Source organism: Capra hircus, chromosome 8 (genome assembly GCF_001704415.2).
Source record: "Capra hircus breed San Clemente chromosome 8, ASM170441v1, whole genome shotgun sequence".
In the NCBI taxonomy this organism is placed as follows: Eukaryota; Metazoa; Chordata; class Mammalia; order Artiodactyla; family Bovidae; genus Capra; species Capra hircus.
Window position 1 is genome coordinate 68,503,432 of NC_030815.1, and position 144,179 is coordinate 68,647,610.

Here is a 144,179-nt window from a genome sequence, read left to right on the forward strand (position 1 = left end):
CACTTTCACAGCATCATCTTTCACAATTTGAAATAGCTCAACTGGAATTCCATTACCTCCACTAGCTTTGTTCGTGGTGATGCTTTATAAGACCCCCTTGACTCCACATTCCAGGATGTCTGGCTTTAGGTGAGTGATCACACCATCGTGATTATCTGGGTCATGAAGATCTTTCTTGTACAGTTCTTCTGTGTATTCTTGCCACCTCTTCTTAGTATCTTTTGCTTCTGTTAGGTCCATACAATCTCTGTCCTTTATCGAGCCCATCTTTGCATGAAATGTTCACTTGGTACCTCTAATTTTCTTGAAGAGATCTCTAGTCTTTCCCATTCTGTTCTTTTCCTCTATTTCTTTGCATTGATCACTGAGGAAGGCTTTCTTGTCTCTCCTTATTATTCTTTGGAACTCTGCATTCAGATGCTTATATCTTTCCTTTCCTCCTTTGCCTTTCACTTCTTTTCTTTTCACAGGTATTTGTAAGGCCACCTCAGACAGTCATTTTTCTTTTTTGCATTTCTTTTTCTTGGGAATGGTCTTTATCTCTGTCTCTTGTACAATGTCATGAACCTCAGTCCATAGTTCTTCAGGCACTCTATCTGTCAGATCTAGTCCCTTAAATCTATTTCTCACTTGCACTGTATAATCATAAGGGCTTTGATTTAGGTCATATCTGAATGATCTATTGGTTTTCCCTATTTCCTTCCATTTAAGTCTGAATTTGGCAATAAGGAGTTCATGATCTGAGCCACAGTCAGCTCCTGGTCTTGTTTTTGCTGACTGTATAGAGCTTCTCCATCTTTGGCTGCAAAGAATATAATCAATCTGATATCGGTGTTGACCATCTCGTGATGTCCATGTGTAGAGTCTTCTCTTGTGTTGTTGGAAGAGGGTGCTTGCTATGACCAGTTCTTTCTCTGGCAAAACTCTATTAGCCTTTGCCCTGCTTCATTCCATACTCCAAGGCCAAATTTGCCTGTTACTCCAAGTGTTTCTTGAGTTCCTACTTTTGCATTCCAGTCCCCTATAATGAAAAGGACATCTTTTTTGGGTGTTAGTTCTAAAAGGTCTTGCAGGTCTTCATAGAACCGTTGAACTTCAGCTTCTTCTGTGTTACTGGTTAGGGCATAGGCTTGTATTACCATGATATTGAATAGTTTGCCTTGGAGACAAACAGAGATCATTCTGTCGTTTTTGAGATTTGCATCCAAGTACTGCATTTCAGACTCTTTTCTTGACCATGATGGCTGCTCCATTTCTTCTAAGGGATTCCTGCCCACAGTAGTAGATATAATGGTCATCTGAGTTAAATTCACTCATTCCAGTCCATTTTAGTTCGCTGATTCCTAGAATGTTGAGGTTCACTCTTGCCATCTCCTGTTTGACCACTTCCAATTTGCCTTGATTCATGGACCTGACATTCCAGGTTCCTATCCAATATTGCTCTTTACAGCACTGGACCTTGCTTCTATCACCAGTCACATCCACAACTGGGTATTGTTTTTGCTTTGGCTCCATCCCTTATTTCTTTCTAGAGTTATTTCTCCACTGATCTCCAGTAGCATAATGGGCACTTACCAACCTGAGGAGTTCCTCTTTCAGTATCCTATTATTTTGCCTTATCATACTGTTCATGGCAACTCTTTGTGACATGAGAGGAGATACTCCACGTTCAAGGTCAGAAGGGGCGGCCCTGAGGAGATACCACTCATCCAAGGTAAGGAGCAGTGGCTGCGCTTTGCTGGAGCAGCCTTGAAGAGATACCCCACGCCCAAGGTAAGAGAAACCCAAGTACGACGGTAGGTGTTGCAAGAGGACATCAGAGGGCAGACACAGTGAAACCATAATCACAGAAAACTAGACAAACTGATCACATGGACCACTGCCTTGTCTAACTCAATGAAACTAAGCCATGCCCTCAGGGCAACCCAAGACGGGTGGGTCATGGTGGAGAGGTCTGAAAGAATGTGGTCCACTGGAGAAGGGAATGGCAAACCACTTCAGTATTCTTGCCTTGAGAATTCCATGGACAGAGGAGTCTGGCAGGCTACTGTCCATGGTGTCACAAAGAGTTGGACACAACTGAGTGACTAAGCACAGCACAATGATTCTTCAAATAACCTAGCTACTGAACTACTCAACTTCTTCTCCAAGGTGTTCAAGTAAAATCAATGCTTTGGAAAGACTGCACTGTATTTATTTCCCTTGGGGCTTTAGTTGCCCTTAACTGTGCTGCCTTGAGCCACCATCTGTATCCCTTCCCTAACTGAGGAGCAGCAAAGTCAGCCCCCTAGCTTGGCACGTAAACATTTCGTGGCCTGGCCGCTGCCTGGCCTTCCAGGATTAACTTTCACCTCTCCACAACTCACATTCTTTCCCAGATGTACCCTCTGTGTATCCTCAAATACCACACAGGGCCTGTGTAGAAAAAAATTTAGCTCATTACACTCAGGTCCAAAAACTGTCTTCAACCAGGGGGCTCCTCTTACTAGAAAACTTCTAGAAAACTCATCATGTTGTATTGATATTTTAATTAAAAAATTAAATATAATACACATGTGTATAATTTGGGGCTTCCAGGTGGTGCTAGTGATAAAGAACTCACTTGCCAATGCAGGAGACTTAAGAGTTTGATCCCTGGGTTGGGAAGATCCCCAGGAGAAGGAAATAGCAACCCACTCCAGTATTCTTGTCTGGGAAATCCCACTGACAGAGAAACTTAGTGGGGTACAGTCCATGGGGTCACAAAGAGTCAGATACAACTGAGCAACTAACACTTTATATAGTAAACATGTTCATTATTTTTAAAACAACCAATAGATTACTAATAAGAACTAGTGTATAGCACAGAGAACTTTACTTCATATTCTATAATAACCTAGATGGATAAAGAATGGATGAAACATTCACTTTGCTGTAAACTAAGCAACAATGTAAATCAAATATACTCCAATAAAAAAAATAAAGAATGCAATGTTTATCAAACTCCCACCACTTCCCAGAAATAGCCAATGTTAATACATAAACCTCACTTCAGACATCTTTGTATGCATGGAACTTTGTGGTGGCTTATGTGTGTCTCTCTGGCACACCATCGGAGTTTCTCGAGGGTCCCAGCACCTGCAAATACCTGGCTGTGATGGGGAAGGAAGGAGCTCCCCAGCTCATGTCCTCTGGGAACAGGAGTCCACCCGTCCTGCATGAGTCTCCCCCTTCACTGACCAGCGGCTTTAGCTCCAAACCCCAGGTTCACCCAGTCCCCCAGCTCCTCCCACCCCCATCACCCACCTTCACCACCTGTTCTCCAGCCTGTGCTCTGGAGTAGAGACTTGTCAGGTGAGCCTCTGGCGGCCCTTCTAATTACAGGGGAATTGACAGGATGGGTTGGAGAAATGTGCATTTTTAGCTGTGGTGAAGAGAAAGGAGATCAAAAGAGGAGATTATCTGTGAGAACTTTCTCAGTTCTCTCTCCTGAACTCAGCGGGTTCCCTGGGTCTTGAATTTGCAAAATTTCAAAATGAGAGAGAGCAAGAGAGAGCTATTGGGAGGGCTGATGCAAGAGGAGGAAAATGGTTAACACTGCTGTCAGAACATTGGTTTGGGAGAGGTTTACAAAACAGTGAAATGTGTTTACTGTTCAATGTTGGAAAGCTAACAAGAAATAGATACAGAAGCACCATGACGCTAACTGCCTTTGACACTGGTGATGGCCCTTTGGTTGGAACAAATTCACCCAGTGCCGGAACAGATTATTTCACGTGTCCATTGTCTTGAGAGCTACACTTTGCAAATATTCTAATTCCCAAGTTGGCTCATCTGTCCACTTATTGATTTATTTGTAGGCAGATTGGGGTGGAGAAGCAGCTGGCAGCAAGGATCCTGCAAGGATGGACGGGCTGAAGGAAGGGAGGATGAAGCGGCTGGTGATGACTGTGCCCAGCTCCAGACCCTCGGGCCATCTGGGGGCGGTGACCCATTCTGACCTGCCCCTGTAAAATCATTTAATGTTCCCAATGACACAGGGAGATTGAAAGAATTACCCACACTCTACAGAAAGAGAGGCTGATGCAGCAGTTGAGTGGCAGAGGTAGCATTTTGGCTGAAAGTCCAGGCACCCCTCACTGCCTGACTTTCACTGTGTCCAGCTCCTTGAGAAAGGAAATCAAAACCTCTTCATGCTGGTGACCTGAGCCAACCTCTCACTACAGGTGGGCCTGAAGAACTTCTCTGCAGATACACTTTGCCCTTGACCAGCTTTCGTACTAACCAAGCTACCAAGGAAGCCCCCATGGACAGAGGAGCCAGGTGGGTCACAGCCCATGGGGCTGCAAAGAGTCAGACACGATTGAGAAGCTAAGCACAGCACAGCTTTCTTACAGGCATAGGGTCCAAATTCAGGAACACGGGGATGAGACTGACTCTGCCTCTTGAAATCAGTGCTTATTTACCTTTTATTAGCAACTGATATTTTTAAAATACATCAGTTTCAAATATATTTTTGAAAATAGATAGCATTACTATAGGGCTTCCCTGGTGGCTCAGACAGTAAAGAACCTGCGTGCAATGCAGAAGACATGGGTTTGAATCCTGGATGTGGGAGATCCCCTAGAGAAAGGAATGGCTCCCTACTCCAGTATTCTTGCCTGGAGAATTCTATAGACAGAGGAGCCTGGTGGGATACAGTCCATGGGGTCGCAGTGTCAGATACGACTGAGTGACAAACACTACTACTACTAGAATTAATATAGCTCAGGAATGCCAGTTCCCATGGACTGGTTGCAGCTGCCTGAGTTAAACTCTGAGCTGAGATGGGTCCTCAGGTCAAGTACAAGTTCAGTGGGAAAGAGTCCAAAGGTCAATACATAGCAACTACCATGTGTATAACTGAGTTGGATCTTGCTGCTGCTGCTGCTAAGTCGCTTCAGTCGTGTCTGACTCTGTGCAACCCCATAGACGGCAGCCCACCAGGGTCCCCCATCCCTGGGATTCTCCAGGCAAGAACACTGGAGTGGGTTGCCATTTCCTTCTCCAATGCGTGAAAGTGAAAGTGAAGTCGCTCAGTCATGTCCGACTCTTAGCAACCCCATGGACTGCAGCCTACCAGGCTCCTCCATCCATGGGATTTTCCAGGTAAGAGTACTGGAGTGGGGTGCCATTGTCTTCTCCAGAGTCACATCTTAAGCACATTTAATTCATTCAAATGCAACAACTTAGGCTCTGTTGCTGCTAAGTCACTTCAGTCGTGTCCGACTCTGTGTGACCCCATAGACGGCAGCCCACCAGGCTCCCCCATCCCTGGGATTCTCCAGGCAAGAACACTGGAGTGGGTTGCCATTTCCTTCTCCAGTGCAGGAAAGTGAAAACAGACTGAATTCGCTTAGTCGTGTCTGACTCCTAGCGACCCGCCATGGACTGCAGCCTATCAGGCTCTTCCATCCATGGGATTTTCCAGGCAAGAGCACTGGAGTGGGTTGCCATTGCCTTCTCTGACTTAGGCTCTATACAAATGCAAAAGAGAAAGAAAGAGAAATTTTTAAAATGTGGGTGACTCTACCCATCTTTACACTCAACGAACACACGCCCACAGTGAGAGGGTGATTGGCTCTCAGGCCCCTCCTCCATCTCCTGGTGTGAGTATCTCACAACACTCAGTGGGATTCTGGTGAAATGCCAAGTACTTGCATACAGTAGACTCACAAATGCAAACCAAATTAACACTGTCCTGTTCAAACACAAGGGAATTCGTAAAAGGCTTGATGTTTCTAACACAAAACTTTTCTCAGGGATTTTCCAGGCTGATTTTGTTCCTATACGGTTTCATAAGGAACCTCTTACTCACATAAAATGTAAATTCACAGTACTTGCCATCCTGGTGGAGTGAAGACTCACTGGTCTGGGATTTACAGCTGCTGGGTGTACCACTTACTACTTTTCCAGTCACTTAACAGTTTCCTAAACTTCTCTGCAGACCTCACTGGAGATAAAAATCAGTACCATGAGGTATCCCCCTGAGCCAAGAGCTGAGAAAATGCCTCAGCTCTATTGTTCTTCCAAGCTCCTAAATGTATTTTTCCACTCCTTCTACTAGCTGAGCCAGCTTGGGCAAGTGAGTCACCTTTGTATTCTATTTCCTTATCTCTAAAACAGAGCCAAAAATCCATCAAAGGTTGGTTTCAAAGAAAAGCCAATAAAATGATATAGAGAAAGATATTTTGAATTTTAAAAAGCACTTGAAAAAGGTATTTTTGCTTTGCTTGTTGGTGGGTTTCTGTTTGTGTTTTTAGGCTGCTGTTGTGTACCAGAATTGCACAAACCTGATTCTGTCACTAGTCTACTTAAAATCCTTCTGCTAGAGACTGAACATATGTGCCTCTCCAGAATTCATATGAAGCCCTAAATCCCAATGTGATGGTATTTGGAGGTGGTGACTTTTGGGAGTGGGGGTGGAAATCAGAGTTAAATGAAGTCATAAGGGTGGGGTTCCCGTGATGGGATTAATGCCTTTACAGAAAAAAGAAGAGACTTGATCTCTCTCTCTCTTTCTCTCTCTCTTTCTTTCACTCTCTCTCTCTGCTCCCAGTGCACACACCGAAAAAAGGCCATGTGAGGCCAGAACCAGGGAGAGGGCTCTCACAAAAAGCCCAACTGTGCAGGCACCCTGATCTTGGACTTCAGCCTCCTGCACTGTTGGAAATAAATGTTTGTTGTTCAAGCCACCCGGTCCATGGGATTTGTAACAGCCGCAGGAGCTGATTAAGGCATCTCCTCTGACTACCCATGCCCTTGGGTTAGAAACCACACTCTATCCTAGCATACAATGCCCTTTGTCAGCTGTTCTCAGTGTGCGCTTCCAGACTTACCACCAATCCCCACCCCCACTCCCACAAACACATGCCTAACTCCAGTTTCCTCAACAAGCCATATTCTAAATAACTCTTACCATTGTGCATCTGTTGGCAAATGATTTAGACTTCAAGAATCAATGCAAATATCATTTCTCTGTGAGGCTGAATCAATCACTCTGTTGTCTGTTCTTGTGCCCATTTCTAAATGCTCGTCACATCAAATTATCTCTGGGTGCTTAAATACCTTTCTCTCCCAGTTGACTGTGGGAAGCATGAGAAGCTATCACTCCTTTAATTCATGTCAATCCTTAGAAAAGAGCTCAGTAAATTGATGGGTAGATGAATAAATGAATCAAGTAAGGAAGTGTCCATTATTAGGTTATGCGTTTATGACTATCTTCAGGCAGTTTTGAAAGAGAAGAAAATATTGTTAATATCAATTTGACATGGAGATTCTACTATTTTCCACTGAGAGTAGATCAGTTTAGATATGATACAGGAATAAAAGGTCCCATTTTCTCCATCCACCCAACCTGTCTGCTGAGTCCCCGTCATATCCCCAATGCAAAGAACAGGCTTGGAAAACCCCACTGGAACTCCTCTTTGCAAAGAGAATTAAGGGTAAAAACAGCACTCATATTGATCAAGTTGAAGCAACAAATACTTCTGATTTTGTGCCCTTTAAAAACCACCTGTTGAACTTACCACTAACATGGTACCCAACATAAGATCTTCCCATTTTAAAATGCCTACAAAGATCCTGACAAAATGAAAATCTATAACAAAGGAAACTAAGAGAACTTTACAGGAAAGTAAGTAGATGTATATTAAGGGGAATAAAAACCTAGCCAAGTTTTGCCCTATGAAATATTAAAGTTCTGTGTCATATGAAGCAAAGACTCTTTTTTAAAATTTTAGGATGACATTTCATGCTTTCCCCACTCTCTAACCTCTGACTCCAAAACTCAGAAACCCAGGTCTATGCCAAGCATAAATATGAGGAACCATCCCTTGGTGCTGATGAGTTTTATCTGGAGAACTGTTGCTCAATCTCTTGCTCCCTTCTACTGGCCCCCAATCTTAATCTCTGCATCTTTTTACATCTCTTCAGCAGCAACCCTTAGAAATCGGTTGTCAGAAGTAGAGGGCAGCTAAGAAATGTATTTCTTCAGGTATTCTATCCATTCAGCTTATCAGAGAACAAGACAGGAGAAACAGAAGAAGATGCCTTCTAGGTAAATTATGACTAGAGTCTGGCACTTAGGCTAGAAGTTGCATGCACAAAACCAACCAACAACTTTAGGTTTGGGAAAGTCAGTATTAGAGGTTTTGCCTCAAATGAACAAAGAACATGGAAACTGATATGCACAAATGTCCAACAAAAGCATACAGGTTTTAATTTTTGAATATGAATAAAATTTTCAGTGCAAGAAAATCGCTTAACAAGAGAAATGGGACATCATCTAAGACCCAGAGGAAGAACATACCTCTAAAGAGATGATCACCTCTAGGCACCAGAAAAAAAGTTCTGTAAATTAGTATCTTCAATAGAATGCAACAAGTAATTGCCTCTAATGGAACAGAATGAAAAGAGCTGAGATTTAAAAGATAGCGAACTGCAAAGGGGAAATAGATAAAATATGGAAATAATTATAAATCTTCTAGCATTCTGATAAACTAGACCTGAATGGATTATAAAAGTCATCTTTTAAATCATTTTTGAGTTTTCAAGAAAGGAAACCTACAAAAGAGAGATGGAGAAAGAGAAAATAGCTTGAGGCAAGGAATATAAAGCCAGGATTGTTGCATATCTAAATTCTTGCATCTGCATTAAAATCTAGAGACTAAACTTGTGAGCCTATGCTGGTTGAGAGAAATGAACGTGAACATCTTTTATTAAACTGAGGTCCTTCAAAGAGGCTGAAGTGATCCTAGGTCAGTAATGCTGCTTGCTTCCCAGTAGAAGTAAACACAAATCCTCTCTGAATGAAAATAACCCCACTTAGAGGTTCTCAGTATTCCCACATATTAGGATCAACCAAAGATTAAGCTCATAATGAAAAATCTTATCCAATTCCACAAGGAAATAAGCTACCATGATTAAGAATAAGTAGAAATAAAATACAACACATTGCAAAATCTACTTGAAAACTAAAAAATAACAACAACCAAAAAAGCTCTAATGAAAGAAATAAAAAAAAAAGAACTAACTGAATAGAGAGATATTCCATGTTCATGGATAGGAAGACTTAATATTATCAAGATGTCAGTTCCTTCCAACTTGATCTATAGATTCAGAACAATTCCAGTCAAGATTTCAGCAAGTAGTTTTGTAAATGTCATTGAATTAATTCTAAGGAAACTGATACCACGTGACTACAAAACAACATAAAACTACACCAAGAAAGTGCGTTATTGGTGAGAGAATAGACAAATAGACCTATGCAACAAAATAGAGAGTCCAAAAACAGACACACACAAACATAGGCAAATGATCTTTAACAAAGGAGTAAAAGCAATACATTGCTAGAATAACTGGACACTCATGAGAAAAGAAGAAGAATCTAAACACAGACCTTATACCATTCACAGAAATTAACTTAAAATAGATCATAACCTTACATGTAAAATGCAAAACTATAAAACTCCTAGAAGATAACATATGAGAAAAATTAGATGACTTTGGATATAGCAATGCCTTTTTAGATGTACCACCAAAGGCAAGATCCATGAAAGTAAAAATCTATAAGTTTAACTTCATTAAGATGAAAAATTCTGCTTCACAAAAGGCAAGAGAATGAGCAGACAAGTCACAGATTGGGAGATAATACCTGCAAAAGACACACTGATAAAAGACTGTTATCTAAACCATATAAATAATTCTTAAAACTCAGCAAGAAGAAAACAAACAACTTGAATGCAAAAACAAGTAAGCCACATTGTAAAATACTATTTTATAAAGCCATTAAACACTATATTATTTACTTTTTTGCTTTAATAATTTTTTTATTTTTATTTTTACTTTATTTGGCTTTACAATACTGTATTGGTTTTGCCATACATTGACATGATTCAGCCACGGATGTACATGAGTTCATACTTCTGGTAAGGGCTTCCCTCATAGCTTCAGTTCAGTTCAGTTCAGTCGCTCAGTCATGTCCAACTCTTTGCAACCCCATGAATCGCAGCACACTAGGCCTCCCTGTCCATCACCAACTCCCGGAGTTCACTCAGACTCATGTCCACCGAGTCCATGATGCCATCCAGCCATCTCATCCTGGGTCGTCCCCTTCTCCTCCTGCCCCCAATCCCTCCCAGCATCAGACTCTTTTCCAATGAGTCAGCTCTTCGCATGAGGTGGCCAAAGTACTGGAGCTTCAGCTTTAGCATCATTCCTTCCAAAGAAATCCCAGGGCTGATCTCCTTCAGAATGGACTGGTTGGATCTCCTTGCAGTCCAAGGGACTCTCAAGAGTCTTCTCCAACACCACGGTTCAAAGGCATCAATTCTTCGGTGCTCAGCTTTCTTCACAGTCCAACTCTCACATCCATACATGACCACTGGAAAAACCATAGCCTTGACTAGACGGACCTTAGTCAGCAAAGTAATGTCTCTGCTTTTGAATATGCTATCTAGGTTGGTCATAACTTTTCTTCCAAGGAGTAAGCGTCTTTTAATTTCATGGCTGCAATTACCATCTGCAGTGATTTTGGGGCCCAAAAAAATAAAGTCTGACACTGTTTCCACTGTTTCCCCATCTATTTTCCATGAAGTGATGGGACCGGATGTCATGATCTTCGTTTTCTGAATGTTGAGCTTTAAGCCAACTTTTTCACTCTCCTCTTTCACTTTCATCAAGAGGCTTTTTTGTTCCTCTTCATTTTCTGCCATAAGGGTGGTGTCATCTGCATATCTGAGGTGATTGATATTTCTCCCGGCCATCTTGATTCCAGCTTGTGCTTCTTCCAGCCCAGTGTTTCTCATGATGTACTCTGCATACAAGTTAAATAATCAGGGTGACAATATACAGCCTTGACGTACTCCTTTTCCTATTTGGAACCAGTCTGCTGTTCTAGCTTAGTTGGTAAAAAATCCACCTGCAATGCAGGAGACCCCAGTTCAATTCCTGGATCGGGAAGATCCACTGGAGGAGGAATAGGCTACCCACTCCAGTATTCTTGGGCTTCCCTTGTGGCTCAGCTGGTAAAGAATCCGCCTGCAATATGGGAGACCTGGGTTCAATCCCTGGGTTGGGAAGATCACCTGGAAAAGGGAAAGGCAACCCACTCCACTACACTGGCCTGGAGAATTCCATGGACTCTATAGTCTATGGGGTCCCTAATAGTCAGACACAATTGAGCAACTTTCACTTCTGATAAGCTATTTCTTAAAAATGAAGAAATAACAAATATAAGTTAAAGATGGGGGTTATCAATGGGGTTGAAGCAAGCAGAGGAATACCTTTAGTACTATGGTTAATATTCTAGTTCTAAACTGGATGATAGAGTCAGTTGTGAGTTATCATATTAATATCATAATTCATGACTTACAGAACTTACATGTTAGTTCTTACATATACATTATAATGTATATGTATATGTATAATGTATACATTATAATGTATATGCTACATAAAATTCTAAAATGAAAAAGAAATTGCAAGAAATTTTCGGATGCAACATCAGAGTTAAACAAAAACAGAAAGCAATAAAGAGCAGTCCTGACTATGCTAAAACAAAATCAATGCCATGAAATGTACATTTCAGAAGCCTTTTCTCATAAATGGAAAAGCCCAAAGAAAAAAATACAAAGAACACAATATGGATATGGAAGACAGTAGATGGAAATAAACATAACTGGAATTGCTGAAGGAAAAACAAATAAACAAAAAAAAAGTAAATGAAAAAGTAGTAATGCAAAGACAAAATTAAAGAAAACTTTCCTGAAATGAAAACAACTGGATTTGCCAGACCAAAAGGAGTTACTTAGAATGAAGTAAAAATAGAGGGAGAGAACTGCTTCAGTGAAAATGTTTAATAAAGTAAAACAAAGCATCATAAAAACTTAGTCAAGTAAAATAAAAGAGCTCTCTTTAAAAAGATAGCAAATTAACCTCAGAATGTGTCTCCTAAAGTTAAATGCCAAAGAAAATGAAATCATAGTGACAGAGTTTTGAGAGAAAAAGAGTTAGTACCTAAAAATTCCATGCTAATTAAGTTGTTACTTACCTGTGATGGCAACAGAATACATTCTTAAATACACAACAAAACAAAGGAATCAACAATGAAGAAGGCATGCTTTAAATGAGTGGTAAATATTGAAATCATTAAGACACAGATTCAAAGGAAAACATCTGCTCCCAATGTAATTATAAAACAAAAGGAAATGTCAAAAATAATTATCAAAAGAAGATACATAATGTAAGATGATAGTAAATCAAAATAATTAATCCAAACACTGCAGATTAAATTGATGCATTCTCTTGGTAAGAGAATAATTGATGGAGAAAGCAAAATATGCTAGTTTCTTAATAATATTTCAGAAGATACTAGATAATATTGAAAATGTTATATATTTAGATAATTGATACTTGACTGACGATGATTAGAGGGGAAAAGTATGTATTTTTAGTCAAAATTAATCATTAGAGAAGAAAATAAAAGGGTTAAATCAATTATTAAAAATAAAGCAAAGAATATATATTTTTAAATACAAAAGTGGCCAATAAAAACAAAATGCGAAAAGTAGAACAAAACTTATCTGTGATAGCAATAAATAGCAACTGGATAAACTCATCTACTGAAAGCAAAAGACATTCAGATCTTATTTTTAAAAGAATCCAATTATAAATTATCTCCAGGATATACATTTACAAAGACACAAAAAGGTTAAAAATAAAAAGATGAACAGAGATGTACCTGGCTAATGCAAATAAAAAGAAAGCAGAGTCCATAAGATTAATATTAAAATAGAACTCAAAGCAATATGCAGTTAACAAGATAAAGAGGATCACGTTTAACGATAAAAAAGAAAATCCATGAGGCAGATGAAATAATATGAAATGGCCACTTGGAATAACATAATATCAAAATTAAAACTATTTAAATTACAAGAAGAAGTTGGCAGAAATATATTAGCAGCATGATATTTCTTAATATCCACCTTGATAGATATTTCTGGGCCTTGATAGAACAAACATGGAACATAAGAATCTAAAGAATGTAATCCCACAGAGTCCAAAAGCCTGTTCTATACATCTGCATACAGGGTTATCATTGCCATCTTTCTAAATTCGTTGATGTATGGCAAAACAAATACAATATTGTAAAGTAATTAGCCTCCAATTAAAATAAATAAATTTATATTTTAAAAAATTAAAAAATAAAAGCAAAAAATAAATAAAGAATGTAATCAATAAAAAACCAATTTAAATTCTTCATTAAACCTGACACTTTACAGAGGGTATACCTTCTTTCGTGGTGTCCATGAACACTTACAAAAGCTGATGATATCAGTTCAGTTCACTTCAGTGGCTCAGTCGTGTCTGACTCTTTGCAACCCCATGGACCGCAGCACACCAGGCTTCACTGTCCATCACCAGCTCCCGGAGTTGACTCAAACTCTTATCCGTTGAGTCGGAGATGTCATCCAACCATCTCATCCTATGTCATCCCCTTCTCCTCCTGCCTTCAACCTTTCCCAGCATCAGGGTCTTTTCTAATAAGTCAGTTCTTCTCATCAGGTGGCCAAAGTATTGGAGTTTCAACTCCAGTATCAGTCCTTCCAATGAATATTCAGGACTGATTTGTTTTAGGATGGACTGGTTGGATCTCCTTGCAATACAAGGGACTTTCAGGAGTCTTCCCCAACACCACAGTTCAAAAGCATCAATTCTTCAGCTCTCGGCTTTCTTTACAGTCCAACTCTCACATCCATATGTGACTCCTGGAAAAACCATAGCTTTGACTAGATGGACCTTTGTTGGCAAAGTAATGTCTCTGCTTTTTAATATGCTGTGTAGGTTGGTCATAGGTTTTCTTCTAAGGAGCAAGCATCTTTTAATTTCATGGCTGCCGTCACCATCTGCAGTGATTTTGGAGCCCAGGAAAATAAAGACTGCCACTGTTTCCCCATCTGTTTGCCATGAAGTGATGGGACCAGATGCCATGATCTTTGTTTTCTGAATGTTGAGTTTTAAGCCAATGTTTTCACTCTCCTCTTTCACTTTCATCAAGAGGCTCTTCAGTTCTTCTTTGTTGTCATCTCCATATCTAAAGTTATTTATATTTCTCCCCGCAATCTTCCAGCTTGTGCTTCATCCAGCCCAGCATTTTGCATGAGCAGTCTGCATAGAAGTTAAATAAGGAGGGTGACAATATACAGCCGTGATGTACTCCTTTCCCAGTTGAAACCAGTCTGTTGTTCCATGTCCAGTTCTAACTGTTGCTTCCTGACCTGCACACAGATTTCTCAAGAGGCAGGTCAGCTGGTCTGATATTCCCATCTCTTTAAGAATTTTCCAGAGTTTGTTGCGGTCCACACAGTCAAAGGCTTTGGCATAGTCAATAAAGCAGAAGTATTTTTTTAATGTATTTATGTGAAGAAAGCTGAGCACCGAAGAACTGATGTTTTTGAACTGTGGTGTTGGAGAAGACTCTTGAGAGTCCCTTGGACTGCAAGGAGATCCAACCAGTCCTGAAGGAGATCAGTCCTGGGTGTTCTTTGGAAGGAATGATGCTAAAGCTGAAACTCCAGTACTTTGGCCACCTCATGCGAAGAGTTGACTCATTGGAAAAGACTCTGATGCTGGGAGGGATTAGGGGCAGGAGGAGAAGGGGACGACCCAGGATGAGATGGCTGGATGGCATCACCGACTCGATGGACGTGAGTTTGACTGAACTCCGGGAGTTGGTGATGGACAGGGAGGCCTGGCGTGCTGCAATTCATGGGATCGCAAAGAGTCGGACATGACTGAGTGACTGAACTGAACTGACTGATGTTTTTTAATGTATTTATTTTTTATATATTTATGTTTTTTATGTATTTATGTTTTTTAAGTATTTATGTTTTTCTGGAACTCTCTTGCTTTTTCAGTGATCCAACAGATGTTGGCAATTTGATCTCTGGTTCCTCTGCCTTTTCTAAAACTAGCTTGAAAATCATTCACAGACTGTTGAGTCCTGGTTTGGAGAATTTTGAGCATTACTTTATTAGTGTGTGAGATGAGTGCAATCGTGTGGTAGTTTGAGCATTCTTTGACATTGCCTTTCTTTGAGACTGGAATGAAAACTGACCTTTTCCAGTCCCGTGGTCACTGCTGAGTTTTCCAAATTTGCTGGTATATTGAGTGCAGCACTTTAACATCATCATCTTTTAAGATTTGAAATAGCTCAACTGGAATTCCATCACCTCCACTAGCTTTGTTTGTAATGATGCTTCCTAAGGCCCACTTAACTTTGCATTCCAGGATGTCTGGCTCTAGGTTGGTGATCACACCATTATGATTATCTAGGTCGTGAAGATCTTTTTTGTATAGTTCTTCTGTGTATTCTTGCCACCTCTTCTTAATATCTTCTGCTTCTGTTAGGTCCATACCATTCTGTAGTTTATTGAGCTCATCTTTGCATGAAATATTCCCTTGGTATCTCTAATATTCTTGAAGAGATCTCTAGTTTTTCCCATTCTATTATTTTCTTCTATTTCTTTGCATTGATCACTGATGAAGGCTTTCTTATCTCTTCTTGCTATTCTTTGGAATTCTGCATTCAAATTAGTATATCTTTCCTTTTCTCCTTTGCCTTTCACGTCTCTTCTATTCACAACTATTTGTAAGGCCTCCTCAGACAACCATTTTGCCTTTTCGCATTTCTTTTCCTTGAGGATGGTCTTGATCTCAGTCTCCTGTACAATGTCACGAACCTTCGACCATAGTTCTTCAGGCACTCTATCTATCAGGTCTAATCCCTTGAATCTATTTGTTACTTCCACTGTATAATCGTAAGGGATTTGATTTAGGTCATACCTGAATGGTCTAGTGGTTTTCCCTACTTTCTTCAATTTAAGTCTGAATTTGCCAATGAAGAGTTCATGATCTGAGCCACAGTCAACTCCCGGTCTTGTTTTTGCTGACTGTATAGAGCTTCTCCATCTTTGGCTGCAAAAATCTGATTTCAGTATTGATCATCGGGTGATGTCCATGTGTAGAGTCTTCTCTTGTGTTGTTGGAAGAGGATGCTTGCTATGATCAGTGCGTTCTCTTGGCAAAACTGTATTAGCCTTTGCTCTGCTTCATTCTGTATTCCAAGGCCACATTTGCCTGTTTCTCCAGGTGTTTCTTGACTTCCTACTTTTGCATTCCAGTCCCCTATAATGAAAATGATATAATGGACCCTTAAAAAAAAAAACCTCAAAAGTTTATTCAAAAGCAAAAACTATCATCCTCATTCTCAAATTTACACAATGATAAGACAAAAAGTCAATGCAGATGCGTGTAACGAATCAACTGGAAAATGTAAAATGCTCTCCCAGATAGTTATGTAGCTAAGGATGATATCAAAGATACACTTGGAGAAAGCTTGGATAAAAGAAGAGACAGTCTGTGTTCTTGTAAAAATGTTTAACATGATAAAGAACACAATTCTCCATAAAATTTTATTCATAAATTCAATGTCTTTCCAACCAAAATTCCAGTGATTTTTTTCTTTTTAATCTGGGGAAACAATCCTAGAAATTATATAATGGATTAATTGAGAGCTTCATTTTTTTAATTTTTTTTTTACTTTACAATATTGTATTGGTTTTGCCATACATCAACATGAATCCACCACAGATGTACATGAGTTCCCAATCCTGAACCCCTCTCCCACCACCCTCCCCATATCATCTCTCTAGGTTATCCCAGTGCACCAGCCCCAAGCATCCTGTATCCTGCATTGAACCTAGACTGGCAATTCGTTTCTTATATGATATTATACATGTTTTGAAAAATAAAAATGGAAGGGAACCAGCTCTATAAATTATTAAAAATAAGTGATAAAACTAAAAACAACATTTAAAGAAGGTACTTATACAAGAGAAAATTTTATTTAAAGGCCTAAGAATATGTAAAATATATTTACATAATGCTTCAAATCAATGGGGAATGAGAAATATTATTAACAAATGGTGCTAGAAAAATTGATTAACAGGGACAGGAATAAGAAACTCACATCCCATCGTCAAAATATACCTTGGTGACAAAAGAATGCAAATTGAAAAAATAAAGTACTATTTAATAATTAGGGCAACCTGCCTTGGGGACAATTTGATAATACATATCACAGGTTTTAAAATATGCATCACCTTTTACTTAGAAATTCAACTTTAATTATTGAGAATTTGCACAATGGAAAATAACAGAGATATGAATAAAATTAAACTGATAAAGATATTTACTAGAATCTTAATAACATTATCAGAAAAAAAAAATGTTATTCATTTATTTAGCTGTGCCAAGTCTTAGTTGCAGTACGTGGGATCTAGTTCCCTGACCAGGGATCAAACTCAGGACACCTGCATTGGAAGTACGGAGTCTTAGCCACTGAACCATCAGGGAAATCCCTATCAGAAAATTTTAAATTGTGCAATATAAAGGAACTATTTAATTGAGTACTATAGATGCAGTCACTAAAAACATTATAAATATTTAATCACCTGAGAAAATATTTATAATCTGGAGAAAGCTATATTGCATTGTTGCTTTTATGTAGACCTTATACAACTTTCTAGTAGCCAATTATACCCTCTGAGATAAGAACAGCATTTATAATCTGAATATTTTTCTTTTTCTTACCTTATTGCACTTAGGCCCTCTGTACAAGGCTGAATAGAACTACAGAAAGATGGCATCCTTGCCTTGTGCTCAACCTTAGGAGGAGAGCATCTAGTATTTCACCACTAGTATGAATTAGCTATAGAAATTTTGGAAATGACCTTTACTGGGTGGAATAGGGAATACGTTCCTTTCTAATCCTAGTTGTTTTTTCTTTTTTCTTAAGAAACAGTACTAGATTTTATCAAATTTTTTTTCTGCATGTATTGAGATGATCATGTGGTTTTGCCTTTTAGTCTGTTAGTATTGTGAATTACACTGATTATTTTTTAATGTGAAACCAACTTGTGTTCTTGGAATAAACCGTACTTCACCATAATGTACTATTCTCTCTCCAAGTAGTAGCTGGGGAAATACTGGAAATCACACTGTTTTTCATCTCTTAGGAATCACTGTCCTTTGTTGCCTGAAGTCCAAAGACTTGAAACTGTGGTTTCATATACACACGCATATATATGGATGTGTGTGTATGTGTGTGTGTGTGTATATATATACATATATATATACACATGTGTGAGTGTATATATATATGGATAGATAGATATACATACTGCATTTGTTTTACATAGGAGGATAAGTTAGAGCTTACCCTGTTTCTCTATCTTGCCAGAAGCAGAGAAACTGATTGATATCATTTATTTTATTCTTCAAGAGATATAAGCTCTTTAGAAGCCAGTTCTAAAGAATTTTTGCCAAATCAATTTCACATCTGAGTCTCTGAGAAAGACACAGACAAGAGCTATTTTGAATGAAAAAGCATGTTTTCTAGTATGTTAATTAGGACTACTTGAAACAAAAGAGGACAAATCAAATATAAAAATTAACAAAGTCTGTGTAGAAAGGACATCATCCAAAAAAGCTAATAGTTGAGAGAAGTAAGTCAGACAGAGAAAGACAAATACTGTATGATCTCAGGTATATGGAAACCTTAAAAAAATGAACTCAGATACAGAGAACAGACTACTGAATCCCAGAGTTGGGATGAGGGGGTGAACGGGCAAAGGGGATCAAAAGGTACAAACTTCTGGCTATAATATAAAAAAGCTTGGAGGATGCAATGTATAACATGGTGACTATAGTTAACAATATTGTATTTATATTTGAGAGTTGACAAGAGAATAGATCTTAAAAGTTCTCATCACAAGAGAAAAATCTGTTAACAGTATGAGGTGACAGAGGCTTACTAAACCTACTGTGGATCATTTCACAGCATATACATATATCAAATCATTGTGTTGTACACCTTAGCCCAATACAATGCCAAGTGCCAATCATATCTTAATAAAACTGGGGAGAGGGACTTCCCTGGATGTTCAGTGTTTAAGACTCTGAGCTTCCAATGCAAGGAGTGCAGGTTCAACTCCTGGTCAGGAAACTAAGATCCCACATCCTGTGCAGTGTAGTAAAAAAAAAAAAAAAAAAAAAGAGCCAGAATGCACAAGATATGAAGTCCAAGAATATTATACAAGAGTACACAGAAAAGAGTGAGAACTTATAAAATATAATCTTAAAAAACCTGGGGGGAAATTACCTCCAAGAAAAAGAGAAAGATCTGCAATAGCAGTTTTGCTATCTTCAATTTAAGAGTTGTTTGATGTTACAAAAAAGAAGAGAGAGAGAAAGAAAGAAAGAGAGGGAGGGAAGAACGAACAAATGAAGGCATGAAGAAACGTAAAATGAAACAACACCAAAAGCTTAAAACAAAGGCTTGGAAAAACACCGAAAAAATAATAAATGAACTTGATGAAACTGTATTTTTAAGTATCAAACATTTAATGAGGCAAAGAGAGACATCATTTGATATTTTTTAAATGAGCAATTTCCAAGATCATAAATAAAATAGCCTGGAATACATAAAGGAAACAGAATTACAAGGATAAATTGACACATTCATGATTATAATCAGAGATTTTACATCTCTTCCTCTCAGAAATTGATAGGATAATCAATTATTAAGGTATAGATTCTTAAAACATGGAGAAAGAATCTTATACCCAATAGAATAACTATCTTTTCAAGTATGTATAAAGATTTACAACAAAATGACCATACATTAAACCAGAAAAGATATCTCATCACTTCCAAGAAAAGTAAATAGCCAGATGTTAAAATGGGAGGAAGTATTTGCTGTCTATAGAACTGAAGAAATAATCTATAACTATGGTTTCACTGTCCAATAATTAAGCAACAAATTAATTAAAATAAATAATTTCACTGGGTTATTTTTATTCTTTTAATGTGTCTACTGGAAAGTTGTGTGGCTCATTCTATATTTCAATTAAACAATGTTGACCCAGAATATGCAAGGAATTCATGAAAATCAACAAGGAACAAATAGCAACAATAACCTCAACAGAAAAATGGGCAAGAGATACAAACAAGTTATTTACAGAGGAGAAATCCAAAATAACCCATATGAGGATCTGCTCAAAATAGTTACGATTGTTGTTAGGAGTGTTGCAACTGGAAGAGAACACAATAAGGTATTTTGAAGTTCTCAATATATTGTCCCATAATTTGATTCTGGTATGTTTGCAAAGATTTATTGAGCACTAAACTTATGATTTGTACAAAGGTGTCCTTTGTATATTTTTAAACACCTACTCAACTAGATGACAAAATGATTTTCGATGAGGTTGTTGGAATACATGGAATATATACATGCATATGTTTGCCAAACAATTTCTTAAGTGACTTTACTATGCTAAGCATCTTTAATATAGCATTTATTTTTTTATTTTAAACTTTTTATTTTGTATTAAGGTATAATCGATTAACAACGTGATTTCAGGTGAACAGTAAAGGGACTCAGCCATACATATACATGTATCCATTCTCCCCCAGACTCCCCTCCCATCCAGGCTGCCACATAATTTGAGCAGAGTTCTGTGTGCTGTACAGTAGGTCCTTGTTGATAATCCATTTTAAATACAGCAATGTGTATATGTCCATCCCAAACTCCCTAACTATCCCTTGCCCCCATCCTTCCCTCTTGCAATCAAAAATTCGTTCTTTAAGTCTGTTTTGTTAGTTCATCTGAATCACTCTTTTTAGATTCTACATACAAGGATGTCATACAATATTTCTCCTTCCCTGTCTAAGTTACTTCATTCAGTATCACAGTCTCTAGGTCCATCCATGTTGCTGCAAATGGCGTTATTTTATCCTTTTTAATGACTGAGTAACATCCCTTTGTGTACCTATACCACATCTTCTTTATCCTTTCCTCTGTTGATAGATATTTAGGTTGCTTCCATGAAACATCTTTTCAATAAAAGTATTTCATGCTTTATCATCCAGAAAAAATAATAATTAAGACTAAGAGAACTCCAAGTCAAAGCAGCATTGAAAAATACATATTGACAGAAATGTAAAAATGAATAATGTCAAGAGTCGTTAAGGATTTGAAGTTACAGGAACTCTTTACATGGCTGTGAGGATGTGGATGGGTGCTTCCATTCTGGGGAACAATCTGTCACTACCTGGTCAAATTAAGTAGATACATATGCTATGACCCAGAAATTCCACTCTAAAGTCTATATCCCAGTGTAATTCTTAGACAGCAACAAAGGGGTATACAGACAAGGATGCTCAATGCAGTATCTGTGGTGACCTACAGTTGGAAGCAACTTGGGTATATGTCACTGGGAAAGAGAATACAAAATATACTATGCAGTACTTGAAAGCAGTAGATTATATTTAAACAGAGCAATTGAATGGACCTTAAAAATATAATGGGTGGTGGAGAATATATGAAATAAATTGCAGTATATATCATATATATGTATATATGAGATACATCACTCAGCTAGAGCCAGATATCCTGGAATGCGAAATCACATGGGCCTTAGGAAGCATCACTACAAACAAAGCTAGTGGAGGTGATGAAATTCCAATGGAGCTATTTCAAATCCTAAAAGATGATGCTGCACTCAATATGCCAGCAAATATGGAAAACTCAGCAGTGGCCACAGGACTGGAAAAGGTCAGTTTTCATTCCAATCCCAAAGAAAGGCAATGCCAAAGAATGCTCAAACTACTGCACAATTGCACTCATCTCACACGTTAGTAAAGTAATACTCAAAATTCCCCAAGCCAGGCTTCAACAGTCTGTGAACTGTGAACTTTCAGATGTTCAAGCTAGTTTTAGAAAAGGCAGAGGAACCAGAGATCAAATTGCCAACATCTGTTGGATCATTGAAAAAGTAAGAGTATTCCAGAAAAACATCTGCTTTATTGACTATGCCAAAGCCTTTGACTGTGTGGACCCCAACAAACTTTAGAAAATTCTTAAAGAGATGGGAATACCAGACCAGCTGACCTGCCTCTTGAGAAATCTGTGTGCAAATCAAGAAGCAACAGTTAGAACTGGACATGGAACAACAGACTGGTTCCAAATTGGGAAAGGAGTGCATCAAGGCTGGTTTTTGTCACCCTGCTTATTTAACTTATATGCAGAGTACATCTTAAGAAATGCTGGGCTAGATGAAGCACAAGCTGGAATCAAGATTGCCGAGAGAAATATCAATAACCTCAGATATGCAGATGACACCATCCTTGTGGCAGAAAGTGAAGAGGAACTGAAAATTCTCTTGATGAAAGTGAAAGAGGAGAGTGAAAAAGTTGGCTTAAAGCTCAACATTCAAAAAACAAAGATCGTGGCATCCAGTCCCATCACTTTATGGCAAATAGATGGGGAAACAATGGAAACAGTGTCAGACTATTTTCTTGGGCTCCAAAATCACTGCAGATGGTGACTGAAGCCATGAAATCAAAAGGACTCTTGCTCCTTGGAAGAAAAGTTTTGACCAACCTAGATAGCATATTCAAAAGCAGAGACATTACTTTGCCAACAAAGGTCCATCTAGTCAAGGCTATGGTTTTTCCAGTGGTCATGTATGTGTGTGAGAGTTGGACTGTGAAGAAAGCTGAGCACCAAAGAATTGATGCTTCTGAACTGTGGTGTTGGAAAAGACTCTTGAGAATCCCTTGGACTTCAAGGAGATCCAACCAGTCCATCCTAAAGGAAATCAGTCATGAATATTCATTGGAAGGACTGATGCTGAAGCTGAAACTCCAATACTTTGGCCACCTCATGCAAAGAACTGATTCATTGAAAAAGACCCTGATGCTGGGAAAGACTGAAGGCAGGAGGAGAAGGGGACGACAGAGGATGAGATGGTTGGATGGCATCACTGACTCGATGGACATGAGTATGAGCAAGTTCCGGGAGTTGGTGATGGACAGGGAAGCCTGGCATGATGCAGTACACGGGGTCAGAAAGAGTCAGACACGACTGAGCAACTGAATTGAACTGATATGTATGATACTATATATATGATACACACACAAATACACATGCATATAAAATAATGCCCTCCTCCTTTTCTGACCACACCACACAGCATGCAAGTTCTTAGTTCTCTGACCAGTGATCAAACCCATGTCCCTGCAATAGAAACACAGAGGTTTAACTGGTAGACTACTTGGAAAGTCCCAAAACAATACTGATTTTGTAGAAACATAGTCTAACATAGAGTTATATATTCAACCCATTAGAATAGAGTCATCTCTGGAGTGGAGGATCTGGGAAGTGGGTCATGAGAAGAGAATCAAGGGATAATGATAATAAATAAGTACAAGTTTGCATACATACAGCAGAGAGCTTCTGTGGTGATAAACCTTGAACCAGGGGTACAATGAACCCTTTAACTTTGATTGGAAAAAGTGGTGCAAATTGTTGCATCTATCCCAGAGCAAGTACTAAATTTGACCACCTAATATTTCTGAGTTTCCTGTCATCCAAGACAAGAAGGAAACACACAAAATTACAAATCTGGGTTCTGTCAACAGAAACACCACTATTGGTGAGATGAGACAAACTTTCAATTCAGTTCAGTCACTCAGTTGTGTCCAACTCTTTGTGACCCCATGAACCGCAGCCCGCCAGGCCTCCATGTCCTTCACCAACTCCCGGAGTCCACCCAAACCCACGTCCATTGGGTCAATGATGCCATCCAACTATCTCATCCTCTATTGTCCCCTTCTCCTCCTGCCCTCAATCTTTCCCAGCATCAGGGTATTTTCCAATGAGTCAGCTCTTCGCATGAGGTAGCCAAAGTATTGGAGTTTCAGCTTCAACATCAGTCCCACCAATGAACACCCAGGACTGATCTCCTTTAGGATGGACTGGTTGGATCTCCTTGCAGTCCAAGAGACTCTCAAGAATCTTCTCCAACACCGCAATTCAAAAGCATCAATTCTTCGGCACTCAGCTTAACTTTGTCCTAGCACAAAACTCCCAACATAAAATCTACCTTAGAATTAGCACTAAAGATTTTTACACTGTGTTCAATGAAGCCCTTTAACAAGAGATCATGCAGGGGAATGTGAGGGTAAGAAAAAGTCTAGAGAAGGAAAAGCAGGGTGAGAGGGAAGACATGGCTCTACAGCCTCTAGCTTCTACTTCAACCATGTTCATCTATCATAAGCATGAAGTATTCACATAAACTTGTCTTTGAAGAAAGGATTTTGTGATTAAAAAGAAAAAAGTCAAAGCCACTCTCCTAGAACTTTATATAGGATGTTGAACAATACAGTGAGAGTAGCCTCAACAGTGGTTACACAAAAGTTGCAGAGTAGTCTTCATGTCACTGTTTCTTTTATCAACATTAGATGAAAACTGAAGGCATAATATTAGATCACCATTCTCTGAAAAGACACTTCTATGGGAAGCTAAAGTAACGTATTATGGGTGTGTGACTTTCTGGTAACAGAAATCACAAAAGCAAGAATGAGCTTAGAGAATCCAGAAGAATTGATGGTTACTGTCCTTTGGGCTAACTCTCCAAGGTCCCTGTCAGGCTGCTTTCAGGAGATTTAACAGGTTAAGTACTCCAAGTTAACAGATACGTTCAATTATTGAGTGAAAGGGAGCCATTGATTTTAAGAAAAATTGAAGTGTTATTAAACACAAAGAGCCCAATTTGTATTCTTCTCCAAACAGAAAGTCCCCTAGCTCCTCTCCAATGTGTCAATGTGCATGGGCGTCTACAAAAGAATACACACACACTTGCGTGGAAGTGGGTTGCAGAATCACTTAGGCATGTGTGTTCAGTCACTTCAGTCATGTTTAGCTCTTTGCAAGACTATGGACTGTAGCCCACCAGGCTCTTCCATGGGATTCTCCAGGCAAGAATACTGGAGTCGGTTGCCATGACCTCCTCCAGGGGATCTTCCTGACCCAGGGAGTCTAACTCGCATCTCCTGTGTTGCAGGCAGATTCTTTACCCACTGAGCCACCCAGGAAACCCTAGAATCACTTATACATAGAGTCAAATTTCCACAGAGAACAGCTTGCCATCTGCGTAAATACTTGAATAGTGGCTCAACTGAAGTCCCACTCAGCCATCCCAGGAAAGGGAAAAGTTCAGGGGGATTGCCTTCACAATTTTAAGATCAGTCATAACAAATCTACTTGACTATTAAAGACCCTAAATATTGTTCTAATTCTTCTTGTAGACCATCAGAGGGCAGGATATCAGACCCTAACATGGGATCAGGGACACTGGACTGGATTCAGGGGTAAACAAAATTGGCTTACAGGCTGCCAAGCACAGACTCAAGGAAGATTAGAAAGCTGGCTCTGGACTTTCAACTTTTGGCAATAGTGGCATGGCTAATATTGAACTAACATCCATGCAAATGACAATCGCAAACTCTAGACAATATATTAAAAATAACACACAACTATTTGAAGGCCTACAGAGTGACCTATAGGGAAGAATCTGGAGGGGTAAGACTTAATGAAGGGGAGGTTTCTTACCTTACTAAAGCTTCTGTAACAAACTCAGTGGTTTAAACAACAGAAAATTATTGACTCAGTTCTGAAGGTTGGAAGTCTTAGTGTGGGGCAAGATTGGGTACCTCTAAGAGCTGTGAGAAAGAATCTATTCGATGCCTCTCTCCTAGCTTCTGAGGTTTGTTGGCCATCACTGACATCCCATGGCATGTAGAAACATCATCCCAATCTCTGCCTTCATTTTCACATGGAGCTCTCCCTATGTGTGTGGGCCTGCATCCAAATGTGCCTTTGGTTAGGACTCAGCCTAATGACCCATTTCAACTTGATTATCTCTGCAAAGACCTTATATCCAAATGAGGTCACATTCTGAAGTCCTGGGGGTTATGAGTTCAACATGGGAATTTGACAGGACACAATCCAACCCACAGCAGTAAGAAAACTGGATGATAATGGCATTTACCTGACTTTTCATCTCCAGGTACACCTGGGTCCACATGGCACACGGAAAAAAGATTATGAGCAGAAAGCAGTTGTCTTAGTGGGCTGCAAAGTCAGAGATTGGAATGTAGGGTTGTCATAGTGGCTAGAAATTGAGGAGGAAAATTCCAGAACAGACTGGGCCACCAAAGGGTGAGGCACAGAATATGCATAAAATCTGCCTTCAAAATCTTAGCTGAATTCTAAATTGGTCACATGTTGAGTAAGGCTCTAATAAATCCAATGAAAGCTATTACTTGTAGGGTAAAAGAGGTAAGAAGAATCAGTTCAGGCTGCTATAAAAAAAAAAAGTATAATGGTGTAGGTGGCTTAAACAGAGATATGTATTGCTCACAGTTCTGACAGCTAGGAAGTTTAAGATCGAGGTGCTGGCAGATTAAGTTTCTGGTGAGAGCCTACTTCCTGGTTTGCAGATGGCTACCTTCTTGTTGCCCTCCATGGAAGAGAGAGAAAGAACTCTGGTTTCTTCCTCTTCTTATAAGGACACTAATCCCATTTGTGAGTACCTCACAGGCTCAGATGGTAAAGAATCTGCCTGGCAATGCAGGATATGCAAGAGACGCAGGTTCGATCCCTGGGTCAGGAAGATCCCCTGGAGAAGGAAATGGCAACCCACTATAGTATTCTTGCCTGGAGAATACCATGGACAGAGGAGCTTGGCAGGCTATAGTCCATGGGATCACAAAGAGTCAGACATGACTGAGCTACTAACACCCTTGTGATCTCATTTAAATCCAATTATCTCCCAAAGGTTCCATCTCCAAATACCATGACATCAAGCCTTAGGACTTCAACATATGATTTTGGAGGAGGTATAAGCATTCAGTCCATAGGAGAGATATTGCAACAGCTACCTCATGTTGAAGAGAGAGTTTGGGGTTCAAACAAACCTAGTATAGAGGTCTTTGGCAAACCCCAAAAGCCTACCTATGGCAAGCCATCTAATGCAAAGAGCCAACTCATTGGAAAAGACTTCGATGGTGGGAAAGATTGAAGGCAAAAGGAGAAGAGGGCATCAGAGGTTGAGATAGTTAGATAGCATCATCAACTCAATGGACATGAATTTGAGCAAATTCCAGGAGATATTGAGCAATAGGGGAGGCTGTTGTGCTGCAGTTTCAGGGTCACAAAGAGTCGGACACAACTTGGCGACTGAACAACAACAAGGGTGATAACTTTCAAAGCCGAGACTATATCTGAGCCCCAAACTTAGGGAAAAACTGAAATACAGCCATCCTAGAAGAGCCTAAAATCAAATCTCCACAAATTGCGCTGCTCTGTCAGTGATTATCTGCTTCATAGAATAAAACCCTCTTCAGTGTAGGAAAACAGAAACCAGAATCCCTAGAGTATATCATCCATAATGTCCAAAAGATAATCAAATGTTGTTGGGCATGCAAAAAAGCAGAAAAATGTGACAAATAATCAATACATAGAATAATCAATAGAAATAGACCCAGAGACAACACAGATATTGGAAAGATCTCTTAAGTAATTGGGAGAAAAGGAAAGGGTTTAAATGAAGCATTTGCTTTGGGTGTAAAATTTAGGGAACTTCCTCCAAAAGTTCAATTGTCAAAATAATATAATGCAGTATTTTACAAAATCAATATCAATGCAGATGTTAACAAACATCAAAAATTTAAATAAAGAGAGAATCAATAGCAACGCCAAACTAAGCTTTATTGAAACATGGGAGGAAAGGAAAAATCAAAAATATTGATCTTGTCTTTATTTTTAATTTTTTGTCAGGAAAAAAAGTGATAAAATATCAGGCTACGTTTTTCCAAATCTAGATAAAATGACACCAAAGAGCCACGAAGCCCAGAAATGTACCCATAGGACAGATACAAAGAAAACTTCTCTGAGGGGTATCATCATCAAATTGCTGAAAAAGAAAGAAAGAAATCACAAAAGCAATCTGAAAAATACGTTAAAGTTTTGAAAGACTGAAGGCAAAATCAAGATATTTTAGATCATTGAAAGCACAGAGTATTCATTGCTAGCAGACCCATGCCACCAAAAAAACAAAGAAAAATAATTGCTTAAAGGAGGTTGTTCAGCACCAAATGGAACAGTGGATCTATAGGAAAGAAGAAGAGCACTGAAAATGGTAACTACATCAGTAAATTTCTCTAATTTTTTCTTAGAGTTTTTCAAAGAAAATTGACTACAGCAAAGTAGTAATAATGTAATATAAGGCTTATGAAATATGTAGAATTATGTATATGAAACAACAGAACAAAAGACATTAGGGATACATGTAATTACATTTTCTGTAGATTCTTACATTAAACAAAGCATGGTATAATATTAATTTCAGGTGTATGTGATTAAATTAAGGATCAATATTACAATCCCTAGGCAAAAGCCTCTTTAATAAAATACAAGGACATATTAGCTATAAAGCAAATAAAGATAGATTAAAACAGTCCCATAAATCCTTGAGACCCTTCATTTTTTTCACTCTATTCTCTCTGCTGTTCGGATCTGATAACGTTGTTTCTACCTTCCTCTGACGCTATTCTAGGAGATGGGGAGGCACTGCCCTTTCCCAATAGATGGGGGTAGAAGTTCAGGTTCCTTACTTGGACCCTCAGGTGGGAGGGGTCTTGTTACCACTGGGCAGGGCTGGGAGTTCTGGGTCTCCACCAGGACCCCCAGTGAAACCACCTGGCTGGGAGGATGGGGGGTTCTTCATACATAGTCACATGCAGTTCTTAATCTAGCCCCTTTGACCAATCAGCCGTACTACCCAGTTTCACATGCAGTTCTTTGGAACACTATGGACTATATGTAGCTGGTCAGGCTTGTCTATCCATGGGATTTCCCAGGCAAGAAAACTGGAGTGGGTAGCCATTCCCTTCTCCAGGGAATCTTCCCCACCCAGGGATTGAACCTGGGTCTCCTCCATTACAAATGGGTTCTTCACCATCTGAGCCACCAGGGAAGCCCCAGATGGGAAGCCCCGGATGGGAGGCAAAGGCTCCTTAATTTTCGCTGTGTGATCTCTCCTGAGGGGTGACAGCATGGTGACTAGAGTCCTCACTGCTCATTGGCCCTTACCTCCAGCCCCCACCATGGCACGGGCACCTCATTACAGCCTTGCGAGAGTCAGAATCCTGGATCCCCACTTGGCCTGAGCTGGTGGGACAGCGCTATAGTCTCTTTCCTGGTGCTTGTTTGGAGCACAGTAGTTAGAGTCTAAATGTTCTCTGTCTTGCCTGGCACCCTGTTCCTGGGCCTCTGGCTAGAAAGCAGGCTGGAGGTGGGGGTGGGTTTTTTTTTTTTTTCTCTCTGCATCTGTTAATATGCCTGGGTTGCCTGTTTCTTTAGCTCCAAAGTGAAAATGAAAGTGAAGTCGCTCAGTCTTGTCTGACTTTGCAACCCCATGGACTATAGCCTACCAGGCTTCCCTGTCCATGGGATTCTCTAGGCAAGAATACTGGAGTGGGTTGCCATTTCCTTCTCCAGGGTTAGCTCCAAATCTGGATATAGAAGATAAGAAGACAGAGGGAACTCACCATTAGATCTTTTCTCACGTCCCAAAAGCCCTTATAGCGTGCCTTCTTTCCTCAACCTTTCGAAGTCTCCTTCTGCTTGTTTTATATATAAGGTCCGGGATCTTTTCATTGGACTTGGCAGGAGGAATAGGGAAAACTGCATCTACTCCATCTTCCCAAGGTGGCAGCGCTGAATTGCTTTTCTCTTTTACACTGTTGTCTCTTCCAGTGGAATACTTTGAGGACAAGACGTGAACTCCCTTCATTTTGGTTTCTTCAGCACCCGGCCATGATTGTGCTCAAGAATGAGTGTCTGAATGAATGTAGTGCCTACGGGCCCATAACCAACCCTCTGCAGGAGCCAGCTCTTCCCGCTCTGCTTTCCAGCGTTTTACATGCTGAGACTGTGGGTATTTCTTCCCTCTGAGCATATGACTGGGACTCTGAAATTCCACATTCTGTGTCAAGGGCTTACTCTCTGCTTTGACTGTGTGCTGTCTTAACGGCCCACCGCAGGGGAAACAGACCAGAGAGGAGGAAAGCACAAAGGCCAGAGTTCTAAAGTGTCAGGAGGACATGCCCTTCAGCAGAAAGTTCCCAGAGAAGAAAACACCAGAAAGCCCCGGGAAGGATTGTGCCCAGATGTTTTCATCTCATTTCTCCATTCGCTGCTGCCTCTGAAGCTGCTGGGTTAGAGTCAGAGCAAACAAAGCAGGGGCGCTCGGGGGATTTCTCAAATTGAAAGAAAATTGCATCTCATTAAAATGTGCGCGCACACTCACAAACCCATCGAGTATGCGAGCTCTGGGTTACAAGAATTCCCACACCGCCGGGTAATTTATTCAGTTCCTATTCCCACGCTATTGAGACACACTGAAGTACAAACCAGCAAACATAAATAATGAACAGCTTTCGTGCCTTAATCAATCATAAACACCGTATTAAGTCCCTCAGAAGAGACTTGTAATGAAATCCTCCGTTCGTGGTTTGGGGTGCCCCTTTCTCATCTGGGATACTTGTGGGCCAGCATCTCCCCCTCTATAATGTTCCTGGAAGGGATAAATCCCAGTCTGGGCCAGTCGGTCTCACATACTCCCATCCTTCAGAGGAACAGATATGATTAAATCAGCCCTATACAATAGAAACAAAATTTAAACCACATAGGAAATGAGAAATTTTCTAGTAGTCATATTACAAAAAGTAAAAAGAAATAGATGAAATTATTTTTCATAATACATATTATACTCATAACAAAAATACTATTATTTCAATATGCAAACAATATTTTTAAAAATTGTTACCAAGATGTTTACAACTTTTAGGTTAAATCTTGAGGTATAGTGTGTTTTTTATATTTATGGGGCATCTCAATTTGGACCAGCAAAGTTCAAGTGTCAACAACTATTGGACGTATGCATGCATACATGCTAAGTTGCTTCAGTCATGTCCGAATCTTCACAACCCTGTGGCCTGTAGCCCAGCAGGCTCCTCTGTCCATGGGATTTCCCAGGCAAGAATACTGGAATGGGTTGCCACGCCCTCCTCCAGGGGATCTTCCTGATTCAGGACTCAAACTTGCGTCTTTTACGTCTCCTGCATTGGCAGGCAGGTTCTTTACCACCTGGGATGGCCCACCATATTGGTTAGTACAGATCTAAACCATGAGTGAATAAATAAATAAATGGGTGAGTGAAAGAATAAAGTTCATGAGTGAATGTAAAACTGACCACTGGTTGGCCCCTCATGCCCATCACATATGCTGGTTAGAGGACAGTGGGCAAGAACTCAACACCTCATCATTATCACCAATGTGAATATTCCTGCCTTATGCTTATACACCAGTTCACTCTTTCCAGACTCTTTTCCCATGCACACTTTAGTCCTCCCAACAGCCCTCGGAAGGTGGTAGGAATCAGTAGGAATGACAGGATCCCAGGCCTGATAGATGGCCCCACTCCCATCCTGCCACCCTCTCAGCTGTAGACAGACAGATAATGCCCCAGAACCACCACTATGAGAAATCTTGGACTGAAAAAGCTCACTCTTCTCATGTCTCCTTGGCAGGAGTCACTTACCTCCACTGACTGCCTTTATGCTGCTGCCGTGTCTTGTTCCTCACTTGGAGAGTGGTACCTGCCATGTTTTACGCCAGAGGCAGCCAGATCCACGGATGTTCTCTGGAGGAACTGCTTTCCTGGAGCCAGTAACAAAGCCCAGCCTTGTACTGTAGACTGTACCATACAGTTCACCAAGAATTCTCACACAATCTCTAATCTCTCTCTTTTCAGGACTGCCCAGCCCAGCCATGCCTCAGCCTGGAAGGACAATTCCAGGATGAGGGTCTCAGAGCCCAGGGTGGACTCAGGCAGGACATTCTACCCAGAGTACAGGCGAGAGCCATTGAGTGACTGTACACACACACAGGCCATGAGACCCAAAAGTCATATTTGTAAGGAATCAAGGGGCTGAGGTGGCCAGATTATTACAATCAGAGGGGAACGTGGAACCAGATGGGATTCGAGAGGGAGACAGGACCCAGTCAGACATGTTGCCTGGAAAGTGAAATTAACCCTCAAATTTCTGTAGAGACAGAAAACAGATGAGTGGTTGTCTGAGGGCAGGGCTGGAAGAGGAAGAATGGGGAGTGATTGGTTAAAAGGTGTGAGATTTTCTTTTTGAGTGATGAAAAAGTCTCAGAACTAGGTCGTGGTGACGGTCACACAATATTGTGAATGTACTAAGTGCCACTGAATTGTACACCTCAACAATAAAAAAAGAATTCGTGTTAGAACTCTCAAAGCTTGTCATCAAGACGAGCTCTCCTTCCCCACTGACTAAACCTACACAGCCCAGTAGAGACTTTTTCTGAGGCTCAAGGACATCTTCGTCCTTGTGTGCCAAGTTGCTTCAGTAGTGTCTGACTCTTTGAGACCCTATTGACTGTAGCCCATCAGGCTCCTCTGTCCACGGGATTCTCCAGGAAAGAATACTGGAGTGGGTTGTGATGACCTCCTCCAGGACGTCTTCCCAACCCAGGGATGGAACCTGTATCCTTGTGTCTCCTGCACTGGCAAGTGGGACTTGCACTTGACCACTAGTGCCACCTGGGAAGCCCAAGCACATCTTCAGAGACAGGCAAAATCAGGCAAACCCTGCCACACCCACAGACAGGCACACTCAATCAACAGCAGAGCAACCCGGCATAGGAGACTGGGAATTACCCACTGCCAAGTCCGGAAGATTTGACGCCTTCTGTCCGACGAGAGAGCACAGAGCCCAGTCAGGGCATGAATGTGATATAAAGGGTAGCATCCTGAAGTCCTAAACTCCATTCCTCAGCTCGTTAGGGAACTTCAATCTTTTAAATTTGTAAACCTTTCTTGAAGTTATTTATATGCTCAGCTAGTGCAGTATCTCTTGGGGATAAAGAGTTGCATAAATTTATACTACTCACTGGGCAAAGCAGAATTCCCTTTAGTTCTCCTAAAATTATCTCCTGTCAAGTTTTATGGGGATGGAAGAGAAGGAGGAATTTAGGTCTAAGATGTCAGGATTCCGACACATACTCTCTCTTTCATGATCAGCTTACCTTTCATCTCATCGTCTCTCAGACTTGATCTTTCCAGACTTAAAAACTCTAATTGCTCCCCCGTCTCTCTTGATCATTTTAGTTGCCTTTTCTATAGCTTTTACCTATTTGTCTTTCCTCTATCTCTCAAAAGGGAGTGATGAGAATCTCCTGAAGTATTATTAAGAGACATTTAAGCAGCAGCATCTACCATTACTGAATCTGCTAAATGCCTGGCCCATCAGATGCATCTGTGCATTTAAAAGTGAAGGAAGTCAGAAAGAGAAAAATAAATACTGTGTATTAACCCATATATGTGGAATCTGAAAAAAAAATTGGTATAGACAATCTCATTTACAAAGCAGAAACAGAGACACAAACATAAAGAACAAATGTATGGATACCAAGGGGAAAGGGGGCTGGGATGAATTGGGAGATTGGGATTGACATCTGTACACTGTGCTGTGCTGTGCTTAGTCGCTCAGTTATGTCTGACCCTTTGTGACCCCATGGACCGTAGCCCGCCAGGCTCCTCTGTCCATGAGGATTCTCCAGGCAAGAATATTGGAGTGGGTTGCCATGCCTTCCTCCAGGGAATCATTCCAACTCAGGGATAGAACCCAAGTCTCCTGCATTGGAGGTGGATTCTTTACTGTCTGAACCACCAGGGAAACCCAAGAATACTGGAGTGGGTAGCCTACCCCTTCTCCAGGGAATCTTCCTGACCCAGAAATTGAACAGGGGTCCTCCTGCATTACAGGCTGACTCTACCAGCTGAGCTACCAGGGAAGCCCATATATACACTATTATGTATAAAATAAGTAACTAATGAGCACCTACCATATAGCGTAAGGAGCTCTACTCAGTGATCTGTGGTGACCTAAATGGGAAGGAAATTCAAAAAGAAGGGGATATATCATGTACATATGGGGCTTCCCAGGTGGCGCTAGTGGTAAAGAACCTGCCTGTCAATGCAGGAGACATAAGACATGCAGGTTCAATTCCTGGGTTGGGAAGATCCCCTGAAGGAGGGCATGGCAACCCCCTCACTCCAGTATTCTTGCCTGGAGAATCCTATGGACAGAGGAGCATGGTGGGCTACAGCCCATGGGGTCACAAGGAGGAGGACCCGACTGAGCAGCTTAGCACACGCACATGCCTATGTATATATATAGCAAATTCACTCTGCTGTACAACAGAATCTAACACAACATTGTAAAGCAACTATACACCAATAATATTTTTTAATTATAAAAAATAAATAAAATTCACACCCTCTTCATAGGCTTACAGGTCTACCGGGCCCTGCACAATCCAGCCACTGCCTTCCTATCCAGCCTCATCTCATATCACTCTGCTTCTTGCACACAGAGCTTTGGACACTCTGGTTTCTTTCAAATGCATCGAGGTTCTTTGAACCTCAGAGTTCTTATACATGTTCCCCCATTTAACAGAAAAGACACTGTGCCTGTTATGGGGAAAGCACTCCATTGTATTTGTTGAGTGATGATGACTCACAGCTTAAGCACCTTCTAGGCTCTGGAAATTCAGAGATGAACAAAATACCGTCTTATCTCAAGGGAATCTCAACCTTCTGGGAAAGAGAGGAAAGTAAAGCAGTAACAACCACAAACAGTAACTGTATCTGCGCTATGGCAGGGACACAGCAGAGTTAGGGATCACAGAGGAGGGTCATATAATGGGTATCAAGAAAGGCTTCCTGGAGGAGGTGACATTTAACATGAGCTTGGAAGGATGAGGAAGAACTGTCCAGTGGTGGAAGGGAAACCCTTTCCAGGCAGAACAAACCACATGAGTTGAGTCACTGAGGAGTGAGAGGGCTCTGTGAGTAACCAGAAACAGGGCGATAGCAGATGACAATCTAGGAGACACGTAATGAAGGGTCTCAAGTAGCCAAGTGTTTTCAGAGCCTCCCCAGAGCCCAGCAGCAACACATGTCCAAACAGGAACAGGGAGCAGCCCTCTCGGAGCATGGAAGTTCGAGATGGAGCTGCCACCATCAGTACTGCAGACTCAGGACTTCCCTGGTGGTCCAGTGGTTAAAGAATCTGACCATCAGTGCAGGAGACATGAGCTCGATCCCTGGTCAGGAAATATCCCACATGCCGTGGGGCAATTAAGTCCTTGTACAACAAGAGAAGCCCCTGCAATGAGAAGCCTGAGCACTGCAAGAGAAATAGTAGCCCCTGCTCACTGCAACTAGAAAGAAAGCCCTCACACAGCAACAAAGGCCCAGCACAGCCAAAAAGAATTAATTTTAAATAAAAGAACTTTTAAAAATTCTATAGACTTACTCAGTTTCTTTCATCTCCTTCCTGTGGAGCAGATACTCCTTGGTGACTCAGATTCTAAAGGCTGTCAATATTCAACACCCATTCACTGCAAACCCACAACATGCAGGCATGACACCAGGAGTGGAGAAGGTGCAAAGAAGATTATCCCAGGTTCAATTTTTATCCACACACTGATGTTCTCACCCTCATTCACACACACTCACACCAGGAGAGTCATCCCTCACCCTTTAGTCCAAGACCAACTGGCAGCACCCTGCTGAGGACCGTCCCTCCTCTGAGTCTCCCACTCACTCCAGTACCTCCCTGAAGATGCTTGGGAGCCTGCTGACCAGAGAAAAAGTTTCCATGATGACATGAGAGGGGAGGTTCAACAAACCCACATGGGAGAGTTAGCATCTTGCCTAAAAGTCTCAGACAAGATGATGCCCATGAGCAAGGGATCCCTTTTGGTTAAGTCTAGGTCCAGCTCTCCAACCAGCTGGAGTCCCTAGGAAGCAAAGCCTCTTTGTCCTGAATCCCACTTGGAGACATTCACCTGGGTGTTTTGGACTTTCAAGACTTTGGGTAGGTATGCCCCGCTGCCTTCCTCGTGTATCTTCCTGGAGACCTCCCACTGGCATCTTCAACATCTAACTCCTGGTCACCACCACTGTGAAGATCTCCTCAGTGGTGCCACAGCACATCTGGTCATCTGAAGAGGCTGATGCCACCCCCACTAGATGGTGACCTCCCCAAAGACAGGGACCACATCATTCATCTCTCTTCCCACAATATTAAGCTTCATGCAGGCACATGGTAAAAGCTTCGTTGAGATGAATAAATCAGAGAAACAGAGGGAGTTTGTTCTTTGCATAAAATAGATATTAATAGCCAGTGGGAAGCTGCTATATAACACAGGGAGCTCAGTTCAGGGCTCTGTGATGACCTAGAGGGGTGGGATGGAAGGGTGGGGGGAGAGGCTCCAGAGGGAGGGGATATATGGGTACACATAGCTGATTCAGGGATTCCCAGGTGGCCCATTGGTAAAGAATCTGCCTGCCAAGGCAGGAGACACAAGAAACACAAGGTTGATCCTTGTTTCAGGAAGATCCTCTGGATTAGGAAATGGCAACCCACTCCCATATTTTTGCCTGGAAAATTCCATAGACAGAGGAACCCAGCAGACTACAGTCCATGGGGTTGCAAAAAGTTGGACAGAACTGGGCACTCATACAAGCACATAGCTGATTCACACTGTTGTACAGCAGAAACTAACAATGTAGAACAATTAGGATTCCAATAAAAATGAGGGGAGACAAGTTCCTTTCTGGCTGATGAAAAAGTTGCTGGATTATAAGGCCAGCTTCGCAGCTGCCCTCATGCCTGGGGATACCAGTAAGCACTTGGGTTGATGGCTCTGCTAGAGGACATGACTCCTGAAGACTGTACTTGCTGGTGGTGGATGGGTTGCTTTGCTGAACCACCTCACACAGTACCCCCTTCCTTCAGCAGCAGTGAGACCCTGAGCTTAGCTATGTTGGCTCAGACCTGAAGCGTCCAGCTATTACCCTCTGCAACAATGGCCTCGGGGGCTAGTATAGAGAGAGAAGCACGCAGAACAATTCTGAGCATCCTTCCAGACCACCTGGCCTCTGCAAGTGATGCCACCAGCAGCCCCAAATCCTGCTTCAGACTGCAGAGCAGCTCCAAGCCAATGCCCCATCTGGCTGCACCAGGACAGAGTGGCAGGTCCCAGACAGAATGCTGTAAGCCCCCTTTCCCTTGCTCCTCCCCTCAAGGTAAGACGCTCTAGAGGTGATTCAGCAGACGATCATAAATCTACTCTCCAGGGTAGAAGAGGGTCGGAGATTGGGACCACAAGACTTGAAAAGGGACAGCAGCAAGGTCTCTAGGTTTTATTTGTCCGTCTCATATGTGCCAGACTGGGCATGGAAGAGTCCGCAGCCCAGAACCACTAGGTACAGACAGAGAATTCAAGAGAAAGAAAAGGAAGCCTTCTCTTTCTGGCAAAGGAGCTGGGAAGGGAGAAGACCAGCAATGTCTTGGCAAGGAAATCCTTACCCAGTGGCCCAGTCTGCCCACAGCAGCACCACCTGGGCAGGCCGACCCATTCCCACCTTATGAGGCAAACTGGATAAGTGTCCTCTTGTCCCACCACACCCACCCTCCCATCTCAAGGAAGCGCTGGGGTCCATCCCCTGGCAGGCCCACCCTCCACCTCTGGGAGCTACCTCTGGGAACCCCACACCTCGCACTCCTCTCAGATCAGCACCCAGGCTCCCCCATTGCACCTGCTCACCAGGGCCCCACCTGTTCCAGCTACCGCGCTAAGCCCTTAGGGAGACCCACACTGTACCTTCCACCCACCCTTCAACATTCTTTTATTTCCAGGTTACACTCTCTTGCAAGGATCCCTGAGCTATAGAATTTAATGGAACATTCCAGAGTTTCTTCCTCCCCAGAATAAGTATATACCCCCGGCAACAGCAGGGCCAGAGGTTCTTGATAACAGCCCCTACACTCCCAAAGGACTTCCCTGGTGGCTCAGACAGTAAAAAATCCACTTGCAATGTAGGGGACCTGGGTTTGATCCCTGGGTCAGAAAGATCCCTTGGAGAAGGGAATGGCTACCCACTCCAGTATTCTTGCCTGCAGAATTCCACAGAGGAACGTGGCGGGCTACAGACCAGGGGGTCACAAAGAGTCAGACACAAGTGAGTGATTTTCACTTTTATTTTTTCAATTTTCACATTCTCTAAACACTCAGCGGCCCAAGCCTCAAATTTGCCTGAGTCCTTTTCCATGGTCCTAAAAAACAGGTTCTTTCATGAGGCATCAGTTTACCCCATTAATTTATCCTCTTCCCAGAACCCATTTTCAATTTAGCAGACATGTCTTGGGCTTCTCTTGTAGCTCAGCTGATAAAGAATCCACCTGTAATGCAGGAGACCCCAGTTCGATTCCTGGGTCGGGTAGTTCCCCTGGAGAAAGGATAGGCTACCCATTCCAGTATCCTTACCTGGAGAATCCCATGGACAGAGGAGCCTGGCAGTCTACAGTCCTTAGGGTCACAGAGTCAGACACAATTGAAGCAACTTCACCCAGAGAACAGAGTAGCACTGGCCCAGGTTAGCAGGCAGAGAGCTAGGGGCTGGGGAGTGCCCTCCCCAAGAGCCATAGTGGAGATTTGCTCCAGCTCACAAGTCTAGAGTCATCAACTTCATTTTGAGTGATTTAATTATGGTTAGTTAAGTGGATTAACTGCTTTGTACTATATGAGTAGAAATAAATACCTCTTTTTGTTAGGTCTTAACACTGTTGTTTCAACCCCAAGTTCACGAGTGTGCTATACATGTGTGTTCTAACCAGCTCATCTAAGGTGGCTAAAATTAGATAGAGCAAGACCAAGAAATCTGGGGAGGCTGCTGCTATCCTTGAACGGTGGTGGGTGGACCACACTGTCAGGGACCTCACCACTGGCATTGATGGATCCCTCTCAAAGGTTCTAGGCTACTTACACATATATTAATATCATCAGCTTATACGTTTCATAAGTATCACTGAACCCTGTGTGACATATAATCTCTTTTTTTGGTCCTACAGCTCTAAGGCAATGTCTCAAAGTATGATCCACAGACAGTGTGCAACAAAATCACCCCAAGGTGCCTATTAAAAGGAAGATTTCTGGGTTCCACTGAGAACTCTGATTCAGGGTCCTAGGAAGTGTGGCCGGGAAGACACATTTTAAATGAGCCCCTTGATATTTCTATTACTCCACGTTTTTAGTAATTTTTTGATTTATGTTCTCCTTACCAGATCACGATGATAGTAATTATGTTGATAATGATGTCAATGGTGGCAGTGAAAACAATGGTAATGGTGACTGTGGTGGTGGTGATGATGGTGATAATGGAAGACACAATAAGATTCCTTTACCTTTTGGTGCTTTACTATTCATAAAGCTCTTTCACTTTCATACTTATTTCATGTAACTCTCACCAGGACTGGATTGCTACAATCTCATTTACAGATGACGAAGGAGCTGAGGTTTAGAGAGAAATTAAAAGACTTCCCAAACTCCTCAAAGTACCTGCTCTGAGCCATTTCCTTTTCCAGAGGAGACAGTCTTACATGAGCCAATTCACTCTGAGCCTATCTCCAGACACCACAACCTGGAAGTTGATTGAGCAGAACTGATCGGGTCTCAGCTTAAAACCAGACGATCACTCAACTCAGGAACTAATCACAGGACCTTGAGTCATGTTCTGTGCAACCAGAAAGACTCCAGCTACCTGAGCCAACTACTCCTTACCTGGTTAAGACCTATAAACCTCCTTACCTTTCACACCCATCGGAAATACCATATGGTAGTCAGAAGACCTGGTATTAGATTGTTGTGACTGTACCTCTGCTAACTAAATGGGTATCCCTAGATCCTAACAGAAATCTCATCCCCTATAGAATGACAAGTCATAATAAGATTAAATGAAAACTATGCTTGTGAAAGCGAAAGAAAAGTGAAAGTGTTAGTCACTTAGTTGTGTCTAACTTTTTGCGACCCCATGGACCATAGCCCACCAGACTCTTCTGTCCATGGAATCCTCCATACAAGAATACTGGAGTGGGTTGCCATTTGCTCCTCCAGGAGATCTCCCCAACCTATGGATCAAACTCGAGTCCCCTGCATTGCAGGCAGATTCTTTACCTTCTGAGCCACGCATGGCAGATTATGCTTGTGAAGATGCTCTGTAATTGAAAAGTGTATAAGTATTATCTCATATGACTGTTAGAATCATTATCATCTTTTGGTCTCAAATTCAGACCTCCTTCCCTCTGCTCCCTGACAACTCTCCTCACCCACCCCTGACCCAGCCACCAGCATGGCTACATAAGCCCCCAACATCCCAGCAAAGAGTGGTTAGCAGTAATTCAAGGGTTGCTTTTCCTCTACAATTTGTAGCGGTTCAGAAGTCACAGCCATCAACTGTGTACAGAAAAGACGACATGTCACCAAAGGGACCATTACCTTTTTGGAAGTCAAGCAACATAGACTAGAATGGAAATTATTTGGGATCTTCATCAGTTGGCTGAAATTGTTCAATGCTCAGCAATTCATTGAGGTTTGCTACCAGATCATTGATTTGTGTGTGTGTGTGTGTGTGTATGAGCAAACGTGAGTGTATGAAGGCATGAGTGTGCATGTGTATGAGTGTCCATGTGTGTGTTCCATATTTGGTTGAGGTTCAAATAGAAAAGAGAAACAGAGGCCACCTCAAGTTCTCAGCAAGCTGACATTGCACCAAAGATCTGGGTCTAGGGGCTTCCAGTTTCATTCAGTCTTGCAAAGTCCTCCCAGGGCCACAAAGAGATCCCTACTGGACAAAAGGGTGTGGAGGGAGAGGTTCTCAGTATGAGACTGCTGGGAAATTCTTCCCAGAATACAAAAAGCACACAGCCAAGAACAGGGTAACTAGAAACCCAAGGACATCTTTAGAACCAGGAGCCCTGAACCCAATGTGGCCACCCCTGGTTCAAACTGTGCCTCATCCCCACCTGATCTGGGATCCAGGTTGCCCAGTCTCATCTGCCGGACTCCTGGGAAGCAGGACAGGAGTGTCAAATCAAGAGCTAGGAAAGCTGAGCTTTATCAAGCACTTACTATGTGCCAATGGAGAAGGAAATCGCAACTCACCCCAGTATTCTTGCCTGAGAAAAATCCCATGGATGCAGGAACCTGGCAGGCTACAGTCCATAGGGTGGCAAAAGAATCGTGTCCAACTAAGTGACTGAGCACACTGCTATGTGCCAGGCTCTGTGTTAAGTGCCAACTGGAGATGCTGGCAGGAGATGCATGTTTTATGTCCATCATTCTGTTTGATCCCACAAAACCCCTCTGAATTGGGTTCTGTTATTATTCTCAGTTAATAGGTGGGCACACTGAAACTCACCATGGGTAAGTGACTTATGCAAGGTCACAAAACCCATCACAGGGGCAGACTGGATTCCGTCTCCCATCTTACTCTAAAACCTGGCACATAATTGAATTTAGTCAGTGCAAACCATTACTCAGGGCCTGGCCCGAGGAGAGTGTAGATCTATAGTGCTGTTAAAAATTGGAAGCTCTGTGGCTAGATGACCTGATTCAACACCCAGCACTACAGTTCACCAGCTCTACTTTAGCCTTTCTGTGGCTCAGTTTTCCTGTTTATAAAATGGGTACACTCTGCTTCACAGAGCTTTAAGAGGTGTTTCTATGAAGTCATGTAGGTAAAGTCATCCGAGGTCCTGGCACATGTAAATATTCAAAGGTAAGTATTTGAAATAGAGGGATTTAAAGAGGCTGAGAAGCTAAACAGGAATAATGGAACCATCAAGATATTAGCAACCACAAGAAGCCATGAGCCTCCTAGGCTGGTGGGACAAAGGCAGAGGAACATTAAAGAAATCAAACTAACATATACATTGCAGTGGGTAAATGGGCAGCTAGTGGGAAGTTGCTGCATAACGCAGGGAGCTCAGCCAGTGCTCTGTAACAGCCTAAAGGGCTGGGATGGGGTGGAGTGGTGAGAGAGATGTTCAGGAGTGAAGGGACATCGTATACCTGTGGCTGATTCACATTGTTGTATGGCAGAAATCACATCATAAAGCAATTATCCTCCAATTAGGACTTCCCAGGTGACTCAAGTGGTAAAGAATCTGCTGCAATGCAGGAGACATGTGTTCGATCTCTGGGTCGGGAAGACACCCTGGAGGAGGAAATGGCAACCCACTCCAGTATGCTTGCCTGGGAAATCCCAGGGACAGAGGAGCCTGTGGGGCAATGGAGTCACGAAGAGTCAGACACGACTTAGCAACTAACACTTTCACTTCATGTCAGCGGTCAGGATCATTTAGCTTTATAAGTTCCTGGGGTCATGTTAAAGGTCTGAGGATTCCTAGAGGCACAGACTAGAGCCCTCAGAGGCTTCCAGGGTGTCCTTTCCCAGGGAGATGGGAGGAAAGAGCAGGAAGAGAGAAAGGGGAGCGAGGGCACGGGCTCAGAGGAGAGGAGGCGGGATGGGAGAGAAGAGAGTGCGCAGGCCCCGGAGGCTTGGGAGCTGCCGTAAGTAGGCCATAGGGTCTGGGCTGAGAATGTGTGATTAGCACCGCTATTCATTTCACCAGCTCAAAATAGGTTCTCTCCTCAGAGACCATCGTCCCCAGGTCAGCCGCAGCTTCCGATTAGCCAAGGCTGCCACTGGGCTGCGACATGAGAGTAAACAACCCGCCAGAAGATGGGAGGGCCCGACATGGACCCCAGGGATCTGTGCTCCTGGAGGTCACTCCCCAGCCTCCCAGGCCCCCAAGCACAGGGGGCACCTCGTACTCATTGCTACTAACCCCCACAACAAGGTTAGTTCAAGCCCCTTCACAGACAGCGGAGCCCAGCCAACGTGGCAGTAATTGGCAGCGCCTGGGGCCAGCCCCGGGGGAGACAATGATCTGGGAGAGTTTCCTGTCTTCTGGATGTCATCCTCACTTATCCTCAGGGTGCTGTGGCCCCTCAGAGTCTCTCGGGGAGCTGTCTCACACTCCCTCCCAAGACAGGATCTGTCATGATTAAAATCACACAGCCCCTCCGTTCAGACCCCTGTCATCTCTCAGCCCAGCCACCTCTGCTGCCAGACCAGACCATCACTTTCTGTCCTCTTGTGAAGACTCTTGTTCAACATGGGTTTTGGGAAGCAGGGGCTGGTGGGGACAGAGACCCAGAGTCACAGCAGCAGTTAATTGCCTGGGTGGTGGCAGGGCCGACGCAGGGACGTGTCTGCCTCACAAGTTGCCTGGGTTCTCTGTTGATCATTAGGAGGAGGCCGGCTTTAGTGTCTTCATCCCACAGGGACACATGGAGGATGACAAGTCAGCTAGGATTGAGCACGATGCAGCTTTGAATACGGTGGCGGCATCTCAGTGGCCTGAGGGCACACTCTTCCTTGCCCCTTGCAGCCCTCACCGGCTGGCACAGCTAATTGGCAGCTATGGGAAGCCAGCTGAGAGGCCATTTCCCAGGACATGTCCCTTACCCAGCAGCCCCGATCGTCCTCTCGCCTCAGTCCTGTCCTGCCAGGTCTCATGGACCCACTTCCAGAGTCAATCTCCTGCACAGAGCCTGTCCTGATTACACTGCACACGCCAGGGCGTGGGTTGGGCGGGGGGGGTCACTTACAGATGGGGAGATGGGCTGTGCCTGAAGCAAAGGGACTGAGGAGCCATTTCTGTGCTGGAGTGACAGCAGACAATGTCAGATGAGTTCCAGGCAAGGCCCGAGTGTCCAAACCAGCCGTGCCCCAAACAGGGGATGAGTGGCAGCCCCAGCCTTCTCTGGGGCATGTGGGGCTGGGTGGCACCTTCGGTGGGCAGATGGAGAACAGGGGTATGAGATGCGCTGCAGGTCTGTGATCCCAAAGGAGCTGTCCACAGGCAGGTCACAAATTCCACTGGGGCCAAGCCAAGCCCACAGAGACTGAAGACAGTCGCTGCAAGAGGCAGTTTGGAGTGAGACCCCCAAAACCAGGCCTGGAGAGCTGAAGAGCAGACTGAAGGACTGCTTCCCCAGCTGGTTCTGTAGCCCCAAGTGAGGCACACTCTGAACCTTTAAAGGACACTGGAGAGGACAGAGGAGCCCATAGATTGGCAAGCCAGAACGTGGCCAACCAGGCAGATAGGGCCTGGCTGTGGGCAAGGTCCAGTGCTCTCCACCCCCTTCCCCTAGCCCAGGGAGCACAGACAGCAGCCTGCCCTTCTAGCCCAGGAGCCTCGATCAGCCTCTGCCCAGGGCTGGCGCAGCTGTTCCCCAGCCCAGCCCAGCACAGCCCAAGCCCAGGAATGTGCTGGCCACCCTCCAGGCGGCACGCAAGCCCTTGTGCTTGGGATGCCCAGAGGCTGCCTGTCCCTCTGGGCAAGCCTCCTCCCACCCCGGGGCTGGGAGTGGGGCCCAGGATTTTGTCTTGGCTGGGGTAACATGATGTCTGCCCTTGGGAGCATTGTTGAGGAAGTTGGCCAAGTTGGTGGCAGCTGCCCTCAAACAGCCACTTTGGGCAGAGAGTGTGAGGCAACTCTCCATAAATCCACGGCACACTGCACAGCCTGGGTGCCCAGAGATGCCCATAATCACACTGGGTAACACAGCTCCCCAATCTACTCCATGGCCACAGCACCCAACAGGCAACGTACATCCTGCTGATGAGTCTTAATTTCTAGCTGCTCCATCTTGATCATTTTAGGGATTTGGGTTCACATAGGAACTCTAAGGGGGCTTCCCCCAGTGGCTCAGTGGTAAAGAATCCACATGCCAATGCAGGAGATACAGGAGAGGCAGGAGACTCAGGTTTGATCCCTGGGTTGGAAAGATCCCCTGGAAGAGAAAATGGCACTCACTCCAGTATCCTTGCCTAGAGAATCCCATGGACAGAGGAGCCTGGCGGGCTACAGTCCATAGGGTCACAAAGAGTCAAACAGGACTGAACACAGACTCTTATATTGATCTTCCAAGAGTTTCAAGCAGCAAGGCAGTAGTAGCATGGTGGAAGAAGTTATTTTCATTAAATTCATTTTTTAAATTATGCAATAGTGCATACTTGTGAGAGAGTTTATGTAAAAATCCTAAGAACCAGAACATCATTAGGACCACAGTAGCAGACCCCTCTGCTCCTCCACTCCCCACTGCCTCTCCATCCAGGGAGAGTTTCATGAGCTAAGATAGGCTGGAACATGTTGAAGGCCTATGCTGCTGCTGCTGCTGCTGCTAAGTCGTTTCAGTCGTGTCTGACTCTGTGCAACCCTATAGACGGCAGCCCACCAGGCTCCCCCGTCCCTGGGATTCTCCAGGCAAGAACACTGGAGTGGGTTGCCATTTCCTTCTCCAACGCATGAAAGTGAAAAGTGAAAGTGAAGTCACTCGGTCGTGTTCGACTCTTAGCGACCCCATGGACTGCGGCCTACCAGCCTCCTCCACCCATGGGATTTTCCAGGCAGGAGTACTGGAGTGGGGTGCCATTGCCTTCTCCAAAGGTCTATGAGGAAGGAACTAATAAAGTGGGAAGGGCCTCAGGGGAGTGCATGTTGGAAAAAGTGGACCAGGAAGGCTACGAGCACAGGAGAGGTGAGTGGACAGCATCATCATTCCTTGCCCTGAGCCTGGAGAAGAGGAGGTGAGAGCTGATGTCAAGTTAAACAAGTTGAAAGTTGCTGAGAACAGTTTTGTCCCATAACCCTCATCTTCTCTTCAACAGAACAATAACAATGAGGCCAGTAATGAGGTGAGGCCCTTGAGGAGAGTGAACTGACCAGAGACACACAAAAGCTATTGCCAGGCAGAATGGAGGGCCTGGGCAGTGGATCTGCAGCGGCTCCATCCTCTTCCTAATTATGTAATTCACTCCAAGAGCTCTCAGCCAGCCAGGTGAGGGAGGCTGGATTCATCCAAGGTTCCAAAGTCATCCAACATTCAGACGGTTGATCAGAACTGGTGCTGATGAGAACTGGGTTACACAGATACACCCCTAGGATCTCAGCCACCCAGAGGAGAATATGACACAAGAAAAGGGATGGGGGCAGGGGGAAGGAAAAAGGGACTGTACCTTAGGTCAGATGACACTGTCAATACCTTCGGTACTTGTCAAAGGAGCCCCGGAAAGTGCTCACAGGGTTTGCATCTGACTTTGACACCTATCAGCTGTGTGGCCTTAGGCAGATTTTTTAACATCTTGAAAGCCCTGTGAACTTACTCATAACAATTCCTCTCTCCTAGTGGAGCAGAGAGGGTGTCACAGGGCTCAAAGGAAAGAACGGTGCAAGTTCATTGTATCATTGTAAGCTGTGTGCAGATGTCAGCCTTGATGAATCAGGCAGAGAGGTCACGGAAGTCTTCTGGTTTCAGGCAGGACTGGGGCTCGGCAAGTCATTCCTCCCCATCATCTGTGTGGCTGCTTTTTCCTCACTTTGCCCTTGTCCTCCCAGAATCTAATTTGGCTGGTTCCTGACCATTCTCTAAGACCCACTGGAGTCAATTTGAATTCTAATCGGATCCTCCAAGGTGCCCCTCCAGCCTCAGCTGGGTGTCATCTATGAAATTAATGAGCGTGCTCTCTGTTTCATCATGTAGTTCATTGCTGGAAACATTAAATAGCCAAGGGCTCCAGATTTCAAATCGCTCCAAATGGCCTCTCGCACTCTTCGAGGTTTTGCGTGTTTGTGTGTTTCAAGACAGACAGTGGGAAGGCAGACTCCCTTCCTCCTAGATTTTAACCATTATTCCCACCCCAACCTGCATTCTCATCCAGAGAGGTGAGAATCAAGGCACAAAAAGGACACCAGATATTTTGCAATAAAACTAAAGGCCCCTTTCACTTCCCCAGGGAGCCTTCTGCCTCTATGCCCTGAGACTTTCTTTAGGGGACCCTGGAACCACAGCCTTGACCCTAACTCCTATCCAGTGCTCTTCTTCCAGGGACCTCTGAGCCATGATTCTCTCCATTCAGAATGTTTAGCACAGAAGCAATAATTTACTGCTGATAGAGGATTCTTCAGGCACCAGCTGGAAATATCTTGAAATGCAACCCAGTACCATATATCTGCCTCCAAACTGCTTTCTTACAAGTCAGTCCTGAGATACAGACCCTGGAAAGTGAAAGCGTTAAGTCTCTCAGTCATGTCCTACTCTTTGCGACCCCACGGACTGTAGACTGCCAAGCTCCTCTGGCCATGGAATTCTCCAGACAAGAATACTGGAGTGGGTAGCCATTTCCCTCTCTAGGGGATCTTCCTGAACCAAGGATCGAACCAGGGTCCCCTGCACAGCAGGCCAATTCTTTACTGTCTAAGCCACCAAGGAAGCCTCCAGACCCTGGAGGCTGGAGGCTGCATGCTTCTCCCACCTGCTGTCGTGCCTCTTCCCTTCATGTCTGCCTGGTTCTCAGAGACAGCGCCCAGCCTTCATTCAGTTGTATTCACTACCAATGCAGTGCCAGCCTTGGGCACTGGCACACAGCCATGAACGAAACAAACACATCTTGTGCTATGTATGCTTCAGTCCAAGCTCTCTTCTATTCCCTATCTCCCTCTGATCTCCCAAAAGAGCTGGTCTCCACATACCACCCAGATCCTAACTGGCAAATCCTTTGCTGACTTCTTGCCCTACATTCTTAGGAAAATCCCCTTTCCCTGCTGATCTTCTGCTTCCGTTCCAGCTCCTGGCTCACCCCAAGGTCTTCCACATCATTTTTGTCACCTCCCCTTCCCTTTTTATTTTTCACCATCTCTGTATCTTGTGTCTAAGCAAGCATTGCTTCTCTCTGTTCTAGCTCCCATCCTCTTTTCACCTGAGCCATGATCAGCTCTCCTTCTCTCTTTCCCTTTATATCTCTATCTTGCCTTTGTTGTTGTTGTTCAGTCACTAAGCCGTGTCCAACTCTTTGCAACCCCGTGGACTGCAGCATTCCAGGCTTCTCTGTCCTTCACCATCTCCCGGAGCTCGCTCAAACTCACATCCATTGAGTTGGTGATGCCATCTAACCATCTCATCCTCGATCACCACCTCCTCCTCCTGCCCTCAATCTTTCCCAGCATCAGGGTCTTTTCCAATGAGTTGACTCTTTGCATCAGGTGGCCAAAGTACTAGAGCTTCAGCATCAATCCTTCCAATGAATATTCAGGGTTGATTTCCTTTAGGATTGACTGGCTTGATCTCTTTGCTGTCGAAAGAACTCTCAGTAGTCTTTTCCAGCATCACAGTTTGAAAACATCAATTTTTTGACCCTCAGCCTTCTTTATGGTCCAACACTCACATCCATACATGAATACTGGAAAAACCATAGCTTTGACTATACTTCCAGCTAAGGAGTCAGCCAACAAGAATTTACATCTACAAAGCAACTCCTTTGTAACTCTACTCCCTGGCCCCCAAAGGGGTCTGGCTTTGGAGCTTCTATAATGGGAACAGTGCTCTACATCAAATGCTGGCACCTAAGTGTCTCATATCTCAGGGTTTTCCTGGGGAAGTTGGGAAATATTCCTTTGTAAGGGATCAGACCCTGTGCCCGTGAGGTCCACTGGCACATCAATCCTTCAGCAATGATGATGGTGGGCATACCTGACTTGGTGCTGTTCACCAGAAATCCAGAAACCATTAAGATGCACATCAGTGCATGAAACTAACATGAAACAGAGACAATGAGAACAAAGGCCATAGGCAAAGCACAGAGGAAAAGAAACTCTTTTCTTTTCTTGAGGAGATCAGGAATATTTTATAGAGCTGACATGCTGGGTCCAAAAAAAAGCAAGGAAAGAAAGCATAAGCAATGACATTGTCTTTAACTTGGAAATCTGTCAGCTCTGCAGAGAAATATTTTTTGCCTATCCTAGTGAGCACATGGAGGGCTGAAACTCATGCGTGTCTACATGCATCCAACCATTCGTGTTTACACACGTGCCAGTGTTGTCAGCCCTCGAAGGAGGGAGTGGTGATATGTTTCCTCTTTTTCTAGATTTTTTAAAATTAATTTTTATTGGAGTGCAGTTGTTTCACAATGTTGTGTTAGTTTCAGGTACACAGCAAAGTGAACTGGCAATACATACACATATATCCCCTCGCTTTTTTGATTTCCTTCCTTTTTAGGTCACCATAGAGTGTTAAGCAGAGCTCCTTGTGCTATACAGAGGAAGGAACTCAAAGGGCAAAATGAAAGTCGCTCAGTCGTGTCCAACTCTTTATGACCCCCTGGACTATAGAGTCCATGTAATTCTCCAGGCCAGAATACTGGAGTGGGTAGCCTTTCCCTTCTCCAGGGGATCTTCCCAACCTAGGGATCGAAGCCATGTCTTCCGCATTGTAGGAGGATTCTATACCAGCTGAGCCACAAGGGAAGCCCAAGAATACTTGGAGTGGGTAGCCTATCCCTTCTCCAGCAGATCTTCCTGACCCAGGAATTGAACCAGGATCTCCTGCATTGCAGGTGGATTCTTTACCAACAGAGCTATCAGGGAAGCCCTCAAAGGGCAAAGGGCAACCTCAAAGCCCTCTGGTGGCCTCACCTTCACAGTTCTTCTCTAGTTGATCCAATCTACCCAGACATCTAATGGGAACCTTGTCAAGCCTACTTTCCAAGCACCTCTTGCATCTGTGTATTTCCCCCACTCCACTGTCACTTCCTAAATCAGACCCTCATTGCCTCTCACCCCATTACTACAGCAGTCTCCCAACTGGTCTCCCTGCCTCCATTCTGACCATCTTCCAAACTATCCTCCCTTTGAAGCCATGAGGTCCTTTCTGACACACTGATCATGTCCCTTTTCTTCAGTGGCTCCCCCTTGCCCTTTTCCTAAGGAGGCATTTCACATCCCCCAGGTATGGCCACTGCTGATCTCTCCAAATTGATATCTCACCACTGTCCCCATAAACCCAGGTTCAATGCCCCAGCCTAGCTGCATTGTTCTCTCCTACCTCCGTCTCTCACATGCCCTTACAACTTCCTGAAATGCCTTGGTCCTTCCCACCTACCATCTCCTCTTTGCATGGCTGATCCATAGCGTAATCAACCTTGAGGTCTCAGCCTAGGCTTCCTGTTCCCATTCCTGGCCCCAGTCTGGGGTAGGTACCCACCCTCATTATCATAGGGTAACATGATATCCACCTGTGCACCTGATTCCCATGGGACTCTCAGCTCAGAGAAGGCAGAAACGGTGTTGTGTTGTAGCCTGCTATATCTGTGGCTCTAAATCAGTACTTGTTGAGTTAGAGGTGTTCAATATTTATTGAACAGCTGGATATGCCAGGACTCCTTAGTAAGGCTCCACCTCCAACACTGACTTTCCAACTGAAATGAAGCATTTCAGTGGTTTCTCCTGAAAAATAATAAGAGTCTCAAACTACCAGAGGTGGAGAGGGCCTTGGAAGTCAGTAAGTTCAAATCTCAGGAGTCAACTGAAGGAATTGAGACCCAGAGAGCAAGGGGTCCCCTGAGGCTAGAAGGATGGTTACTCTATATTGTATGTGGTCATTAGTGGTGCCAGCCCACATCTCACACAAAGTAGCCCCTCAAAGAGCCCTGTTACCAATAACAAAGCATTGCTCACCCTCATCACATTTCTTGTTGACTCCTACAAAAAATTGGCTGGGCAGGTGACCCCAGTGCCCCCATTTTATTGATTAGGATATGAGGCTCTAAGAGTCCAAGCTGCAAGTCCCAGGGATGGAGGAAGACTCCTCTGTATCCAGACTCCATCACCTCTCATCACACAGCATCTGGCCCTTTGACCTTTCCCCACAATAGGGTTGGACACCAGCAAGGAGTGGGATGATGCAACCGACTCCCTGTTGTCATAGCCACACGTATCCAGGATGCGGATAGCCCACAGACACCCAGGAGGCAAGATCCCAGATGAATCCACCCTGTGTCCAGAACTGCCAGAGTAATTGGGCAGGCAGCAAGCAGCTCTCAAACTTGCCAGGTGCTTGACTTTAGTTAAGAAAATTATTTTTCATTCAGTCTCATGGGCAATGGACTATGTCCTGCCTTTTTAAAATGCGATGGGCTAGGTGGAGCTGACCTGACACATCCCTCCCGTTTCCCCATGCACACTTAAACATTCTGCCAAAACTAATATCTTTATTCCTAAAACCTTCAATTCACGTAGGGCAAGCAGCGTCTGCCTGTGCTGTACAGAGCGTGCACTTCAGCCTTTATATTACCCAGAGGAATGAGCTGCTATTATGAAATCATTAAATTAATAACTTGGTAATATAGGCAGATATATAAAACAATCTGTTCATAGAACAAAAGAAATTACTACGTTCCAAACATTCATAATTTAATTTAACAGCAAATTAAAGTAGCATACATAATTTTAGCCTCAAAATGTCAATAGAATTATGTAAATACAGCACCGAGTTCTACTGCTGTGTGTGTGTGCGCGCGCGTGTATGCATGTGTGTACTTGTGGGTAGAAAAGGAGGGCGGGGTGCTGAGCTGACATTTGCCTCCAGTAGGCCTCTCTTCTTCACAACAGAGAAGCAATTGGCAGAAATAGATGAGGTGCCCAGCTTTTAATTAAGAGTGTATTAAACATGCAAAGAGCTGTAGAGGATAAAAGCTAGCAAGGCGCTCTGCTGGCTGCCAGGACTGGGTGCTGAGCAAACAGTGAGAGCCAAAGGGTCCAGAGAGGCTGTGCCAGGGCACCCTTGGGAAAGGATAGCATCAGAGGCCAGCAGGCATCTTAGAGAGAAGACAGATCTTATGAAAATAGAGATGAAACAGTAAAATATGGAGATGTTGGCCTGCTTGGAATTCTTTGGGAAACCCTGGTGGCTCAGTGGTAAAGAACCTGCCTACCAATGCAGGAGACTCGGGTTCAATCCCTGGGTCAGGAAGATCCCTTGCAGGAGGAAGTGACAACCCACTCCAGTATTCTTGCCTGGAGAATCCCATGGACAGAGGAGCCTGGCAGGCTTCAGTCCATGGGGTCACAAAGAGTCAGACACAACTTAGTGACTGAGCAAGGAAGTGTGGAATTCTTTAGGAAAACAGCACGAATAGGGGAGCTACTCTCGTGTCCCAGCATTTGGCAGGAGCTGCCTCCCACCTGGGGCAGCTGTGAGAGAGGTAAGAGCAGGGTAAGCTGAATGAGTCCCGGCTCCTTCTGGTCAATTCCACAAAACACCTGCCTTGCATGAACCAAAGGAATGTGAGCCAATAGAATGCAGTGCCAGGGACAGTGAAACGCTCCACTGCAGAATTCTTGACTTCCCAGGAGCCCTGGAGTGACTCCTTTTAGAGCTGAATGAGATGAATGAAGTTGCATCCAACTCTTTGTGAACCCACAGACTGTAGCCCAGCAGGCTCCTCTGTCCATGGAATTCTCCAGGCAAAAATCCTGGAATGGGTTGCCATTCCCTTCTCCAGGGGCTCTTCCAACCCAGGGATCAAACCCAGGTCTCCTGCATTGCAGGCGGATTCTTTACCACCGAGCCACCAGGGAAGCTGTTGGAGCTGGAAGAGCACAAAGGGCTTCCTCTGTGAGCTCAGTTTGCTTTCATCCCAAGCCTTTCTTACCTCTGGGGTATTATATCTTTTCCTGCTCTCATGAATTGTTTTCTGGGGATAATGGCTGATGGATTTTCAACACAGGAAGGGACCGGTGAGTCTGTAGAGCCCAGCTGCTCCTCAAAAAAATATATATATATATACATATATATATACACATACCCCCCACACACACACACACAGAATTTGGCACACAAGTTCAGGGCCCTCACGTATTCCACAGATGAATCCAATGTTAAGAATCTGGTCTAACTGAAGACATGAAGCATGGAACCTTATTTACAAAGAGCAACGTACATCTAGAGCCAGTATTTCACCGTACAGATTTTCAGTTGAAAATAAAGAGTTTCAGAGAGGGATGGTGGCAAAGATTGCACACCAGTGTGAATGTATTTAATGCCACTAAACTGTGTTTAAAGATTATTAAAATAGTAAATTTGTTACATACATGATACCATAATAAAAAATATAATGTGGGTAAGTTCATCTTCTTAAAAATGCAGACTTTGTTAGAACATGATCAGTTTACAAGAGATACTCTCTAAAGCCCTCTCAGTCCCACTTCTGCCTCCCCTGTGAGTACATCACCACTCTTCACCCCAAAACCAGCTTCTCCTGTGTGCCCCACCTCAGTCCACGTGCGCATATATGCCCGCAAACCAGCTTAGAGACCTTGCTGTCTTCCCCTTCCCTTCCCTTCCATAAACCTCCAGATTCAACAGGCAAGTGTCTCAAATTCACCTTACCCTTGATCTTCCCTGGTGGCTCAGATGGTAAAGAATCTGCCTACAAACTAACAAAGAATTGATCTCCAAAATGTACAAGCAGCTCATGCATCTCAATACCAGAAAAACAAACAATCCAGTCAAAAAGTGGGCAAAAGAACTAAACAGACAGTTCTCCAAAAAAGACATGAAAGTGAAAGAAGAAGTGAAGTTGCTCAGTCGTGTCTGACTCTTTGCAACCCCATGGACTGTAGCCCACCAGGCTCCTCAGGCCATGGAGTTTTCCAGGCAAGAGTACTGGAGTGGGTTGCCATTTCCATCTCCAGGGTATCTTCCCTACCCAGGGACTGAACCTGGGTCTTCCATGTTGTAGTCAGACGCTTTACCGTCTGAGCCACCAGGGAAGCCCCAAAGAAGACGTACAGATGGCTAATAAACACATGGAAAGATGCTCAACATCACTCACTATTAGAGAAATGCAAATCAAAACCACAATGAGGTATTATCTCACACCAGTCAGAATGACCGTCATCAAAAAGTCTACAAACATAAATGCTGGAGAGGGTGTGGAAAAAAGGAAATGCTCTCACGTTGCTGGTGGGAAGGCAAACTGGTACGGTCACTATGGAGAACAGTGACCATAAAAAACTGGGAATAGAACTGCCATACAACTCAGCAATCCCACTGCTGGACATATGCCTTGAGGAAACCAGAATTGAAAGACTCATGTACCTCAATGTTCATTGCAGCCTGTTTACAATAGCTATGACATGGAAGCAACTGAGATGTCCACCAGCAGACAAACGGATACGGAAGTTGTGGTACATATACATAAGGGAATATTACTCAGCTATAAAAAGGAATGCATTTGAGTCAGTTCTAATGAGGTGGATGAACCTGGAACCTATTATACAGAGTGAAGTAAGTCAGAGAAACATCAATACAGTATATTAATGCATGTATATGGAAGTTAGAAAGACGCAACAATTCTATATGCAAGGCAGCAAAAGAGACACAGACTTTTGGACTCTGTGGGAGAAGTCAAGGGTGGGATGATTTGAGAGAATAGCAATGAAACATGTATATTACCATATGTAAAATAGATGACCAGTGAAAGTTTGATGCACGAAGCAGAGCACCCAAAGCTGGTGCTCTGGGACAACCCAGAGGGATGGGGTGGGGAGGGAGCTTGGAGAGGGGTTCAGGATGGGGGGACACGTGTGCACCCATGGCTGATTCATGTCAATGCATGTCAAAAGTCATCACAATATTGTAAAGTAATTATTCTCCAATTAAAATAAATTAATTAATTTTTATAAAAACAGAATCTTCCTGCAATGAGGGAGACCTAAGACACCTAGGTTGGATCCCTGGGTTGAGAAGATTCCCTGGAAAAGGATATGGCAACCCACTCCAGTATTCTTGCCTGGAGAATCCCATGGACAGAGGAGCCTGACAGGCTACAGTCTATAGGGTCTCAAAGAGTTGGACATGACTGAGCGACTATAACCTTTCTCTCCATCGTCCCAGACACTGCTTTATTTCCGCTTCACAAAAGGGTAGCCCACTGTCTTATATTGACAATCTTGTCAGCCTCTAAGTAAGTTCTGCACCATTCCGGTCTCATGCAACCTTCCTCTCATCGAAGTGGTCTTCCTTACCCAGGTCCAGTTGGACTTGTTCACAGGTAGGTAGGCACTGGCAGACTGCAAGCATTATCTCATGGACGCCTCATCCTAGACAAATGCACTTTCATTGCCCCATTTACAAAAGAGGAAAGTGAGGACTGGAGAGCTTCAGCCTTTATGTCAAGGTTATGCAGTCAATAAGTGGCAAAACCAGGAGTCCCACATGAGCAATCAAATACCAGTTAATAATAAGAGCCAGCACCAACTCAGGGCCAACTATGGTTCAGAATGGTTCTAAATGCTTTGTACCTAACAGTTCATATAATCCTCATAATTCCATGAAAAAAAAAAAACATGATTGTCATCTCCATTTTATAGGTGACAATTTAAGATAGAAAGAGTTAAGAAACTTACCCAAATTAACCCAGCTAGCAAAGAATGGGACAGATTCAAGTCCCCTGCAGTCTGGTTCCTCAAAGTACTTACCACAGGCAGTTCCTACAGGGTTAGACCATGCCCCTCCTCCAAACCACACAGAATAAACTCACCCTCTGTGACATGAGAACAAAAGCCCAGCCCCCCCTGACCACAGTCTAGGCTCCAGATCCCCTGCCTGTGCTCAATACACTCTGTGGCAGCCATACCCAACTAGTCATGCCCCCCGAAAAATTCATGCTGCTGCTGCTAAGTCATATCAGTCGTGTCCAACACTGTACAACCCCATAGACGACAGCCCACCCAGCTCCCCTGTCCCTGGGATTCTCCAAGCAAAAATACTGGAGTGGGTTGCTATTTCCTTCTCCAAGGCATGCATGCATGCTAAGTCTCTTCAGTCGTGTCCAACTCTGTGCGACCCCATGGACAGCAGCCCACCAGGCTCCCTTGTCCATGGGACTCTCCAGGCAAGAATACTGGATTGGGTTGCCATTTCCTTCTCCACAAACACTTGATATTAACCCTTAATCCTAGGGTGTCCCTTCAGAACCTCTCTACCCATAAATACCAGGTTAATCTTTACAAAATTCAACTGACCATCATCAACTCTGGACCATGATATCCAGGACCTATTTATAATTCATTCATTCAACCAAATGGAGCAAACACTTAGGCCAATCTCTGTGCCAGGTTTTGGGATACCTTGATACATGGAACAGACTCAGGTTCCATTGTTAAAACAGTGGCAAACATGCATCATCATTTGATCCTCTTCAACAGATCCTTGGTTTATCATGAACGATTTATCTGTTTGTCTCTATTGCTACATGGTGGGTTCCCAGAAGTCAAGATGACACCTTATCAAACTCTGTCCCCCTTCCATGTGCCTTGATCATGGTAAATAAAGTTAGAAAATGTATTTGATGAATCAATATTTGGATGACTCAATAGGCCCCACTGAAATTGCAAGTCTGATAATGCAGAATGTAGCCTCCCATAATGAGTCATGAGCTGGCGGAGCTGAGTGTCTTCATCTGTAGAACTGGCCTCTGTATGATCTGCTTGACTGACTCTTACTGTTATTGCTATTCATTGGCACAGCAGGCAACATTTTGCAAAATATTTTCACATCCATTTTCTCACTTGATTCTCCATGGCAGGGATAGATAATCTTTTGCATTGGCTTGAAATTAATTTTCTATATGTTCATAAGCATATTTTGATTGCTCCTAATGAAGCTGTCAAACTAAAGAAGACTCTAGAATTAAATGCAATGTCCCTAGAGTAAATATCTGAAGGGAGAATGCCTGGGCTTATAGAGACTTGGGAATGAACCCTTATCTTTTCAATGGGAGCATCGACAAAGGGGGCCGTGGTCAGGTTTAAAGGAAATAAGGTTACAAAACACACAGAACTTAGTACAGAAAAAAGTCTCCACAAATACGATAAAGGCAAAGTGTCCTACGCTAATAATAGTAGCAAGATAAGAATTAGCCAGGTGGCTCAGCTGTAAAGAATCTGCCGGCCAAAGCAGGAGATGTCAGAGACATGAGTCGGATACCTGGGCCAGGAAGATCATCTGGAGGAGGAAATGACAACCCACTCCAGTATTCTTGCTGGGAAAATCCCATGGACAGAGGAACCTGGAGGGCGACAGTCCATAGGGTGGCAAAGAGTCAGACACGACTGAGCACGCACAGGCTTAGTTGCTCTATGACATGTGGGATCTTCCTGGATCAGGGATGGAACCTGTGTCTCCTGCATTGGCAGGCAGATTCTTTACCACTGAACCACCAGGGAAGCCCCCAAATTCAGCTCATTTCTAAGCCCTCAGTCTTTCCTGAAAGCATAGTTCCTTTTGGAATCTTGCCTAGTCCTGCCTCAGATCCTAATTCAAGCCCTAGAGAAACGTTCCACACTTAAAAACCTACCCCTTTCTAGCTCTGAGTGGTTCATTCAAAAGTTCCAGTTCAACATTCGTATTTGAAAGACATGATGTTTTCCACTGGTTTGGAATTAACTTGCTGTAATTCACGCCAGTGTATTTTGATTGCTTTTGATTAAGTTTAACAAACTAAAGAAGTCTGATGAAATTAAACATCAAAGTAAACAATCCCTTTTCTAAGGCTCCTTGTGCATAATTATCAGCCTAGTCATTCTTGCTAAATATATCCATCATGTGACAGTCCCTATGCCTGGGTACTTGTAATTAATACAGAATCCCAAAATCTATTCTAGAGAAATACTCTAAAAAATCCAGGGAAGCTCATTTCCATAACTTCTAAAATATTTGAATGAATTGTTTTGAAACTGGAATGAAAAGAAGGGAGCTTTTACAGGTCAGGGTTTCTTTGTAAAAATAAATAAATAAAACAAGCTGCACATTTAATATTGGGTTTGTTGTAAAGAAAAATAGGTCTTTGGTGGGAAGTATGAATAAACAGGTAAATGACTCTTTGGAGCTGTCACTTTGCAGAAAGCCTCGCCAAAATTAATGGCTAATAATTAACCACCCAAGCAACTAATGCGTTTAGAAAAGTTCACTGGCAGCTTTGTAATGTTGCTGAAAATCATGAAAATTAGAGTTAATATCATTTTATTAAAATGTGGGAAAATAACTTAAATATGTGTATAAGAAGGGGAAAAAAGACCTCTCCATGCCTTCATGTACTTCCTTTCATCCAGGGAAATACAGAAAATAATTCCAGCACTGGAACAGAGCTGCACTCTGCAAAACTCTCTCTGCTGCTTTGAAGCACAGTGAATCTGGACACAGGATACAGCCTCGTCCTCATGGAAAAATAGGGCCCACCAGCTTTGCACCCAGAGCACTTAAAGGTGGGGGGACCTGAGTGTTTAGCTAGTCTCTGTTCTCCGTGGGTCTCGATTCCTCTGACTGCAACTCTTCTCCATACACATCAGTTATTAAGGTAATAATAACCAGAAGAAGAATATTTATCAAGAATTTATCAGACCCTATGCTAAACATTTTTCTTGCATTACCACTTTTAATCATAACAATGACCCTGTGAGAAGGTTATCTCAGGAAAGAGTATCATATTTTTCTAAAAGTTTAAACAACTTTTCTAATGAGGAAACTAAATCTTGGGGTGAGCAGTCAACTACAACGCAAAGTTGGTTTCTGAACTCAGGGGCCTGTGTCTTTAACTGTTGCATTATATAGTGGCCCCTGGGATGGGATTTCCAAGCTGGAGGTGCATGGGTGAGCTTCAGGAGACAATATAATCTCTGAAAATATTCCAGAAATAGTTGTATATGTGAACGCATTTCATGAAAATTTCCAAAACTTTCACTTAGTTCTCAAAGGAGGCCCTCACCTGCAAAAGACTAATGTTAAACATTTTACACTGAGCCAAACTCAATAGACTAGACTGTTTTGCTATCTAAAGTGTGGTCCGGGAAGAAGTAGCATCAGCATCACCTGGTAGCTTGCAAGAAAATGCAAATTGTGAAACAGAACGCATCTATTTTCTTACAGTTCTGTAGACTAAAAGTTTAAAATCAAATTTTGGCAGCTTACTTTCTCCTGAGGACTCTATTGTTGACCTGCAGATAACTGTCTGCTGCGTCCTCACATGACCTTTGCTCTGTGATTTTCCTTGGTGTCTCTTCCTCTTTCAAAAGGAGACCAAGTGTCAGATTGGGGCACAACCCTCATGATATCATCCACCTTAATTACCTTTTTAAAGGTTCTGTCTCCAAATATAGTCTACGGGGGGGTGGTTGCATGGGGGTGGGTAGTGGGGGGAGAGTTTTAATGTACAAATTCTGGGCAGGAACACAATTCAGTCAATAATGATCAACCAAAACATTTTTTGGTCTACATACACAATAAAATATTCAATAGAAATGAAACTAAAATAAATAAATAAATAAATAAAATAAACATCTCTCTGAGAAAAAAAAAAGAAAATGCAAATTGTGGGCCCTGCTCCAGACCTACTAAATCAGAATCTGGCTCTCAGCAAGATCCCCAGGAGATCTCTGTGTCCCGAAAACAGCCTGTGAGAGCAAGGAAGGTCTTCCTGGATGAGGAAAATAAGCCCCACATAAGGGCCTCCCTAATGGCTCAGGGGTAAAGAACCCACATGCCAGTGCAAGAAACTTGGATTCAATCCCTACTCTGGGAAATCCCACACGCCATAGAGCAACTAAGCCCATGTAACACCACTGTTGAGCCTGTGCTCTAGAGCCCAGGAACCGCAACTACTGAGCCTGTGCGCCACAAGTACTGAAGCCCGCGTGCCCTAGAACCCTTGCTGCACAATCGGAGAAGCTTGTGCACCACAACTAGAGAGTAGCTCATTATAACTGGAGAAAAGTCCAAGCAGCAAAGAAAACCCAGCAATAGAAGTATTTGTTTCAAGTTCCATTAAAATAAAAAGCTCCAGATGATGACTAATCATCGGCCAAGGGACAATGGAGGTGGATAAAGACATTTCAAACAGAAGGATATGCCCAAACAAACATATGAAGCTGCGAGCTCAGAGGATGGGCCAGGGAGCCACAGCAGGTTAAATGGCTGGTGAGCATGGTGTGAGGCCTGGGGTTCCAGAGGCACAAGGTAGAGAGGAAGGTTCATGCAGCCTGCAAGCTCAGTCACTTAAGTCATGTCTAACTCTTGGTCTGTAGCCAGCCAAGCTCCTCTGTCCGTGGGGATTCTCCAGGCAAGAATACTGGAATGGGTTTCCATGCCCCCCTCCAGGGGATCTTCTTGACCCAGGGATTGAACCCACGTTTCTATGTCTCCTGCACTAGCAGCTATGTTTGTTACACTCTTGCCTGGAAAATCCCATGGACGGAGGGGCCTGGTGGGCTGCAGTCCATGGGGTCGCTAGGAGTCAGACACGACTGAGCGACTTCCGTTTCACTTTTCACTTTCATGCACTGGAGAAGGAAATGGCAAGCCACTCCAGTGTTGTTGCCTGGAGAATCCCAGGGACGGGGAAACCTGGTAGGCTGCTGTCTATGGGGTCTCACAGAGTCAGACTCGACTGAAGCGACTTAGCAGCAGTAGCAGCAGCACCACCACCTGGGAAGCCCATATTGTTTGGAACATATGCAGAGGAGAGGGGAGTGGCCACTTATGAAGGAGCGTAAGGTAGTCAGATGCATATTTTAGAAAATCACTCAGGTGACAGACGGAGAAGGCGATGGCACCCCACTCCAGTACTCTTGCCTGGAAAACCCCATGGATGGAGGAGCCTGGTAGGCTGTGGTCCATGGGGTCACGAAGAGTCGGGCATGACTGAGCAACTTCACTTTCACTTTTCACTTTCATGCATTGGAGAAGGAAATGGCAACCCACTCCAGTGTTCTTGCCTGGAGAATCCCAGGGACGGGGGAGCCTGGTGGGCTGCCGTCTATGGGGTCGCACAGAGTCGGACACGACTGAAGCGACTTAGCAGCAGCAGCAGCAGCAGCAGCAGCAGCAGGTGACAGAATGGAGACTGAACACAGCCAGCCCTTAAGGTGCTACTAGGAGGAATTGCCCCTCCCACCCTCTCACTGCTCCTCCAGCACTGGTTCGCTCCCCTCTCACACCAAACCTGTCCACACCGTGCCCTGCTACTGCTCCCAAGTATCTGTGGCTTGAGTCCCTCTGAACTGGGACCAAACAGGTGACAAAGAGCATCCCTGACAATACAGTTAGATGCCAGCTCCCTGAGAATAGGCCTGCGACTGTCTCCTTGACCACCAGTCCCCAGTTCTAGAAGAGGACCTGGCCCTGAGTCAGTGCTCAGTGAGGATTTGTTGAAGGGAAGCATAATAATGAGATTGCTGCTAAGTCATTCAGTCATGTTCAACTCTGTGTGACCCCATAGACAGCAGCCCACCAGGCTCCCCCATCCCTGGGATTCTCCTGGCAAGAACACTGGAGTGGGTTGCCATTTCCTTCTCCAGTGCATGAAAGTGAAAAGTGAAACGGAAGTCGCTCAGTCGTGTCCGACTCCTAGCGACCCCATGGACTGCAGCCTACCAGGCTCCTCTGTCCATGGGATTTTCCAGGCAAGAGTACTGGAGTGGGGTGCCATCATCTTCTCCGAGTAATGAGATTAAGTCAGGGTTTTTACCCCAGCAGCACTTAATCTTCCACAGACCTCAGTTTAGTTCAGTTCAGTTCAGTCACTCAGTCGTGTCCGACTCTTTGCAACCCAATGAATTGCAGCACGCCAGGCCTCCCTGTCCATCACCAACTCCCAGAGTTCACTCAAACTCATGTGCATTGAGTCGGTAATGCCATCCAGCCATCTTATCCTCTGTCGTCCCCTTCTCCTGCCCCCAATCCCTCCCAGCATTAGAGTCTTTTCCAATGAGTCAACTCTCGCGTGAATATTAAAATTGCATGGTGAAAGGGACCTTGTCTGGCTCCTACAGGTCTGTCTGAATGTAGGAGTGCCTAGAAAATGCAACAGAAACTTGTGGCAATGCATTTGGCCAGTTAGCAGTGTCTGTGAGCTTGAGACTGAAGGAGAATCAGGACCTGGTATCGCCCCTGGGCCCACAGAGGCTGCAACTGGGGGCAGGGCCACAACAGTCCATAGGCCATTTTCCTTTTATTCCACAGCTTGTTCCCTGAGTCCCCGCACATTTGTACATCACAAGAGAAGCATTTATTAAGCACCTGCAATACACTAGAAAATACAGAGCGACGGGAAATACAAAAGGAAGGAAGTGGGAGGCCCGCACCTGGTGGCATAGACGTGGGAAAAGAGAGGCATGTGGGCCCCAACCCCCTATCCCCAGAAGGTTCTCAGCATGAACACCTTTGCCTAACAGTTCCCCTTAGGCTCCTTTGGGGCTGGCCTCACAGCAATCAACTCAGCCTTGGGGATGGGAGGCTGGTGGGATGGAGGGATGGTGGGATGGTGAACATGAGGTTGGCTGCCTTCAGCCATCATTCTGAGGCTCAGATAAGCCCTGGGTGTGGGTCCCAGCCAAACTCTGGTGTCCCCAGTGCAGTGCCCTGTCTGCCCATAGGGGCGCCCTTCTCCAACTCGCAGAAACGTGTCATACAGGCTAACGGCGCTCCTTTCACATCCAAGCCAGGGCTTCCGCCTCAAAAGGCGGTGCCCTGTTCTCTTCTGACTGGAAAGATGGCGACTGACGACCTTTCTTTGTTGGTTTGAAAAAAAAAAAAAGACCAGCTCTGGGCTCAGCCTGGGGAGTGAAATGAAACAGCAGAAATTTTATTGTGTGAGTACCTAGAAGGGCCCACAAACTGTGCTTCGAGTTGTACAGGCAGTATCTAATTTCATTCTCCCAACCTGGTGTACTCAGATCTGTTTACAGATGAAAACTGGGGCTCCAAGCAAGAGGGAGATTTGATCCCCGAGTAATGAGTGGCTGAGGGGTGCAGTTGGACTCACTTGTCTCTGTCTGACTCAAAGCCCAGCCGCCTTCTCCCTTACCCAGCCCATTAAGCCCAGGATGCCCAGCCCTCCCCTCACGCTGCCATTTCCTATTTCCTCTTTTATAGTAAACACTAAACGAGAAAGTAAAATCAATGAGAAATAATAAGCATTAAAAAAACGACTCCATAAAAAGACAGAAACAGTGAAAACATTAAAAGACTTAAGAACAGTAAAAACAAAAGTGTGGCTTTAAAAAAACAGTGGGTGAAATCAGCACGGGGGACCAACAAGGAGATTAATCTCAGTGTTATCATCTCAAACAAAACTATGCCTTAGAGGTAGACGAGAGGCCCAGTACCAGGAGCACAAGTTTTTAAAAATGGGGGAAGATTTGGAGGTTGGACTCCAGTCCCTACACTCCCCTCATCTTGGTTGGCAAAGTCAGCATTCATTGCAGTGATGTAGAAAGTCTTCCTGGAAGAGGTGGCATTTAGCTGAACTTTGAAATTGGGCATTTGAGAGGGCACTACTCCCAGGAGAGGAGAACTTTCAAAACAAAATCATAAGAGCAGATGCAAACTATTATATATAAAATGGATAAACAAGGTCCTACTGTACAGCACAGGGAACTATATTCAGTATATCCTGTGATAAGCTACAATGGAGTTTCTCAGGTGGCTCAATGGTAAAGAATCCACCTACCAATGGAAGAGAAGCAGGTTCAATCCCTGGGTCAGGAAGACCTTCTAGAGAAGGAAATGGCCACCCACTCCAGTATTCTTGCCTGGAAAATCCCACGGACAAAGGAGCCTGGTGAGCTACAGTCCAGGGGGTCAGAAAAAGTCAGACATGACTTAGTGACTAAATAACAACAATAAACTATAATGGAAAAGAATATTTTAAAAAGAATGTTTGTACGTGTATGAAAGAGATGGGAATACCAGACCACCTGACCTGCCTCTTGAGAAATCTGTATGCAGGTCAGCAAGCAACAGTTAGAACTGGACATGGAACAGACTGGTTCCAAATAGGAAAAGGGGTACGTCAAGGCTGGATATTGTCACCCTGCTTATTTAACTTATATGCAGAGTACATCATGAGAAATGCTGGGGTGGATGAAGCACAAGCTGGAATCAAGATGGCCGGGAGAAATATCAATAACCTCAAATATGCAGAGGACACCACTCTTATGGCAGAAAGTGAAGAAGAACTAAAGAGCCTCTTGATGAAAGTGAAAGAGAGTGAAAAAGTTGGCTTAAAGCTCAACATTCAGAAAACAAAGATCATGGCATCCGTTCCCATCACTTCATGGCAAATAGATGGGGAAACAGTGGAAACAGTGGCAGACTTTATTTTGGGGGGCTCAAAAATCACTGCAGATGGTGATTGCAGCCATGAAATTAAAAGACGCTTACTCCTTGGAAGGAAAGTTATGATCAACCTAGACAGCATATTAAAAAGCAGAGACATTATTTTGCCAACAAAAGTCCATCTAGTCAAAGCTATGGTTTTTCCAGTAGTCATGTATAGATGTGAGAGTTGGACTATAAAGAAAGCCAAGAGCCGGAGAATTGATGCTTTTGAACTATGATGTTGGAGAAGACTCTTGAGAGTCCCTTGGACTGCAAGGAGATCCAACCAGTCCATCCTAAAGGAGATCAGTCCTGAATATTCATTGGAAGGATTGATGCTGAAGCTGAAACTCCAATACTTTGGCCACCTGATGCAAAGAGCTGACTCACTGGAAAAGACCCTGATGCGGGGAGGGATTGAAGACAGAATGGGAAGGGGAAAACAGAGGATGATATGGTTGGATGGCATCACCGACTCAATGGGCATGAGTTTGAGTAAATTCCAGGAGTTGGTGATGGACCAACTTCCTGCAGCAGTCCATGGGGTCACAGAGAGTCGGACATGACTGAGCAACTGAACTGAACTGAACTATACGTGTAAAACTGAGTCACTTTGCTGTACAGCAGACTGGCACAACATTTTTAATCAACTATATTTCAATTTAAAAATAAAATTAATTTCTACAAAAATCATAGAGACAATAAGCTGCAGAATTATGGAGGAATGGGGTGGCAGTCTGGCTGAATGGTACAAGCTCTTGCCTTAAGGTAGTGCAAAGGAGCCAAAAGTTGGTTTGGGGCCAGCCAGGGAGAACCTGAAGCCTCAGTCCAGTAGTGTGAACCAAGATCAAGTGACTCTGCCCCCTGAAACAAGGAGAGAGGACCAAAGGGTCCCTGCAGGAAGCTTCAAGGTCACCTGTGGCTCTGTCCCAGCTGGGGTGGGGAAGCTGAAGGGCAGCATCAGTGACTCAAGGTTGCGAACCACGTGAGAGACCAGGCAGGGCCAGGCCCCGAGGGAGCTGAGTCCTTTGCTGAATAAGGACTTGGCCCAGTTTCTCTTTCCAAAGTGACTATGTGTCAGGAGGATGTAAAGGTTCCTTTACACAACAGCAATTCTTCTTGGCAGGATGTGAGAAGTCTGGCGGGGTTGCCGACTGACCAGGGAATGGGCAATTAGAGTAGGGGAGAAGAGGAGAGGAAAGTGGAGGAGGGGCAGGACAGAAGGGAGAAATGTCCCTTGTAACTGAGCGGGCTGCTAGCAAGTCAAGGTTCTGGGATAAAGTGCAAACTCCAGCTCCTGCCACCGTGCCCCTTCCCCTTCCTCCCATCACACTCACACACCTCACCCCTCCCCATCCCCAACACATACCGGCAAACACACTCATTCGTGCACTCACAAACTCACACCCTCACACTCACGGAGACGTTCATATACTCCCCTCCTCTCACACAGACTCATACTCAGGTTACACGCTCACACGCAGGCATAATGAGCTAAACGTCAGGTCAGATTACTGAAGTTTTCATCCACCTCAGCAAAATTAGTTTAAAAAGGGCAATGGAGAGAATTTTTCCCCAATGCTATATTTATTCAATTTAAAGGACTACACATCATTCTGAGGTTATGTCCCTTCTCTCTTCTTTGCGGCAGCAGATGTTAAAATATCCTCTCTTTTAAGAAAAGGTGTGATGACAGATGGCAAGGTGTTTTCCTTCATGTCCTTTCTTGCGTGTGTGTGTGTGCACTTAGTCGTGTCCAACTCTTGCAACCTCATGGACTGTAGCCCACAGGCTCCTCTGTCCATGGGCTTTTCCAGACAAGAATACTGGAGTGTGTTGCCACTGCCTTCTCCAGGGGATCTTCCAGATCTAGGAATCAAACCCACGTCTCCTGCATTGACAGGCAGATTCTTTACTACTGAGGCGTCTGGGAAGCTCCTTTAAAGAGATGTGCTCTTGCCTGGAAAATCCCATGGATGGAGGAGCCTGGTAGGCTGCAGTCCGTGGGGTCACTAAGAGTCGGACATGACTGAGCGAATTCACTTCACTTCCACTTTTCACTTTCCTGCATTGGAGAAGGAAATGGCAACCCACTCCCATATTCTTGCCTGGAGAATCCCAGGGATGGGGGACCCTGGTGGGCTGCCATCTATGGGGTCGCACAGAGTTGGACGCGACTGAAGTGACTTAGCAGCAGCAGCAGCCATGTGTATGCTTAGTCTCTCAGTCATGGCCGACCCTTTGCGACCCCATGGACTGTATGTAGCACACCAGGCTCCTCTGTCCATGGGGATTCTCCAGGCAAGAATACTGGAGGGGGTTGCCATGCCCTTCTCCAGGGGATCTTCCCAATCCAGGGATCGAACCCAGCAATCAAATCCAGGTCTCCTGCTTTGCAAGCAGACTCTTTACCATTTGAGCCACCAGGGAAGCCCCCCACCCCTCCCCCCAAAATATATGGAACTCTTCACCAATTTGTGTGTCAGTATTTAAAGAGATACTTAAGTTAAAATGAGGTCAGTAAGATGAACCCTCATCCCATATGGCTGGTGGCCTGGTAAGTAAAAGAGATTAGGACAGAAATATACACAGAGGAAGATGACATGAAGACAGTGGAAGAAGAAATGGCTGTCTACAAGCTGAGGACAGAGGTCTGAAAAGAAACTAATCCTGCTGACATCTTGATCTTGGACTACCAGCCTCTGGGACTGTGTTTAACCCCCGAGTCTGGGATGCTTTGTCATGACAGCCAAACTGACCCGCCATGCCTCATAGTGCTTTACCTCCCTTTCCCTCACTCAAGCCTCATTAGAGCTCCGTGAGGGGCAGGACAAGGCATCATTCCCATCTGAAAGCTGAGAAAGTAGGGGCTCAAAGCAGGTAAGTACCTGGGAGGACACTGGACCCTCCATAATGAGGACCCAGGGCCCTTCTGGCTTCCCCATGCTTCTGTCTGCTCCCCTGGGCGACACACGGGCTCAGGCTGCCTCTCTAGCCTTAGCCAGGCCGTGGGAGGTGGCTCTGGACTGTCTCACTCCCTCTATGTTCCACCCTCCCCGCCCTCCAGCACCCCCGCAGGCCTCCTGCCCCCATCCTGCCCGATGACTCTGGGCTGCCTGGACCAGGCAGCGTTCAGATGCCATCATTTCACAGGACGTCCAGGTCCACCTCTCCCTGCAGGATCAGTCTGCACACAGCTTGGTTGGCAGCTGAACTGAGGTTAATAACAGGCTGAGCGTGCATCCCACTGATCTGCGGGGTGTTAATGGCTTGGTTAGGGGACGAGGGCGGTGGAAAAGTTCAGTTAGTGAAATGAATACCTGGCACCAGCCCTGGGGGTTGGAAAAGGAGAGTGGGAAGAGGGAGAAGCAGGAGGAGAGAGGGAGCGGGGGGAAAATTCAAACCAGAAAGGAAAGAAAAGAGGAGATGGAAGGCGAGAAGAGGAAGGTGTGACGGAGAACAGAAGAGGTCGGTAGCCCCTCGTGCGGACCACGGGCCCAGCCCGAGCAAGCGAAATCCCTGGCTCCTTCATCCAGTTTTGCGGCTGTCATTTCAACCTGTGACTGCAAAACACCTTTCTGGACTCATGGGAAGTTGCAGACCCCCAGACAGGGGGCCACTCTGCCAGCCCTCACCTTCTCTTCTCTTAGCATCCCTCCCCTTCCATCTGTATCCTTTCTGCACCTCACTCGTTCTCATGCTCCCCTTCCCCAGCACTCCCTACAGCCCCCATGCTTTTCCTCAGCAGAACAAACTCACATTTTCTCCTATCGATTTGCTCTCTCTCAGTATAAAGTGTGCAGAACAAGCAAGGCACACAGAGTTCTTTCTGTTGGGCAGCCATGGGGCTTGATGAATGGGCAAAGCGGATGCCGGAGGCTGTAGAAGGGTTGACAGCAGCACACGCGCGTATCTTCACGATGATGCAGACGGTTGCACTCAATCGCGCATTTACACAGGCAGGGACAATTTATAGACACGTATGTCCACAGACTGTAACTCACAGCAGCCTTGGCCCCTCAACCTGCCATCTATGGGGACCTCACAGAAATGATACCAACAGTTCTCCAAACAATTCTGAAAGTTTTCTCTGTTTTTCTGAGCAGAAAACACTCAAAGGCACTCTATTACCAGCTATCATTTATTGAGCATCTATTATGTGCTGGAGATTCATGTACACTATCCCTGATCTTTCTGACAAAGCTCTGAATAGCCATTTGTATCCCTATTTTACAGACAAGGAAACTGAAGTTCAGCAAGGGGAACTTCTAGGGAAAGTATCCACCTGTTCTACAGAAGGTTAGGGGTGGGTCTGAAGTCAAGGCCGGCTCTCTTTCTGATACACCACAGAAGAGGATTCATATCACCTTCAGTGTACCTCCCAGCCGCAACCAGCTTGGTCTGCTCACTGCCATGAAATTAAACTTATCTAGCCTCCATACAGGCCTCCCAGGTAGCTCAGATGGTAAAGAGTCTGCCTGCAATGCAGGAGACTTGAGTTCAATCCCTGGGTCAGGAAGATCTCCTAGAGGAGGGCATGGCAACCCACTCCAGCAATCTTGCCTGGAAAATTCCATGGACAGAGGAGCCTGGCGGGCTACAGTCCATAGGGTCGTGAAGAGTTAGACATGACTGAGCGACTTTCACTTTCTTTTCACTGTTCAGGCTCCATACATCTTTCTATTCTCAAAGCCCAGCATGTTTTTTGGGCACAAAAGGAATTCAATAAATGGTTTTGGATAATGAGGAAGCCACACAGGCAAACAAAATCCTGACCAACCAGAATCCTGCCGAAGGGAATGCTTGCAGAACTGAAACGTAATTTGGGGTCTTTGATTTCATGTGAAATAGGCAAATTGTAGCAAAATAGACTTGTCTCTGCAGTTTTATGAAGAGCCCTCCTCATTTTAGGTCAGAGGACTGGACAGCCAATGGAGTGGGTTGAAGTATAATATAAATGCAAGCTTGCAGTGGGCTTGGTAGTGTCCTGGCTCCACACTCTGTATGTCCATCAGCTATTTTGCTCAGAGAGAACTGATAAACACAAGATTGACCCCAAGGCCCAAGAGAACTCCTAACATTTGATGGAATCAAGAGGCATGATGTGGTCTTTCTTTAAAAGCACTGCATTTGGTATTGAATGAAATCTATAATTATACTAAGAATCCCAACACGTACATCACAGTATAGGAACCAAGGCAGGAAAACAGAGACTACAAGAAAATTGTCAATAGTCAGGGTGGAAAAGTACAGTCTGTTGAGTTAACTCTCAGTTAGCTTGACAATTCAATTACTCAAGCTAACCAGTCTCAGTTAATCAAGGTTACAACACAATTGGGATTGATTCTACAGATTACTTATACCCTGATGACTGAAATGTTCCATAAATATGTCCTTCCTAGATGTAAAATAGATGTGTAGCTTTCAGTTCTCATCAACTTCACGCCACCAGCTCCTTGTATTAGCAGCTCCTCTCATTGCCCAGTACACCTCTTTCTGAGTGTATTTCTGAGCATGAGGAATTGGGGGGCAGTGAGAAGAAAGAAGGTTAGAGAGTCAGCCAGGCCTGACTGAGCTCAACCTCAGCCATCTGCTTACTACCAGCTTTACAACACTGGGCAAGTTGATTGCTCTTAGGGCCTCAGTTTACTTATCTTTAAAGGGGATATGACAACATCACGCCCTGGAGTTTGTTATTTATTCATATAAATCCTCACTTTCCCATCTCTTTCAGAATTTTCCACAGTTTATTGTGATCCACACAGTCGAAGGCTTTGGCATAGTCAATAAAGCAGAAATAGATGTTTTTCTGGAACTCTCTTGCTTTTCAGTCATCCAGCAGATGTTGGCAATTTGATCTCTGGTTCCTCTGCCTTTTCTAAAACCAACTTGAACAACTGGAAGTTCACGGTTCATGGACCGTTGAAGCCTGGCTTGGAGAATTTTGAGCATTACTTTAATAGCGTGTGAGATGAGTGCAGTTGTGCAGTAGTTTGAGCATTCTTTGGCATTACCTTTCTTTGGGATTGGAATGAAACCTGACCTTTTCCAGTCCTGTGGCCACTGCTGAGTTTTCCAAATTTGCTGGCATATTGAGTGCAGCACTTCCACAGCATCTTCTTTTAGGACTTGAAATAGCTCAACTGGAATTCCATCACCTCCACTAGCTTTGTTTATACTGATGCTTCCTAAGATCCACTTGACTTCACATTCCAGGATGTCTGGCTCTAGGTGAGTGATCACACCATTGTGATTATCTGGGTCATGAAGATCTTTTTTGTACAGTTCTTCTGTATAGTCTTGCCACCTCTTTTTATTATCTTCTGCTTCTGTTAGGTCCATACCATTTCTGTCCTTTATCGAGCCCATCTTTGCATGAAATGTTCCCTTGGTATCTCTAATTTTCTTGAAGAGATCTCTAATGTTTCCCATTCTAGTGTTTTCCTCCATTTCTTTGCATTGATCACTGAGGAAGGCTTTCTTATCTCTCCTTGCTATTCTTGGAACTCTGCATTCCAATGGGTATATCTTTCCTTTTCTCCTTTGCTATTCACTTCTCTTCTTTTCACAGCTACTTGTAAGGCCTCCTCAGACAGCCATTTTGCTTTGTTGCATTTCTTTTTCTCAGGGATGGTCTTGATCCCTGTCTTGATCCCAGTACAATGTCACAAACCTCTGTCCATAGTTCGTCAGGCACTCTATCAGATCTAGTCTCTTGAATCTATTTGTCACTTCCACTGTATAATGATTAGGGATTTGATTTAGGTCATACCTGAATGGTCTATTGGTTTTCCCTACTTCCTTCAATCTCAGTATGAATTTGGCAATAAGGAGTTCATGATCTGAGCCACAGTCAACTCCTGGTCTTATTTTCACTGACTGTATAGAGCTTCTCCATCTTTGGCTGCAAAGAATATAATCAATATGATTTTGGTGTTGACCATCGGGTGATGTCCATATGTAGAGTCTTCTCTTGTGTTGTTGGAAGAGGGTGTTTGCTATGACCAGTGTGTTCTCTTGGCAAAACTCTATTAGCCTTTGCCCTGCTTCATTCCATACTCCAAGGCCAAATTTGCCTATTTCTTCAGGTGTTTCTTGACTTCCTACTTTTGCATCTAGTCCCCTATAATGAAAAGGACATCTTTTGGGGTGTTAGTTCTAGAAGGTCTTGTAGGTCTTCATAGAACCATTCAATTTCAGCTTCTTCAGCATTACTGGTCAGGGCACAGACTTGGATTACAGTGATATTGAATGGTTTGCCTTGGAAACGAACAGAGATCATTCTATTGTTTTTGAGACTGCATCCAAGTACTGCATGTCGGACTCTCTTGTTGACTATGATGGCTACTCCATTTCTTCTAAGATATTCTTGCCAACTGCTACTGCTGCTAAGTCACTTCAGTCGTGTGTGACTCTGTGTGACCCCATAGATGGCAGCCCACCAGGCTCCCCCTTTCCCTGGGATTCTCCAGGCAAGAACACTGGAGTGGGTTGCCATTTCTTTCTCCAATGCATGAAAATGAAAAGTGAAAGGGAAGTCACTCAGTCGTGTCTGACTCTTCGCAACCCCATGGACTGCAGGCCACCAGGCGCCTCTGTTCATGGGATTTTCCAGGCAAGAGTACTGAAGTGGGGTGCCATTGCCTTCTCCTTCTTGCCCACAGTAGTAGATATAATGGTCATCTGAGTTAAATTCACCTATTCCAGTCCAATTTAGTTCACTGATTTCTAAAATGTTGATGTTCACTCTTGTCATCTCGTGTTTGACCACTTCCAATTTACCTTAATTCGTGGACCTAACTTTCCAGGTTCCTATGCAATATTGCTCTTTACAGCATTGGACCTTGCTTCCATCACCAGTCACATCCACAACTGAGTATTGTTTTTGTTTTGGCTCTGTCTCTTCATTCTTTCTGGAGTTATTTCTCCACTGATCTCCAGTAGAATATTGGGCACCTACATACCTGGGGAGTTCATCTTTCAGTGTCTTATCTTTTTTGCCTTTTCATACTGTTCATGGGGTTCTCAAGGCAAGAATACTGAAGTGGTTTGCCATTCCCTTTTCCAGTGGACCACATTTTGTCAGAATTCTCCTCCATGACCCGTCCATCTTGGGTGGCCCTACACAGCATGGCTCATAGTTTCACTGAGTTAGACAAGGATGTGGTCCATGTGATTAGGTCCACTTAACCTGCCTCCTGAGAAATCTGTATGCAAGTCAGGAAGAAACAGTTAGAACTGGACATGGAAAAACAGATTGGTTCCAAATAGGAAAAGGAGTACGTCAAGGCTGGATATTGTCACCCTGCTTATTTAACTTATATGCAGAGTACATCATGAGAAACACTGGGATGGATGAAGCACAAGCTGGAATCAAGATTGCTGGGAGAAATATCAATAACCTCAGATATGCAGAGGACACCACACTTTGGGCAGAAAGTGAAGAACTAAAGAGCCTCTTGATGAATGTGAAAGAGGAGAGTGAAAAAGTTGGCTTAAAGCTCAATGTTCAGGAAACAAAGACCATGGCATCCATTCCCATCACTTCATGGCAAATAGATGGGAAAACAGTGGAAATAGTGGCAGACTTTATTTTTTAGGGCTCCAGAATCACTGCAGGTGGTGACTGCAGCCATAGAATTAAAAGACACTTACTCCTTGGAAGAAAAGTTATGACCATCCTGCTGCTGCTGCTGCTAAGTCGCTTCAATCGTGTCCAACTCTGTGCCACCCCACAGACGGCAGCCCACCAGGCTCCACCGTCCCTGGGATTCTCCAGGCAAGAACACTGGAGTGGGTTGCCATTTCCTTCTCCAATGCATGAAAATGAAAAGTGAAAGTGAAGTCACTCAGTTGTGTCCGACTCTCAATGACCCCATGGACTGCAGCCCACCAGGCTCCTCCATCCATGGGATTTATGATCATCCTATACAGCTTATTAAAAAGCAGAGACATTACTTTGCCAACAAAGGTCTGTCTAGTCAAGACTATAGTTTTTCCAGTAGTCATATTATGGATGTGAGAGTTGGACTATAAAGAAAGCTGAGCGCCAAAGAATTGATGCTTTTGAACTGTGGTGTTGGAGAAGACTCTTGAGAGTCCCTTGGACTACAAGAAGATCCAACCAGTCCATCCTAAATGAAATCAGTTCTGAATATTCATTGGAAGGACTGATGCTGAAGCTGAAACTCCAATACTTTGGCCACCTGATGCAAAGAGCTGACTCATTGGAAAAGACCCTGATGCTGGGAAAGATTGAGAGCAGGAGGAGAAGAGGGAGACAGAGGATGAGATAGTTGGATGCCATCATTGACTCAATGGACATGGATTTGGGTGGACTCTGGGAGTTGGTGATGGACAGGGAGGCCTGGCATGCTGCAGTCCATGGGGTCACAGGGAGTTGGACACAACTGAGCAACTGAACTGAACTGATCCTCACTTTGCTCCAGGTAAGTTTGAAGAGGGCTTATAAGATCATATTAAGACAAAAAGATAAAGGTTGAAACTCATGCAAAAAAGGAAAAGAATTAAGGTAGAAATGAAGCAGATTCCATAAATGAGGCTGGAAAAATGAAGACGGTAAAGAGCTAAGAGCTGGCCACACATATAACCTCAAGTGTTATAGAAGCTAATGTGGAAAGGGAAGCTTGGTCATTTATGTGGTTCACAGTGTTTGTAAGAGAAACACCAGGTGACCAGAGTTATAGCCATACTTGGGGCTTCTCAGGTGGCACCAGCGGTAAAGAGCCCACCTGACAATGTAGGAAACATAAGAGATGTGGATTTGATCCCCAGGTTGGAAGATCCCCTGAATGAGGAAATGGCAACTGACTCCAGTATTTTTGCCTGGAGAATCTCATGGACAGAGGAGCCTGGTGGGCTACAGTCCATAGCGTTGGACATGACTAAAGAGACTTAACATGCTTGCATGCATGCATAGCCATACTTGAACTAGGACAGAGACGACATTCTGTGAAAGCCTCTAAAGGAGGACCCTACAAGATGCAATGAGCAATGCCTTTGTAGTAAACACCACTGAGATTTTCTAACCACTCCCAATATGGATTAGGAGCAGAGCACCCCTCAAAGGCCCATCTGTGAAAACAATAGGATTCAGGGGAGAGAATATAGGAAGGACAGAGTAATAAGATCTCATTCCCAGACTCTAGTGATAGGACTTGACCTAGGATAGATATCAGCCCCTTTAGAATTTAGACTCCAGACTCCAGGTTTTCACTTGAACAATCTCCTTACATATTGCTTTTCTTAGCAGAATTTTTTAAAGTCAATATTGAGAGACAATGAACTCAGGACTGTCCACCCTGAAAAGCACCCAGAGTGTGGCTAGTCCCAGCTACCATTTCAAACCCATCACCTTAATCAACAACAGAGCCAAAAGTGGAGGTGCTATCTTTTTGCAGGGTTGAAGAGCCCCTCAAGAAGTATGACTGAGGAGAAGCCATTCTTTCTCCAACTGGAGGAGCCAACAGGCAGGCAAAACTGAGATCCTTCTTGATAAAGAATCTTGGGCCAGTCCCAACACGTAGATGAATGAGTGGGCAGGTCCACACCACGGAGAATGGACATAAGAATTTTAGCCTGGAATTTTTTAAGTTGATACGCACAGGAGCACCATGTACGGGCTTTCATAGCAAATCCTTACCCATGCTAGGCTACTCTGGGAACCGTATAGGTACTAGGGAAAAGACCCTACTGCTAGTCACAGATGTAGAAGGTAGTCACAGGACCACATACTGGAGCTTCAGCTTCAGCACCCAGTCCTTCCAATGAATATTCAGGGTTGATTTCCTTTAGGATTGGCTGGTTTGATCTCCTTGCTGTCCAGGGGACTCTCAAGAGTCTTCTCCAGCACCACAGTTTGAAAGTATAAGACACAAATTGAAATGATGGGCTTCAAAACACTTTCTGATTTTACTGCTCCATCGACTAACCCTGACTGCTGTTATGAAATTGTAGTACCGAGTCCATGCATGCATGCTAAGTCAATTCAATCATGTCTGACTCTTTGTGACTTTATGGACTGTAGCCCACCAGGCTCCTCTGTCCATGGGATTCTCTAGACAATAATACTGGAATGGGTTGCCATGACCTCTTCCAGAGGATTTTCCTGACCCAGGGATCGAACCCACATCCTTTATGTCTCCCTGCTTTGGCAGGTGGGTTCTTGACCACTAGAGCCACCTGGGAAGCCCACTGAGTACATATAGGTATCAATAACTGTGGGCCTTTGATGAGCTTGTGTGTTAGTTCATAATCAATATAAAGGATAGAAAAGAGTCAACCAAAACCACACATGATCTAATATTGTTCCTAGTGGACTTTACCACCAGTTGGTAATTGGTTAAAGACATTGTCTATGGTTGAAAAGCCTTATCCAAAAGCCCATTTGTTTCTCATATAAAGCATTGATCTGAAAAACCCAGGCTTTGGTGAGTTCATCAAAGAGACACTTTCTATGAAATGTTCCCAAACTTGTAAGTGTGTGTTCGGGAGAAGCAGAGAGAGATCTCCTTCTTTAAGATGGGATAAACTTATCATCTTTGTCCAGCCAATCACTGCTCATAGACTCAATAAAGCTGAGTAAGTTATTAGGGCAGGGAACCCACCATTCAGAGTCATTAATAGCCCTTAGCACAAAGGATCTTTCTCTGGCATGATATTCAACTACAGTTTTTAATACAGTGAGCTACTATTCTACACAATGTGCGGGGCTTCACCAGGAGTAATTTGTGATCTGTTAATGTTGAGGTGGATGGCTTTTTCGAGCTGGGAAAACAAGCCTCCAAGACTCAGTTGGAATCTGAGCCCCACAGTCTTAAGCCCCATGGTGCGCCTCATGTAATCATCCTAAAGTCTGTTTTCATTACCAGATCTATCAATCATATTCGGGTCATCTCACTAAGTTTTATTACACCTAAGTATTTTCCAGGTAATGTAAAATTTAAAGCAGACTTTAAAGTCCCAGTTGGACACTTGATTTTTTGTTTGTACCAGTCTTCACTAATCCAGTTAATTTTGTGTGTGTTCATTTTTTGGTTCTAGGAAGGGGTTTGTTTTGTCTTGATCTTGATCATTAAGTTGTTCTTGTCAGACTAGGAGCCAGCAGGGTAAGACCCAATTTTACTGGAACACTTAGCAACTAAACTCAATTTTAAGTTTCACTCTGCCAATAAATGCGATCTCTACCTTAAAAAGCCTGGAGAGAAAATATGTTGAGATCCCCAAAAGCTCTTTTGCCCACCCATTTCAGCCCCCTAACTTTTCCAGTGTAAAGTTGTTGACCCATGGGTTGGGACAGTCATGCCTTCTATTTAAACAAGAGGGATATATTCCCTTTCTACCCAATCTAGATTATCCATCCTTTGGTTAATCTTTGTTAACCCAAGCTGGGCTGACTTCACAAAGAGTCAATATTGCCAAAGGTGGCCCAGTAGAGAAGAGATGCCACTAAAACTTCACCCAGATGTATTCCTCAAGCTACCATTCCACACCATGGGTTCTGTTCATAAATGAGTTTGTAGAGAAGGACAACTGCGTGTAAAATTTGTCACATGGAGATGTAGTCTGCCCATCCCCCAGTGGCTCCCAGTGGAGCCCAAGCAAAGCTGCTGCAAATTCAGTTACACAAGACTCCCCTTCTACCAACAACCAGCTCTAGCAGGAGTGCAAACAAATAGAGTTCAAAACACCATTTTTGCAAAGCCATATGTCCAAACATACCTGACAAGGGAATCTGAGTGTTAAGACAAATCACATCCAGCTTGCCAGGGAACAAGATCAACTCTAGAAGAAGAACGTCCCTGTCATTTAGCTGGGAGATCTGACAGCCAGTCCCCTGAGCTTGACAGAGATAAGAGTGGCCAGTCCACCTTTACTGCTGCCAAAGTCATTTCTTTCCCTGATGGCTGGAGAGATAAAAGACCTAAAGCCATAAACATGAGTAGGTGAATTTGTAAAACTGAGTTTCTCTTGAAATAGAAAACATTATTACCAAAAAAAAAAAAAAAACCTTCAAAACAGGAAAAACCTCGAAGCTGTTGTCTTTGGTGCCCCACATGGCCATGTTCCTAGAATGGAACTGAAGTCACTGTAGAGCTTCCCCCAGGATGGGTTCAGGGTATTAAAAGTGCTGGCATGGGTTTTTCTGATTGGCTGGGAACCTTCCAAGGTATCTTCTTTCTATGTAATAACAAGCTTCCTATTTGCAGGCAAAGACCAATCCCAGCTGAAGGAGAGAGGGTCTTCTGAGGGGCTGAGATCCCCCTGGAAGCATTAACTGCGTAAGTGAGCAGAGGCTGATGCTCATACACTGCTATGAGGAGAAGAACCAAGTATTTTTCCAGGACAGCTGAGGGGTGGTAGTGAGACCATCCCTCAATCACACATGAGCTAAGGAAGGGTTACATAATAGTGTTTGATATCTTCCTTGGAGGCTCAGTTGGTAAAGAATCCACCTGCAATGCAAGAAAATGCCTGCAGTACAGGAGACCCGCATTTGATCCCTGGGTTGAGAAGATTCCCTGGAGAAGGAAACGGGAACTCACTCCAGTATTCTTGCCTGGGAAATCCCATGGACAGAGGAGCCTGGTGGGCTGCAGTCAATGAGGTCATAACAGTCGGACATGACTTAGCAATTAAACCATATAGGGAAGGGTTACATAATAGTATCTGATGGCAGTAGGGGGGAGATGCTCCCACCAGTTGAGGTAAGGACACAAACCACAAGAGGAGAGAGGTGCCCCAGTAGGGAACCTCATGGAGGCCTGATGGGGATTTGGAGCATGATCAATGTGGATTAGAAGCTCACGGTAGATGGAGCTACTTTCTAGTGACTATCATATACTGCTGAGTGGGACCAAAGTGTCCTATAGTTCACCCTCGGAGCTAACCTCATGCTTCAAGGGCACGGAGCATTGTGCCCAGGATCTAACAGAGGAAGAATACATCCTCCTAAGGGCTGCATGGAGCCACAAAACTAGGGGGCCTCTAACACCTTTTTATAGCCACACTGTGACTTTGGACCCAATGACATGGCGAGAGCGTCAGGAAGAATCACACAGCAGGATGGCCTTCTCACTGCCTGCCAAAAGAGGAAGCAGGAAAACTGGGCAATATATTGGAGTGACTCTCAGGGGTATCTACTGGAAATATCAACATTATATGATTCTTCATCAAGGCCAAGCAAGGAAAGCAACAGGCCTGTGTCTCCTGAGACATGACTTCTTCTTGCCATTCCTCCTGAGACATGACATACTCATGGGTGTGTGTCTTGGTCAGCTTGGGCTGCCAAAACAATCGTAGATGGAGGAGGTTAAACAAGAGAAATTTATTTTCTCATAGTCCTGAAAGCTGAAAATAGAAGATCAGGGTGCCAGCATGGTTGAGTTCCCAGGAGAGCACTCTTTCTGGCTTTCAGGTGGTGTTGATCTCGCCACATGCTCATATTGAAGAAAGAGAAACAGAACTCTGTTATCTCTTCTTAAAAGGATACTAATTCCATCATGAGGGCCCCACTTTTATGACCTCATATAACTCTAATTACCTCCCAAAGGTCCAGGCTCCAAATACCATCACACTACCAGGGAACACATTTCAGTCCAGAGTAGTATATTTTGCCATAAACCCAATCACTCTCTTTTATGAATCCACATTAGCAAGCAATATTGTTTCAACATGTCAGCCTTGATATTAGTGTAGTGAGGGTATGGTTTGGTGGAAGTTATTGAAAGGCATAATAAACAAAATGATTGGACAGAATAAATGCTTATGAAATATTAGTCCCTCACTCCAACTCCTTTTCCCTTTTCTCTCAGAAAAGAATTTCTAAACCCTCTCCTCTGATTGTAAACCTCAAATATCTTCCATTTCCTCTGCTCTAAACCAATTAAAACACTCTGGTTTCTGGAAATGTCAAAGAGGACAGGTCACTAGCTCATGAAATATTTTTCTGGCATCATGGAAAGAATGGAAACTGAGAAAGAACAAGAGATACTCTCCACCCACAAGATATACAAAGAGCAGAGACCCCATCATTACCAACATGTATTTCTTTTAATTTTTTTCATTAAACTTTTTATTTTGTATTGGAGTATGGCTGGTTAACAATGTCATGATAGTTTCAGATAAACAGCAAAGGGACTTGGCCACATATTAATACGTGTATCCATTTTCCCCAAAACTCCCCTCCCATCCAGGCTGCCACATAACACTAAGCAGAGTTCCATGTGCTATACAGCAGGACCTTGTATGTTATCCATTTTAAATATAGCAGTCCAGTATATATTTCTTGGAAACAACACTGTGCTAGATGCAGAAGAATAGAATGAGGAAGGTCCTCAAAGAGTTCACATTACCTTAACAGGGAACATTAAAATTATAACTTATGTGGCTCTGATTGTAAGTGCTAAAATGTCTTGGAGGAGGGAGAGATCTGGGTTAGCCAGAATAATGAGAGAAGAATTTATGGAGAAGGTCATATGGGAGTTGGAGCTTGAAAGACAAGTAAATATTTCAGAAAGGAGAGAGAAGGGTTTTGTCAGACAGAAACCAGCATGCAGAAGCACACAGGCACAGACCTGATAGGAACAGGGAACATGAGCAGATCTCTGCGGCTGGAATGGTGGCTAGGTGCTAAGATGCATTCATTCACTGACTCATCCTTTCTTTCACTAATAAACATTTACTGATCATCTATTGTACGTAGTCACTTCAGTCGTGTCCAGCTCGTTGTGACCCTATGGGCTATGGCCCACCAGGCTCCTCTATTCATGAGATTTCCCTGGGCAAGAAAGCTGCAGTGGCTTGCCATTTCCTTCTCCAGCGGATCTTACCAACCCTGGAATCAAACCAGCTTCTCTTATGTCTCCTGCATCGGCAGGCGGGGTTCTTTACCACTAACACCACCTGGGAAGCCCAATCACCTGTTATGTCATAGGAAATGTTCTTGTTAAAGAGAACTAGATAGTGAACAACAAGAAAATTTCCTTCACTCATGCAGCTTTTATAAGAAAGAAAAACAAATAAATATATATTCCAGGTGGTGATAAAAACTATGGAAAAATAAAGGAAGATTAAGGTTTCCATTCAAGTAAAAGGAATCATTAACATTCTGCCTAAAACATTCAAAATATTAACAAAATATACAACGTGATTTTTTTCCACTTTTAAATTTTTAATTGGAAGCTAATTGCTTTACAATGTTGTATTGATTTCTGCTGTACAACTTGAATCAACCACATGTATACATAGGTCCCCTCCCTCTTGAACCTCCCTCCCACACAGCCCCTCTACCCTTCTAGGTCATCCTAGAGCACCAGACTGAGCTCCCTGTGTTATATAGCAACTTCCCAAAGAGGTATCTATTCTACTTGTGGTACTATGTATGTTTCAATGCTACTCTCTCAATTCTCCCGATCTTCTCTTTCCCCTGCTGTATCCACAAGTTCCATTTTCTATGTCTGCATCTCTATTCCTGCCCTGCAAACAGGCTCATCAGTACCATTTTTCTAGATTCCATATATGTATACTATGCAATGATTTTTATTTTTGCAATTACCTTTAAGATACTGAACCTCAGAAAACAATGGACTGTGATTCTTGAGAGACAAAAAGTAAATAAAGTGAACCCTACAATATTCCCAGGTAGGTAATTCTACTAATAAGCATATAAAATGTAAATGGTCTAAATACTCCAAATAGAAGACATGGGTTGTCAGATTGGGAAGAAAGCAAAGTACAACTGTATGCTACCCACCTATAAGGAGCACAAATATGATAAAAGCAAAAGATGGAAAAAGATATACCTTGCAAACACCAACAAAAGAAAGCTGGAGTGGTTATAATAACAGCAGACAGAGTAGATTACAGAGTAGAGTATAATCAGAGGTAAAGAAAGATACCTCACGATGACAAAATCATCAGTTCATCAACAGGACAAACAATCATCAAAAGATGCATGTGCTGTGTGTGCTTCGCCACTCAGTCGTGTCCAACTCTATGACCCCCCTGCACTGTAGCCCGCCAGGCTCCTCTGTCCATGGGGATTCTCCAGGCAAGAATACCGGAGTGGGTTGCCATGCCCTCCTCCAGGGGATCTTCCCAACCAGGGATCGAACCTAGGTCTCCCACACTGCAGGTGGATTCCTTACCATCTAGGCTACCAGGGAAGCCCAAGTGAAAGTGTTAGTAGCTCAGTCATATCCGACTCCCTGCGACCCCATGGACTGTAGCCCACCAGGCTCCTCTGTCCATAGAAGTCTCCAGGCAAGAATACTGAACTGGAGTGGGTAGCCATTCTTTTCTCCAGGGGATCTTCCTGACCCAGGGATCAAACTCGGGTCTCCCGCACTGCAGGCAGATTCTTTACCATCTGAGCCATCAGGACACCCAATAATAAAGTCTTCAAAATACTTGAAGCAAAAACTGATAAAACTATAAGGAGACAATTTCAGTCAAGAATTTCAATACTTCTCTCTCAATAATTGATAGAACAAGTAGATAGGAAAGCAATAAGCAATGGGATTAGAGAAGCCTGCACAGGAGAAAAGAAAAAAAAAAGGAATAAGGACATAGAAAAGTTAAGCAACAGTATCAATGAACTTGACCCAATTAATATTTATAGAAAATGCCACACAACAAATATAGACTACACGTACCCTTCAAGTGTGCACAGAACATTTCCTAAAATAGACCATATTCTAGACCACAAATTTAAAGTTTTAATAAATTTAAAAGGATTCAAGTAATACAAAGTATATTTTCTGACTACAATGGAATTAAAGTAGAAACCAGCAACAAAGATCTTTGGAAAGCCCTGAGACATTTGCTAACATATTTCTAAACAACTCACACTCCAAGGAATAAATCAAAATGGAAAATAGAAAGCATTTTGAACTGAATGAAAATGAAAACACAACATAGTAAAATTTGTAGTATGGAATTAAAACAATACTCTAGGGAAATGTGTAGCACTAAACACAATTTCAGCAGGAAAAAAAAGGCTCAAAACCTCTGTTTTCACAGTATGAAACTAGAAAAAGAAAAACAAACTAAACCCAAAATAAGTAGAAGGAAATAATTGATAAAGATCAGACCAAAAATCAATGAAATAAAAAACAGAAAAGCAATATATTAAAAAAAATCGATGAAACCAAGAGAGGGCTCCTTGACAAGATTAGTAAAATTGATGATTTTCCAGCAGGCTAATCAGGAAGAAAAAAAGAAGAGATAAATTACCAATATCAGGAATGAGAAAGCTAACATCAACACAGATTTTACAGATATTAAGATGATGATAAGAAAATACTATTTTAAAAACTTTATGTCAATAAACTAGACAACTTAAGTGAAATGGGTATGTTTCTTGAAATATAGAAACTATTAATACCAAAACCCTATCACAAATAAATTGAAAACTTAAATAAAGAAAACGTTTTTCCCACAAAGAAAATTCCAAACCCAGATGGTTTCACTGACAAATTCTATTCAAATTTTAAGGAAAAAATAATATCAATTCTATACAAACTCTTAGAAAACTGAAGAAGAGACATACTTCCCAACTCATTCTCTGCAGTCTTTATTACTCTGGTACCAAACCATTACAATACCAATACACTACAATAAAACTATAGACCAATATCCAAAACAGCAGATGTCCATATGCAAAAATAATAACAAAAAATTCCAATCTACATGTTATTGAATAAGATAATAAATGAATGCTCTTTTAAGTCACTAAGTCTGTGATAGTTTATCATGCAGAACCAGAAAACTTATACAATGAAGAAAAGTTTTGAACAGACGCTTTGCCACCTAAGACATATGGGTGGCAAATACGCACATGAAAAAAATGTTAGACATAATTAGTAATTAAGGAAATTCAAATTAAAACCTCAATGAGCTACCACAACACAGCTTTTAGAATTACTGAGTGTTGGCAAGGATGAAGAGGAACTGGAATTCACATACAATGCTGGTTTATCTGTAAAATGGTACAGAAACATCAGAAAATAATTTGACAGTTTCTTGAAAATTAAACATATGCCTACCATATAACTTAATCATTATGTTTTGAGGTATTTACCCAAAAGAAAGGAAAAACTATGTTCACCCAAAGCCTTTTACATGAATGTCCACCATATCTTTTAAAGAATCCACCTGCCAAGCAGGAGACATGGATTTGATCTCATGTTGGGGAAGATCCCCTGGAGAAGGAAATGGCAATCCACTCCGGTATTCTTGCCTGGGAAACCCCATGGACAGAGGATTTTGGCAGCCTACAGTCCATGGTGTCTCAAAGTCGGACACAACATAGTGACTAAACAGCAGCAGCCACCATACCTTTATTTGTAACAACCAACAATTAGAAATATTCCATGTAGCAATAGGTGAATGGTCAGCACGCACTGAAATAATACACAGCAATAAAAAGAAATGATACTCATTATGACATGGATGAATCTCAAAATAATTGTGTTGAATGAAAGAGGCCAGATTACAAAAGAATACATACCATACAGCTCCATTTATATGAGTTCTAGAAAATACAAGCTAATCTGTAGCAACAGATCAGCAGTTGCTTATGTGTGAGGAGAGGCAGGAAGAGATTACAAAGCAACAAAAGCAGACAGCTGGGAATAATGGATGGCTCATTATCTTGATGGTGCTGATGGTGTCACTGATGGATATGTCAAAACTTATAAAAATGGTGTAAATATGCATGTGTGCCAATTATACCTCAATAAAGCTGTTACAGTTTAAAAATAAAAAGAATTAATGGATAGAGAATGACAAAGGTATATTTTAGGTAGGACGTTCACAGAAGGCTCTCTAAGGAAGTTATCATTTGTGTAAAGGCTTGAATGAAGTAAGGAAGTGAACAGAATGGCAGTGGGCGGAAGGGCATCCCAGGCAGACAGAATAGCAGGTGCAAAGGCCCTGGGGTGAGATCATCTCAGTACATTAGAGAATAATGTGGTTAGGATCAAGTGAGCAAAGGACAACAGTGAGATCAGAGGGTAGAAAAGGCCTAGATCGTGTAGCACTTATCTGAGTAAAATTAGAATGTACTGGATTGTTTTGCACTGACTTGTAACATGATCTGACAATGTCTTTAAATTATCATTCTACACAGATTAGGTTTGTGGTTGCCAAGAGGGAGGGAAATAGAGGAGGGGTTTGGGGAAGTTTGGGACTTGCAGATGCAAACTACTGTACATAGAATGAATAAACAACAAGTTCTTATGGTATAACACAGGGAATTATATTCAGTATCTAGTGATAAACCATAATGGAAAAGAATACAGAAAAAAGATTTTACACATATATACATATATGTATGACTCATTTTGCTGTACAGCAGAAATTAACACAACATTGTAAACCAACTATACTTCAAAAAATTAAAAATAAAATAAAATCATTCTAAACCATAATTATCCTAAGATAGACGATGAGATGGTTGGATGGCATCCCCAACTCAATGGACATGAGTTTGAGAAAATTTCAGGAAGCAGTGAAGGACAGAAAAGCCTGGTGTGCTGCAGTCCATGAGGTCACAAAGAGTCAGACATGAAGTAGCTACTGAACCGTAACAAACTATAAGAAGAACAGAAGCAAAGAGATGAGTTAGTGGACTCTTCCAAGAGTTAGGAAGAGGGCATGGTTACTTGCTCCAGGATGGCTGTGGGGCAGGAGGGAAGAAGGAATTGGGGTGGGATTATTTCAAACATAGAGAGAGCTTCCTTGTTCTACTGATGGATTAGATATAGAGAATGAGAGGAAGAGAGACATCAAAGATGAGTCTAAGGTGTTTGGTCTGAATATCTGGTAAAGGTCACTCTCCCATTACTGAAATGAGGATGTGATTACCAGTTTCGAAGATGTGTTCAGCTTCAGTTCAGTTCAGTCGCTCAGCCATGTCCGACTCTGCGACCCCATGAATCGCAGCACGCTAGGCCTCCCTCTCCATCACCAACTCCCGGAGTTTATTCAAACTCATGTCCATCATGTTCAGCTTAGGATATGTTAAATTCAGGATGCCTATGAGACAACCAAGCAGCAGTTTTGAGAAAGCTGGATATATCTGTCTGTAATCAGGGGAATGAGGTTGGAGCTGGGATTGGTGATATAAATATAAGTAGAAACATAGAGAAGAACTATGCACTGGGGAACTTCAATAGTAAAAGGTTAGGAAGAGGAAAATCCAGCATAGATGACTGGTAAAGAAAACAGTGAGTGTGAGCCAAGAGGAAAAGGTGTTGCAAGAAATACAGGGGTCAGCTGTGACAAATGTTGCTGACAGATCAACATGAGGAATCTGCATGGACCACTGAATTCAGCAATAGGCAACCTTGGCAAGAGCTTCCCTGGTGGCTCAGATGATAAAGAATCTGCCTGCAATGCAGGATCCCCAGGTTTGGGAAGATCCCTGGATTGGAAAGATTCCCTGGAGAAGGGAATGGATGCCCCCTTCAATACTCTTGCTTGGAGAATTCTGTAGATAGAAGCTACAGTCCATGGGGTCACAAAGAGTAAGACACAACTGAGCGACTACCACTTTCACTCATTTTCAACCTTTGCAGAAGCTATTTAAGCTAGGTGGTAGGAATGAAGGCTTGATTGGAATGGTCTCATGGGAGAATGAGAGGTGAGAAAGTGGGGAAAAAAAGCAAGTTACTGATTAAGTTTCGCTGTCAAAGCCAGCAGAGAAGTTGAACAGCAGCTGAAGAGGGATGTGGGGGTCAAAGGAGATTTTTTTAAAAATTGAAGATATTATAGCATGTTTGTATTCTGATGGGAACACTCCAGTACAGGGCAGGGAGGTAAAAATTAATGACGCAGGAGAGAGAAAGAGGACAGTTGCAGGAAAAAGTCCTTGAGCTGTGGGAACAGTACAAGATAAAGATGAAGAGATGAGAAGAAATGAGCTGTGCCAGGTTTGTGCCCAAATCTACCATTCCAGATCCAAAACCAAGACCTAAAATCGATGAGTGCCTTTATCTTAGGCATTCCTGGTTATTCTTCTCAGCCATCCTAGGAGGTAGTTACGTTTAGCCTCATTATGGCCATGGCAATTGAGGCTTGGAGAGATGTGGTAACCCTCTGCATCACCCACAGCCAGTCACAGTTACAGGGAGCCTGCAGCAGGATGGGCACAAGACGTTTGCTCCCTCTCCCTCCATACCTCCTAACCTGCTCATCATGACAACATCCAAACACTGAGCCCGGGTCTGAGGCCAAGACTGTGCAAAGCACACTTTTACTCTCCCCGAACTGAGCTGCAGTTCGGCTACACAGGGTAACGTGGACCTTTGGCTTTTTTATCCCTCTTTTTCCCCAGAAGTACAAAATGTGAATACTAAAGCCAAAATAGATCTCAGAAAACACCCAGCTCACTCCATTCCCATTTTATGGAAACTGAGGCACCAGGTCACAGAGCCCATGGTCAAAGATGAACAGAGCAAACTGTCAACTTTTTGCCTATGAGCCATCAAACATAATTCCTCCCTTGTCCCCAAAGAGGTGAGTGCACACACCCATGTATACAAAATCGATTTGAAGATGCAAATTGGCTACATTCAATTTCATCCAACTGTCTTCAAAATTTAAGAGCTCTGCTGACATGCACAGAGCAAAGAGTAAATTGTCCTCCTGAGAGAAATAGTCTTCGAAACAGCCTCCCGTGTCCCTGTCCAAGGTGCTGGGCCAGCAGAGGCTGCGAGGAAGGAGACTGTGTCTGCCAAGTCCAAATGCAGCTGGGGTTTGGAGCAGAGGCAGATACAAAGACCATGTGAAATTCTGACTTGGAAATGAATTGACACCTTCACCTGGGACTCCCAGTGAAGCAGTATTCCAAGGTAAACCCATGTTATGCAGGAAATGCCTGAACTTCCCCACTTTCTCTGGTTTTAGAGAGAATATGGAAGAAGTGCAATTTTTAAATGGCCCTGTGACCCAAGGACATTTCCTGAGAGTCAAGGCCTCCAGCACAGGAAACCAGTTGCCCCAAGACCTGACCCTCTGACTTGGCAAATGGATTCACACAAACGTAGATCAATCAGAGCTTCACAGATTGATTAGATCAGTGGTTTTCCAGCTCCCTTTTAGAAGCAGAAATATTGTTTCAAACACAAGCTGATCCAGAAGACAGGAAACAAAAGTGACCGTGCTTGAGATGGGAGTGGAGGCATAGCAGCCCACCCTTTGGTGGATTCCAGAGCCTGGAGGCACCTCTATTGAATGTAGGGTTTCCAGAGAAAAAGTTAAAAATCACTGCATTAAGTGAACTCCCTAAAGGTCTGAAGAGTTCTGCTCCACCTCACTCTTCAGCAGATCAATAGCCCTGCCCAGTCTCAGTCCCCAATGAATCACACATCATATGCCCCACCATCACCACCCCCAACCTTTGGTAGCAAGCCCTCTGCCCCAGTTGCAAAAATCTTTGGTCACTGACAGACCTGGACTGGGCCAAGTTTTCTGATGACAGTGTTCTCTTTCTTGCGGCCCACTTGCTGCTTCTTAATGACCAACATGGGTTGGCTGTCATCTCAAGTCCCCAGCCTGCCTGGTATACACTGAGGAATGACCTCAAGCTACTGCCTCTCTTAATGGATTTTTGGGACTTTGAATGTACCTCTCAGTAAAAGATGCTGTCAATGACCTCCCCAGATCCCCATTTTGGTGACATCCTGCTGCCAGCATATATCTCTCTCTGCATGAGAGCTTTCCTTCATCCTGAAAATCCACAGGGCAGTCTGGAAGTTCTGAGTCAATATGCCCAGGAGAAGCCATCAGCCAATGATCCTTGGGTGAGAGAACTCAGAGGAATGCCCTCATCTGTTTCCAAATTTCCTAGTAGAATTGAGCCCAGGTTCCCACAGCAGTGGGAATAAAGCTAGTGGCACAGATGGTACAGAGCCTGCCTGCAGTGCAGGAGACCAGGGTTCCATCTCTGGGTCAGGAAGATCCCCTGGAGAAGGAAATGGCAACCCCCTCCAGTATCCTTGCCTGGAGAATTCCATGGACAGAGGGGCCTGGTGGGCTATAGTCCTTGGGATCACAAAGAGTCGGACACAACTGATTGACTAACACTTTCACTTTTGCCTTCCCACTATGGTAACCTGAAATATAATATACCCTTTCCAGCTTTCTTCCCTTCCTTGTACCACTTCCCCTCTCCCCTTCCAGTGTTCCTAAGATCAACTCTCAAAGAAACTGCATGCAGGCATGATTTCCCCAGTGGCTAAGCAACAAAGAATCCACCTGCAATGCAGAAGTCACAGGTTCGATTCCTGGGTCAAGAAGATTCCCTGGAGGAAGAAATGACAACCCACTCCAGTACTGTTGCCTAGGAAATACCATGGAGAGAGGAGCCTGGTGGGCTACAGTCCATGGAGTCACAAAGAGTTGGACACGACTTAGCAACTAAACAACACAGTAGAGTCATTTTGATAGTCAAGCGGAAGCCTTTGCTACACATGTGCAGGCACACAGACACACACACACACACACGCATGCATGCACGCACGCACACAGTGCCAAGGGAGTAAAACTGCAGTGATATCTACATCTTAGATGAAACAACAGAAACTAGCATCACCCTCAAAGACTTAAACCATACAAGGTCCCTTAAATTCATCAGCAAAACCTGATGGATCATGAACATGACAATGGACCATCATAAAAATAAGAGTGGTAGCCTCTGGCAATTTTTTTGCCAGATACCTTTGGCAGAACAGGCACACAGCCGTCAATCCTTGTTTGTGATTCTCGATCAGGTGAATGCATTCTTTTCAATCCCCTTCTAAAAGAATCAAAACAGGCTTGCATTCACTTGGAATGCATAGCTTATATTTTAATGGTCTTGCCGCAGATCCACTTAGCTCTTCTGCTCTCTGCCACCTTCTAACTCAGAGGAAGTCTGGCTTTCTAAACATGCCACAAAACATCAAACTGACCCATTACACTGTCACAGCATCATAACAGGTCTGGTGAGCAGGAAGCAGCAACTACCCAGAAGACATGCTAAGATGTGTGTACTGGGGATGGGATACGAGCCCTACAAAGACCCAGAGACCTGCCACACCCATGAAGTTTTTAAAGGTCCAGTAATCCTGGGATATATTGAGGTAGTTCCTCCTAAGAAAAGGAGGGCCTTCCCAGGTGGCACAGGTGATAAAGAACCCGCCTGTCAATGGAGGAGACATAAGAGAAGCCGATTAGATTCCTGGGTTGGAAAGAGCCCCTGGAGAAAGAAATGACAACCCACTCCAGTATTCTTGCCTGGAGAATCCTGTAGGCAGAGGAGCCTGGTGGGCTACAGTCCATGGAGTTGCAAAGAGTCAGAGATGACTGAAACGACTTAGCTGCTGCTGCTGCTGCTAAGTCACTTCAGTCGTGTCCGACTCTGTGCGAACCCATAGACAGCAGCCCACCAGGTTCCCCCGTCCCGGGGATTCTCCAGGCAAGAACACTGGAGTGGGTTGCCATTTCCTTCTCCAATGCATGAAAGTGAAAAGTGAAAGGGAAGTCGCTCAGTCATGTCCGACTCCTAGTGACCCCACGGACTGAAGCCCACCAGGCTCCTCCGTCCATGGGATTTTCCAGGCTCCATCTTGAAAGCAGAACTCCATCTTGGGCTGGACTGTGGACTTTGAGCTATACGCCCAATATCTATAGAAACGACATACCAACTGGAAAACCAGGCCCCCGGAAGGAAGAGCCCCAGAGCTCTCCGTTGCCTAAAAGAATACCCTAATTATCTGTGTAACCGAATAGAATCATACATTCTATTATGCTTATTGGGGTATGACTACAAGCTTATTGATAATTGTCCACTGTTAACTACCTAGGCTTAAGGCATATGAATCATGGGTTAACTTTGACTTATCTTTCTTTTTCCTTTGTTCAGACTAGTTACAGGGAACCTCATACACTTAGGGTATGTAAGGTTTTCACAAAAACTGGTCGGGGTCCTTGGCTAAGAGGAGACTCTGCCTTGGGCCCACCGGTGTAATATACTGCACTCCACTATCTGCATTGTCCTTCTGAGTGAGTTTGTTTCCCGGAACGCGTGGCTACAACAAAATCAATGAATCTTCACCATCCCACTTTTAAGAGAATCTTACCAAAAGACCTGGCAGATTCCATGAGACAGTATCTGGGATAGATAATGTTGTTTGGAGTCTCTGGCAAGCTTAAACAAGGAAGTCACAGGACAGAAATCTAGGATTCAACCAAGGCTGTACTATGTGCAGCGAAATGCTCTTCTCATCATCCAAAATGCGGCTTTGTAACCAAGCAGGACCCTAAGGGGTCCAACCGGGAGTACCTTCCCCCATATCCTCTGCTTTAGCTCCTCTCCAGGAAATACATAGATAATAGTATTTGAGGCAAATTTCCTGAGTTGTTTCAGAGATCTGAACCACCCCGCCCCACTCCACCCACACACACCAAATGGAGGGACTGCTTGCTGACTAGCACATCACCCCAGGCCAGGCCTCCTGGCACCTAAGGAAAGAAAGTGAAGTCGCTCAGTCATGTCCAACTCTGCGACTCCATGGACACCAGGCTCCTCCGTCCATGGGATTTTCTAGGCAAGAGTACTGGATTGGGTTGCCTTCTCCTTCTCCAGGGAACTTGTGACCCAGGGATCGAACCCAGGTCTCCCGCATTGTAAACAAACGCTTTACCATCTGAGCCACCAGGAAAGGAAGGAAGGATGATGCTAACCCCTGAGACACCACCCTGCTGCCTCACCATAAACCAGTCAGAGAACTGGGCACAAGCTGATCACAGATGCTGTGACTCCTTTCCCTCAGTTCAGTTCAGTCGCTCAGTCATGTCTGACTCTTTGCGACCCCATGAATTGCAGCATGCCAGGCCTCCCTGTCCAACACCAGCTCCCAGAGTTCACTCAAATTCATGTCCATCGTGTCGGTGATGCCATCCAGCCATCTCATCCTCTGTCCTCCCCTTCTCCTCCTGCCCCCAATCCCTTCCAGCATCAGGGTCTTTTTCAATGAGTAAACTCTTCGCATGAGGTGGCCAAAGTATTGGAGTTTCAGCTTTAACATCAGTCCTTCCAAAGAACACCCAGGACTGATCTCCTTTAGAATGGACTGGTTCGATCTCCTTGCAGTTCAGGGACTCTCAAGAGTCTTCTCCAACACCGCCTCTCAAAAGCATCAATTCTTAGGCACTCAGCTTTCTTCACAGTCCAACTCTCACATCCATTCATGACCCCTGAAAAAACCATAGCCTTGACTAGATGGACCTTTGTTGGCAAAGTAACGTCTCTGCTTTTGAATATGCTCTCTAGATTGGTCATAACTTTTCTTCCAAGGAGTAAGAGTCTTTTAATTTTATGGCTGCAATCACCAACTGCAGTGATTTTGGAGCCCAAAAACATAAAGTCTGACACTGTTTCCACTGTTTCCCCATCTATTTCCCATGAAGAAGCCAACTTTCTCACTCTCCTCTTTCACTTTCATCAAAAGGCTTTTTAGTTCCTTTTCACTTTCTGCCATAAGGGTGGTGTCATCTGCATATCTGAGGTGATTGATATTTCTCCCAGCAATCTTGATTCCAGCTTGTGCTTCTTCCAGCCCAGCGTTTCTCATGATGTACTCTGCATGTAAGTTAAATAAGCAGGGTGACATTATACAGCCTTGATGTACTCCTTTTCCTATTTGGAACCAGTCTATTGTTCCATGTCCAGTTCTAACTGTTGCTTCCTGACCTGCATATAGGTTTCTCCCTTCCCTCTCCTGCCTTTTAAAACTGCTTTGCTGAAACATTTGGGGAACTTGAGGCTTCTCAGGGCTTAAGCCACTGGCCTCCTTGCACTGCCTTGCAATAAACTTTTCTCTGCTCCAAACTCTGACGTTTCAGTTTATTTGGCCTCACTGTACGTTAGGCCTACAAACTTGCATTAACAGTTTTGAGCATACCACTGGGCTCTGGCAGGGATTGAAAACCTGACCGTGGAACTGAGGTAGGAGATAGACACACTCCAGGTTAGTTCAGTTGCTCAGTCATGTCCAACTCTTCGAGGCCCCATGGACTGCAGCACGCCAGGCTTCCCTGTACATCACCAACTCCCAGAGCTTGCTCAAACTCATGTCCATCAAGTCATCCAACCATCTCATCCTCTGTCGTCCCCTTCTCTTCCCACCTTCAATCTTTCCCAGCATCAGGGTCTTTTCCGATGAGTCAGTTCTTTGTATCAGGTGGCCAAGGTATTGGAGTTTCAGCTTCAGCATCAGTCCTTCCAATGAATATTCAGGACTGATTTCCTTTAGGATGGACTGGTTGGATCTCCTTGCAGTCCAAGGGACTCTCAAGAGTCTTCTTCAACACCACAGTTCAAAAGCATTAATTCTTCAGTGTTCAGCTTTCTTTATAGTCCAACTCTCACATCCACACATGACTACTGGCTTCAGGTTGGACATTTAAAATCAGCCAGCCTCCTCTTTGCATTTCCTGAGGCAAGAAATAGGTGAGCTCCTGTTGTGGGATTTACAGCCGGTCCACTGTTTGCTCTAGGAAATGGAACTAACAACAGAAACAGTGTAAATAGCCAGTCTTTGTTTCCTGTAAATGTCTCAAGGGAATAATCATGGCAAGGACAAAGAGAGGCAAAAGACTTGTCTGAGTAAAGCGTAAGGCAGACATCACACATGCAGTATGAAGATAGCTTACAAACAGCTATGAAAAGAAGAGAAGTGAAAGGCAAAGGAGAAAAGGAAAGATATACCCATTTGAATGCATAGTTCCAAAAAATAGCAATGAGAGATAAGAAAGCCTTCCTCAATGATCAATGTAAAGAAATAGAGGAAAGCAATAGAATGGGAAACACTAGAGAAACATATATGCAGGTCAGGAAGCAACAGTTAGAACTGGATATAGAACAACAGACTGGCTCCAAATAGGAAAAAGAATACATCAAGGCTGTATATTGTCACCCTGCTTATTTAACTTCTATGCAGAGTACATCATGAGAAACGCTGGGCTGGAAGAAGCACAAGCTGGAATCAAGATTGCCAGCAGAAATATCAATCACCTCAGATATGCAGATGACACCACCCTTATAGCAGAAAGTGAAGAGGAACTAAAAAGCCTCTTGATGAAAGTGAAAGAGGAGAGTGAAAAAGTTGTCTTAAAGCTCAACATTCAGAAAATGAAGATCATGGCATCTGGTCCCATCACTTCACGGGAAATAGATGGGGAAACAGTGGAAACAGCATCAGACTTTATTTTTTGGGCTCCAAAATCACTGCAGTTGGTAATTGCAGCCATGAAATTAAAAGACGTTTACTCCTTGAAAGGAAAGTTATGACCAACCTAGATAGCATATTCAAAAGCAGAGATATTACTTTGCCAACAAAGGTCCGTCTAGTCAAGGTTATGGTTTTTCCAGGGGTCATGTATGGATGTGAGAGTTGAACTGTGAAGAAAGCTGAGCACTGAAAAACTGATGCTTTTGAACGGTGGTGTTGGAGACGACTCTTGAGAGTCCCTTGGACTTCAAGGAGATCAAACCAGTCCATCCTAAAGGATATCAGTCCTGGATGTTCATTGGAAGGACTGATGTTGAAGCTGAAACTCCAATACTTTGGCCACCTATTGCAAAGAGCTGACTCATTTGAAAAGACCGTGATGCTGAGAAGGACTGGGGACAGGAGGAGAAGGGGAGGACAGAGGATGAGATGGCTGGATGGCATCATCGACTTGATGAACATGAGTTTGAGTGAACTCCGGGAGTTGGTGATGGACAGGGAGGCCTGGTGCACTGTGATTCATGGGGTCGCGAAGAGTCAGACATGACTGAGTGACTAAACTGAACTGAGAGATCTCTTCAAGAAAATTAGAGATACCAAGTGAGCATTTCATGCAAAGATGGGCACAGTAAAGGACAGAAATGGTATGAACCTAACAAAAGCAGAAGATATTAAGAAGGTGCAAGAATACACAGAAAAACTATACAAAAAAGATCTTCATGACCCAGATAATCATGATGGTGTCATCACTCACCTAGAGCCAGGCATCCTTGAACGTGAGGTCAAGTGGGCCTTACTATAAACAAAGCTAGTGGAGGTGATGGAATTCCAGTTGAGCTATTTCAAATCCTGAAAGATGATGCTGTGAAAGTGCTGCACTCAGTATGCCAGCAAATTTGAAAACTCAGCAGTGGCCACAGGACTGGAAAAGGTCAGTTTTCATTCCAATCCCAAAGAAAGGCAATGACAAAGAATGTTCAAACTACCACACAATTGCACTCATTTCACACGCTAGTAAAGTAATGCTCAACATTCTCCAAGCCAAACTTCAACAGTACATGAAACGTGAACTTCCAGATGTTCAAGCTGGATTTAGAAAAAGCAGAGGAACCAGAGATCAAATTGCCAACATCCTCTGGATCACTGAAAAAGCAGGAGAGTTCCATAAAAACATCTATTTCTGCTTTATTGACTATGCCAAAGCCTTTGACTGTGTGGATCACAATAAACTGTGGAAAATTCTGAAAGAGATGGGAATACCAGACCACCTAACCTGCCTCTTGAGAAATCTGTGTGCAGGTCAAGAAGCAACAGTGAGAACTGGACATAGAGCAACAGACTGGTTTCAAGGCTAGATATTGTCACTCTGCTTATTTAACTTACATGCAGAGTACATCATGACAAATGCTGGGGTGGATGAAACACAAGCTGGAATCAAGATTGCCGGGAGAAATATCAATAACCTCAGATATGCAAATGACACCACCTTTATGGCAGAAAGCAAAGAAGAACTAAAGAGCCTCTTGATGAAAGTGAAAGAGGAGAGTGAAAAAGTTGGCTTAAAGCTCAACATTCAGGAAACAAAGATCATGGCATCCAGTCCCATCACTTCATGGCAAACAGATGGAGAAACAGTGGAAACAGTGTCAGACTTTATTTTGGGGGGCTCCAAAATCATTGCAGATGGTGACTGCAGCCATGAAATTAAAAGACGCTTACTCCTTGGAAGAAAAGTTATGACCAACCTAGACAGCTTATTCAAAAGCAGAGACATTACTTTACCAACAAATGTCCATCTAGTCAAGGCTATGGTTTTTCCATTAGTCATGTATGGATGTGAGAGTTGGACTATAAAGAAAGCCGAGAGCCGAAGAATTGATGCTTTTGAACTGTGGTGTTGGAGAAGACTCTTGAGAGTCCCTGGACTGCAAGGAGATCCAACCAGTCCATCCTAAAGGAAATCTGTCCTGAATATTCATTGGAAGGACTGATGTTGAAGCTGAAACTCCAATCTTTGGCCACCTGATGCAAGGAACCTACTCACTGGAAAAGACCCTGATGCTAGGAAAGATTGAAGGCAGGAGGACAAGGGGACCACAGTGGATGAGATGGTTGGATGGCCTTATTGACTCAATGGACATGAGTTTGAGTAAGTTCCGGGAGTTGGTGATGGACAGGGAGGCCTGGCGTGCTGCAGTCCATAGGGTAGCAAAGTGTAGGACACGACCAAGCAACTGAACTGAACTGAACCGTACACATGCCCAGAAAGTTTCCTTGGAGTCGAAAGTAAAGGGATAACTGCAGGCCATAATGAGTCTTGCTCCTCCTAGGAGCCTTCACTTTGAGATTCATCTTGGCTGAGCAGTGTGCGCACACCCTTGGGGAAGGTTCCAGGGTAGGTCAGGTGTGGAAAAAGAAACCAGAAAATTTGCATGAAGGAAGACAAGGACCCTGAAGAACTGGCCTACATTAATGACTTAACCACCTCTTTACTGCGCTCCTCCTCTCTAGGGGGAATGCCCACATACTTTCTCTGGGGTTCCTTATGCCAGCGAACCAGCAGGCAAAGAAAGAAGTTAAGGAAGTAGCAGGGGAAATTGACACTGATTATCATGAGGAGTTAAGGTTTCTGCTACACAAGAGAGGCAGAAAGGGTGAAGTGTGGAACTCAGCCAATTCACTGGGGGTGTGCACCTTGATAACCATGAATGGGCAATTGTGGCCACCAATGGCCTGACAAAGTCCCAGTGCCCCAAGGGCCCAGTTTCTCAGGGATAATGGCTTGGTCCCAGAACAGCAAAAATGCTGATGAGCACAAGAATTTGGAACTGGTGGTAGAAATAGCAATACGATGAAAATCAAGTGGAGCCTCAGAACCAACAGCAGCAGTAAAACTCCAGTTTGTTTCACTCACCCTCAAGCTCGCTCTCTCTCTCCCTCTCTCTCTCTCTCTCTCTCTCTCTCTCTCTCTCTCTCTCTCTCTCTCTCTCTCTCTCTCTCTTTAAAGAATGTGTGATCAGTCATCATTTGAAAGCAGCAGTGCAGACACAGTAAACTTCACTGGGGCAGGAGTGGGTCTGGGCTTCCCCAGTGGCTCAGTGATAAAGAATCCTTCTGCAATTCAGGAGACATGGGTTCAATCCCTGGGTCAGGAAGATTGCCTGGAGAAGGAAATGGCAACCCACTCCAGTATTCTTGCCTGGGAAATCCCAAGGATGGAGGAGCCTGGTGGTCTACAGTCCATGGGGTTGCAAAGGGTCAGACACGACTGAGTGACAGCAATAAACAAGCCATGGACCAGAGAAGATGCTGTCCATTCCCTGCCTGCATCCCCTAAGCACTACTGTTCCAGTCCATGCCAACAGCATCTCACTGCACTGGCAGCTCTCCTCTCAAACCCCTCAGAAGTGCTGGGCAATCAACACAACCAGAAGCAGCATCTGCCAATGCCGCAGGGCTGAAAGTGTTGAAGGACTCATTCTCGGTTTCTCTACCCATCTGGTGGGATAACTCTGTGTTTTATACTGTCTTCTAGAGTTCCCCAGGGACTGAGTGGCAGTTTCCCAAGAATGTCACCTGATTAACAGCATACCCTTTATTGGCTTTCTTCCCTCCCATTCCCTCATCAGTTCCCAGGACCAAACTCCTAAATAAACTACTTGCACGCAACTTCTTGGCTTAGAGCTTGCTTTTGAGGAAACCCAACCTAAGACATTCCCCCAAGCGGCTCCAATTTCAGTTCCCCCCCTGAATTCATCCTCTTGAGAGTCTGCATGTTTAGCTTAAGTTCCAGGCTCCCTCATAGATGACAACTTCTTCCCCTGATAGAGGCAACTTCTAGGGTCCTCTCCTTTTAGGTTGCTTTCCAGATCCCACTGCAGTCAAGCCCTCCTGCTTCTCGGCAAGAAAGCCTCCTGTATCACTGCCATGTCCAGTCAATATTACCCAAGAGGCATAGGAAGCCTGGGGTAGCCAACATCCTATACCCAGACTCAGAAGTTGCTTGAATTCAAGGTCTGGGAATACTCTGATGTATTTTAGGGAAAACAGTGCAATCTGCCAAAGAGCTGGACTTTCCCTGGAAAAGGGCATGCATGGCGGAATGTGTGACTTCAGAAATTCCTCTCATCCATGCTACTTCCTGCATCTCTATGGCATTCCAGGAGTAGGGTGCTGTCCTGCTGCCCCCCTCAAACCAACAGCACCCATGAGATCAGTCACTATTTCCTCGTGAAAACCTCCTGGTAGTTTAATCCCCTCAAAAGTACTCACTGTTCCCTTGGGGAGGGGAACAGAGTTACAAATTTTCAGTGGGGACATTTCAGGCATTGCAACACTGGCTCAGGTTGATATTCTGGGCTCTCAGGGCTTCTCCGTGTCCCTGAAATCACAGCACAGGGACAGCCCCTCACTCCCCTGAAGCCCTCGAGAGAGAGAGCTTCTGAGAACTCTTGCCTTGTGAGTCCCAGCAATGGGTGAAGATAATTCTACCCTAAACCCCAACAGCCAGGGAAGGTGACGGACGGAGACCCTGAGGAAATGGAGGACAAAAGAAGGCATCAAAGAGGATAAGATGAAATAGCAGGCATCAAGGTAGGGGCTCAGGAGAAAAGGAGGATGGGGGTGGAAAATAAACTACACTCCCTCAGACGCACAAAACACAGATACACACAATCAAAGAGGAAACCGCATCAGAGACCACAAATGAAATTTAAAGTTGTTATGGCAACTGGAACAAGTGGATGGGCACTTGTGCCTACTGAATTTACAAAATTAAAGTAAGTATTGCATTTGCTAACTAATTAAATAATGCCTTCTAAACATTTCTAATCTCCCCACAATCGGGCACAGAGGAGGACCGGGAACACAGAGAGCTGGAGTTCTTAATAACTTACCCGAGGGTCTGAGAACTGCCTCATGAGGTGGCTCTGGCTGAGGGAGGGGAGGGATGTGGGGAGTGGATTTGGGAGAGGTACCCGAAGTGTGAGGATGCTGCTTCCTAACTCCAGGCCAAAGCTAGTGCCAGGGAAGAGTAACCCAACGCATGAGCGAAGCTATCACTTAGAGCCCACAGAAGAAAGAGGAGAAAAGCAGGACAAGTCTGGCACTGTGTGTCCTTGGTCTCAGGCATTCTGTAGTCCCTTCCCCCAGCCCCTGTCCAAGATGACAACAGAAAGAGGCTGCGTGACTTGGGATCCCAGAGAATCTGCAGGGACCAGAGTCCTAGCCCTGGGCCAAGGCATTGTGAAACTCAAAGACACCAGTCACATGAGGCCACTAGATGGAGGAGACATTTTTCCTCTGGGGGTAAGGGGTGGATTGGTTTATTTAAAAAAAAAAAAAAAAGAAAGAAAAAAGGAAAAGAAATCTCTACAGGAATCAGATGTGCCATCTTAGCAGCTCTTCCCTGGGGAAATAAATTACACATAGCACTGTACACAAACACAGCTCGAAACGCAGACCCAGCTGGCAGCACGGTACCACTGCTCTCCCTGGGGAAATAAATTCCAATGTCTATATATCTCTATCTATAGATACACACACAGAAAAGGTCACACCATGTCTCCTTTAGTGCTCCTTTCACTCGAAATTAAACAATAATTGTTTTGGTGTTTAGTCTCCAGCAAGGGAACAGAGTGGATGAATTGGAAATCAACCAAGCAGCTAACCTGAACACACAGGCAGGGCGGGCCTTCTTGTTCTGCCCTCGGGCAACATAAGAGAGGGTGTGGGACACCAGGATGCAGAGATGTGTGTGACGTGAGCATCCGAGGAGGCCCTACCTGGTGCAGAAAATCCAGCCAGGACCTGGGGATGTGTGGGTTATCCCTCAGTCGTCTGGGGCTGCACTGATGCTTTCCTGTGTCCATGATGGGAATAGTGATGCTGGCGCGTTTCCCCAGGAAAGGACCTTCCACAGGTGTGACCAGCCCAGCTTACAACTAAGTATAAGTTCCAATGAAGTTGAAAGATTTGGAGGCAGAGGTATAAGGGAGCAGGACCCTGTGAGGCATTCTCAGAACAGATCCCACCCCATGTCCTCTGCCTGTATCTTGTCTGTGCAACTTTAGCCAAAGAATTAATTTAATCAGAAAAGTGAGACAATGCAGAAGTAAAGGAACCCAGTCAAAGAACACAATAATAGTTTAGCCACTAAACAAAGTTAAGAACTTTTAATTCCTCCTCACAGACTACAGATAATATTCTGAGCCATATTCTTTGAGTTGTCTTGCAGATACTGAAACCTCCATCAGGTGAAAAAAGTTAACTACAAGATGACCAGATTATAACCATAACACAAACTGCTCCATCATACACAATTCCAAGAACTGGCCTCAGGGAAATGAAGCCACCTTGGAACTGGAGATTAGCTGTGCTTAAAACAATCAAGACAACACTGATCAGACCACTGAATGATCAATTTCAAGATGATTGTCAGAGCTGACTGTGCTGTTCTGTGCATAGACCCTGTCCCCCGACCCCATGCACCCCTGAAATTCTCCTTTAAAAATGCTTGCTCCCTCTGCGACAAAGGGGAGTTGGCCCTTTGGGACATGAGTCCACCTTCTCCCTGGGATTGCTGGCTTCCTCAATAAGGCTCCTTCCTTTCACCCAACACTTGTCTCAGTATTGGATTGTTGAGTGATGAGCATCTGAACCTGAGTTTGGTAACAGAAGTAGTCTCATTTTACAGAGAAAAAACCAAAGCAGGAACTGGTGGCAAAGGTAAACGCAAGCTCCATGAGGGCAGTGGTGTTGCCTATGTTCACTGTTACGAACAGTGCTTGCTTCACATGAAAAGGAGGACAGGAGGGAGGGGGGAACCGCTAGGTGTCCTATTCCTCTGTCCACTCTTCTCTCAACTGACCACCTGTCTTCAAGGGCGTGGGCACCAGGGTGTGGCAACACTGAGCCAGGTGTGTGGCAATAACAGGTCATGCTCAGAGTGGAGCTGGAAGGGTGATGTTGGTGGCACCAGAGCCACATGGCCTGATTCCATCTAGTCAGAGGCTCTTTGCTCTCCTGTTCACAAAACTGCATCCTTCCAGACCCCTCTGCATGTCCCTCTCCCAGCACCCCAATCCATGTGGACCCCTCCCCCCCGACTCTTCCCAAGTTCATCTGCCTGCCCTGTCAGGCAGGTGACAAGGTGCATGTCACCTCACTCTATCCCATACAAATCACACCCTGTGCTGGTTCATCATTTGTGGGTGTGCATACACAGCTGCCCGCCCTGGCTCTCCAGCAAGAGAGTAAGCGTTTGCTGGGGGTGGTGCTCTGGGTCATTGATGAATTCTTGATAGGTTGATGGATGGACCTATAGGTGAACATAGGTGAACTAACAGAAGCAATGGGATTTCCTGGAAGACAGGAGTCAGACCCCCGGACAAGTTGGTGGGGACACCAATTCTGGGATTCTATTCCTGCAATGGATGCAGGCTCCAACAGAACCTTTGGCCCAACCAGAGGAGTAGCATGGTTTTAAAGACCCAATACTCATTTCTGCTGCAGCTCAGAGGTCCCCTGTATATATCTGCACTCTACGGCACCTCTCTTTCTGGCCATATCTCCCAACAACTCTTCTCACAAAGCCCTCTGGCTTCAGAGGGTGAGCCTCGCTGAGACCTGGGAATCTCCTGGGATGAGGCCTCCTGTGGATGCTCCCACGGCTCCAGATACTGACATTGAAGCAAGAGTATCAATGCACCCTTATCCTGGAATCTGGCTTCAGGTAGGCTGAGACCCCAGAGCCCCCATTTGCCATGGTCTCAGAGGAAGAAAGAATACCACCAGGACAGAGATTCATCAGAATCAGGAAACTGGAGACACGCCAAACCTTTGGAGGCCAGACCCAAACTGAGAGGCCCCTGCAGGCCCTCAAGGCCTATTGGCCTTGGCCTTCTTTGTCAGAACAGGGCTGAGCGGCACAGCATCTTAGGAAGGAGGGGCTGCGTGTGCCCTTTCGCTGGCAGTTTGTTCCAGTAAAACTAGGCCCTGTCCTTCCCAATCAGCTTCTGTGCCGTGAGTCCCCAAGGAGAGGGGAGGGAGCAGTCGAGGCACAAGAGAAGATGTCAGTTCCCATCGAGGTCTAGCACTGTGAGCAGGGAGAGGGGAGGCCTGGTACACGCTATGAACTCCGGCATCCCCGCCTCCGTTCCCTTCAAGCCTCGTCTGAGGCAGCAGGCAGGGGAGTGCATGAAGCTGGCAGGGCAGTGGCCAGTCAGCTGCACAGTGGTGGTGAGGCATGGGTCGTGCCCAAGGCTGTACCTCACAACAGAACCAGAAGAGACACAGGTGCTATGTGCCAGGAACTGCACCAGGCTCGGGTCAGTGGAGAACAAGAGTGACCCAGGCCACGCCCTCAGGGAGCCCAGCCCTCGGGCCCCGCCCTCAAGGAGTTCATGCTCTAGAAACAGGCATTGGCCATTCTGCGCGCTGAGTGCTTTGCTGTAGAAGGACGACGGGGCACTGTGAGAGCCATGGGGAGAGGGGAGAGGAAAAGCTAATAGGACAGTGATGCTCCCAGATGGAGAGGGCAGTTAGGCACACGGCAATGTGGCACGGGCGCCACAGGTGTGAGCTTGGGAGTGGGACATGCCTGGATCCACCCTGGCTCTACGTGTACTAGCTGTGTGACCGTAGGTGAGTAACTTGACTTCTCTGTGTCTCAGTTTCCTTCCATAACATGGAGACGGGAAAGATCAAAATTCCTGTCTCACAGGGCTGTTGTGAGAATCAAATGAGAAAATGAATACAGGGAAGCCCTTGGCAGAGACAGCTGTCGATGATGCCAGATTTCACCTTTGCTCTTATTGATATACAGTTGCTATTACTGTTGGTAATAAGAATAATATCAACAGCAATGGCAGCTATTGCTGTTGTTGCTGTTACTGTTGGCATCTGCAAAGTCTCCCAGCAGCTACCTGGCTGCTGCCAGCCAGAGCAGCCTGGGCAGAGTAGGAGGAGGTAGGTGAGAGCCTAAGTAAGTGACCCCACTGCAGAGCTCTTGGAGCATCTGAGAAGTTACCTGGACGGGACACTGTGAAGTCAGACACAATGGTTGATCAGCATCATCTTGATTAAGTAGAATTAATCTCCAGTTCCAGGCTGGCCTCATCCCCTTGGGGCCAGTTCTCAGAATTGTGTAAGATGGACCAGCCATCTTACATGGTTATAGTCTGTGCCATGGTTATAGTCTGGTCAACATGTAGTTAACTTTTTTCACCTGGTGGGGGTTTCATTATCTACAAAACACCTCCAAGGATATGGCTCAGATGGAAGGATATAGGATATCTATAGCCTATGAGGAGGAATTAAAAGTCCTTGACTTTTTTAGTGGCTAAACTATAATTATTTTGTCTTCTTTGACTGCATTCCTTGGCTTCTGCATTTTCTTCAGATCAGAGTCCCATCAGCCCCAGGGTGGTGGTCCAGAAAGAATTAAATCACCCCCACCACCTGATCAGGATCAGTCTAGGAGACACCGTCCTACAAGGGGTCCAGAGACCTAACCGTGGGAGAAGAAGGGCACAGAGACAGGGCCCGTGAGGATCAGGAGTCCAGCAGGACTGGCCTGGACAGTGAGGATCAGGAGTCCAGCAGGACTGGCCTGGACAGTGAGGATCAGGAGTCCAGCAGGACTGGCGTGGACGGTGAGGATCAGGAGTCCAGCAGGACTGGCCTGGACAGTGAGGAACAGGAGTCCAGCAGGACTGACCTGGACAGATGCAGTGGGAGCTTCTAGACACTAGCTCTGGACCACTGTATTGACAGGGACCATCCATTGTAAGGCTCTTAATCTGGTCCCTGTTTGGAGCAATTCCAAAATCTGATGAATGCCCTGGATCTCCTCTCCTAGGAGAATGCACATGTGCTTCTATAGGAAAGTTCAGAGATCGAAGGACTCCCTTGAGGTCATGAATACTAGAATAAGAATTGCTCCAGGTATAGTCCAGAGGAGGCCAGAGGATACCCACAAAAATGCCCACCCGTGTTGTCAGTAATGAGAATGTAAGTGCCTCACTAGGTCCCCACGTTGCCATATCCCCTGCTGTTTTTTCAAGAGGGACACCTAGACAGCAGACATTGTCCAGAGTTCCCTGAGATACAGATGGCTCCCTAGAGTTTGATTGAAGTTTATTTGGTGTTCCACCACTATTTCCTGTGTGTCAGGCCAGGGAAAGGCACTGCAGGGGATACAGGACCAGGCTAATCCTCAGGGAGCTCATGACCCTGGGGAGGAGGTCAGCATGAACACATCTAACCCCAGGTCTGGGCACGGAATAGCAAGGACTGTAGAGGGACAGGCAGAGTCCCTGGGAGAAGGGAATCATTGCCTCTGAGGCCCCCAGGGGTGGGGTGAGAGAAGACTTCAGGGAAGAGGCAGAGAAAAGGTATTGTTGAAGATACAGCAGAATGGCTAGAATTCCTACAGCATTTTACGAAGAGATGGGGGGATGATAACCACATTTTATAATTTCTCAGTTGAATGTTTTTGACATCGTGTAATCTTGCTGACACTGGAGGGACTGTCCCTCCATTCTAGCCAATTCCTGGGGATAGGAAACCACCCAGTCCAGGGCTCACACCCCCAAACTCCTCCTTATATTAAGTTCTTACACTGCTAGGATCCCAATCCCCCTGCCCTAATCACCCCAGAGCCAGGTAGGTACCAGATTACTAGATAACATGGGAGAGTCCCTGTGCTCCAGAGCTTGCAGACGTTATCCAATTATCCAGTCTTGAGCCTGATTACCCTGCTTTGCCTATTGCTTCCTGCACGTGTGCATGCTGTCGCTTCAGTCATGCCTGACTCTTTGCAGTTCCATGGAGTTCACCAGGCTCCTCTGCCTATGGGATTCTCCAGGCAAGAATACTGGAGTGGATTGACATGCCCTCCTTCAGGGGATCTTCCCAACCCACGGTTGAACCCATGTCTCTTACATCTCCTGCACTGGCAGCCGGGTTCTTTACCACTAGCACCACCTGGGAAGCCTTAATGCAGAAACCACTTGAAGACTCTTGCCCTGGTATTGCACCCTCCCCTGCCTCCCTCTGCCTCCTGATCAGCCCTGGTGCTTCCCCATGTGTTCTCCCAGCATGGCCTGTCTCCTGTTTCTAGCAATCTGTGAGCACGAAAACATATTTCCTCACTACAGCCCTTTCTATGTCTGTGTGTCTTACCTCGCCTGCTTCAAACAAATCCTGTGCATCCTTAACACACAAGGTTGCTTCCCCTAGAGGGAGGGCAGGCTGGCTGAGCTTGACCCCCCAGGAGTCAGCAAATAAAGGAGTGATGCAGAGATTTTTCTCATGGGACCAACTAAATGAAGGAAGAGGACACTGTAAGAAAAATAAGCCTGGACCTGCCTACCTTTCATGTCAGAGCAGACCAGTGCCCCGAAGATCTACCGAAAACCTCTGGAAGCTGTGTGACTTCACTGAGTTTATGATCCTTCATCTCAGAAAAAGCTCTAAACAACAAGCCCTCTGGGTGTATTTAAAGATAGCCGAGAAGGACTAAAAGATTCTACTTGGGAATCTTCCTAGGAGGACACCCATCGCTCCCTCCACTCGTAAACGGGTCCCTCGATGCCTGTGATGGCATCTGTTGCTAATGGAGCATGTGAGGGTGAATCCCAGAGAACCGAGTTGGGGAGTCGGGGGGCAGTTGGCCACCAGAGAATAGAAGAGCACGCCAACCCAGTCCCCAGGGCCTGGGACGAAGAGGGGCTTTTACCACTTTCCCTGGCAGGAGGCCGGGGTGTGTTTTTCCTAAAATCTCTGCAAGGCCCTATAAGAGGCTGTGGGAATGATGAGCTGAAGAAGAGGGTGCTGGGTAAATGCAGGGAGGTAGCCAGGGCAAGGTGGAGGGTGAGGGGCAGGATTCAGCACCTACCAGAGCCAGATTCCACCAGCCAGGGCCGCAGGGAGGGAAGAAAGGCCCCGTCTCTCTGGCCGTGTACCGCAGCCAAGACAGACTCAAAGGCCAATCCCATGAGGTCAGTAGATAGCACCAAGAGAGCCGCAGGGCAAAGGGGGAACACTGGGCCAGTCATGTCTCTCTGGGGTCAAAGCCACAGTGCCATTCCCTCCCACCCAAGCCGCACAGCCAGGAAGAATGGGCCCCTTTGAGCACCCCACTGAAGGTCATGGGGGCACCTCTTCCAAGGCGCTCTTCATATGTGGGGCTTGGACCAAAGACTTCCTGTTGCCCAGAACCCCACTGGCTCAACAGGGCCCATTGTTGGAGTCAAGGGGGTGGGCAGGGCTGGAGGCCTGGGGGGTGGAGGGTGGCTCTCAAGAGCCTGGCAGTTTGATGGCGTGCACCCTGCATCCAGCGACCACAGCCTAACTCGGGCAGTATTCTCGGACTCCCTCATGGGGTTCCAAGCAGCAAGTTTTCCTCTATCATCAGCTGAAGACACCCACAAAAATGCTCACCAGTCGTCAGCAATAAGACCAGCCCGGCCTTGCTGGGCCCCTGACTTCATGTCTCTCCCACATCCTCATTTCAGGTCCTCCATAACCCCAGGAGGTAAGTGGGCAGAGCTGCAGGGTTGGCCCACACCAGGCGCCCCAGCTCTTTGCATCTTGCGTCTGTCTGAGTGAGAACACCCAGGTGGCGCAGTTGGTAAAGAATTCACCTGCCAGTGCCAGAGACGCAAGAGATACAGTTTTAATCCCTGGGCCAGGAAGATCCCTGGAAGAAGAAATGGTGGCCCAATCCAATATTCTTGCCTGAGAATCCCATGGACAGAGGAGCCTGGAGGGCTACAGACCATGCGGTCTCAAAGAGTCAGACACAACTGAGCACACATTTGCACACTTCTGTCTGAGTCACTGCTGCCCCAAAATTCCTTCCTGCCTTGACCCCTAACTCACCCTGACCTTCCGCCCTCAGCTGTCCATCCTCTAGTTCAAAGCTGATCCCCAGCTGCTGGCCTCCTAAACCAGACTGGACTTTGTCTCATCTGGGCCTTTTGGCTTCTTCCCAGTAGAGTGCTATCCATTGTATTTATATAGAGTAACCTTTCTCTCCATCTCTTGTCCTAATTTTAATATTAATAGCATCCCCTTTCACCCTTAGAAGTGCTCCATTTTAGAAGATAAATGACACAGCCCTCCTCCCTCTCAGGCATCCTTCAGCTGCTCCCACTATCCCCTCCCACCCCCCACCCAGAGCAATCCTGAAACCTCAGGCCTAGGTGACACCCCTTCCTGGTCACATGTGTGGCATTCCCGTCCCACCTAACATGTCAGCAGCATGGGAACCAGCTGGCCAGTGTTATCCCATTGTGCAAATGAGGACAATGAGATGGGAGAGATAGAGTGATCTACCCAAATCACTGGATGATTAGCAGCAGATCTCAGGCTACACAAGGGCTCCAGGCCAGGTTTCCCGCTAAATAACAAGCCATCTTCATGACCACAGCCCCTGCTGCTGCTGCTGCTGCTAAGTCGCATCAGTCGTGTCTGACTCTGTGCGACCCCATAGACAACAGCCCACCAGGCTCCCCCGTCCCTGGGATTCTCCAGGCAAGAATACTGGAATGGGTTGCCATTTCCTTCTCCAATGTATGCATGCATGCATGCCAAGTCACTTCAGTCGTGTCTGACTCTGTGTGACCCCCATGAACAGCAGCCCACCAGGCTCCTTGGTCCACGGGATTCTCCAGGCAAGAATACTGGTGTCATTTCCTTCTCCACAGCCCCTGCCACATCTCAATTGCGGTCCGGGCTACCCACTCAGGATTTTGCCTTTGCTGTCTGACATTGTTCTGGAGTTGCTTCATGGATAATGGGCTGTCTTGTGCCAGACTGCAAGTCATAGAGCCCAGGAACTGTGTCTTTTCCCTTTCTTGGTCTGGGTACAGAGGACACACTCAAGAATCAGCTCAAATGTTGCTGAGTCCTGTAGCTTTCAGGCACCCCCCTGATGATTGGGCAGCCTTGTTCAACACAGGTGACTCAGTGGTGACTACTTGGGGGAACACTCTCTCTCAACTGCCTTGCAGTTTTTTGTCAGATCCTGTCTAGACTGTCCAGGGCCAAGGCCATGGGTAGAGAGGAGCCCTCACTGCTCTACAGAACTGAAAGCCCACCACAGAGACGCTCCTCCAGGGAGATGGACTTGCCTAGCTGGAGAAGCTGGGACTTCCCCAGCTGCCTCAGCAAAAGGTGCTAGGCCTCCATTCTGTGTATGTGTGTGCATGCTAAGGCACTCAGTCATGTCCAACTGTTTGTGATGCTATAGACTATAGCCCACCACGCTTCTCTGTCCATGGGATTCACCAGGCAAAAATACTGGAGTGGGTTGCCATTTCCTCCTCCAGGGTATCTTCCCGACCCAGGGAACAAATCCGCATCCCCTGAATTGACAGGTGGATTCTTTACCACTAGCGCCACGAGGGAAGCCGCATTCCATGGTCCCAAACCCAGGCTACAACTGGACCACTGCTTTCAATGTTCAAAGTCAGCTCACTCCCCATCCTGTAACCCCCCCCCAGCTCTCCCTGTTTGATCCCCATTGGGTGTGTGGCCTCAGAAACTCTCTTCCCTTCTCTGAGCCTCTGTCTCCTCATCTGTAAAATAAGATGGGTGGACCAAGCTAATGCTGCCCAATAGAAATATAATGTGAGATGCATATATAATTTTAAAATTTCTAGTAGCTACACTGAAATATTAAAAAGAAATGTATGAAATTAATTCTAAGAAGTTATATCATTGAATGCAATTTAGACATGTAGTAAATATAAAAATTTTTAATGAGAACATTTTATATTTTTTTTACAAAGTTTAAAACCTGGAATGTATTTTATACCCACAGCACATGCCAGCCACACTCACATACTCAGTGTACATGAAATGTGGAATGGGACGGGGACCGAACCTCTGATTCTCTATCTCTGTGTACATATGTGTCAAATGGCCACCATATCGGACAACACAGGACGAGAAGATCCTAACATCCCTTATCATTCAGGTGACTTCTAACCTCATGATAACTCCTCTGTGTGTACCTGCCGCCAGACCCTCCATCACCAGCTCTTTCTACCTGTTCACCAGGAGATGCAATGCCATTTCCTGCCCTGCCAAGCTCCCCAGACAGTGCTTCATCACCCAGGGCTGACCCTGGTGCTCCCTGGATATGACATTTGGCCTGCCTGCACTTCCAAACCACAGAGAATCTTGGTCCAGTGCCTACTTCTGTCCAATGTGTGAGTATTGATTTCCAAATCCAGGAAATTTTGAGGCAGCCACTAGGCTCACAAACCTAGGGAAAAGACTGGAGAGAATTGGAAGCCCCCATACATGGCAGTCTTTCTCTCGAGCGTCTGGGAGCATTTGCATCATGCCCAGCATGAGGCCAGCACTATGCCAAGTCTGGGGACACCTAGAAAGCTAGGAGATAGTCAAGTCTTCCCTTTAGACCCTGACCCTGATGTGCATGTGATAAACAGCTGAGGGATGACATAAAACGGTATATACTAAAGTGTTAAATTGGATCCGCACCATCAGAAGTCATATTAGTTGGGGGTCTCAGCAGGAAACAGATGGCACACTCAGGCTGGATAATTGAGGAGAGTTTAATGAGAGTACTGTTTTAAAATATGTGGGAAGGGATTAGGAAAAAACCACAAGGGATAACATGTATCACTTCCCTAGACCTGAAGAGGTTGGGAAAGGAGACCCTGAGAAAGCAGAGAGGACCACTGTGTGAAAAGGTCCTCTTAACAAAATCTGCAACAACCGGAGGCAACCCCACAGGGAATACATACTCCTAGCTCACTCTCCTCCCACTCTTACATCTTCTGTTGGTTCATCCCATTGGCTAAACCCAACCTGAAGCCAAAGGGAAGGGGATCAGGTAGGTCACCCTCCCAGCACAGAGCAGGGTAGGGTAGAGATGGAAGGACCAGTAAAGGATTTCCAGCCAGGAGACCAGGATGCAAGCATCACAGATAGTAAGTGCAAGGGACATCAAGGAAGTTGTGGGGTTAGGGGCCAGTTCTGAGGGAGAGAGGGATAAGCCTGGGTCCTAGCAGAAGAGTGGGTTCTAAGGGAGGAGAACCCTTTGGCTTAGACAGCAGAGTCGAGGGCAGACGCCCTGAGCAAACTCAAACAGCTGAAAGTGATTTGTCCCCCAGGGTCAGGATAGACTTCTCCAGGGACCTAAAAGTACTCCTTCCCTCCTCAGCTCCAAGATCACAAAATCCAAGGCTTCCTTCCTGGAAGGGCAAACTTGAACAAGGCCCCACAAGGAGGGCAAGGCCTCAGTAGGGCAGAGAAAATGGATAACAGTTGATGTTTGATACTCCCGTGGTGAGGTCTGAGGCAGAGCAGATGTGCTTCATGGTCTAACACAGAAGGGTACATGGTTCCAGTCTCTAGATGAAACCTGAGAGAGTAAAGGTCTAATAGGAATCAGAGGAAAAACTAGAATAGTCCTGAGTATGAGTATGGTACCTTGCATGAGGTCGTCACATAGATTGTCTTAACAGTGATAAGAGGGAACAGAAGGAAGTTGGACAGACAAGTAACAAGCACAATGAATATCAAATATGCGCTAGGCATTGCATACATGGCATCATACGCTATATGTGTTCACAGTTCCATTCTTCCCATTATACGGAGAAGGATACTAAGGATCAAAGGGGTTAAGCAATTTGTCCAAGACTGGAAAGTCATGAAGTGGAATGGGACCAAGACCCAAACTCTGATTCTACATCTCTGTATACTTACCACACTCATAAAATAGAGGGCCATGCAAGTCAGCATCAAATAGGCTCTGGACACTAATTGCTTTATAAGAGGTCAGAGCACTTGAGTGATTAAGACACCATTGTTACAAGGGTCAGAACAGAATTTGGGCTACAGACAGTAAGTCCTGGAGCTCAGAGAATGGTAGCCTGAAAGAGCAGATGGGAGGATATTGCAGCGTGGATGGAGGACATGAGCTGAGATCTTTGTGCACCCAAGTCAGGTTTCCATGGAGACCAAACTCCCTCCTCTGGGAGCTGTGACCCACCCTCTTCCTAGCGCTCACAATCCAAATTTCTATACCATGCAGTCAGACAGCCCAAAAGCAAAATTTCAAGTGTACAGGAAGATATATTTGGTTTAAATTTAAAGCATGTGTGTGTTAAACGATGAGTAAGCTCCAAGTTACTACCCCAGTCACCGAGTGTGGAGCGAGGCCGGGACATACATGTTCTACCAAAGTTCAAGACATTTTTACCTTAGTTATAACAGAGAATGCTTTTTAGGTTGAACTTTCCTATTTGTAACCTCTTTGGTTTGACAATGCAGGTCATCATTTCCTATCTGGGCTGCTTCTACAAGAGAAAAGAACCAGGTGGGAAAGAGTGAGCTGGTGTTCCTGGTGGATTCATGACTGAATTACCAAATATGGTTGGTCTGAGCCGGTCTGATTTGGTATTTAAGTGGATTTGGGAATTAGTTATGGCAGCAAGGGAAAAGAGAATAAATGGGTCAAAGGACAGCTCCTATAAGGCACTGAGAAGGTGCAATAAACTCGTGGCTTTGGATGGGCTGGAAAAGACATCTTCCTTGCCTCTGAATCACGTGGAGAGCCCTGAAATAGTGCCAGTGCCAGGACCCTATCCACAGAGATTCCAGTTTTGTAATCTGAGATGGGGCTAGAAATTAATAGGTGTTTTTCTCCTTTTTTTAAGAATCAAAGTATAGTTGGTGCACAATATTATATGTTATGGTTGTACCATATAGTGATTCATAATTTTTAAAGGTTATACTCCATTTACAGTTATTATAAAATATTGGCTATATTCCCTGTACTATATAATATATTCTTGTAGTGTATTTTATACCTAATAGTCTCTACCTCTTAATCCTTTAACCTTATACTGCCCCTGCCTACTTCCCTCTCCCCATAGGTAACTGCTAACTTGTTCTCTATATCTGTGAGTCTGTTTCTTTTTTGTTATATTCACTAGCTTGTTGTATTTTTAGATTTTTAGATTCCACATATAAGTGATATCATACAATATTTGTCTTCCTCTGACTTATTTCTCTGTAGCCTAATGCCCTGCAAATCCATCCATGTTGTTGCAAATAGCACAATTTCATTTTTATAGTGAGTGGCATTCTAGTGTGTGTGTATATATATACATATCACAGTTTCTTATACATATACATATATATATACCAAAGAAATATATATATATTATATAAAATATATGATATATATACCGAACTTGCTTTATCCATTCATCTGTTGATGGACACTTAGGTTGCATGCATATCTTGGCAACTGTAAACAATGCTGCTATGAACATTGGAGTGCATGTATCTTTTTGAATCAGTGTTTAGGGGTTTTTCCAGTGTATTCCCAGAAGGGGAGCTGCTGTGTCATAAAGGAGCTCTATTTTCAGTTTCTGGGAGCCCTCCATGCTGCTTTCCACAGTGGCTGCACCAATTCACATTCCTACCGACAGTGTATGTGCTCAGTCACTCAGTCGTAGCTGCCTCTGTGTGACCCATGGACTGTAGCCCGCCAGGATCCTCTGTCCATGGGATTCTCCGGGTAAGAATACTGGAATGGGTTGCCATTTCCTTCTCCAGGGAACTGTTCATGAGGGTTCCCTTTTCTCCACATCCTCACCAACTTTTGTTATTTGTGTTCTTTTTGATAATAACCATTTTGACAGGTGAGAGATGATATCTCACATGTTTCTGATTTGCATTTCCTGATGGTTAGTGTTGCTGAACATCTTTTTCTGTGCCTGGAAATTAATGCTTCTTAAAGTCACTTCAAGTGCAGCCAGAGTTGAAAAACACTGATGTAAATCTAACTCCATCTTCTCTGAAGCCCCACCTCCTTTTCCCTTACTCCCCAGTTTCTGGGCCATCAGCAGGAGGCAGTATGTGATAAAGCAGCCCTCAGGATCGCTGCTCTCTGAGCAGTAGGGTTGACCAACTGTCCCAGTTTTAAAACTGAAAGTCCACATCCTGGGAAACCCCTCAGTGCCAGCAAGCGTGGAGGTTGGTCACCCTACTTCCAGGGTTGCTAGTCTCCCTGACCCTAACATCTCCCAACTCACCTACCCAGAGTAGGAAACTGCCTTCGTCCTTGATCTTCCTGCTCATCCAAGGCCTCACAGACCGTCTTGAGGACGCTAGGGCCCACCAGGCCCCATTTGGCCTCCATGTCTAGTCCTAGATCCTCGGAACTGCCCAGTTCTCCTGCTACCCCAGTCTCAGATGTCCCACACGTTTGAGAAGGGACCTGGGTACACTGAGGCCATCTGCTTGGCGGTCCCTGGGTTGATTTGCCCCATATCTGAAACTACACCAGTGGTGCCAAAGTGTTCTTGCTCTAAATCCAGGAGCCATTTACTAAGCAATGTTCATATTTATTTGTGAAATTATATGGACTTTTATAGCACACTTACAAAGATGAATAAATCCCTGCTCGTGTGGCCCAATTTGTTGTTCTAACCTGACACTTTCCTGTCATAATCACCTTTCTTTCAGCTGTTTATGGCCAAGGCTGTTAGGGATTTATTAGAAGCATTTCATAATGTGCTTTACAAGATGTTGTTGGAGGCTGTGGCTTTGTTTATGGAAGAGAGAGGGAGGGATGGAGGAAAGTGGGGTGGAGAGAGGAGCCCAGGTAACTTGGTGCCTTTGGAAGCATCATCCAGGGATGAATTTAATGGGAACTTTCCGTCCACCTCCATTCCCAGTCCCAGACACTGCTCACCCACCAATTGAAAAACTTTGATCTCTCACTTCTTCAATATTATTGATTTTCAGAGATGGAAAAAAAGAAAACACAGAAGACACAGACATCAAGGAGATTTTAATATAAGACTGGGGATGATGGGACCCTCCTTTATAGCCTCTGAAATATCAGAAAGCTTTACTAGAAGTGACCTTTCCACCTTCCAGCTTTCTCTACCAAAGAAAGGAAAGGAGAAAGCAGGTGGGAAATCACCTTTGCTATAGCTTTCCAAGCCCTATCTGAGGGCTGCAAATGGCTCTCCTGGTGACCTGCTCATCCTTTTCTAGGGAGGCTTATGCTGAAGGTGGTGGGGGAAGCTCAAATGGCCATGCCAGATCCACGTGATAACTTACCTACTGAGAGCCTTTAACTGAGGAGCTGAGATGCACATGTCATGGTAGGCAGCTTCCAGGAGCTCACCCGGGAGCAAGAAAGGGTTGTTCGTCAGCTATACACGTGTCCGTGCTTTCATGCAGACATCTGAGAAAATCAGGAGTGGGCTTCCCTGTGGTCCAGTGGTTAAGGCTCAGGGCTTCCCCTGCAGGGGGCGTGGGTTCAATCCCTGGTTGGGGAAATAAGATCCCCTACTTTGGCCCATGGTAGGGCCAAAGTAAATAAATAAAAACTAGGACATATCACAAAATAAATAAAAGCTAGGACCTATCACAGAATAAATAAAAACTAGGACCAAACTCTCTCCTCTCATGCTCTATAATGATCTATATGGGAAAAGAAAAAAAAAAGACTAGACATGTATGTGTGACTGATTCACCTAGCTGTACAGCAGAAAGTAACACAAGATTGTAAATCAAGTATACTCCAATAGAATTAAAAGAAGAAGAAGAAGAAGCTCCAAGCAGCTAAAGTGGGAATGACAGTTTTGTGGGTCATAAGAAATCAGAAGGGTTTCATACACATTTGAGCTAGAAAAATAAAGCTTTCTATGGATGGACAGGCTTTCCATCAAAGACCGCCTCATGCAGATGACCGTACAAAGGCTTGGAGGTCATCACTCTCTCCCAACCTTGCTGTTCAGCTCTGCCAGGTACCAGAGTCTTTACTAAGGCTGGAAGACCATGACGAGCAAGACAGGTAAGGGCGAGAGTCCAGGGGCACTTTCCTGGGACCTGGAGTCAACCAGGCAAAGACCAGAGAAGATTACAGTGAGTCTAAAAGTCCATCTAACGAGCAGAAATGGGCTCATCATAGCAGCACAGTGGCTCAAAAGAAGACTGAAGAGGTGACCAAGAGCCAGGTAACTTTGGTAAAGTGTGCATACTTTATTCCAAGTAAAAAGGCAGGTGTCTCATTTCGCATTTTTCAAGGATCCTTGACCCAGTGTCAGTGAGCACCCAGAGCACCCAGACCTCTCTTTCTGATGCAATTCTCCAATCAAACCACTCCAGGACTCCTGGAGAAATTGCTGATTCTTGGGCAGGGGCAGGGAGCATACAGAGGAGCCGATAGCATCTTGTAGATACAGGAAGCAAAAACTGCTCAAAAAACAGAGATGAGAGTGTGTCAAATGGGCAAAGGAGTCGACCTGAAGGAACTCCCGAAGTCCAAAGCTAGAACAACATGAGACCCAAATGAACAACATCATGTTGGATTATAATGTAAAGTGTGAAATAAACTCCCATAACTCCATACTGAGGTATATAAATGATGAATTAATAAGGGAATGAATGAGAAAAGACAAGTCTCCCATACAAAACCCCACATAATTATGTAGATTATCTCGCCCCCAAAAGATGCAATTCAATTCCCTCCTCCCCTGCCCCTTGAATATGAGCTGTTCTTAGTGACTCCCTTCCAAAGAGTAGAGTTCAGAAAGTGAGGAGAAAAAAGCAAGAGTCCAGTGAACAAACCTGGCAAACACTGCTGCCTCAGGAGACCACGGTCAGCGTCAATAGTGACACATTGCATTGCTAACATGTACCTTTGATATGGGGTGATGGGAAGGGCACTTCACCCCTGCAGTCTTCCTCCCTAAAACTATGACTCCAGCCTATATTGTTGTTATTTAGTAGCTCTCATGCCCGACTCTTTACGACCCCATGGACTGTAGCCTGCCAGGCTCCTCTGTCCATGGGATTTCCCAGGCAAAGCGTAAGTGGAATTTCCCACCAGTTGGGTCTGGGTTATCTTGGGCTATCGGGCAGCCAGAGCTGTGGGGTCATTTTGGGTGGGTTGCTCCAAGCTGTGCTCCCTCACTGTTGGAGAGATAGTGTTATAGGATGATGAAGATTAAATGCAATGACCCTGGTCATCAGACCACAGTGCCTCGTACACTGATAAGCATCCGTCATGTGCAGTGTTATCCAGGAAGCTGTTAGACAGCCACCCTTTGCAGAGCACAGGAAAGGGACGCAATTAGAGACAGGGGACTTGGGGAAGCACGAGGTGCTCTCCATGGGGACCAGGAGGGTCACCAGAGTGGGCAGAGCCAGGGCCATCAGGAACCTTCCGGAAGACTCAGCTCAGGGGCCACTGCTTCCAGGAAGCCAGGTACATAAATGCCCCTTCTTGGTGTCTGCACTGCCAGGAGACATGAGCCTTCAGGACAATTCCAAAGCGCTGACCTGTCTGCTGATCTGATTTCCCCAGAACCTGTGAGAGGAACAGGAATTTGCAGCAGCCTTGGGATTTCATAAGGTAGTGGGATCCTTCCAATCAGATAGAAGAAGCTTCGTGTTTTTTCCGCAGGTCAATGGTTTTGTAATAATTCTCTACAGACCTAAGACACCCAAGAAAACTCTTCAAGGGCAAACGCAGGGCCTCATTCATTTCTGTGTACCAAAAACCTGAGGCTGGTTTGTGTTATTGGTTCAAAGGAAGGTAGGGAGAGAGGGGGAGAGGCAGGGAGAGAAGGGAAGAGGCAGGGAAGAGAGAAGTGGCGAGGGGAAGGGAGAAAGGAAGGGAGGAAGGAAGGGCGAGAGGGAAGGAGATGGGAAGGGAATGAATGAATGAGGCGAAAGAGTGTCTGGGTTTCTTAATCCTGAAGGAAGTATTTCATGTCCCCTCAACTGTCAAAAATAAACTGCTGAGTGCCTGGTCCCTCCAGTTATTTTCATCAGAGGGGGAATCAAGATTTAAGTCCCCCGCCAGGCTACCAGGCCAGCCTTGTACCTATTTCAACCTCCAGACTCTCAGAGACCAGGATCCCCACAGAAGCCACAGGAAATTCCTCTCCACTTCCCCACCTACATCAGCACCATCCCCCAAGGTCAGCCAGCAGCCATGGCCCTTCCCTCTGGGCCCTGGAAGGAGCCTGGAGCTTCCACGATCCACCACGGTTTATTCTCTTTGTGTATTTATATTGGGCTTATCATTATTATCATTAAGGCAATTTTTAATTTCCTCATCCTCTCTTTGGAAATGATGCCACGGGAAAATAGTTTGACTTTAATCAGATGGCTGGGTCTGTGGAGAACCAGAACAAGTCACTGAACCCTGCAAAGACAGATCATCCCTCAGCCTGACTGAAGATTCCACCTCCTCCCATATCCCTGAAGCTGTCCCTATGTGTGCTCAGGCGTGTCCAACTCTCTGTGACCCCATAGACTGTAGCCCGCTAGGCTCCACTGGCCACGGGATTTCCCAGGCAAGAATACTGGAGTGAGTTGCCATGCCCTCCTCCAGGGAATCTTCCCCACCCAGGGGATCGAACCCATGCCTCTTGCATTGCAGGCAGACTTTTTACCACTGAGCCATGGGGGAGGCTGTCCCTGGCTTTCCCCAGGCCTCCTATCACAAGATAGCTGGTCATGAGCAGGACTACATTTCAGGCTTTTCTAAAGAGCCCCCACATCCATTTTCAGAGCCCTCCTTGCTCAAATCTCATGATAGAAAGGAAGCCAATGCTCTGAGCCCCATTTAACAGATGAGCAAACTGAGGCATCAGAGAGGGCTCTGCTTCCCAGGTTCATGCTTGAGAAACACTGTCTCTCCTCCTGCACTTTCACTCACTCTGGCTTCTCCTCCTGTCTTGTCTCCCCACCCAAAGAGGCTCCCAGGAACCTCCATTCCAACCCTGGGAGGTCCTAATCTGGTGACCCAAAACCTCTTGAAAAATATACACAGAACCAAGTGTGTAAACAGGACTCTCCAAAGAGACTCAGAAGGGCTAAGAACCATCATCCCATTCCGTACTTAGAAGTTGTGACATCAGCCCAAAGGGACAGTCCCCATCAGTCATCCCCAAAGTGTGACCAGCACCACCAAGACTCGAGGCAGGGCTCCTTTGGGGGTCACAAAGCAGGACCTGCCCCGGTGGTAGCTGTATTAAAATGTACCTGTGGGATTTTTTAAATTTTTGTATTTATTTTTATTTTTGGCTAAGCTGGGTCTTCACTGCTGCATGCAGGCTTTCTCAAGTTGCAGCAAGCAGGTGCTACTCTTTACTCGCGGTACACAGGCTTCTCACTGCAGTGGCCTCTTGTTGCAAAGCACAGGCTTCAGGTGCTGGGGCTAAGTAGTTGTGGTGCACGGGCTTAGTTGCTCCAAGGCATGTAAAGTTTTCCCGGACCAGGTATGGTACCCATGTCCCCTGCATGGATAGGCAGATTCTTAACCACTGGGCCAGCAGGGAAGCCTACCTGTGGGATTTTAACTTCTTAGGGAGACTGAATGATGACGCAGAGAGCCTAACACCATGGAAAGATTTCAGTGTGACTCACAGTTTCCCCAGAAACGAGAGGCACGGCCCACATGCAGGACTGCTCAGGGAAGCACCAGGGCTGTTCAGGGGGGAAAGCCCAGGACACAGTCCCAACTGTGTATTTCATGGAGGAGGCCAGGCAGGCCAGGAGTGACTGCTGATGACTGGCTAGCTTGCATAATGTCAGCATGTGCTGAGCTATAGTGTGGCTTCTTGTTGTCTGGTACCTGGCCCTGGGCTGAGGACAGGGGAATATTGGCTCAGTGGGTGACAGCTAGATAAAAGAGGTGGTTGTGGTAAAAACTTGGGCTTGGTTGGTTTGTACATGAAAGGTGCATTCAGAGGCACATTGTTCTATTATTTCTAAGATCAACCAGCCCTGGGAGGGGCGGTCTCCCCCCAGCCAGGGGGCGCCCAAATGCCAAAGCATCGTAAAATACAGAAAATCAAAAACATGATTCATAAAGTAGTAGAGGGAGGATGAGATACAGGAAAGAAAGTCCTGTCACTCATATGCCCACAACCTCCGCAAATATACAAAATAAACCACCACACTGGGCTCCAGCTGTCAGGCCAGGGGAGCTCCATCTTTTACCCTCTCCCCAAGCAGGAAGCTGCCCTTTCCATTTTTGCTGATGTTAAGTTGCTTCAGTCGTGTCCAACTCTGCGCAACCCCATGGACTATCACCAGCCAAGCTCCTCTGTCCATGGAATGGGTTGCCATTTCTTCCTCCAGGGAATCTTCCCCATCCAGGAATCAAACCCAGGTCTCCTGCATTGCAGGAAGATTCTTTATGATCTGAGCCACCAGTGAAGATATGGGGAGATGTATACAATGGGTCCTGCCTTCCCCATGGACCTTTCAAAAGCCAGAAGTCCCCAGTAACAGGTCAACCCACCCCATCCACTCCAAGACACCATGTGTATTGGAGGACGCACACAGTCTGAGTGGTGGGGCCAGAGCCTGTCACCATGTCCCCTACAGAAGCCCCATGACGTCTAGGAGACACAGTGGTGAGCCAGCTCCTGGGTCTGCCTCACTCCATCTGGCGCCTCCCGCTCAGCCGCCTGGGTGGGCAGGGTGGCCCAAGAGACAGCCAACCCACCTTCCCTAAGAGCTGCAGCCACTCACACACTCTCTGTGGCTCCAAGGGTCCCAGAGGCCCTGCTGCCTGTGTGCTTTCTCTCCCCACTCCCAGGCACCTACTGCACACAATCCTCCCTTAACTCTTTCCTTTAGCCTCAGGTTTTGTTCAAACGCCCACCTCATTGTATTCCTGATAAAACAAGGTTCTTTTCTTTATGCTGAGAAGGTGTAATGTGTGTGTGCATACTAAGTTGCTCAGTCGTGTCTGACTCTTTGGGACTCCATGGACTGTAGCCCGCCAGGCTCCTCTGTCCATGGGATTTTTCAGGCAAGAATACTGGAGTGGGTTGCCATTTTCTCTTCCAGGAAATCTTCCCAATCCAGGGGTCAAACCTGCATCTCCTGCATTGGCAGGTGAGTTCTTTACCACTAATGCCAACTGGGAAGCCCATGAGAAGGTGTAAACTTCAAAGCAAAGAAAGCTAGGGTGCAAATCTCATCTCCACAGTACTTAGCAGGTTAGTACATGCCTCTGAGCCTCAACTTCCTCATCTGTAAAATGGGAATCATAAGATCTTCCTTGTAGGATTGTTGGCAATCAAATGAGACAGCATGGAACAGCTGACCACAGAGCAGATACCTCAAAAGAAGGTGATGGCATCCTTTATGCTCCTAAGCTAGTTGAAACACAGGTGCTGAGGGCCTTCAGAGTTGGGGGAGAGTGTGGCCAGATTTCTGAGGGAAGCAAGGGCTGCCCAGGGGCAAAAGGTTTGGATGGGAAGGCTGGGGGCCATATTCCCCTTCCCAGTTTGGCTAATGTTCCCACTTCTGATCTCATCCAAGGAGACCTGCCCCCAGCAGGCTGGCCCACTCATATGCACAGGTTGGCCCTCCAACAATGCAGTTGGCCCAGACCCCAGAGGGAGCCCGAGACATTAGCTAGCCACGCTGGCATCCAGACCATAAGTGCAACATGTGTGTGTGCATCACAATCCGGTGGGGTAATAACTAATCATCGTCTTTGGCTGGCAGGTCGTACATCAGTAATGCAGAATGGATGATATAATTGCACGGTGTGCCTAATTATAGACTACAGTGAGGATAATAATAGGAGTAATTAACCTGGAAAACACTGAACACAAAGGGGATGTGTGGAGAGTCTGAAGGAGAGGGGCACTGCTGACCTAAGTCATCAACAAGGAGCCTCTTGGCAGTGGGTTGCAGCGGCTCTCATACAGGGATAACACTCTGCTGCAGTAGGTCCACGGAGAAGCTGCTCTGGCCTCCTGGCTGAAAGTGCCGGCTGCTAGGGTGTCCCTGAGGTGGAGGCTGTCTCGTAAAGGATCCCGTTGGAAGTGGCAGCGGAACTGGAGACCTGCTGATACACGGGCATCCCTTTGTGTCAGCAGCATCTTTCTTAATGCCGCCACCAAGGCCAGGGCTTCCCAGCTGGCTCTAGTGGTAAGGAGCCCGCCTGCCAATGCAGAAGATGCCAGAGACACAGTTTCAATCCCTGGGTTCAGAAGATCCTCTGGAGGAGGGCATGACAACCCACTCCAGTATTCTCACCTGGAGAATCCCCTGGATAGAAGAGCCTGGCAGGCTACAGTCCATAGGGTCCAAAGAGTCGGACACGACTGAAGTGACTTAGCACACATGTACCACCAAGGCCAGACACCTGGTGCCGTGCTCCACATCTTGGCGATGAAAGAGCCAGCTGCCTGGTGAGTACAGTTAAATCCTGCACAGGCTCCAGAATGAAGCTCTCGCCCATCCCCTCATGGCAAGCGCTCTCCCTGGCCCCGGCTGGGTGGCAGGTACTGTCCACCTGCTGCCATGACCTGCTCCTGGCTAGTCATACGGGACCCTTTCAAGTGCACAGCTTTCAGGGTGGCCATCCGGTACCCACACTCTCTTCCAGTGTCTTCATCACTCTAGTGTCCCCAGCAACAGGCAGCAAAAGGAACCAGAAGTCCAGAGGGGCCCCATGCTGAATAGTCACCCAGCTTCCTCTTCTTTGGGGGCCCTCCCACTAGTCCTTCTTAACACCCTCTGCAGGAAGCCTCCCTCTGGCCACAGGGCAGATTTCTCACAGCTGCTCTGAGTACAGCCCGCTGACGCAGCACACGTCCCAGGCCACTTCCGGTCTGTCAGCCACATTTCCCTGTTAGAGGCCATGCCCTAAGTGTAGAAACATCTCCTGCATCTTCTGTTTCTCAAAGAGTTTGAGGCACAGCATAGGTTTTCATTAAAACTTTATCAAATGAGTATATGATTTACAAAATGCCCTTCCTGGATCCCCTACTGCATACCAAACTTGGTCACTTTCATTTAATCCTAGTAACAACCCTCCAAGGTATGTATTATTATGCCTCTTCAGGAATTTATTATTAGGCCTTATCTAAGGAACCACAAAGCAGAGAAATTAATTTGTAGGAAACCTGGGTTCAATCTCTGGGTCAGGAAGATCCCTGGAGAAAGAACTGGCAACCCACTCTGGTATCCTTCCCTGGGAAGTCCCATAGACAGAGGATCCTGGCAGGCTACAGTCCATGAGTTCACAAAGAGTCAGACACAACTGAGTGACTAACACACACACACAAGGAACCATGAAGCAGAGGAATTAATTTGTTTAAGGTAATATAGCAAGGCTGGAATTTGAGCTGGGCTCAGACACGACTGAAGCGACTTAGCAGCAGCAGCAGCAGCCCATTCCCCCAGCATCTTTTTTCACTGCGTCCTGTTGTGGCAAAGATAGTTGAACTGGCCATTTCAGCTTCCATAGACTAGGGATATGGTGTCTGATGACAGCCACATCAACAACCAATACTACTACACCCAAAACATGTAAGTCCTGGAGAACATTAAAAAGGTGTTTGCAGGTGGCCTCTTTTCAACAAGTTCAAGCACCCCAGTATGTGTTTGAGTTGAGACAGTGCTAGCTGCTATAACAGACAGACCCAAGCGTCTTAGGGGCTTCACTCTTTCTCTTAAAGTCCAGTTGGCAGGTTGGATGGGAACTCTGCACTGCCCAGTCATTTAGGGACTCAGGCTGACACAGGGGCCTCCATCTTCAATGTGGGATCCTGATTGTTCAGGTAGCCAAAGAGAGAAAGGGAGAGATGGGGGGGCACATGGGAGGGTTTGGGGATCTGGGAGTGGAAAGACTTTGCCACGGAGCCCCTCTGCCAATGGGGACCCACAGCCTACTGAGCACCAGTGAATGAACACTGGGCTGCTCCTGGGGATACTTGGGCCCCCTCTCCCAGTATCTCTTGATTTAGAACCTACTGCCAATTATACTTACTACTATTGACAATGCAACTAAATTAAAGATTATGCCAAGTAATAAACTGTAAGTGTAAAAAGGACATTGGTGATCCTAAGTAAAATACATTGAACACTTTTGGGGGGACTTAATGAGACATAGCATTGCAAGTATTGTTAAATTAGATACAGTGAGACCCCTAACAGGGACTGGGGTTGGGGAACAGACTGGGAAGTGGTAGGAAGGATAATCACAAATTCTGCACTCATGTTGCTTTGCATGGGGCTTGGAGTTTTTGTTCCACTTTTTTAAAAATCCAAATTAGACTTCTTAGGTGTATCATAGGATGTATCATAGATGTGGTTAATGCAAGAAAGATGAAGGGGAACTCCAGTTAGCAGACCCATATTCAAAGACTGGCCTTTGACCCTTCATTGAAGGACTGGAAAATAAGTGCACATTTATATACTTCAAATTAAAATGCCTAAGATGCATATATATCGTTTTATTTTCCTTTATTTTTTTCTTTCTTTTTTTTTCTACAGTTTCAGCAGTCTTTGGGGTTTTTTTTTTTAGGGTGCTTTTTTAAAAAACTTTTTATTTGGTATTGGAGTACTCTTGCCTGGAAAATCCCATGGATGGAGGAGCCTGGTGGGCTACAGTCCTTGGGGTTGCAAAGAGTCAAACACGACTAAGCGACTTCACCTTCACTTTTCACTTTCATGCATTGGAGAAGGAAGTGGCAACCCACTCCAGTGTTCTTGCCTGGAGAATCCCAGGGACTGGGAAGCCTGGTGGGCTGCCGTCTATGGGTTCTCACAGAGTCGGACACGACTGAAGCGACTTAGCAGTAGCAGCAGCACCATAACTGATTAAAAATGTTGTGATAGTTTCAGATGGACTGAAAAGGGACTCAGCCATACATATACATGTATCCATTCTTCCCCAAACTCCTCTCCCAGCCAGGCTACCACATGACATTGAGCAGAGTTATCTGTGCTACACAGTAGGTCCTTGTTGGTTATCCATTTTAAACATAGCAGTGTGTACATGTCCATCCCAAACTCTCTATCCCTTCCCCCTATCCTTCCCCTCAACAATCGTAAGCTTGCTCTCTCAGTCCCTGAGGCTGTTCCTGCTTCAGCAGTCCTCCTGGATTGACCTGCCAGTGTCTGTCACATGAGCTCAGGCACTGTCCTTGGAAGGACAGGCCCCCATGGGAAAACATGGACCCAGAAAAGCCCATCCCACCAGCCTGTCAGCAACATCTGTAATGTCCAGCCGTCAGGGAGCCCAGTAACCACGCCCCGAGGCCCAGCCAATGGTGACAACTAAGGGTCCACCTTGGGGCCCTCTTGACACATTACTTTCCTGTAGGAGCCACAAGTTTTCAAAGCATAGCCTCCTTCTCAAACAGTTAATACACTAATCCAAGGCCTTGCCCCCCACTTAAGATCAGTGAATGCACTCGGCCTCCTGCCTGGTGCAGCCTTGGGGGCACACTGTGCTGCCCTCCACTCTCTGCCGGCTCCAGGCCAGGCCCATGCACAGAAGCACACACATCTGCTCTTCCATTTACTCAGTTGTTCCACAAGCTAGAATCAGGGCTTACCTGTGAAACCATGAAGACAGCTTCTGCCCACTGTCAAGTAGAGGAGACAGAAGAAGATTATAAATACAGTGTCATCAGGGCTGAATAGATGATAAGTGAACAGAGAGGAGAGAATAACTCAGGTATTGATTGGTTAATTTCGAAGCTCATAGTTGTGATCGGTCATGTGTATGCACTCAGGAACACAAACACACACACTGTTTCTCTGACCTGTAGCAGACCTCAACAGCCTACAATGTGCTCAAGAGCAGAGAACTCTAATACTCCAAAAGACAGTGAATTTGAGAGAATTACCTGGTGGTCCAGCAGTTAGGATTCTGCACTTTCACTGGTGAGGGCCTAGGTTCAACTCTTGGTGAGGGAACTAGGATCCCATAAACCACAGAACATGGCCAAAGAAAAGGTTTTAGGTGAACATGAAAACTCCACGGCTGGGTTTGGAAATGCCTCCCTCTGGTACTGCCTGCAGTTACTGGGAGGCAGACAGAGCTGTGTCCTCAAGGCCAAGAAGCAGTCCCTTCTCCCCTCTGGAGTGACTCCTCTGGAACACGTGCAGAGGAGAGCAGGGGAATTCCAGGAGTTCCAGCCAACACCTCCGCACAGCCAGCTCCCCAAAGAACTCCAGTCTGACCAGGGCCCTCCTCTGCGAGATACACGGCAGTGATTCTGTCATCTGCAGGGCTGATGAAGTCTTCACCCCTTAGTTAGTGCCAACAGGGCTTCACGATTTGTCAGCTACTTCATCTCATCTCCCAGCATTTGAACTCTAATTCCAATCCACTTTTACACACACATACGCTTCCCTGGGGGCTCAGCCTTAGAATCTGCCTGCAATGCAGAAGACCTGGGTTTGATCCTTGGTAAGGGAGATCCCCTGGAAAAGAGAATGGCACCCACTCCAGTATTCTTGCCTGGAGAACCCCATAGACAGAGGAGCCTGGTGGGCTACAGTCCGTGGGATCACAAAGAGTCAGACAGGACTGAACGACTTTCACTCTCAATTTTCACACATACCTTGACCTGATCCATGATTCTGTTATACAATTCCCCATGCCAGGTAGTTTTTTGTTCCTTTGTTTTGTATCTTTGATTTGGTCCTGGCTAACTCTTACTCACTCTTGGAGATCCAACTCCAACAGCATATCTTTTGGGGGGGCATGCATTACTTTATTTTTTTAATTTTCATTTTATATTGGGATAGGGTGGCCTAGTGGCAAAGAACCAGCCTGCCAATGCAGGAGACACGAGAGACATGGATTCAATCCCTGGGTAAGGAAGATCCCCCTGGAGAAGGAAATGGCAACCCACTCCAATATTCTTGCCTGAAGAATCCCATGGACAGAGGAGCCAGGCAGGCTACAGTCCATGGGGTCACAAAGGGGTCAGACACGACTGAGTACTGAGCACACGCAGGCACAGTTTATTAACAATGTTGCTTCATTTCAGGTGTACAGCAAAGTGAATGTTATATATATATATGATACTTATTATATATAATATATATGTATTCTTTTTCAGATTCTTTTCCCATTTAAGTTGTTACAGAGTATTGAACAGAGTTCCCTGTGTTATACAGTAGGTCCTTGTTGGTTACCTATTTTAAATATAGCAGTGAGTACATGTCAATCCCAAACTCCCAATCTATTCCTCCATCTCTTCTGGCAGGGCTTGCTAAAGACCCAGCCCCTCCACATGCTCCAATCAAATCTAATGCCCATGCTCCCTTGTTACTCACCATATTATATGAACATCTATTCATACACTCCCAGAGGACTTGGTCTCTCTGGCCCCCTAGCAACACATAGCCTACCCTTAGCTCATGATCAGGGCTTAATAAATATCTGTCATCTGAGGCAGACAGCCTAAGGTGACCTCCACGCCATGTCCTCCACGGCATGAAATCTGCTACATGGAAGGCCCGATTGTAATGAATACCACTGGGGAGCATCCCCTCTGGATTGAGGGTGAAAGCAAGAGTTTGAGCACCCCAACAAATGCATCCTGACCCACTGACCTGAATACACTGGTTGCTTGGTAGGCAGAGCTTAGAGGAAAGGATGGGGTCAGGTTACCACAGCTTGATGGTAAACTCTCACCATGGCCTCTATCCTGTTGGGCTCATCCCTTGCTTACTCACGTTCAGTCTTGAATTGCTTCCCAAGGAGTGAGAAGCACATGTGCTGTCCAGCTGCCACAACCATTCAGTCCCCTATGCAAGTGTGTCTCATTGTATATTAATAAATCTCTGGCTTATCAGTATGAGTTTTGTGAGTTGAGTGAGTAGAAATCAGTTTGCCCAGGCCTGATGCCCCCTGGAGAAAGGAAGACACAGAGCTTCCAACCTCAGAACAGAGGACCAGGGCTGCCCACAGTTACATACAAGGCAGGCTGCCCAGCACTGACCAATTCCCACTTCTGTACTATTCCCATATCACATACCAACTCTGTGAATAATCTCAGAAGTCCTGACTCAAAGTCAGCCAATGCATCAGTCAAAAAGAGGATCATTCATCATGACCTGTTAAAAATAAAAGAGGGCCTAGGGATCGTCTAGCAAAACCTTGGCATTTCACCACAAAGAACTGTAAAGAGATGTCTGCAATGAATCCCAATCCATCTGGGAAGTGAGAAGAACATAAGAGAAGTCTGCCTATGGCAAACTCATATGGACATATGGCAAAAACCGTCACAATGTGGTAAAGTAATTATCCTCCAACTAAAATAAATAAATAAATTTTAAAAAGAAACTGAAAGCAAAGAATATAAGAGAAGTCCATTCATCTGAGGCACTTATAGGGGAGTGTGAAAGTTCTATGTTATCACAGAGCCAAATAGGCAGGGGTTCAAATTCCAGGTTTGTCACCTACTAGTTCATTGTATGGCCTTGAGCAAGTTAAAGAACATCCTCCAAGCATCGGTTTCTTTTTTGGTGGGGTAGGGGGAGGGTGTTTCTTGCCTTTAGGAATTTTGACTTTGTATCGTGATAAAATACACAACAGAAAGACGCACATGTCATGAGAGCACAGTTCACTGAATTTGGAGCATCTGTTTCTTTACCCGTAAAATGAAATGAATAATATCTATTTCCCAGAGCCATTGATAATCGAGATATTGTATGTTAATTGAGATATCAATTAATAGTTAACTGAGGTATCACATGCCTCATATGTATAGAAGGTTCTCAATAACAGTTTCTTTACATGAACCAGAGAATAGAATGAGGACATAATTGAGGGCTAAACTGTGATGTGCCCTCTAAGCACTGTTAAAAGTTCAAAAAAGAGGATACATACACCCATTTCGGGCTTTATCTAGAGCAAATGATGGATTTACAGAGTAGTTCATACTGGTCCCCTCTGGAGTTATTTCACACGCATTAAAAAACATCCAAAGCTCCCCTGGGTCCTACAATCAAACAAACTGTTCCATAGTTCACCCCCTCTCACCCTGTTATAGGTTGAATAGCATCCCCTCAAAATCCACATGCTGAAGTTCTAAACTCCCAGTATCTCAGAATGTGATCTTATTGGGGAATAAAGTCTTTCCATACAGAATTAAGATGAAGTCATACTGGAGTAATCCAATATTACTGGTGTCCTTTAAAAAGGCAAAAAATTGGACAAAGACACTCACACAGGGAAAACGCCCTGTGAAGGTCAGAGTTATGCTGTCACAGGCTGAGAAATGGCCTGCAGCTGGGAGAGAATGGAAGCTTGGAACGGGTCCCTCCCCAGGGCCTCCAGAGGGAGCACGGCCCTACCAACACCTCATTCTCAGACTCCCAGCCTCCAAAACTGTGAGGCTAATTTCTGTTGGGTTAAGCCAATCAGGTTTTAGTACTTGGTTATGACAGCACTAAGAAATCGATGCCCAAGTGATGCCTACCGTCACCATTGCCATCCAGCCATGAGGGGCACTAAACCCAAGCCAATGGGGAACCTGAAGGAACTTACACTTAACTCTCTCAGCTCAGGACTACAAACTAAGAAAGCTCCCAGCCCTCCAAGAGCTCTGGTCTTCTCTTCCCCTCTGCCAGGAGGAGGGTAAGAAACAGCCTGCGTTTCAGGTCCATGATTCCTGAAGACAGATGCAGATGTAGCCATGGCAACAGGTAGCAGAATGGCTCAGGCAGCGGAATGGCTCAGGGAGACAGAATGGCTCAGTAGACAGAATGGCTCAGGGAACAGAATGGCTCAGGGAACAGAATGGCTCAGTAGACAGAATGGCTCAGGGAGCAGAATGGCTCAGGTAGACAGAATGGCTCAGTAGACAGAATGGCTCAGGGAACAGAATGGCTCAGGGAGACAGAATGGCTCAGGGAGCAGAATGGCTCAGGCACCAGAATGGCTCAGGCAGCAGAATGGCTCAGGGAGCAGAATGGCTCAGGGAACAGAATGGCTCAGGCACCAGAATGGCTCAGGGAGACAGAATGGCTCAGGCACCAGAATGCCTCAGGCAGCAGAATGGCTCAGGGAGCAGAATGGCTCAGGGAACAGAATGGCTCAGGCACCAGAATGGCTCAGCGAGCAGAATGGCTCAGGGAGCAGAATGGCTCAGGGAGACAGAATGGCTCAGGGAGACAGAATGGCTCAGGGAGCAGAATGGCTCAGGGAGCAGAATGGCTCAGGGAGACAGAATGGCTCAGGGAGCAGAATGGCTCAGGGAACAGAATGGCTCAGGGAGCAGAATGGCTCAGGGAACAGAATGGCTCAGGGAGCAGAATGGCTCAGGGAGCAGAATGGCTCAGGGAGACAGAATGGCTCAGGGAGCAGAATGGCTCAGGGAACAGAATGGCTCAGGACAGAATGCTCAGGAACAGAATGGCTCAGGGAGCAGAATGGCTCAGGACAGAATGGCTCAGGACAGAATGGCTCAGGGAGCAGAATGGCTCAGGGAACAGAATGGCTCAGGCACCAGAATGGCTCAGGGAGACAGAATGGCTCAGGGAGACAGAATGGCTCAGGGAGACAGAATGGCTCAGACACCAGAATGGCTCAGGGAGACAGAATGGCTCAGGGAGCAGAATGGCTCAGGCAGCAGAACGGCTCAGGCAGCAGAATCGTCAGGCAGCAGAATGGCTCAGGCACCAGAATGGCTCAGGGAGCAGAATGGCTCAGGGAGACAGAATGGCTCAGGGAGCAGAATGGCTCAGGGAGCAGAATGGCTCAGGGAGACAGAATGGCTCAGGGAGACAGAATGGCTCAGGCACCAGAATGGCTCAGGCGGCAGAATGGCTCAGGGAGACATCATCCTCAAGGTCTCTAGTCCTGACTGGTTCTAAAACCCGCTACAGCCTCCCTTCCCATGGCTCTCCGGCCTCTGCTTAAGAACAGAGAATGGTGGGAAGTGTATTAAGTTCAGGATTCCTTTAAAAAAGAAAAGAAAAGAAAAGAAAGCTTTGATCAATGCAAAGTTATTCCTATAAGTAAGCTAAATCCAACTCTTTCTTCCTATACCTTCCATCCTTTAACCTAATATCTCTGCCCTCTGGGGTCATATGGAAAAGAAAAGGAAAAGTCCAACCCCATATTGTCTTGGCAGTTCTTTCGGCACTTGAAGACTTTGACCATGTGCCTCCCCATCCTCTCTTTTCTCCGCAAAACATCTCTGTGTGCTCACCATCCCCTCCCTATAAGACAGATGCTGTGTGTTCATACATCCATGTGTCCGTGGAGTTCATGTGGGAGTCCATGTATCCTGATCACTGTTTCTTTCAGTTTGGGGCTTTACAGTTGAGTTTGTCAGGTCATATGACCCTCCCCCGTCTCTTTTTCCAGCCAAGATGCTCCTCTGATGAAAGGCTACTACAAGCTGGGCCAGGGGATGGGTGTATCAAGAGGATTAAGACATGGTGTCATCCAGACTGCAAGCTCTTAGCAAGCAGGGTGACCCCAACTATCCACACAAAAAGAACGCTTAACTCAAACCGGCAATAAGTGCAAGTTAAGAGAGAAGAAAATAAAGTACCCTCCAATACTGATGTCAGACTCCCAGAAAGCTCAGTTAAGCATAAGATGATTGTCCCCAAAAGAGGAAGAAAGAGAAATCCGAACTGACCTGAAAACAACCCCTGACCTCATTTGAAGGCTCCTTTATTTTTAATCTAATACCCAGGAACCCTTCTCAGGGTGTAAATTCCCTGAAAAGCCAAATCTTTCCAGGACATGAAACTGTTGGCTGCCCTTTTGAGGGCTGAGAGCAAAGAGCTCCAAAATTTATGCACTACATTAAGCGAGATGCCTGGTATCCAACTAGGTTAAATTGCTTTCTATATTTAAATTGCCTGCTAGCTGGTTAGATGTGGGAGCCACAGCTGTGAAATGGATAGTTCCAGCCAGTAAATAGAAAGGAGTAAATCCTAATGGATTAATCTGTTATAATTAGACAATTCTGTATGACTTTGACATGGAGCCCAACTCTACCGAGAAAGAGGAGAGGGGGAGGGGTGAACCTCAGGTGTGGGGGTCAGGAGGCAAGAAAAGAGCAAGAAGAGGAAAAGCGATGTCTGAGGAGCAGAGGAAGGTTGTCAACCGTAAGCCAGGAACACCTAGAGTTGAGATGGGTGGACAGAAGTTATGGATAAAGTATCTATCTCCACAAAAGAAATTCACACCAAAACCAGAGGGTTAAATTATAAGAAAGGAAATATAATTTATTCTTGCACAACACAGGTTTGAACTTCACAGGTCCATTTACAAGCCAAAGTTTTTTTTTCAATAAATATATTGTCCATCCTAGGTTCCGCAGTCGCTAGCGCTTCCCTGTCCAAGGGTGCTTCCGCATCCTCAGGTTCAACCAACAGGAGATCACGTATCACTATGTTTACACTTGGAGAAGGCAATGGCACCCCACTCCAGGACTCTTGCCTGGAAACTCCCATGGATGGAGGAGCCTGGTGGGCTGCAGTCCATGGGGTCGCTAAGACTCGGACACGACTGGGCGACTTCCCTTTCACTTTTCACTGTCATGCATTGGAGAAGGAAATGGCAACCCACTCCAGTGTTCTTGCCTGGAGAATCCCAGGAACGGGGGAGCCTGGTGGGCTGCCATCTCTGGGGTCGCACAGAGTCGGACACGACTGAAGCGACTTAGCAGCAGCAGCATGTTTACACTCCGAGGTTGGCTGAATCTGCAGATACTGGAGGGCCGACTCTGGGACTTGAGTATCCATGGATTTGTGTATCCATGGAGCTCCCCCCCCACCGCCAGCCAATTCCCCCGGGGACACTGAGAGGCCATTGTACACAGTAGTGAACTCCTTACTCTCTATTCCCTGTCCCTCCCTTTACCTACAAAAGTTCTTTCCTTCTGCTTCTCAAAGGGACAAAGATTTCAGGGAAGCTTCCTTTGGCATCAGAAGAGTGATGAGATCTCTTGGGCAGTTGAGTCGGAGCACTTCTTTCAGTTCTTTTCCTCCTTCTCCAACTCTGCCTTCTTACCAAGACCAGGAACCCATGAAGAGAGTAAAGGCCCAGCAGTGAGAGGCTCCCAGTCACCGTCTCCAGGTGACCTAGGGTGAGGGTGAGGAGCAGAGATCCAGGGTGAGGCAGACTGGAGGATGGAGCTGGTAGTGGGACAAGGTTGCAGCTTTCAAGTCCTGGAAATCACTCTGAGCCCTAGAGCAGGATGGTGAGGCTGTCCAGAACATAGTGTCAGTCACTCAGTCATCTCCAACTCTTTGTAGCCCTATAGACTATAGCCCACCAGGCTCCTCTGTCCATGGGATTCTCCAGGCAAGAATACTGGAATGGGTTGCCATTCCCTTCTCCAGGGGATCTTCCTGACCTGGGGACCGAACCCACCTCTCCTGCATTGCAGGCAGATTCTTTACCATCTGAGCTACAGGAAGGCCCTGTCCATAGCATAACAATTTGGTTATTCAAGTCTAATCTAAGTTCAAGTCTTATCAAGCTGGAGTTCCAGGACAGTTTTGAACACCTAGAGGCTCCCTGGACCATCTCCAGTATCAGAATAGCTCTCAATCCAACTCATTGTGCCTCCATTCCAATACAAGCCCTGGGCTCCAGCAAAACTGGCTTCTTTATTCAAAGAAAGAGAAAATAGTCAGGGAGCTAAAAGATATGGCTGATGAAGAATGGGGACCAAAGATAATGTAGGCTCAGAGCTTCTGGCTCACTGGACAGATTTTCTTAGCAACATACAGTAATACACACACATGCTTAGAGGTACAACTCTGGATCTATCTGGAGGCTGAAAGGCAGAGAAACTAAGAAGATAGTCCAAAAGTTTAGATGATAAGCAGTGGCATGGGTATAAGCTGAACTCTTGGTTGAGTGACTTACTAGGGGTACCAAGAGCCAGGAAATTGTACTTGGGCACCTTCTTTGGCAATTGGATCCTGCATTTTGCCAGCTTCAAGGTGTGTAGCCTTAAATGAACAATACTGTCCTCCTGCATCAAAGCAAATCAAGTATCTTCTCATCACCCATCTGCCCAGAGCTATGCAAAACTGTAAATCCAAAGTCAGATAAATAATCAGAAATTAAGACAGTGGGAATAAGACATGAACAGCATGAAAAGATCTAGAAATGGAGGTGACCTGCTTCAGGTACCCTGTGTAAGCAACCCAGGGCCTCTGAGCAGTATGCCTCAATAAAGGGGCCCCATGTGGGACCCCCAGTAGAGGGGATGGGGTCAAAGGTGAGGGTGGATGGTGACAATGCATCCAGCATCTCTCCTCTCTTTCACCTCTGTGCCTTGCTTCCATCTTCCCCTGGTGCCAGGAAGGCCACCTTAATCCCGTACAAACAAAGCAATACTCTATTGGAATAAAACTTGAATAGGGATAGAAGATCAATGAATGGGAAAACTGAATATTGTAAAAGATATTCAGTTCTTCACCTGTTAATTTATAAACTTAGTGTGACTATAACTAAAATTGCAAGGGGATTTATTCTTTTAAGCTTAACTAAGTGATTCCACTGGTCATCTGGAAAAATAAACATGCTATAATTTCCCAAGAACATCAGAAAAAGAGGAACTCCCAGTGACAAGTATTAAAAGAGGGATCAAATGGCATGGAACTGATGTAAGGATCAACACATTGTTTACAGAAAGTTCAAGTGTAAGTAAATATACACACATATATGAATTATTTTTAATATTAGATGACATCACTAATCTGTCAGCAAAGGTTAGCATTAACATTTGGTTAATTTTTTTAATTTATCATCAAAATTAATTCCAGATGGATGGATTGTGTAACTCATAAATCACAGTGAAATTATAAATAAATAGAAAACAGAAGTAAAAATTTTATTTATCTTAGGGTAGAAAAGACTGTCTAAGCATAAATAGGATTGAGAAAACATTCAATCACAAAATTAAAGCTTGTGCATGTCAAAATCCCTGTTATAAACAAACAAGCAAATGATGCATTGAAATAAAATAAGAATATATTAATAATTAAGCAATCCTTTCTATGTTATATAGAGCATTCATATTTAAAAATAAAAACACATCAGTTAAAAGTAGGCAAAGGATTTAGAGTTCTCCATAAAAATACAAATGGCCATGAAATGTTTTTAATAGTAATATCTAGTGCCATAAATTGATCATGCTCAATTAGTGCTGATAGGGAGTATAAATTGATTAAAACACAAAATAAAACAAAACACACACACAAATGTTCTGGAAAGAACTTGGCAGTATGCATTAATAGTAGGAATCTTACTTCTAGGAATGTGTCCTAAATAATCAGAGATATAGGCAAAGACTTACGAACAGTGTTTTTTTATGGCAGTATTATAAGAACCAAAAATTGAAAATAATCCTCAAGACCACTAGACACTGGTTTTTAAAAAAGCTATAGTGTGTATAGTGTGTGCACAAAGTAGATGATTACAACCATTCAAGATCAATGGCACTGGAAAAGTCTCAAAATACAATCTTAAAATTTAAATATCAGAACACAGACTGGAAATAAGTGTGGAGTTCTGTTTTTTTAAAATATATTTTTGCATAGAAAAAAAAAGACTGAAAGGAATTCTTTAACATGTTCCTTATGGTCATCTGAATGGTAGGATCGGGGTTATTTAATTTTTATCTTTAAATCTTTCTGTATTTTTCAAATGTTCTATACTGAATGTATTTCCTCTTGATAATTAGAAATTTAAAGCAATCAAGCTTATTTAGAAAAGATTAGTTCTCCAGTGTTCCAGAAAGAGAAAAGGCAAGAGGTCAGAAAATGCTTCTGAAATCACTCTTATGCTTCCTCCTGCGGCACTAAGTGGAGTACCCAGGCTTTAACTGGGACTGACAGCAGGATTATTTGTAAGAATGGCCAGCCTGCCACTCACTCACCTGAAAGGAGCCCCTGCTGATCCCCTCCTGCCCTAAATAAGTCAGACCTGCGAGCCAAGCCTCACTGCCTGCGCTTATCTGTGTAAATTAGCTTGATGTGATGTTCATAATTGCTCTCCTCTAGTGCCACAGGCACGTGTGCATGCACACACAGAGAGACACACACACACACCTGCTGCCTCCTCTCAAGTGGCCAGCACCCACCGAGCTGTCACCATGCCCAGCTTTTCCAGTTCAAGCCCTCAGCCAGGCTCCCGCTCAGGCTAGCCCACACGTTCCATCACGGCATGACCGAGTTACTGCCCACTCCCACGCCCGTCTGCCAATTCACATCCTACCTTGAATGCAAGTGCCTCTACAATTCCCAGCCAAAACCACATGAGGACCTGCTCTGTGTCACCATGTGCACCAGGGACAGAAACAGAGAGGGCAGGAGTCACTGCCCATGAAGAGGTAGATATTCAGTGTGGCAGACACACAGAGAACGAGATCATTTGAAGCTAATGAGCAGAGTGCTATAAAGCAGAGAGATGCTGGATGTTAAGTGGTCATGGAGGACTTCCTGGAAGCGGTGGCACCTGAGCTGGGTCTAAAGTGTTAGTCGCTCAGTCACCCTTTGTGACCCCATGGACTGTAGCCCACCAGACTGCTCTGTCCATGGGATTCTCTAGGCAAGAATACGGGAGTGGGTTGCCGTTTCCTTCTCCAGGAGATCTTCCCAACCCATGGATCAAACCCGGGTCTCATGCATTACAGGCAGATTCTTTACCATCCAAGCCACCAGGGAAGCCCAGGCTGTGTAAAAATCAAGCAGAGATAGTGGAAGAGAGTCGAGGAGAGTAAATGAAAGCCCAGAAATGCAAAGCCGTTAAAGCAATAGGAAACCCCAAGCTGAAAGTTCAGCATTCAAGGAACTGAAAGAGGGAGGAAATGAAGGAAGAAAAAAAATGAGATGGGAACATCAAACAAAGACCAAGTCATAAAAAGCATCATGTTTCTTGCCAACAGCTGAGTATGGTCTAGGCCCTCCACACAGCTGTATCCCTTTTGCCTGCCCCTACTAGTCTGCCCAAGAGCAGTTCTTGGACTTTAAGCAGCTAAGCATCAGGCATGCACCTCATCCAGCTGGCTCAAGGAAAACAACTCTGGGGTCTGGCAGGATTCCCTGGTTCCCTCCTCTGTCTGCAGTCCTGACTTGTGACTCCCAGGGACCTCACTTGCTTCTGGATTACTGATGCCTGGCTTAGGTTCCCCAGCAGCCTCTAGGGGCTGCCAGTGGTGGCCCTCTGCTTGATCCAGGACATTCCTCTTCCGAACTCTTGCCAAACACACTTTCATCCCCACCCTCTTCCAAAACTGTTCTCGTCAGTGTCAACAATGAGCTCCACGTTGCTAAACCCAAGGCTCACTCTCCATCCTCATCAGCAAAACTCAGCCGGCCATGCCCTTCTCCCCCGCCCACTCCTTCATTAGCCCTCCAGGACACCACCCTCCTAGCTTCCCTTCTACCATCGCTGGATTCTCTCACCTAATCTGTTTTTCTGGCTCTTCCTCATCCAGAACTCAATACAGCTGTTTCACTTGGATGAATAATACTCATCTCAAACTTAATACATCCAAAGGTGCTCACATCTCTCCCCACCCACCTTCAGAAACCCATTACCCCAACTTTTCACAACTCAACTGCTAGCAAATCCATTTTTCCCATCGGAGTGGAGTGTCAGTCGCTCAGTCATGTATGACCCTTTGCAACCCCATGGACTGTAGCCTGTCAGGCTCCCCTGTCCATGGGATTTCCCAGGAAAGAATACTGGAATGGGTTGCCATTTCATTCTCCAAGAGATCTTCCCAACCCAGGGATCAAACCTGGGTCTCCTCTATTGCAGGCAGATACTCCACTGTCTGAGCCACCAGGGAGGTAGCTGGATCAAAAATATTCTAGCAGAAATTATAGTAGAAGAGTTTCAAGTGTGAATTAGGCAAAGATTTCCTAAATGGTTTACAAAATGTAGAAATCATAAAGGAAATACCGATTACATTATAAATAAGGACTTCTCAAAGAAAAAATTATTAAGAAAGTGAAAGGCAGTCAAGAGTGGAAAACAATATTTGCATTTTACATAATCAACAAAGGAATTGTGCCAGGAATACATAAAGAATTCCCAAAGTCAAGAAGAGAAATAAAGACAGGCCACCCATTTTATTTAATGGGCAAAAGACTTGAACAGGCATTTTACAAAAAATAAACACATCCAAATGGTGAATAAACACATAAAACCCTGCTCAATCTTTTTGGTCATCAGGGAAACGCAGAATAAAACCACAATGAGACATTACTGTACCCCAGGCAGAATGGCTAAAATGAAAAACACAGACAATTTCAAAGGTAAATAATGATGTGGAACTGGAGGAAATTGGTATGAACACTGTGTAAAACTGCTTAGCAGTATCTATTAAAACGAAGTGTATTTGCGTATGCTATGACCTAGAAATTTCACACTTTACATCCATCGAGGGAGGGTGAATTGTCACGATGTGCAGCATCCTGAATTTATGTCATCATTTCAAGAGAGGACATCAGGCAAAAAGACCACATCCTTATGATTGCGTTAGACAGAGTGTTAAAGTGCACAGATTAATCCTTGGTGTTCTAATGCAACTCCATGGCAACTTTTGGGAAGATCCACGAGGTGACCTCTGGGTACCTGCTCATAGCGGTCACTTTCTGGATCTGGATGGTGGTTAATTGAAAGTATTCACTGTGTCAGACTTTGTTGTTGTTGCTTTTCAGTCTCTGAGTTGTGTCCAACTCTTTGCGAGTGAACTGTAGCACACCAGGCTTCTTTCACTGTCTCCTGGAGTTTGTTCAAACTCTTGTCCATTGAGTCAGTGATGCCATCCAACCATCACATCCTCTGTTGTCCCCTTTTCCTCATGCCCTCAATCTTTCCCAGCATCAGGGCCTTTTCCAATAAGTCAGCTCTTCACATCAGGTAGCCAACGGATTGGAGCTTCAGTTTCAACATCAGTCCTCACAATAAATGTTCAGGGTTGATTTCCTTTAGGATGGACTGGTTTGATCTCCTTGCTGTCCAAGGGACTCTCAAGAGTCTTCTGCAGCACCTCAACTCAAAAGCATCAATTCTTTGGTGCTCAACCATCTTCGTGGTCCAGCTCTCACATTTATACATGACCACTGGAAAACCCATAGCTTTGACTAGATGGACCTTTGTCAGCATAGTGATGTCTCTGCTTTTCAACATGCTGTCTAGGTTTGTCAGACTTTACTGTTCTCATTCTCCTTGGAAGTCCAGATGGGCTTTCTATGGGGCTCTGGGCATCACCAAGAGCATCCACCACATCCATCTACCTTTGCACTCATGGTCTGTGCACCTGCCATGGGGTATCTTTGGGTATCTTTCAGGCCCATGGTTTATAGCAGTGGGTGGGGAAAGCTTGGGAACCAACCTGAAGTTCTCATTTGTTCATATCATACATCCAATCCACACTTTTGTGATTCAAGATAGATCAGGAATCTGACCACTTACCACCTAAATGGCTACAGGAAGGGCCTCCCCACCCGGATTACTGCCTTTGCCTCATTACAGAGCTCCCAGCTTCCATTCTTGCCACCTATAGTAGGTCACAAAACACCAGGTAGAAGGATGCCTTTAAAACATGGCTCAGATCACAACCCTTCTCTGCTCAAAGCTGTTCAATAGCTCTGCATTTCACTCAGGGAAATAGGCAAGTCCCTACAAGGCCCACAAGACCCTACAATGTGATGCAGCCCCGTTATGTCTCCACCATCCTCTCCTTCTTCCCCTCACCCACACTGTTCCTCTGCTCCAGCCACAGGGCCCCTCTGCTACTCCTGGAACCAAGCCCATGCCTGCCTCAGGGCCTGGGGTCTGGCTGTTCCTTGGCTTGCAAAGGCTTCTCCTCAGAGATTTGCAGAATGGAATCTCCCACTTCCTTCCTAAAATCTGACTCAGCTACCACATCTCAGGGAGCCCCAACCTGGCTACCCACTCCTGTCTGCACCTCCAGTCCCTCTCAGCTCACTGTATTTCTTTTTCCTACAGCACTTCTCTTCTAATATACTACATAATTTACTTATTACATAGTTATTAATTAGGAGATCGGGATTAATATATACACAGTACTATAAATAATTTACAAGGGCCTACTATATAGCTCAGGAAACTCTACTTATATTCTTAATAACCTATATGGGAAAAGATAACCTATATGTATGTGTATATTGTTGTTGTTTAGTTGCTAAATCGTGTCCAACTCTTCGATCCTACAGACTGTAGCCTGCCAAATTCCTCTGTCCATGGGATTTCTCAAGCAAGAACACTGGAGTGGGTTGCCATCTCCTTCTCCAGAGAATCTTCCTGACCCAGGGATTGGACCTGTGCCACATCTCCTGAATTGGCAGGAGGATCCTGGTGGCTCAGATGGTAAAAAAAAAAAAATCTGCCTGCAATGTGGGAGACCTGGGTTCAATCCCTGGGTTGGGAAGATCCCCTGGAGAAGGGAATGGCTACCCACTCCAGTATTCTTGCCTGAAAATTCCTATGTATCACAAAGCTGCTGCTGCTGCTGCTGCCAAGTCGCTTCAGTCATGTCCAGCTCTGTGTGACACCTTGGACACAGCTGAGCGCACACACACACACTTAACTGATTCACTTTGCTGTACACCTGAAACTATCATAACATTGTAAATCAACTACATTCCCACAGATTTTTTTAAAAAACATTCATTGATTATTGACATCTCCTCTCACCCCATCACAACCACACATGAATTGAGTAGGGCGTTGGTCTGCATTGTGCCCCTCACACCTGGATCCGCATGGGATTCCCCCGGCACATGGTGGGTTTGATGCAGTATTTGTGGAATGAGTGAGCCTACCTTGCACCCTGCTCTTGGGTTGATGTGCAGAGTCTGGCCCTCCCACACTGCTGCTCTGTTGGGGACCCTCTCTGTCCTCACATCCCACCCTATGGGCCACATGTCCCATCAGATGTTCCATATATCAGGCATTCAGTCTGACTTCTTCCTTGGTTCTGGAAAGTGCTGGTTCTGGAAAGTGCTTTCCCCACATTACTATATAGACCATCCCTACATTCAAGAATGGGCTTCCCCGTTGGTTCAGATGGTAAAGCATCTGCCCGTGCAATGTGGGAAATCCGGGTTTGATCTCCGGGTTTGGAATATACCCTGGAAGAGGAAATGGAAACCCACTCCAGTGTTCTTTCCTGGGAAATCTCATGTACAGAGGAGTCTGGCGGGTTACAATCCATGGGACTGCAAAGAGACATGGCTGAGCAACTAACACTTTACATTCAAGGCTCTAGTTAAGCGTGGAACATGTTTTAGGCAGCTTTCATACTCCCCACAGGCCCAAACAGTGCTGGCCATGGAGTAGGTGCCCAATAAGTATTTCAAGAAGGAAGAACAAATGTCATTTAAAGTGAATTTAGAAGGCAGCTCCTGCAATAACTTTAACAGGGCTAATGAAAGTATATGGTGTTCACCCCCAAAGAGAACCCAGGGGACTTCAACAAAAATTTCCCCTTCAACTACCAAGCAGGTGATAGGTGGAAAGTAATGGTAATAAACTGCTGAAGTTCATTCTGGTTTTAAAAGTCCATCTGGTACTCACGCCATGCTGGCCTGAGATAATCAGTGGCTTGGAGCATGGGTGAGAGGTCAATCCCGGCTCTCAGGGCAGATGGAGCCGTGATGGATGCAGCAACCTTCAGCTCCTAATTGTTCCCAGAGAATTCAGGTATGAGTCAAGCCCCAAATCACACACATGGGGGAGAGGAAGGACAGAAGCCAAGGCGAGAAGTTCAGTCAGCAAAATTGGAATCACTTGAGAAATGGAGGCGAGAGAAGCCCCCCATCTGAGCCTGCCCTATAAAAGCCCAAGTGATGTATTTTCTTCCGCCAGTTGACTTTTTTTAAGTGTCTCCCTCATAAGTCATTAATAACTAATTTCACAATCGCTGCATCATGCGACAGTCATAAAATATTGCCTGCACTTTTCCCAGCAAATTTTAGTATTGAGCCAATAATTGAATCCAAATTATCTATTAAGTTAATTCTTTAGTAGACAATATTTTACACTTGAAGTCATTTTTCACAAGTCCCCCGTAATGAAGTAATTGTGAAATTAGCAATGACTTTCCCCCTCTCCTGAACAAGTAAAAATAAAATCGCTGGGTTCAGCCCGGAGGGTGTCAAGCTGTCATGAGCTCTTTCCTTTCACGTGTTGCCTCTTCCTAGGTAGAACTAGCTCTGTGTCGTCAACACTCAGCAGGAAGACAACAGGACATGGCTGCTAGACTGTGAGCTTCTTAGGGGCAGCTATCCTGAGACCACCTCAGGTGTGTCGCCACACGACATCCTCTTCAGCCAGACTCTGGCTTTTAAGAAAACTCTGTTCTTTCTGTCTTTTAAGACTGGTACAAAGTGAACCTGGGGAATCCGGCCAACTGACTCCTCCCCCTTCTGAGATCAAGTTTCCACCCACAGGGATGGGCACCCATAGCCAAGTTTGTGCCGGTGACCCCGCCCCGAGCCTTCTCGATGTCTCATTGCTGACCACACAGATTATAGCAGAGTGGACACCTGACCCTGGCTGAGGCCAGCGGAGTCCTTCTTACAGGAATTTGAACTTGAGTGAAAGAGGCACCAGTTAGTCTCTGTTGGCCCTTTAAATTAAGGATATGAATTTTTAATGGTCTTTTCACAGGATTGCTATTTCACAACTCCCAGATGGTCATGGATCTGGTGGGGTTGGAGGAAAAAATTGCAAGAGGGAGAAAGGGAGTGAAGAGAACACTCAGTGTGAGGCCTGGAGGGGAAGGGGGAAGGGGGAAGGAAGTGGAGCAGGACACCCCCACCACTCACCAGTGTACCCCACCCCCACCACCATGCCCTTCCCACCCCCATCCTCCCACACACACAGCCCCACCTCACCCCAAACCTGATTCAAGTTCTGGGCCCTCTGAGAACCAAGCCATACATTCTGCTGCCCCTGGGTTTCATGAAAATAGCCAAAGACCCAAAAGTTAAAAATAGCTCTTGATCAGAGCACTTCCTGAGGATTTAAGTGAAAGGGGGTGCTGCACCCAAGAGAACCAGCAAAAATTTCTACAAAATCCCATCAAGACTCCCACTCAGACATCTCCATACCTTTCTCTTCTGCCCTCCACAAAATGCTTCTAGATTTGTGGCGCCTATGGATGCCACCCCATTTCTCTCCTCACCACCAAACACTCATGTGCAAATAAAGTGACTTTTTCATTAATCCCTCACACAGAGTGCTGCTTGGAGCCACTGGCAGGACATCAGAGTCCTGCTTATAGAAAAGACGTGTTATGAGCTAAAAAGATTTGCTACTTAATGCTTTTGTTCCTGACAAATCTATCATCAAGTCCCCACTTCTTGCAGTTTTTGTTATAATCAACCAAAAGGACTTTGCTGCAGAAAAAATTCCTAAAGCCTGCCCATGCCTTCGCCTTTGTTAGACATGCAGGAACAGCGTGAGATTTGAGGCCAGACAGACCTGGGTGCACACGTCAGCTTCTTTAAAAATAAAACAATGAATATCGGGTTTCTCCATTCAGTTGCTGTAGGTGTTGCTGTAAGTTTGGGGTAAGCAGTCTTTCCAGAGTCAGAGTTGTTGTTCAGTCACTCAGTGATGTCCAACTCTTTGCACCCCCATGAACTGTAGCCCAGCAGGCTTCCCTCTCTTTCAGTATCTCCCAGAGTGTGTACAAATTCATGTCCATTGAGTCGGTGATGCCATCCAACCATCTCATCCTCTGTTGTTCCCTTCTCCTCCTGCCCTCAGTCTTTCCCAGCATCAGGGTCTTTTCCAAAGAGTTGGCTCTTCAGATCAGGTGGGCAAGTGTTGGAGCTTCAGCTTTAGCATCAGTCCTTGAAATGAATATTCAGGATTGATTTCCTTTAGGATTGACTGGTTTGATCTCTTGCTGTCCAAAGGACTTTCAGGAGTCAGAGAAGTCCCTTCGATTTCCAATTTCTTGTGAAATTTATTATACGGATGATTATTGTTACAAACATGTGCTGAACTTTATCTTTTTATTGGCATTATCCTTACAAAAAAAAGGTATTAAACTTGTCAAATGTTTCTTGTGTCTCTTGAGCTAATGATATGATTTTTTTTCCTCCTTTGGTCCATTAAGGCGGTGAATTGCTAGAATTTCTGCTGTTAAAACACCCCTGCATTTTTCACATAAACCCGACATGACTGCGGTGATTGTTTTTAATACACTACTGGATTCTGTTAGCTAATGTTTTATTTAGTATTGTTTAAATCTATTTTTACAAATGATAGATATCTATATTTTTTTCTCTTGCCCTTCCTTAGTTTAAGAGCAACAGTTAAACTACTTTCATCAAACGAATCAGACAGCTTTTTTTTTTTTTTTTTTTCTTTTTCTACTTTCTGGAACAGCTTCTGCAAAAGGGAGTTCTTAACTCTATACATACTTTGTGGTGCTGAACTGTAAAGCAATATGGGCCCATAGCTTTGGAGGGAGAGGGGAGACGTTAGCTGTAATTTTAATTTCTTTACTCATGACTGGCCTGTTCGACTTTTCTTTTTATTCTTTGTCAATTTTGGTATTTCTCATTTTCCCAGAAAGCGATCCAATTCATCCAATTGTTCAAATTTATGAGTGTTTTATAATACTTGTTCATAATACTATTTTATTATTTTTTAAGTCTGCTGTGTCTGTCACTTTATTCTCGCTTCCAGTTTTATTACATCTCTTTTTTTTCTTCTCAGTCTTGTCAGCGATTTGCCTATTTTATTAATCTATTCAAAAGACCTACAATCAGGGGACTTCATGGCAGTCCAGTGGTTAAGACTCCACGCTTCCGCTGCAAGGGGCGCAAGTTCGACTCCTGGTAGGGGAAATGAGATCCCACATGCCTCGTGGTGCTGCAAAAAAAAAAAAAAAAAAGACCTACTTTCAGCTTTCCTAAGCTTCTGTGATTTTTGTATTGTAATTTGCTATTTATTTATTTCTGCCTCTCAATCTGTTATTTCCTTTTTTTTCTTAAGGTTTACTCTGTCATGACTTTTTCAGCCTCTTGAGATAAGGACTTAGCTCATTGGTTTCCTGCCTTCTCTGTCTTCTAATAAATAGAGTTAAACTCTGTGTTTTGTCCTAAGTACTGCTTTATGTGTCCTACAGATTTTGCCATGTGGTTTCTCAATTCATTCGGTTCTAAATATTTGGCATTGCCTGTGTTATTCCCTTCCATAATCTGAAGACTTTTTCTACTGCCATTCTTTCAGTTTCCAGGCATACATGTTTTTGATTTGTTGTTGTTGTTTTTTTCTGAGTTCAAGTTCCACTATATTACAGTCAGAGAACATTATCTGAGTGATGTCAGTCCTTGGGAATTTATTGAGGCTGCCTTTGTTCCCTGATTTATGGTCCTTTTTATGAATGCTCTACACATAATCAAAAGAGTATACATTTTCTGTTAGGTTTTAAGTTATATATGTGTATATAACTATACACAAAAATGTAAGCATGTTAAACAAGCCATTCAAATCTTCTTTATGCTTCATAAATCTTGTCTGTTTGTTCTATCAAGTTATAAAAGAAGCATGTTTATGTTCAGGTGAAATGTTTGCAATATCTGTTTCTCCCTATGTAGCTATCCCTGTTTGTTACACGTGTGCTTATGTATAAGTACACATGTATATATTTGATGGTATAGTGTTAGATGTGTGCGTATTTTTCATGATTATAGTTTTATGATCTTTTATTCCTCGTACTGGAATGTTCCTCTTCTTTTTTTCCTTATACATTTCCTTTCGTTCCTATTTACTTGTTCTATCTTCTTATACTGCTTTATTTCCATTCTCTTGTGTCTCTTGTGAAACGCATATTCCTAAATCTTGTGTTTTTAATCTACTTCAAGAGTCTCTATATTTTGAATTATGAGTTTAATCCACTTATATCACTATAAGTTGATGTTATATTAAAAATTATGTTTGCTATTTTATTTCACATTTTCTGTACTCTTTCTTCCTTCTTTCCTTCTTCCCCCTGGATAGATAAGATTTCCTCTCCTGGTTTGAAAGCGCTACACTCTATTTTTAT